Raw genomic sequence first — 133221 nt, 5'->3', positions numbered from 1 at the left:
TAATATTTTCCTATATCTTTATACAAAGTTCTTCTTCGAATAGAGACCAATACAGTCTAGAAATGAACACGACCATCCAGCCCTCTTAAATTGTAAACATTTTTTTCAAAATGTGACACGACTGGGCTGCCGTCCTTTTAATTTAGAACAGAGTCATTTCGTATATACCTGTTAATACCCAAAAATTGCCCAAAAATTGCCCAAAATTAAAAACAAGTATTATTTTTATTGAGTAAGTTTTAATGCAACAATTTAATTCGAAGTAAATTATTTACTTTCGCAAAAAAAGTGTCACGTATTGCAAAGTGGGAAATTGGTGTCTGCTAAAATGTTTACAAATACATGTATATTGTTACCCCCAACTTACACCTCCATGGCGCTAATAAGAAATTGAGAACGAAAGCATATTATTTACGAAGATTTATAATTCGACATGTTGTCGTCTTTTCCCTATTCGGAAATACTCGAGACACCTTGCACATTTTTTCAACGTTATCATCCAGATACGTTCATGGCATTTGCAATCTAAAATCACAGAATTTTAGTATTGGCTGTGTATTTAAAGCTAACGGGTTTTAATGGCGGCGTTTCAAAGGGGAAAGCTTTGATTTTTTCATATCATTGATGAACATGGTTTAAAAGGGCATGGTCAAGAGTTTGGTGTAATTCTATTTTTCTGTTTTTATCATTTAACAATGCTTAAAGAATGCATTGCTTATGAACAAAGGAAATTAAAAATTTTGAGAATCAGTCGTAGAATTATTTGCAAAATACAGCGTGCACTTACAATTCTTTGTCATATTTACAAGGCTCGTGTCCTGTTTTTGATTACATACTAATGGGTCAAATATACCAGTAAAAAAATCTTTTTCAAGCTATTCTTGTTCATTCTGAGCATAAATTTAACAGTTCATAACGTTTAACACATTCATTAAGGTCTGAAACTGAAATTTTCACTTCAACATTCAAAATGTAAACAAAAGCTTTGTTTACATAGCAAAGAATTGTAAGATCTGTAATTTGCCCACTACTCAACAAATGACACTCAAATTTTGGCTGCCTAATTAAAAGATCTTATTGAAGTATTTTGAATATCAAAATCAAAAAATTTTGACCAAAATCGTGATCATGCCTTTTTAAATTATTTATAATTATCGAAATATTAAGCAGAATAGCACGTCACAAACGTTGCACGTACGCTGTAAACATAAAAATCAAAGTCGTACTGTCCGTTCCATTTGTTCTCTTAAGCGATCTGTCTGACAGATATTTGACCAGTTAAACCATCGAGAACCTAGCTTCAAACAACAGTTTTAATATTTTTAAAATTAATCCTTTTTGGTTGATTTCTTCCTGCCTTCCAACAGTATAAAGAAATTTTAATTGATTTTCAAACATTTTTCTTGTGCATTCAAATTAATTGGTGGGTTTTATTTTTTATTTTTTTCTAATAAACATAATAGGAAAAAACATATATCGATCATTGTGAAACTTGGTCAACAGGAAGAATGTCAAAAATATATTTTTCAGTAACATTTACCTCGAGCGGAAAGCAGACTTCAAAAATTCTTCCCATTAATTTCAGGAAATGGCCTAGAATATTTTATTTTCTGCAAACGCGCTGAATGCCATTGAAAATAGATTTATTTCAGTCTTAAAAATAAACAATTTGATTTACACATTGATATTTTGTGCTCCATTTGAATAAATGCGCAAATAGTTCAAGAAAATTTATTAGAGATGTTAACAAGTACTCGAGTACTCGACTATCGCTCGGTCACACCGATGATCGACTAACATTTTCTCAGTCAATTACTCTGTAAAACTGACATCTTTAAAATTTATCAATACACCAAATTTCCAAGCATGCGTTTTGCAATGACATATTCATTTGCAGACACTTTTCTAGAAGTTTTCCAACAAATCAAGGATTCTGCATACAATATTGACTGTTAAACAAAAAAAAAGGGAAAGTTCTTTAAATTGGGTGTTGTTGCAAATGGGCAAATATGTGCTTTTCGTTCACCTGTTCGAATTAACAAACTAGCTAAAGTGAACGACGAGCTTACAACACAGGTTAAAAAACTCTAAATCAAATCTTGGGATATGGACATCAGATGGAAATTCAAAATCATTTAGAGTTTTAAAAAACCCGATAAAACAAACAATCTTCATGAGTATCCATTTAAAAAGAAAAAAATACGTGTTAGTGAGAACATAACCGCTATTTTTAGTTCAAGGAAATAGTTTGTGATAATCGATACTGTGTTTAATGTCTTTTTGAAGATGGTGTATACCAGGGAATTTATCAAAGTATTTGGTAAGGTGATTTTATGATTTTTGTTTATTCCTAAAACAACTTCATGATGAATTTCACACTTTGCTGATCTTTAACACTAAGAATGTGGATTAGCGGTTATATTTTCTTTACTTCTAATCAGCTGAAGTTAGCACTGAAAGCTTTTTGAAATATAGACAGTTTTTGACTAATAATGATGGTTTTATCAAATCACATTATAATTTCAATTCAAGGCCTGCATTAAGACAGCTAGCATTGCAAGAACAATTTATAAAATTTACAGAAATTTCTCTGCAATGCTTTTCCAAAAGCCAACGTGGCCAAAAAAAACCGTATAACTATTAATATTTACACTTTACTTTCCGAGTCCCTTTTCCCATGCCAATATAAAGAATGAATTAGTTCGTATATATTTTGACCAGTTTTTAACTTACAAGCCATTAATTTAAAATAGAGAATGTAACAACATGTAGATGTTACAAGCGCATAAATTATCCGTGTACGGTTCGTGGTAGAATTCAAATCATTCCGAAAGAAAAGCAGTAAAGTTACAGTCATTTCATGTATATCTTTTACAATTTAATGCTATGCTATGGTAGGCGATTTTAATGATATGCTTTGAGATGTGTATGCTATGCTGTGAGATTTGTATGCTATGCTATGAGAAATTGAAATAAAGGGCTTAATGATATGGTATGCTATGCTATGCTATGGTATGCTATGAGATTTTAACAAAATCGCCTCCATACACAGAAGAGTTCCACCCATTTCGAATAAAATAATAAGAAGCCAAAGTTTACCAAAAATCTGTCATGTAATCATTTATTTTTTGCAAATAAAAACATTTAAAACCGAGTTAAAATAATGTTGTATGCTATGCTATGGTATGCTATCGTATGATATGACGAATGCGATTATATGAGATTGTATGCTATGGTATGAGATTCCAATGCTATGCTATGAGATTTCAATGCTATGCTATGAGATTTCAATGCTATGCTATGCTATGGTGTATGTTGTAAAAGATATGCTTTAACTGACTGTAAGCAGTAAAGTAAAAAGCAGTATAGTAAAATTAAGACATTCGGGAGAATAAAATTAGTAGTGCCTGTTTAGGAGGGTGACAGTTTAAATTGACAACCAGTAAACTATTGTCAACCGACGCAAAGCGTCTAGTAACATTTTAAAAATCACGTTTGGTTTTTAGATACGTTTTGATTTTATAAAGCATGTTTTACCTGTTGCAAATGTGTAAAGCTCTAAATAATATTTCAGTTCTGTAAACATTGAAATGTTAAGCTCTTTTTTCGACTAAATTTTACATTCTATTAATCAAAGTATTATGGTATTTAGAATGAAGCTCTTGTTCTATTTCAAACACAATAAAAAAAGTCGTGTCAATATATACCAGACAATACTGTAGTGTTATTCTCACGTTTATAAGCTTTCGACTCTTTGAAAGTGTAGATATTTGAAGTTGATTGATATCGTTTTAGGAAAAATAATGTATACATTTTTGAGGTCCCATTTGTGCCAAAACTGTTGCTGAGAAGTTTATGCACAAGCTTTTTTTGAAAATGTCACGTTTTGCGAAAACATTGTATGTATTCATTTTCTCTTGTGGATAGATACAGATAATTGCAGTCTGAGTATAAAATACGGCGAATTTTTCATACTTTTAAGAAAGCAAGAAACGTTACCTAAAAATCTAAAATGAACGTTAATATACCTTTGCCTACTAACAGTTAAATATTTGTATTTTATTATGTAGTTGTATATCAACATATATTTATTTTTTTTAAACCTTGTAATAAATTGTTTAATTGTAAGACTAATATATGCATGTATGTATGATCTTTGTTTTTAGAACACAAAAAATTTACAAATAGTTTTTTAATTTTTCATCTAGGTTTGGTTCTTGGTGTTACATTGCTTAAATCGAGCAATGGGACTGACCATTGCAACCATCCATGGAAACAAGATTTCAGTCTTCATGTCAATGACTCAGCTGAGTATGTATTTTGCAATCAAATGAATAACTTTGGTCAAAATGTTTTAGACCTTGCGCTTTTCACTCTCTTAAAAAATATCAATGCATCTAGTATGAAACTTTAATTACACGTTCAGAATTGCAATCAAAAGCATGTTCAAATAAAACCGGCTTTGTACCATTTACAGGAAACGTGTAGGAAACGTTTTAAGACACATAAATGTACTCTTATTCAGACTACAATTGCAATTAACTGTTATCAAACTTTGTGAACTTTCCAGTTTTGAATAGAGGAACGTGGAATTGCTAAAAATTATCAAAAAATTTACTAGTAAGATATATATATATATATATATATATATATATATATATATATATATATATATATATATATATATATATATATATATATATATATATATATCTTACTAGTAAATTTTTTGATAATTTTTAGCAATTCCACGTTCCTCTATTCAAAACTCTCTTATCGGTAAAAGTGTTAACATCTATAATTCATAGTTAATAGATTATATATATATATGACGTATATTGATATGATTTACTAAAAAGAAGATAAGATGATAACAAGGTTAACTGTCTTATTGTATGCAAAATATACATGTATAGGAACAAAGTTTCAATAGCCCATGGCCATTTCTTTTATTCAATAACTGGTCCAATAACTGTACATCCAATAATTACACTTCGTATTTGTATCTTAATAAAATAATTATTTTACACAATGGAAGCTATATCATAAGTTTATTTCTTACAGAGAATCCTTTAACAGTTTATCAAACATTTTAGAAGGGTTTTTGACGATAACAACTTCAGGTGAGAACACAAACCGTTTTAACAAAATTCTCTTTGAAATTAAATCATGAACATGCACCTAAATCACAGATAAATTCAAAGTAGATTTATATCCACGATTTCTCTTAAGGGCAAGTTAATGACATCATTGAGAATGATATAAAGACATGCGTGATGAGCTCAAACTGCAAGATATATACACTGCTGGATAAAAAGATTGAAAAATCATTGACCTTCTGTATTGTGGTGAATGGATTAGAAACCTGCTATATCTCCAACTGCACTTGCCAAAAGAATGATTGACAAAGCCGTGTTGTATCGAGCATAGTGCATAACACAAAGAATAAGGACAAGCAACGCTTAAGAAAGTGTACAATCATGCCTAGCAGGAGTAGCCACATTTTATCTACTCAACATCTTAGAACAGATTCAAAAACAGAAAATCTGACAAAATGTATAAATGCTAGTATACAATCTAATGACATCACGCAAACATGATCTCTCTCTCTCTCTTTATATATATATATATATATATATATATATATATATATATATATATATATATATATATATATATATATATATATATATAGCACTAAAAACAAGCACCACTCGTGTTATCGATAAGTTTCGGATCAACAGATACATGGTAATAAGATGAGGTATGAAAAGCAATTAAATAACAAACAACGCAAACAATAAAGTAAAATATTGTCAAACCCGTCCCTTCTTCAGGACAACAAAATCAAAACTACATATGAAAGGAGAAAAACATCAACAAAACCCAGCATTAAACTAAAATCTAAACGATATATAAAACACTGGATTTGAACGTGGTAACTACATCTTGGTATTAAAAATCATAAGCCCGAGAAAGAAAATCCCGTCGGACACGGACGGTCTGTGTAGGATTGCTGAAACATAACGAGAACGAAGAAAGTTGCTGATTTAAAGTTGCTGTCATTTAAATTGTACTTGTAGGATAATCCGTAGTGAAGGTTTGTAGGGGAGAAAGTCTGTGTAAATGATCAAATAAATATACACTAAAATTTAAACACTAATACGAGTTAAATAAAAAAAAATAGATAAAAAACAAATAAAAATATCATAATAAAGAGAAAACAAAACGAACCCCTTAAAAGTTAAACCGATTAAGGAACGAGCTAGTTAATTTAACTAATGTGAATGATAGTTTGTACATGGAGCAAAACGATGATGATGGTGATGATTTTACTAAGAAAAAAAATCAGGATGCTTTAGTTGATGGTCATTTTGGTGAAGTCATGTAATATGTCCATGCCGTCATGGCGGAATGACTTCAGTCTATGCATCTTTAACTTTTCATTGTTTTTTCTCTCCTCCCATTAGTGACCAGAAAGTTAAATGTTCCCCGACGGGTTCTTTAATTTTCTTAGTTTAGAACGATCATTATTCATGTGCCTGTGGAGGTGTCCCGTTTCCTACGTATTGTTTCTGACAATAGTTACAATTGATGAGGTATATACAGTTCTCAATACAAGAAATATTTGCAAAAAATTTGTTAGCCCGGCCAGTAATGGGGTTAGAAAAGTCGTCAGCTTTGTTTGCACGACAGACATCTGTGTCGGAACAAGTCTTAAAACCACCATTAGGTAGATGATTCTTTAGTTTGGCTCTTGTAACCATGTCTATAAAGTTTCTTGGATGCTTGAAATCTGCCATTGTTTTTTTTGGGGAAAATCTCAACCATTTTATCATTGCTGTAAAGGATTGGCAGGTTCTTTTTTAGAACTGCATTTAGACCCCTAAGGACAGGATGGTAGGTAGTGACAAATTGGACTTTGTTGTCTTCGTTTTCAGGTTGGTATTTCAAAAGGTATAATCGATCCTCTTTAGCTAAATCATCAATTGCATTTTGTACAAAGTGCAACCTGTATCCAATTGCACATAAGTTGGATTTTAGGAGTTTACTTTGCTTCGTGTATAGTTCTTGTGTTAAACAAATACGTTTGACTCTGGTGGCTAGGCTTTTTGGTATACCTCTAAACGTATGAGATTTGTGGCAGCTAGACGTAATTACATATAGGTGGAAATCTGTAGGTTTCGTATAAAGATTGAAATCGAGTTTACCATCAACTAAAGAAGTGTCAAGAAACGTGTTGTTGAATGAGGAAATTTCAGTTGTAAATTTGATAGAATGATGAAAAAATTGACAAAGGTAATAAAATCATCAAGGTTGTTTCTGTTCTCAACCCACTTCATTTCGATGTCGTCTCATGAACTGCAACAAACTAAAGTTTGAAAGGTAACCATTTTTGTAGGTTGTGCATTATATTACCCATGAATATAGTAGCATTAGATGGAGCCATTTTGGTGCCCTTAAGATGTTCCCAGACGGGTTCTTTAATTTTCTTAGTTTAGAACGATCAATATTCATGTGCCTGTGGGAGTCTCCCGTTCCCTACGTATTGTTTCTGACAATAGTTACAATTAATGAGGTAAAACAGTTCTCAATACAAGAACTATTTGCAAAAATTTTGTTAGCCCGGCCAGTAATGGGGCTAGAAAAGTCGTCAGCTTTGTTTGCACGACAGACATCTGGTGTCGGAACAAGTCTTAAAACCACCATTAGGTAGATGATTCTTTAGTTTGGCTTTTGCTCCATGTCCATAAGGTTTCTTGGACGCTTGAAAACTGCCATTGTTTGGGTTTTTTTGCGTGCACACAAAATTCAATGACGACCCCGTGCTCTAAGGTGTCCATTTACGTTAACGTTTTTGACTCCTTTTGTTAGCGTTGGTCGTCCATATTAGGCGATAAAACGGTCAGAAATTCTTCAATTTAATTGAAATTTTCACAAATGACCTTCATTACTTATTGTGATCACTTACGAAATATCGTTTATTTTTATGTGCTTAAACTGTACATTTTCTTAATAAGGAAACATGCGTACAAAATATTAATCAATTAAATTCTGAATTACTCCGCCGTTAAGCAAATCTTATCAAAATAATTAATCTGTATATTTTTTCTGGTGCATTTAAAATAATTAATTCTTTACATATTTTTTAGACATTACGTCAATATTAAAGATGAAAAGTTTAGCTGGTATCATGCAAATAGTTCGCTCACAATCGAACTTGTTCGCGAACTTTTCCAACAACCCTCGTATATGTTAGAGTCTGCAGTTTATATAACCATCTTTCTTTAAGTTTAATTATTCATTAGCGGTTAATTTGCGTCATTTTTTGAAGTTGAGAACGATATTGACGTCATAATAGTACGTAATAATGGTTATTCCCTTCTTGGTGTCTCGTGTTATTAGAACATTCGAGAACTGTGTAGAACATTGACGTATAAATTTATCAACTTTTAAATAAATTCAATTATTATCTGCATACAATAAATCATCGATTGCCTTATCTCATAACGGTAAGAACAGACTCGAGAACTGATAATTAAATTCTGACGCGAACATCGGTCATTTTATGCATCTCAAGGAAATCATTTTAAAGGCAGATCTTCAGTTGATAGGTAGAAGACATTTTATTTTAATAATTTAATCTGTTTTATTTTTTTTTATTTTTCAAATGTTAAATTTTTGTTTATATTTTAGATGCTATCATTCGTTTTAATTAATGCTATCTTTTAATGACAGCAGGTTCATTGGATTTAATTGGAAGCATTTTGACTTAAAAGGTAAGCGGTATTTTCAGTTACAATGCAATGCGTTTAATAGTGTTTTCCATGCCTATAAGATCAAACATGGATTTCCTTCCAAATACAAAAAACTTATTACATTATAATTTCAGTTCAGTAAAAATGAGGCAAAATATTAATACCTCTGTAAACAGTGAAATGTTACGCTCTTTTTTCGACTAAATTTTACATTCCATTAATCAAATTATTATGGTATTTAGAATGAAGCTCTTGTCCTATTTCAAACACAACAAAAGTCAGTTCAATATATACCAGACAATACTGTAGTGTTATTCTCACATTTATAAGCTCTTTGAAAGTGTTGATATTTGAAGTTGATTGATATTGTTTTAAGAAAAAAAATTGTATACATTTTTGAGATCCCATTTGTGCCAAAACTTTTGCTGAGAAGTTAATGCACAAGCGTTTTTTTTTTTGAAAATGTCACGTTTTGCGAAAACATTGCATGTATTCATTTTCTCTTGTGGATAGATACAGATAATTGCAGTCTGAGTATAAAATACGGCGAATTTTTCATACTTTTAAGAAAGCAAGAAACGTTACCTAAATATCTAAAATAAACGTTAAAATACCTTTGCCTACTAACAGTTAAATATTTGTATTTTATTATGTAGTTGTATATCAACATATATTTATTTTTTAAACTTTGTCATAAATTGTTTAATTGTAAGACTAATATATGCATGTATGTATGATCTTTGTTTTTAGAACACACTAAACTTACAAATAGTTTTTTGATTTTTCATCTAGGTTTCATTGGTTCTTGGTGTTACGTTGCTTAAATCGGGCAATGGGACTGAACATTACGACCATCCTTGGAAACAGAATTTCAGTCTTCATATCAATGACTCAACAGAGTTTTAATCAAATGACTAACTTTGGTCAAAAGGTTTTAGACCTTGCGCTTTTCACTCTCTTAAAAAATATCAATGCATCTAGTATGAAACTTTAATTACACGTTCAGATTTGCAATCAAAAGCATGTTCAAATAAAACCGGCTTTGTACCATTTACAGAAAACGTGTAGGAAACGTTTTAAGACACATAAATGTACTCTTATTCAGACTACAATTAACTGTTATCAAACTTTGTGAACTTTCCAGTTTTGAATAGAGGAACGTGGAATTGCTAAAAATTATCAAAATATTTACTAGTAAGATATATATATATATATATATATATATATATATATATATATATATATATATATATATATATATATATATATATATATAAATCCATATATATATTTATAAATCCATATATATATATATTATCTATGAGCTATGAATTATAGATGTTACATTTTTTACCGATAAGAGAGATTACATTATAAGATTAAAATGTAAATAACAATAAAAATATAATGTTAGTTGAATATTTAGCCGACAGAGGTTTTTTTTACAGTATGATATACCAAACACTTAATTCAAACTAGATGATACCCTGCGCAAGCGCGGGAATCAACACTTGAACTATTATCATCTAACCAACAAATGTTCAGTGGTTTGTAATAAATTTGCGAAATTAGGAACTCTTACACTACAGCGGTTGGTACTTAGATTGTACAAGTATATTGATATGAATTACTAAAAAGAAGATAAGATGGTAACAAAGTTAACTGTCTTATTGTATGCAGAACATACATGTATTGGAAAAAAGTTTCAATAGTCCATGGCCATTTCTTTTATTCAATAACTGTAGATCCAATGATTACACTTCGTATTTGTATCTTAATAAAATAATTATTTTACACAATGGAAGCTATATCATAAGTTTATCTCTTACAGAGAATCCTTTAACAGTTTTTCTAACATCTTAGAAAGGTTTTTGACGATAACAACTTCAGGTGAGAACACAAACCGTTTTTAAAAAGAATTCTCTTTGAAATTAAATCATGAACATGCACCTAATTTACAGATAAATTCAAAGTAGATTTATATCCACGATTTCACTGAAAAGCAAGATAATGACATCATAGAGAAAGATATAAAGGCATGCGTGATGAGCTCAAATTGCAAGATATATACACAACTGGACAAAAAGATTGAAAAATCATTGACTTTCTGTATTGTGGTGAATGGATCAGAAACCTGCTATGTCTCCAACTGCACCTGCCAAAAGATGGATCGACAAAGCCGAGCTGTATCGAGCCGAGTGCATGACACGAAAAATAAGGACAAGTTAGGCTCAAGAAAGGATTTTGAGTGTACAATCATGCCTAGCAGGAGTATCAAGTTCTTATTTACCCATCATTTTAGAACAGATTCAGAAACAGAAAATCTGCCAAAAAGGGTAAATGCTAGTATGCTGACAACAGATGAGAAAAACATATTCATTGGAGATGTTCCGTTGAGAGGTTGTGCGTTTCTATATAATTCTCTGGAGTTTCTCAAATGTATTCCAAAAAAGACTACAATATTATATACTTTTAGTTGTGCCCACTTGGCTAAATGCAATGACATATTTCATTGGAGTTGGTGTTGGCACTTTATTTGGAGGGTTTTTTTTTTTTTTTTTTTTCTTTTATTGCATTTAGAGGGTTGGTAGTACTTTTGACCTAGTTCAAAAACAATAAATAGATTTGCCTCTTCTTTGTAAATATAACGAATACCGTGAAATTAGTCAATGGAAACCTATATATAAATACAGATAATATTTATTATCTATTACAGTTGTGCCAATCGAAAGCATTTTACAATTGAAAAATATTTGTCATATCATAGTTTAAATACAGTAATGTTTCATTTAATTCTTTGAAAATTATGATGAAAGTTTTATATATATATATATATATATATATATATATATATATATATATATATATATATATATATATATATATATATATATATATATATATAAGAAGCACTAGCAAACCAACAACACTCGTTATCTAAAGTGTCGGATCAAAAGATACAAGGTTATAAGATGAGATATAAAAAAGCACTAAAAATAACCAACGACACGAACAATAAAGTAAAATATTGTCAAATTTTCGGGACAACCCGTCCCTTCTTCAGGACAACAAAATAAAAACTACATAAGAAAGAAGAAAAACATCTACAAAACTAGCACTAAACTAAACTAAATAATATATAAAAACTAGATAATGTTTAAACACCGGATCAAAACGTGCCAGCTACATCTTTATATTTAAGAATTCTAGCCCGAGAAAGAAAAATCCCGTCCGACGCAGCGGACGGTCTGTGAAGAAGTGCTGAAAGATAACGCGAACGAATTAACTTGCTAATTGGGGGTTGCTGTTAATTAAGTTGTACTAGTAAAATAATTCGTAGTGAAAGTTTGTAGGGAAGATTGGCCCTGTAAAAGACCACATAAATAATCATGAATTTAAGAACTAATGGAAGTGACATAAAGCAAAAGAACAAAACCGATTAAGGAAATAGCTAATAATTTGAATAAATAACATGATTAATAGTTTGTACATGGACCGAAAAAGATGAAGATGGTGATATTGCTACGAAAACAAATCAGTACTTAGTTGATGTTCATTTTGGTGAAGTCACTTAATTTGTTAATGCCGTCAGGGCGGAATGACTTCAGTCTATGCATCCAAAATTTTTCTTTGTTTTTTCTCTCCGCATCTGATGGTTTTGTTCTTTTGCTTTATGTCACTTCCATTAGTTCTTAAATTCATGATTATTTATGTGGTCTTTTACAGGGCCAATCTTCCCTACAAACTTTCACTACGAATTATTTTACTAGTACAACTTAATTAACAGCAACCCCCAATTAGCAAGTTAATTCGTTCGCGTTATCTTTCAGCACTTCTTCACAGACCGTCCGCTGCGTCGGACGGGATTTTTCTTTCTCGGGCTAGAATTCTTAAATATAAAGATGTAGCTGGCACGTTTTGATCCGGTGTTTAAACATTATCTAGTTTTTATATATTATTTAGTTTAGTTTAGTGCTAGTTTTGTAGATGTTTTTCTTCTTTCTTATGTAGTTTTTATTTTGTTGTCCTGAAGAAGGGACGGGTTGTCCCGAAAATTTGACAATATTTTACTTTATTGTTCGTGTCGTTGGTTATTTTTAGTGCTTTTATATATATATATATATATATATATATATATATATATATATATATATATATATATATATATATATATATATATATATATATCAGATTTTAAATAGTTTATAAAGTAATTTCATTGTCTTTATTCTGATGAAGAGATTATAGACCTAAAAGCTGACATAAACTTAAAAATGTCCTATCATTTCCCTTTTGTGATTTACAACTGTTAACGGTTTTACAACACTCCCCTTAATGAGACCGAGGACGCTATTTAAACGTTACTGCATATTGATTTGTTATTCACCCGAGCACGTTTCACAAATATAATTGTATCGGAAGGAAAGATTTGCAGAAACGCGAATTCATGTAAGAAAATATGAAAATCACTTCACTGCTAAAGAAATATCGGAAGAAAGAAGAAAAACAGACTGAAATATATGCACACATGTATCGAAATTATTCGATCATTTCAGAACGTGTCCAAAAGCTGTGATATCATATCATCGCAAAAACAAATCATACACTGTAGTATAGGTAGATTATGCAGTAAGCTGAAGTTTAGAAAATCTGTGTTTTTTTTGGTAGAGGGACAAAAACGACAATACTTTGTTACTTTCTTGGGTTTACGTACCATTGGATGCGGTTCGGCCGGAGAGCCGAGGAATACAATTCGATGCCGACGTTGTGCATTCTGTACAAACGATACGCGTGTTCAATGTGCACGCGAAGTAAAGCAGTCCGTGCAAGATATGATTATATAATACGGATACCTCAAAATGGTATTTTTTAAAAAAGTATTTACCCTCTTTAATAATCATGTTTTAAGGTTTAGCTTCTTTTATTTCTTTTTTACGTATTGCTACATGAAAAACGTGTAGCTCATTCATTTAAAAGTTCATGCAACCTGACTGCCTCAACCGTAAAGCAAACGTTGGTAACTGTCTCGACCGGTATTTATACCCAAGCAGACGTTGAAGAGCGGTTGCAATCAATATGGCGACCAAATGCTTTTATGAGTTAATGTCAGTTTTAGGGTTAAGTGAGCGAAAAAAATTATGATATAACAAATAATAATGAAAACCAACATATTGTTTTTTTTAAGAACTTTGATTGTTGTGTTTTTTTCACTAAAACGTAGGTCAATCACTGTCATTGTAAATCATGATAAGCCATTAATTTTTGTTCATTCTAAATTTAACATTAAAAAAACCTTAAAGTTTAACACTATGATTGAGAGTTTCTAGTTTGTAAAATATCACTTTAATATAAAATCTCTTTGAAGAACAAAATAAATCTTAAACTACTTATATTCACCATATTCTGCTAGAAAAAAATTTATGTGAGATCAATAACCAAATTTTTCAGATAAAATCAATATTAACTTAGCAATAATGTGATAATTAACAGAAAAAAAATGTGTTTTTATTATTATAGTGCTGTCAAAATTTTGCACAGTCGAAAAATATCAATAAGGTTATACAGTCATTTCATGCATATCTTTTACAATTTAATGCCATGCTATGGTATGCGATTTTTATAATATGCTATGAGATTTGTATGATATGCTATGAGATTCGTATGCTATGCTATGAGAAATTAAAATGAAGGGTTTGATGATATAGTATGCTAGGCTATGCTATGGTATTCTATGAGATTTGAACAAGAAGGCCCCCATACACATTAGAGTTCCACACATTTCGAAGTAAAATAATAAGCCAAAGTTTACCACAAATCTATCATGTAAACATTTATTTTTTTCAAATAAAAACATTTAAAACTGAGTTAAAATAATGTTGTATGGTATGCTATGGTATGATATGACGAATGCGATTCTATGAGATTGTATGTTATGGTATGAGATTCTTATGCTATGCTATGACATTTCCTTGCTATGCTATGATATTTCTATGTTATGCTATGCTATGGTGTATGTTGTAAAAGATATGCTTGAACCGACTGTATCTATATCATTTCATTTTATAGATTCTACATATACGTATCATTAAAACATTTACTCATGAAATTGAACATAAAAAACATCGGACAATTGGACAATTCAAATCCCGATTTAACAACATCCTTAAAAAAACACCGCGTAGATAGCGGGGGAAATAATAGGCTAGCGCAAATGTAAAATTGAAGATAAAGTATTGTTGTGTGCAAAGTGCAAACATTTTAGCAAGGCCAAGTGTAGAAGCGTATAAAAAGATCAAGATATAAAAAACATATTTAAAAATGGTAATTTTTCAAAATGTATGTTCTTTTTCTTGGTCTCAAAACGACTTCAGTTTAAATTACAGCAAACAACATATACTGTATGCAGGATTATTTTCGTCCCATGTTTTTTTTTCGCCATTATATGCTTGCAAACGGTTTCGGCCCGTGCTGAATTTGCCCAGACACAGATATATAAAAGCGATAATTTGAGACATTCAATTCGCCCCGTCTAAAGTTCGGAAACTGACTACGACGGCAAAAATGGCGAAAATAAAACGGGGGCGTACATTTTCCTGTATACAGTTTATTTTTATACATGATATTAGTAATAATTTAAATAAGAGTCAAATTTCTAATTTCAGAAAATATTCATGTTTTGGCTCAAATAAAAAGGAAAACGTGGATAAAACTTTAAATGACGATATATATTTTAATGAAATCACCGAATACTCAGAAATACCAGAGTATACGAAAAGAGTTGATTTAGAGGTACACCTGTTTTTAATAAAAACAATTCTATTTAAATTTTTTAACATGGCTGCTCTTAGCCATATTTGTGGTAAGAGTTAGTGACTTTTAATCAATTCTGTATGCATTTTAATATAAAAAAAAATACAGTAAAACACGCTTATAACGAAGTCCCAGGGACGGCCAATTTAACTTCGTTATAAGCGTAATTCGTTATATCCGTCAAGTTTACAAAATAAAATAGAGACTTGGGGAATCAAATTCACTTCGCTGTAAGCGTCAATTCATTATAAGCGTGTTTGCTATAACTGTGTTTTACTGTAACTTTATTTACAGGAAAAAGAAAAATTATTAGATGATCCAGACCTTCATGAAGATCAAAACAACATGACGAATGTGAAATATCACAAATGTATTCCAATGTTCAATAAAGATAGTAAAAATGAGTCTGACTTTGAAAGGAAACATATGGATGTGAAGGAACATGCAAAAGGGAGCGTAAAGCGCATGGAGCATCCTTTGGATACATTCTCTAAAAACCCGAACATTGACACAGACGACAAAAAACCCAAAGGTCAGACTGTTGTAACAGTGGTTTTGTACCAAACACCCACTGAACCTTACTTCCTGTTTAGTACAACCAGGGATACAAAGGTTAGCAATAACCTAAAGCTAATATCTAGTGTTACATACTGTTACAGCATTAAAGTTAGTTTCACATTCTTAAAATATATCATTTCAGTAAAAAAACACTTAATTTTGGATATTAACTGCATTTTTTTTAATTTCAGGACTCACAACCTGATTCCATTGGATGTGCGCACCATGATAAAAACCAACGTGCCAACAGTAAAACTTTACCTATAACACCAGAAGACGTTAACTATAAAAATACAGGTTAGGCATATTTATTAATATTTGAAATCACCAATTATATTGGTAATGTTGACAAAATTAAGATTATTATCAACTACGCGGGCATGTTAAGGGTTCCCGATGATTTTTACAGCGATATGTAGAAAGTCATTTGTCTGTACTTCATACGATATGACGTCATAATTGACTTTGACGTCACGATCTGCATTCCTGTCGATAGTTCTCAGGGAATGTATCTTAACGCTAAAAGTGAATTATATCAAACCAGTATAATACCGCATGTTTCCTTTACGTAGATGCTGCCGTTAATGCTAGACGTACAGAATTCATTTATATTAAAAACCAGTATCAAATAATCGGCAGTTTTAAAGCTTCGTTTTAAGTAAAATACTATTCATAAAACTAGTGGTTTGGAGACTCTCCCTGCTACGTGTAAACAACTGAACGAAGAAATTTTAATACATGTAAAACCAGCTTGGCGCAGGTGAAAGATGAACACTTTTTTAGAACATTTTACGTTAATTTGGTAGAGAATATAAGTACCAATGTGAATCGTGCTTGGGAAACCTTCGGATTTACCCCATGTTTTGTAAATCGCTTTTGATTAGTAAAAATGTGCATTATTTTGATGATTTGTGGATTGTTTCAACAATATCTTCCATAAACGAAATATCTATTTCTTTCCCAAGAAGCAAGAACTTCAAAGTATATGACTTAACAAAGGATTTTTCTTAAAGATATGTATGATTTAATGTCATTAAAGCTGACATGAATTCATAAATACGCGTTATTTCCCTTCTATCTCCGACTATCGCCATATTAGTTGTCGATTTCTATTGTTCTGCTCATCGCTACACACCCTCTATATAAGGCTGAGAGCCCTCGTCATGCTTCACCGCATTCAGGAATTTCATACACCCGAACACGTTACCTTGGACGAAAAGACTTGGTAAAAACGCGTTTTGAACAATAATAATTTGACAATCACTTCACTGGCAAGATATATCAAATAAACGACGAATCAAGATAGACTGAAATCCAGGCGCAGATACTTCAAAAATTCCTCGATAATTGTAGACCGTTTTCCTGCGTTTGTATTAACATCGCACATGCGCAAACCACACACTGTGGCAGATCGAACAATGTCAATTATCCCATGGATTTTAGAAACGGTACGTTTTTGTAGGAACGGATGGAAACGTTGTTACTTTCTTGGATTTACTATCATTTAGCTACTGTGTTGGATGTAGTGTACCCGGGTTTTTTAAGAAGATGCAGACGTTATGCACTCTGTATGAACGACACACGTGTTCGATGTGCATGCGAAGTAAGGCAGCACTGTCTGTGCAAAACAATACGGATACCTTGGACATCCTTTCAAAGAATACATATATTTTGTATTTCATTGATTGTTGTTTTCTTTATCCTTTATTACCACATTTTACTACAATGTGTAGTTGATGCATTTAGAAGTCCGTGCAACGTGAATGCCTCGATCAGAAAGCAACCGACCGTAACTTTCTCAACCGGTATATATACCCCAGTGGCAGTAGAGGAGCAATCGAAACTAATATGGCGACCAAATGCTTTTATGACTTCATGTCAGGTTTAATCACCTGCGCCGATGCGATTTAAATAGATAGTTTGCAATATCAGGATTCGCCCGTCACGTGATTACAAAATACATATGACGTCACAAAAATGCATCAAATATAATGTTTAACATCGGTGTCAATAAATGTATTAGAGATCTGAAGATATGCTCCCGATCAAAGTATTTTTGCGATGATTCAAATAATATCGTTTTTCAACCGTATTTTAGCATCGGACGGCCTGAACATTGCTGCGTATAAAAATCAGCAGGTTTATAAAAATTACAGGAACTTCGAAGCATGATTCTCACTAGAAATGCTTTTTTGTTTTTGGTAGAAAATGGCATTGATTCATACTTAAGAAAATATTATGTTTACAGATGAGTCAACATATCAGGAAGGAAAAGAACAACCCACTGAGAACAAGTATTTCATACTGAAAGAATGTTCCTGAACTAAACAGGAAGTTCTGATATGATCAACCAGGATGTACTGACGAAAATCCAAATTTCTCAGTGGTTCTTATGTTTTTAAATATCATGATTACTACCAACTGTAGAGGAAATTTACAGAACGCATTAGTAGTCTCTTAAAATGCTAATAAAGATAAAATATAGATTGAAAGTGTACGGAAAGCGTATGAATAAACAGCTTAGTTGCATTGAATGATACGATGTAAATTATGAAAAATATAAAAAACTTATCTTATATTGTATAATCCCCATTGAATTTAATGCTACGGAATATACAAAAAAATTATTAATCATTTGTTATAAGTAAACCTGTTCTGCACCAACCTTTACTCTCTTAATATTCAACACTCATATCTATTAAAGCTATTTGAATATATTCCCTGAAAAATATCATCACATAACGTAACACGCTTTTATACGTTTACAAATAAAACAATGGGTACACGGATTCAACTATCAAGGAAATTATCAGACAAAAATTGAGGGGGGGGGGGGGGTCCGAGGGATATCTTTATTTGCAGGGGGGGGGGGGGGTCCAAAGCCAATTTTTGGTTATTTTTCCGTGTAAGACTAATAAAACAGAATTTTCTAGGGATTGGGGTTTCAGACCCATAAAACATGTGATGTGTCTTCACTGCGATAAATATGCTAGTTTGAATTAACCCAGAACTTAAAAGAAAATTCTTTTTATTAGGGTATTGCACATTTTTGTTTGAACAGATTTTGAATTATGTAGAATAATTAAATAGTGTAGTATATTGGCTTGTATAACCTTTATTAAAAACAATATCGATATCATTTACATACAACTCTTTACAATATATATACTTTGGTTAAAATGGACGAAGTAATTCTGGGGAAGAAAGATGAAAAAGGATACATGTAAAGTTTATACCAACGAAAACAATATATGTACAATAGACAACTTAAAAATCAGAAGGTTCATGCGAATCGTATGATCAGGCGGGGTAAAACTCAACCAAAAAATCAAATCCTTTGCAAAATATTTTCATGATACACGGAGTTTTGTAAATCAATAAATTGTTCTCCAATCAAAGGAATATAGAAAGTCTGCTTGTTTCGTTGTTGAAAATATTTATAAACAATTATTTTAACTATTCCTTTTTCTGTAGTACAAAGTAAGTATTATCGATGTTAGAATTTCCTTTAAGTTCATCTGATCCTTCATCAGTCTCTACTTTCTCTATTAATTGTTCTTTATTTTCACACATCAAAGAAGGCCTTCCACTTGATATTTCATCTTTTTGAATTTGTTTTGTTCTTGCATCGAAATTGCTAGGAGAATTATCATTCAACAAATTCGGCGCAGCATCACAGGAATTTTCATCAGAATTGACATCAATTTTATTTTCTATATCAGCTAAAGCCAAGGTGTGGTAAAGCGGGTTGACACTACTTTCTTCTTTTTTTATTGACACTTGTTGATTGGTTCCATTATTTGGTTGGAGATGGTGATAAATATTATGGTCGGCGTTTCCTCTGTCTAATGATACTTCATCCCTCTCGTAAAGGTTTTCAAGAAGAATCATTTCTCTCGACACAGTGTTATTCTTTGGTAGAGGTTCCATATTTTCGCGAAAACCTGCACCAAGCTATAGAAAATACACGTTTTAGTATTAAACTTATAGTTAAACCATTTAAAAAACAATAATATGTAATACTTTGAACCGTTAGGATAATCTTTATACACTTGTAATAGAGACTCAATATTCCGTCGAAACTAGCCATAAGCATATTTATAAAACAATAGCATATTCAAGAATAATTGCCTCAAAGATTGGTACTTCTAATTTACTACACGATGTGAATGTGAAACCATACTGGTACCTTGTTCCTGCTGTATTCTTGAATTTCAGAGTACTCTGAAGTTTCACCCGAGAATTTCATATGTAATGGCGTAACCTCACATAAATCCGTTTGGTGATGGTTTTGAATTTGCCTTGACGTTCTAAAAATACAATTTTCATCTCATCTTCAAACCCAAAAATGAAAACACTTGTGTAATCAACAAAATTGATTTTGGAAATAAGGGAAGTAGATGTTAAATAGCATACATACTTATAAACAACCTTTTGAAATTATATAAAATGATACCCCGGTATATTGGAGAGAAAACATATACATGTAGCTTCTCTTGTTATGAAAATCTACGCTTATGTTGTGTAATCATATAATATAGTTGTAAATGCCTTTTTAGTATTTTATAATCCAAGTTTAACAAACAAGTCCTAGAGTACCTTGATCTGCATAAGTAGATTGTGATGATGGATACCGCCGAACCGAATACTGTTCCCACTATGAATGTTAATGTCACTGGTAATAGATATCTTTTTCTATCTGAAATTAAACGTGTCAATTTATACAACTTCAAATGCTTACAGTTTAAACAAAAGAAAACAAAAACATTATAATATATATTTGTTGTCTGAAAGTTTATGAATGTAAACGTTTCTGTTCTCGATCACCTATAATTTTTTTTATGTCGGTTTATATAATAGTGAAGAAAAAAGTCATATGAACACAACAAAGCTAATGAACCTTTATTTTGTAGGATTAATTCCGAAATCGTTGTATAAATGTTGTCTATTGTATTATTACAATTGTCGATCGCCGTTATATAATTTCTTTCATGGTCAATTGTAACTCTAGATCTTTCATCAGTGGTGTTTATGTGTTCCACTTCTGGCAACATTGTTTTTTTCTGATGGGTGCATTTAAAATCACCAGAGCTAATATTTAGTTTCTGTTCTGTTCTGTTATCTTTAGTGCACATACAAGTCAGTAAGAAACATGTTTTCTGGTCTGGCCCAAAACACAACTCCAATTGATTATTATACTGCAATACAAGTTCTATTCTACAATTGGCATTCCTTTCACAATTGTTTTCCGCAGTTATAAAGTCGTCTGCAAAAGAAAAAAAACCAAAAAACCACACAGACCAAAAAAAACAAACAAACAAAAAAACAAAAACCACACACACAATAAAAAAAAAACACAAATAAGAACAGCCCCCCCCCCCCCCCGAAAAAAAGACACCCCCCAGAAAAATAAAAAAAAAACCAAACAACAAAACATAAACCAACAAACTATAACCCTAGAATAAACACAATGTTTTATCAAAGAAGCCTGTCTATTAAACTTTCTTTTGATTCTGATACTTTTATAATAATAACATTTTTTACGTTTCAATGAACCGTTTTATACGTTATCTGCAGAGAATATTGTTTTTGACCAAGATTGACCAATGGGTTTATTGAGTACCATTTTCAACAGTTGTTTAACATTTCTGTAATTGAAAATCGTTTGGTCGTTTTGAAGTACATATAACAAAAATGATATTTACAAGTAAAATCCCCAATATACTACTCTTTCAACTGTCACTTTTTACCACACAGAGAAATTTAATTACATATATATTACTACTGTTTCATTACTATTGTTTCGGCAATCTACATATGAACTTTAAGGTACATCACTACACCTACACTTATACTTTTTTAATGTTTTGTTAAACAGTTTATATCGTTCATTTGTGTTATATATCGTCGTAGCTTAGTGGTTAAAGTATTGGGCTTCTGAACTGCAGATCATGAGTTCGAATCCGCTTTGAGCTTTTGTTCATGTTCACTGAATTAAATTTCTGAAAATGTAATTTTTCATCCAAAATTGCACATTTTTGCCTATTAGACTTAAATACTTCTTATTTATTATGATATCTATCTATCATAATCAAGTAATTTCATGATGATTTGAGAAAATATTTCACGATGTAGTGAGCCACCTTAAATTTATTCATGAATTTAAATTCAACATTTAAAGAAATTCACACCCTCAACGTTTTGCACGTATCGTAAAATATACTCACATTGCATTTTTTTTAACAGCTTGTCAAAGGGATTGTTACATTGGGATCCATCCATATCCCTAAATAACACCACACCTAGAAAAATAGAACACATTATATAAGTATTGAAGTGCATCATAATGATAGCTTTTGAATATTTGTAAATTGACAGTTATATTCTTCCGATAGAAGAGATGAATTTAGGCAAGTTACTTTTATGTGTGGATACGGGAATTAGAACAATGAAAATAATTAAATGAATAGAATACTAAGAATAGAAAAGAATAGAATAAAGTGATTAATACATACCGAAAATGAATAAAAATACAGCAAATATATCAAATGCCATTATATCGCTAGAGCAGGGATCGAAAAGTACACTTTTTACAATCGCTTTCTGTCAAAGTCAAATATTTTCATTTTTTAGCGATATCCTGTTTACACGCTCACAGCATAATACTTGCAGTGTTATTGTAGGTTTGAAGAGGATGTATACAAATTTAATGTCCCTGAGCACGGCTAATCGCACAGTGTCTCGCTTTTTGAACCCATAAAGATGTTCTATTGATAGAAGATACATGTACTTAGACAGGACGGACACGTTGCAATATTAATACACAAGTGACATTGTACATGTTTTCTTGCGAATAGGTTTTACTTTGAGTATTATGAGGTGATAATTTCGGTCAGGGCGTTGTCAAACCAATAAAGCCCGAAGGGCGTAATGATAAATTTGACAACGCTCCGACCGAACGTATCATCTCATATTATTTAAAGAATGATTCCTTATTACTTTTATTTATATTATTTCCAATTTGTACACTTTAAAACAACATTTTAAAACTTTAAAACAACATTTTAAAACTTTAAAACTATTTTTTTCTTATAGCACATGGTATGTATAACTACGCCATGCAGCCAATACCGTTTCTCGGTTCAAGTATGCTATTAGACACACCCATTTTGTATAGCTCATCTTTTACGAAATTTTCGTGCTGTACACTATAGGCTTCAAAATTGATTCGTAATGTTATCACAGACAAAGACAATTGAAAATGTAATTATATAAATTTACATACAAATTAGATCTCAGTGTTATTATTATGTGAACAAAAGCATATTTTTTTAAAATCATTTAAAAAATATAAGTTACAGAAATCTGTATCGCAATCATGTTCAAAAATGAAAATTAATATTAAACATGAAATATCCCTTACACTAACATCTTTGATGATACTTTTGCAATTGTACGGAAGCCTTGGAATGCCACTGGTGTAGTACCAACTTGATGTGACTGTTGATTTGATCTTATGTTTTATTAATTTTTTGTATCTGAATAACAAATTATTAATGTAACCAGGTGTTGAGGGAACAGTATCCCGTCTTTAAGGAATAGTATCTCAATTTGTGGTTTGAAAATTTAGGCTAAAAATAACCAAATATTTCATCTTTTAACAGGAAGTTGACGTCTGATTGGTAAAAAAATACGTACATAAATTATGTGACCCGATTATTATACCATCTCTACACGCAAGTACGCAAATGCATACACATCATTCTCCTATAACACATCAGGCTGTACAGACAATATTGAATGTCGCAAGCGATGCATGATATTTTATTTGCATGGCCTGGTGTGTTAAAGGACTGAAGATATAAAAAAAGAAGAAAAAAAGAATAGAAAACCTAATGAAAGTACTAATAGACTTAGGTATCATTTTGGAGGAGATTGATAATCAAAGTATTGAAGTATTGACGGGGTTTGATTTTATCGATTTTGATTTATCTAAACATCAACGATATGTAATTTCGCATGACAAGTAGTTTCTTATCCGTATTTGAATTACGCGCGGCTATGTTAAGGCTGTCCGAAGCTAAATATATATCGAAAAATGATACTATTTTAATTATCGAAAAATGCTTTAACCGAGTGAGTTTCTTTAAACTTTTATTACATAAGTTAACAGTGGCATCCAACACTATATTTGATGTATTTTTGTGACGTCATATATTTTTCTTAAGCACGTGACGGGTGTATTCTAACACGGTAAATAATCTATAAAAATCGCATCGGCACAAGTGAATAATGACATTAAATCAAAAATATTTTTATGAAAAATCCTTTGATAAGTAATGTATTTTGCACTTCTTGCTGGGGGTTCATATAAATATTTCGTTTATTTGAAATATTGTCAAAACATTTCGCACCGCCATCGAAATTAGGCACATTTTTACCTTTTAGGCTCGATTTACTCAAAATCGGGTCAATCGGTAGGTTTCCCCCAGCAAGATTCACAGTGGTACTTATTTTCTCTCCCGATTTCACGTAAAATATACTAAGATTGTTATTATCTTTCATTTGTGCAAAGCCGTTTTTTATATGCACATACATATCACCATTCATTAGATTACACGTAGCAGGGGGAGTCTCAAAACCATTAGTTTATGAATAGTTATTTACCTATTACGAAGCTTTAAAACTGTTGATTTTTTTATACTCCATATTGGTGATATTGAATTTAGTATCCCTAGTATTTACAACAGTGTCTATGTAAAGGAATGAAGCGGTTTTATTATGCACAATGAATATCACTTATTACGTTACGATATATTCCCTAAGAACGATAGAAAGGAATGCAGATCGTGACGTCAAAGTTAACTATGACGTCATATCTTATGAAGTACAGACAAGTGACTTTCTAAATATCGCTGTGAAATTAATCAGGCAGCCTTAACATAGCCGCGCGCACATTTTTATGAATAAGTATGAATGTTATGACTTTTCCGACCATTTTAAGAAATCCGGGAACACATTATATGAATCATGTTGTGTAATATTTAAAGATTGAATAAATTTCATTAAACTATGTATTAGTATTGGAAATATTTTAGGAAAACCGTATGGATTTAAGCAATATTTAACTCTAGTCTCGTTTAACCTGCAGACGCCCGGTTGTCTCCGTTAATCTTCCACAATCTCTGCTTAATTGTCGGAGATTTACGGAGATAGCCGAGCGTCTGGTTGAACAAGAGTATATTGAACTCTGGCATAGGAACACATACGACTACAGAACTTATCTAAATTGTTCGAACTATTTCAATCTTTCTATATTTAAAGTATAAAGGAATCAGTTTCCTTGAACAACTAATTAATAATTCAAGGTATAGAAGGTCTGTAGTATTAAACAACAATTAAGTTAATAATTGTATTTATGTGTTGAATGCTATAATTTTATTTGCTGATTTATTGTATTTTTCATGTTTATGCTTGATTAGATAAGTTGCATTTCTTTCCCAGGCCTCGTAGAGGTCGTTGGCCATATTATGTCATTTCCCTGCAGTGTTCACTGTCCATGTTTATTTTTAGCCCAAATTCCTAGTCTAAAAACCTCCCAGTGACCTATTATGTAATTGTTAAAAATTCCATGGTGTAATTCTCCCCAAATAGCCAATCAAATTTAGCGATACGGTCACGTGGTTTGATGCGGTCAGTATCTGACCAGTGAGAGTAGGGTCATTCTGTCTTCATCTATGAGAGTGTTAGCACGAGTAATGTTTTGATACAGTAAGTTTTGAAACGCAGTTTCTAGTTTTTTGTTGTATGCGATATCGCATGATTATTTCTGCTGGTTCCGGTTGGGGTACAATATGTAAACAATAACTGAGTATTTTAAATGTGTGCGTGATTGGACATTCTTACATCAGAAGATTAAGAGATTATTGTATGCAGACAGAAACAGACAATCTGGATTTGGACCCTAAAGTGTTTAAAGTATCATTTAGAGGAAAAGGCGGTTTGAGATTAAGCAAGCGTGTCTTCAGGGCGGAGGTTCTGCATTTTGACTCAATTCCTGATGTGGAGTTTTTTACAGATTGGTAAAAATGATATCTGTGAAAGTACAAACAGTGAGAAATTAGCTAGGGATATTATATCTGTTGGACAGTATTTAAGAGATGGTGTTGGAGTAAAGGTAGTGATAATAGGCCAGTTAATTCGCCGAATGCAGTTTGCATCATGCCAAAATTTTAACGTCTTTGTGGTTAAGACTAATGGACATTTGAAACGTTTTGCTGAGCCCCTTGGTGGAATTTATTTCTGGGGACATCGGGGGTTTTAGAAGGACTTTCATTATTTAGGCCCGGATGGTGTCCATCTGCTGTGTACCCCTGCCGAGGACCAGCCCATGAGGAAGTTTCGCCGCAGCATTAGGAATGCGGTGATCCTGCACTCAAAAGTTTTGAGGCCAGTATGATTTTAGATCTTATGTGCTACCACTATAGAATAATGATATTCAACTAGAGACGAGCTCGTTGCAAGCAACGATTAGGTTTTCCGTCGTAGCTGCATCATACTTGTGACGTATTACAAAAAATTTATAGCTGACCATAGTACAATATTAGATGTGTAAACACTGAGAAACAAAGTATTATATTTCTGTGACCGCGTAGATTTTACGGTGATAGAGAATTCGTCTGGATCTGCATCCGTCGTGTGCAGTACGAACGGGGTGAGGGAATGTTGGCGTAAAGTGTATAAGGTATAAGGTTGTGGCGCGCTGTGGGCCGTAAGCTAAAACGAAGGATAGGTTTGCCGTATTCCCGAAGGTCCACCAGTATACAGTTCCAGAGAAATAAACAGGCAATTGATGCAGGATTCCACATTATTGGACGAGACTCAACGATAGCAACATTATTGCCTGACGTCATGACGTCAGGCATATCTAAGGTTTAAAAGTTGCAATCTCCGAAACAGTGCATACAATGGGACAAGCAATATCATGATATTTCACAAAAAAACCGATGCATGTTGAAGATGTCAGCATTTACATTCACAATTGATGAAAATATTATATGGCATGTAATAACAACAGCGAGCAAGAGTTTTCAAGTAAAAGTGTAATCCTGATTTAAAAATAGATCAGCATTCCACCATATATGAACGGTGAAAAGGGGGAGGGGGTCATCGCAACAAGTTGTAACATATTGTCTATTACGGTACAATGTAAGTAATAATTGGTGTTGAATTATCATTATTACAAGAGAGTCATCAGTTTGGATTAAAACAAATAGATACATCTATTATTCAGCTGGAATGTTTACTGGAGAAACTAAATCGCCAAAGCGGGGCGTGACCCGATTTTCGTTCAGTTGAGCGATTTTATTAATTTTGAAAATGGGTCATAACTCGCGTGTCCTAGTAAATGTACATTACTACATTTAACAATTACTTATCAAGTGTGTTTCTTAATTTGATAGATATCTTCCAAAACATCCGATCAAAAGTATAATATACATGTATTTAGCTGTTACAAAACAAATATCAAAAAATTCATTTGACTCCCCCCCCCTCCCCCCCCCCATGGATCTCTGCCAATGGATGAGTTCATTCGTTGCGTGAACAGTAATTGCAGGATTTCGCGCCATAATGTCTCATTCATAGTTTTTGCGCGCCGATTAGTTGACGAGTGCAGAGCACACCATGTGTTTACATCACAGGCGCGTAGCATCGGGGGTTGGAGTGAGGGTGGCTGTGCCCCCTCCACACTTTTTTTGCAGCTTGCACTTTTCCTAATTTCATAGGATAAATGGAAATATCATGGATCCCCCTCCACATTTGTAGGAGCATGCAAAAAATGAAACTGCAAATAAGGAATTCTAATTGAATAGGGTTTTTTTCATGAATTTTAGAACTCACCCTGTTTTAATTGCTTATCAAGATGATTTTGATGAAGCTTTCCACACACATTCAAAAACAATACGTGTTTTTATACCCTTTCATAATTCTTATGGTTGGACCTTTCAGTTGATTTCGCAGCTTAATATAACAAATACAATTTTGAAAAAAAACCCACTATTTACTCTCCAGCTTTCAAGCTTACATGCACTTACATGTATATGATATGTGTACATTCCTAAACAATGAATAAATTAAATAAATGAATTTCCAGTAATACATATGTACATGTTCTAGATTGAAGAAAAGACTGACGTTTCGTCTTAAATTTGCACGTTCTGTTTTTAAATTTATGATCAGCAGCGAATATTAAAATTCATTTCTGATTAGATAGCCCAATTAATACATTGTACATGCATGCTTCCACTGAATAATTTTGTTTAGTCAGGCAAGCTTTTTGGAAAGCTATTACATGTAACAATTTAACAGACAGACATGTTACAAACAATTCGGATATGGCCAGTAGTGGCCTCCGGACTCAAGACTCTGAGAGAGTCGGACGTGGCCGGGGCTGGCCGCCGTATTCCAGACTGCGCATTGACAATTGTACATAACTATTTATAAGAATCTTAACAATGAGTATAAATTGACAGGTAATGATATAAGTAAGCTAAGTGAAAGGTTCACAGATATAAAATAATTAAATAAACTCAATGAGTCTTTGATGTTCAAGAAATGATAATCTGATAATTGCACAATGTTGTTTTAAGAGATTAACAGTCCTTGAGACATGACACTCTGTCTCTTTGAAATCACATATAAAGTCTGAAAAGTGTCAATCACTAAATAAAAAAGTAACTTTGTAAGAAATAAACTGTGAGAAAAAATTAAGAATTTTACAAGTAAAGTCAAAAAAAATTATAATTGAACACTGCATTTTGCACGATGATACTACATGTTTATAAGCAAATACAGATCTTAACACATTGTGTCTAGTTTGATTCGCCGCATTTTATTCACAGAGTGGGACTGTGGTTATGCCCGGTACGAAGGTAAAAAGACCATTGGCAAACGTTTTACACGCATTTTTATCGAACGCAAGCGCCAATGAATCTCTTAGTATATATGCGGAGATTTTGGAAATTTTACAAGGGGTTTTGAAGAATAATTTTGTATTTCGAGGAGGGGGAACATGCGCGGATCAGAAAATTTTTCCGGGGTGGGGGTTGAAAAGTCAGACGGTTATTTGAGTTTGCCAAGGGATGTCCGAGGCATATTTGGTAAGTTTATAATGTACACGTAATTGAAAGAAATTTCGCTGGGGGGGGGGGGGGGGGGGTCTGGAACCCTTCCCCTTCTAGATCCGCGCACGGAGAAGACCGATGCCGGTAATTTTATTATAATTTTAACCATTTTTAATTATTCATGTTCATAATTATCAGAAAACAAATATTACCTTTCAAATCAGTTAAAACTTAAGATACGAATCATTAAGTCTCGGTGAGTATTGCGTCCGCGTACGAAAATAATGGCAATTTTCAAGAAATTCGGATGGACGATCTGTGTCCTAGGTCGTCAATCCGATTCTTTTTCTGACTAAAAGCTACAGACCTGCAGTTAGAGATTGTCAAACTCTTATTGATTATGTCAATTTGTTTGTCTCAGAGAATCATTTTTTAAATCAATAAAGTTTTACCTTAAAAAAAAGAAAGAAATCGGGCACAATTTTCAATGTTACCATTTTACAATTTTATGGTCTCATAAAATTTCAAGAAACAACTCTTCATTGCTTTATCCGAAATATTGCATGAAAAAAATTTACACCGCGTTCTTTAAATTACAAAAGGATATTCAAAATGAACTTGGATAAACCGCTTACAAACAGGCATAAAGAGAGACTGAGAACCAATTTCTTCTCTCTTTTTTTTACATTAAAAGAAATTAAAAAATAAATCAAAATATATTTTTTCTATGTATGCGTTAATTAAAATGTAGATCAGCAAGGAGTTCTTTGTCGTGCAAGCTCCTACTTACATATATAATGTAACAGATTGTTACACGGGTCTACAACGATGACAAATATCGAAAAGGCAATATTGTGGGTGAAGGATGAATGTGTAGTTTGTTTTTGAAGTTTATTTTTGATACATGTTATTATATTTATCTGGATCGGTTATGTTTGTTAGTTTGTTTTGTTTATTAAAGAGGTAAGTAAAGAAATGAGTAATTTCCAAGCACGTAGCATTGTTTTTGAAAGTGGGGGGGGGGGGGGGGCAACTCATCCAACAAATCTTGACAAGAAAAAAAAGAAAAATTTTCAAAATTTCAATCATAATTTCATGATTTTCTTACCATTTTATTTACATGCTACAAAAATGTGTGTGTGTGGGGGGGGGGGGGGGGGGGGCAACTCCATGATAATTCATTTTTTTATGTAAATTTTAAAAAAATATTTGCTGCGAGAAAAAGTGGGGAGAGGACATCTTTATGTCATATAACATGTGAAACTGATTTCATTCCACCCACAAGCTTGAAATAATGAAATAATGAAATAATTTTAATGAAAACAATATAAATAGACGTCATAAATCCCATATCAAACGACATATAACCACTTAATTCTGCGCGTCATATGAATGAATTTATAAACAGCGGCAAATTCTAAAATGTATTTTTAAAGGTAATGTTAGCTGCAAGTCTGTAGACCTTGTATGAAAAATTTCGGATGGTAGTCAATTTTTCCGGGATACAGACCGAGCGGTACATATATGCAGTTAAGGTAACTAAGAATGATTCCAATAAAATACTTTGTTGAGTAATGCAAGCTTTTAAGAAAGCAATACTTATATTTGTTTAAAATATAACACCCAAATACTTCGTCTTACATTCGCTTTTTGTAGAACAAGCAGAACCAGTATCAGTCTGACCGGCCTCACCATATACATTGTTGGAATTTAATTGTCCTAGCATTGCATTGCTCTTCATGTACACAATTTCTTTTAAAAATTAAACACTTAAAGTGTTCATCTATATGGCTACACATAACGTACACACGTGATTCAAAATAACCAACACGGAAAACGGTAAAGAATTAAGTCCTTGAGTCTACATTTTATAGAACTTGTAAAAATAAACACATTGCGGGTCTGAATGTTTGTTGATATATCAATCTATCAATATACAGTTTGTTATTTTTTTTCGATTGCTAAGGCTACAGCGTATTTCATGAACATTGAACAACATCTTTTCCATGCCACTTTTTTCCATGGAAGATAGCGAATGTATAAAGCATTTATAAAATTTATTTAATTACTTCTTCAGAATTGTGTATGGAATAAATAATTTATAAGTTGCTGCTGAAGGTTGTTTGGTATTTTCGTTTGTAGATGTTTTGCAAGTAAAAAACCTGAAACGCGGGGCAAGTCATAATTAATATCCCTAATAACCGTAACTTCAAACGAGCGGCTTTGGATTCAAATATTATCGTATACGAATATTAAGTTCACTTTTTAAAATCATCTCCACGATGATAATTATATTAAATCCATCGCAAATCAGTATATTTTTTTTTTTGCTTTAAAAGAATTGTTCTATCGAGAGCAATCCCGCATTTGTTTAAATTGCCAGCGTACATTTGTCATGTCAGTAATACACATTGTGCTTTATAAGACGGCCGTGTGTACGTATTGTAGAAAAGTTGAGTTTAATTACCATGCATTGGAACCATTTTATTAACACATCTCCCAGTACTGAAACAATTCATAATGTCTCCGCTACAGTAAAACAGTGGGGCGTTAAACATGCGTGCGCCCAGCTCTACAAGCAAATGCACTGTCGTCTAGGCGACGGCCTGAATACAGCTAGCGACTCTCCTATCGATCGGTTACCTGAGTCTCGTAATGCATCTAAATATAGACAGGGGCATAGTTATGAAACAAACAACAAAAATAAGGTCAAAGAGGTTCATCTATATGAAATGAAAATGTACATATGAATAAAAACATTTAGGAATTTTATGTGGAATTATTTTTGCGCACTACATGTATCAGTTAGTGCATTACAAGAAGCCCTTTCATAACCTCATAAACGTGCGCACCCCCACAAAAATGGACCAAACTGACAACAATTGTTTCTTCAAATACTGACTATAAATTACAAAAACATTAAATTGAATACCATAGAAGGATTCAAAACTAATTTCTTTACAACTTTGCTTCAATAATGCATTAGAATTTTTTATTCCTTTTTAAGTTATTGACAAGAAACTTTGGACGCCTCTAACTCCCTAATTATAAGGGCCAGCCCTTTTTTCGGCATACCGAATGAAAGGTCTGAGTAAGACCAAGAACTTTTAAAATACATATTATAACAAATTTTTATCAGGTAGAAAACTAACACGGAAAATACGCGAACTTTTTTGATTTTTTTTCTTACCTTTATTTCAACATCTATACCACCCCTTTTATTTGCATTTAAATAATAAATAAAATATATCTTGCACAAATTCAATGTATTAGCTTCCAAACCAGCACATCTTTGAGACTCTGCCAGTCATCGTTAAAGCTAAACCCCCTGGACAAAAGAAGTCGTTAAATTTTACTAAAAGGGGAATAACTCAAAACCGGATAGGGATTTTCCTCAACTAAAATATGCAACGACAACATCACGCGGCATGTTATCAGTCCTGAAAATTTCAAAACAATCGGTGAACAAACGAGCGAGATATTAAGGATCAAAGTTGGCGTCTAGAAGAAAAAAAAAATAATAAGAAATTTGAAAATTTTTCAGAATAATAGTAAGGTTTTCCGCTGAGAGCGGAAAACCTTAATAATATGTGAATATATATATCCATATTTACCGGTATATATATTTACATTTTATTTGTTTTAATTAAGACAGTGTATGGGCAGTTTATGTCTTAACTCCCTGAAATTTAAATGCGTGATTTTGTCATGTTGATGGGTATCAGTTCAAGTTCTACCTTTCATTTTAATTAAGCGTTTTGGCTGGAACTAATAAATTTTGTGTTTGTTGAGTTTGCATACTAAAGAATGATGAAGAAATATTGGGTCTGTGTTACCCAGATGGTCAGTGGGACATGTTCCTTACAATTATGAATTTAATGTTAACATGTTATTAAAAATCATGTTGAGACTATTTAGTTACATGACTGTTTGGATCTACATGTACTAATAATGATGAAGGAACATTGGGTCTGTGTTACCCAGATGGTCAGTGGGACATGTTCCTTACAATTATGAATTTAATGTTAATAATGTTATGTAATTAAAGTCATGTTTGGACTATTAAGTTACATGAATGTTTTAATCTACATGTACTAATAATGATGAAGGAACATCGGGTCTGTGTTACCCATATGGTCAGTGGGACATGTTCCTTACAATTATGAATTTAATGTTAATAATGTTATGTAATTAAAGTCATGTTGGGACTATTCTGTTACATGAAAGTTTGAATCTACATGTACTAATAATGATGAAGGAACATTGGGTCTGTGTTACCCATATGGTCAGTGGGACATGTTCCTTACAATTATGAATTTAATGTTAATAATGTTATGTAATTAAAGTCATGTTGGGACTATTAAGTTACATGAATGTTTGAATCTACATGTACTAATAATGATGAAGGAACATCGGGTCTGTGTTACCCATATGGTCAGTGGGACATGTTCCTATTATTATGAATTTAGTATTAATAATGTTATGTTATTAAAGTCATGTTGGGACTATTTAGTTACATGAATGTTTGGATCTACATGTACTAATAATGATGAAGGAACATTGGGTCTGTGTTACCCATATGGTCAGTGGGACATGTTCCTTACAATTATGAATTTAATGCTAATAATGTTATGTAATTAAAGTCATGTTGGGACTATTAAGTTACATGAATGTTTGAATCTACATGTACTAATAATGATGAAGGAACATCGGGTCTGTGTTACCCATATGGTCAGTTGGACATGTTCCTTACAATCATGAATTTAATGTTAATAATGTTATGTAAGTAAAGTCATGTTGGGACTATTTAGTTACATGAATGTTTGAATCTACATGTACAAATAATGATGAAGGAACATCGGGTCTGTGTTACCCATATGGTCAGTGGGACATGTTCCTATTATTATGAATTTAGTATTAATAATGTTCTGTTATTAAAGTCATGTTGGGACTATTTAGTTACATGAATGTTTGAATCTACATGTACTAATAATGATGAAGGAACATTGGGTCTGTGTTATCCATATGGTCAGTGGGACATGTTCCTTACAATTATGAATTTAATGTTAATAATGTTATGTAATTAAAGTCATGTTGGGACTATTTAGTTACATGAATGTTTGAATCTACATGTACTTATAATGATGAAGGAACATTGGGTCTGTATTACCAATATGTTCAGTGGGACATGTTCCTATTATTATGAATTTTATGTTAACATGTACATGTATATCAAAATCTGTGTTGGTATTCGCTTAACTGATCAGGTCAAAATACCAAGTACATGGTTGAAATCATCTGTAAATGCAAAAGTTATTATGAAAAAATGATTATGGGTTAGGCTAATCATATATGTGAAAGGATAGGATTCATACTTATTATTCTTATTATATATTTAGCCATTATGCCACCCAAATAGAGAGCCAGGAGAGATGATGTGGCAACGGGAGGAGTACCACCACCAACACCACCAACTGAAGTACATAAGGGGAAAAAAAGGCAAAAAAGAACCCGACAACAGTCGGAGACTGACACTGTCAAAGTGCTACCAAATATTGATTAATTATTGAATTCACCAAGCTAACCCAGCACTATACATTATATTGCTTGAAAGACACAGAGCCTGGCAACATTCAGGAATTATGAAATAGAACTTAACAATAAATAGTATGAGAAATATTTATTATTCCGCTATAACAAACAATTGGTGGATGTTGGCCGCATAATGATTTTTTGTGGGGTAACTGGGGAGCCGACCAGTGTGCCAGTTTAACTACCCATGTAGGGACACACTGAGGGCCCGAGTATGAAACATCAGTGCCCGAACCTGAACGATCCCCAGCGTTCTAAGGAGGGTAGTGAGACCTGCCCTTCTCACCCTGTCTCCTGCAGTGCTACCTGGTTTAGAACTTTGCATGACAAAGGCTACTTTATCAACCAATTATTACATGCACCAGCCTGTAGCATCCCCTCACTGGAGTGAGGTAGATGTGGCCCCACCTATACCCAGTGTAGGCCCCACTATACAAAAAATCCCAATTTTACATTGTAACCACATGGCACAGTTAACTGTAATAACTTTGCCTTTTATAAACCATATTGAATGATTTAATTTATATACTATCCCCTAGCTTTGAAAGCAAGTGGGGGGAGACACCCAGGTTTTGGAGCAGAAAGTGTCAACACATACCACTGCGGACTCCCCAGTCCCCATCCCCCCTAAAAATGTGATGCGACAAGAAAAAGTTACATGTACAAGTCCAAAATATGAAAGTCTATTGAAAAAAGATAAACTGTTGAACACAAGTCCAGATGACACCGAGCTGCTTGTCATCCTGTCTGGCTGTTTTTTCTGGTTTTCTAGCAGATTTTCAGTCTGCATCCGACTTTGTTATTCAATGACCTGTCAAAATAAAGAAAAGAAAAACGAGAAAGAAACCAAAAGCACAAATATATGTTAATAAATATCTAAGTATAAAGTAATTAATAAAAATGGGGGCTGGGTGGGTGGGTGCTAAAATTCGATGAAAACTGTGGGGTTTTTGCAGGGGCTTCCGGATAAGCCAATGGTTAGCTCGTACAGAGTTTTTTCGGAATATACAGAGTGTCTCAAAATTAATACAGACTATTTGATATAAAAACAAATAATCCTGATTAATTATTGAATTCACCAAGCTAACCCAGCACTATACATTATATTGCTTGAAAGACACAGAGCCTGGCAACATTCAGGAATTATGAAATAGAACTTAACAATAAATAGTATGAGAAATATTTATTACTCCGCTATAACAAACAATTGGTGGATGTTGGCCGCATAATGATTTTTTGTGGGGTAACTGGGGAACCGACCAGTGTGCCAGTTTAACTACCCATGTAGGGACACACTGAGGGCCCGAGTATGAAACATCAGTGCCCGAACCTGAACGATCCCCAGCGTTCTAAGGAGGGTAGTGAGACCTGCCCTTCTCACCCTGTCTTCTGCAGTGCTACCTGGTTTTGAACTTTGCATGACAAAGGCTACTTTATCAACCAATTATTACATGCACCAGCCTGTAGCATCCCCTCACTGGAGTGAGGTGGATGTGGCCCCACCTATACCCAGTGTAGGCCCCACTATACAAAAAATCCCAATTTTACATTGTAACCACATGGCACAGTTAACTGTAATAACTTTGCCTTTTATAAACCATATTGAATGATTTAATTTATATACTATCCCCTAGCTTTGAAAGCAAGTGGGGGGAGACACCCAGGTTTTGGAGCAGAAAGTGTCAACACATACCACTGCGGACTCCCCAGTCCCGCCACAGACATTGGGACAATGTCCCCCACAAAACCCTTGATAACATTAATATTATATATGTAAAACTAATACATATACATGTAATAATTTGTGTAGATGCTGGTAAAATAAAAGAAGCAAAATTTGTTGGAGACTGGTTAATATTTATATTTGCCTTAGGTTGTACATGAAATTGAAAAAGCAGGAAACAATGGACAATACCAAGTATGGCAGCACATTATGCTTTGAAGTTAACTAAAAAATTTTGGGCCAAAGCATTGGTCCTATCATGGGCGCAAGACAAGCATCAGAACTTTCTGAATACTAACATAAGAACTGTACATATGTGAATGCATGGGATTGTGAACAGTTGCTTTTTAGTTAATCACTGGATACTGGTTCCCTTGTCCATCAATGAAATATTGTAGAGCGCATTGAATATTGTTGAGATATATGTTGTTACCAGTGTTCGACAGGTGTGTACCATCTGAGCGAAACAACTCAAGCTCGGTTGCCTTGATGTTGTGGTCATGGCCGATGTAACAACCCCCCACCTCATCTGCCATGAAATTTTTCATGCACTTGTTAATTCTGACCCGCTTTTTATTGATTTTGTTTCCCATACCCAAAGGGGCAAAATGCCAATATCTTCTAGGTAGGATGGCAGACCAGATGAGGGTTGTTTTTGGCCATAAAGCATGCAATCTATACAATGAACATTGTGCATTTTCAGAAAAAACTTTAGAGGTCATTTGATCTTTGGTTAGGTCATTTGAACCGAGGTGAATGATGAAGAAATCTGGTGGAGTCTGGTATTTTGACATTGATGTTACCGTCTTGTCGAAATCCTCCCATTGTAGTCCACGAATACCTTTCCACTGAATGGTTACAGGTGGTTGCAGGTTAAGGGTTTCCCCCCCCCCCGGTCTATCCGCTGCTGCAATTTCAGCCCAATAGGGGATTGAGGACCCCACAATCCAGGCTGACAAATCTAAAAAGGCTTTGTTAAAATTAGCGTCGAGTCCTACTGGTGTATGTGTTGAGTGTGTGTATGTAGTGTTGTCAAAAATACAGTGGTGCTAGATAAATTGGGAAAGTAACTGGAAAACCTAATGCGAGTTATGTGGGCGGATGTAAATAAGAAAGGAATTAGATCTCCATCTCCCCAGTTCTTGAATTTTTTCATTAGAAAAACCCTGATTTGCCAATTCAGTAGCCATGCCTATGCAAAAAATTGTGAGACTTGTAGTGACCTTTGATCTGTAAAAAAGAAAGTGACTTGTCCAAAACTGCCTGAAATTGGGAACGTGTAACTGGTGAGCCATCAATGTGAACAAATAAGGTGGGTTTTCTCGGTGGTCTAGCTTGGAGGAATGGAATGATTGTTGATGATGGACAGAAATGAGTTTGAGGTAGCTGTTGAATTTGCACAACCGAGCTCCTGCCTGTTTGGTCGGTCTTTGATGAGCTGATAGTAATGAAAAACTGACCCAACTGATTTTGAGAAATGTGATTTGCTTGAAAGGCCAGAACTTCACTTACTCGTAATAAGCCAAAAAAGGTAACAGTGTATGTTGCCGCAAAAAGTAATGACTCATAGGGTGAGCGGCATACTGACTTGAGGGAATGGATAATTTTTGTAAATAATTGGATTGAAATGGGGAGTCGAATGTCCTTGTTGACACCAACTGACCGCCGGACACCCTCAAGAGACTTGGTAACTATGAAATGCCTAGTGGTATCTAAAGCACCCAAAATTTTGTGATGGTAGGACATTGCACTTATATATAGACATATAGTTCTGTATGATAAATTGTTGATGGATAAATAAGCAATGAAATGTATGAGTTGGTTTGTAGGTACAGGCCAGATTTGGGCCAAGTCATACTGGGCCCTAAACTGATGGAACTTTGCTAAAGCGGTGTTGTAAGACTGGTGGGTATTTGGGGCCAAAGATCTGTACAGAAGTCTTGATGCTTCCTGCTCCAAATGTTCCAAATGTGAGGTGGTAGAGGTGTGGGCCAATGGTCCGCCTCCGGTGCAAGACTTCGGAATCTGGCCCACTGTGAACCAGATAAGGCATCTGCAATGCAATTTGCTTTTGTGTGTATATAGGTTGCTTTGATTTGAATATTGTGTCTTAGTAACAGAAGAACAAGTTTTCTAACAACATACATGACCTTATCGGACTTGGAAGTTAGTGTATTGAGCACCTGGACTACTGCAGTGTTGTCAATGTGAAAAAGGATTCTAGTGTTTTGTAGACTCTGATGCCATATAGTAATTGTTACTAGGACTGGAAAAATTTCGAGAAGAGTCATATCCCTGGTAAGACCGTGTAAAAACCAAGAGTGAGGCCATGTTCCATGTGCTCACCTACCACCGAAATAGATACCAAAACCCCCATTCTTACCACCTGCACTGTCTGTGAAGAGCTGTATGGGTTGACTATCCAAAAATTGGGTTCTTATAACAGAAACACCATTATAAGATTGAAGGAAAATTTGCCAAATGCGCAAGTCTTGCTTGATATTGTTGTTAAGCCTGATTCTGTGATGGGGTTTTGAAATTCCAATAGTTGCATTTATGAGGCGTCTGCAGAAGGCCCGCCCAGGAGCTACCACCTTACAAGCAAAATTGAGTAATCCAATGAGTGACTGGAGTTCTTGAAGAGTAACTTTTTTTGCTGATAGAAAGGAATTGATAACTGACTTTAACTTGTCTAATTTGTCTGAGGGCAGAGACATGGTCATGTCATTGGTGTCAAAAGTAATGCCAAGAAAAATAAGATTTGTAGTTGGTTCTACAGTTTTTTCTAAAGCAATAGGAACCCCCAGTTCGTGGCAGAGTGACTTGAACTTGTCAAGTGTGTGTTGACAGAACACATCTTGTCTGGGTCCGCAGAAGAGAAAATCATCTAGGTAATGTAAAATATGGTTGTTGCCTGTGTGTTGTTGAGTGAGCCAATGCAAAAAATGAGCAAATTTTTCCCACAGTGCACAACTGATCGACGAACCAAATGGGACCATTTTGTCAAAATAAAAATAACCTTCTAACTGAAAACCCAACAAGTCGAAATCACCTGGAGCGATAGGTAAGAGTCTAAATGCGGACTTAATATCTGACTTGGCCATAAGAGAGCCCTCCCCTAACTTTGAAATAATGTCTGCTGCTTCATCGATACTAGAATATTTGACAGAGCATGCAGTGGGGTCAATGAAAGAATTTATGGAATCCTCGTTAGGATATGACAAATGATGTATGAGGCGCATATCCCCATCTTTCTTTGGTACTAGCCCAAGGGGCGAAACTGGAAGATTTACAAAAGGGGGTTGTGGAAAGGGACCAGCTACTCTATTGAGTTGTAGCTCTTTGTTGATTTTTTCAAGTGCTATGGGCAAATGTTTATACAAACTTGGTAAATTTTTACTTATTCGAGCTTTCCTACGACCCAGATATTGAAGCCTGAAACCAAAACAGAAACCATTGAGCAAGAATTTTGCATGATCATAACCCTGTAAGTGTTTTTGTAGTGCCTGAATTTTTATGGGAGTGTGTCCTAATGTATACAAATGTTTATTTTCGTGCACAAGTAACTCTGGGGTGTTTTCCTCCGCAATGGCTGCAAGCATGGTTGAAGCGGCATCTAGGGAAGAAAGTGCAGAATTTACCCCTATTGTAAGTATTGCAAGTTTGTTTAAACTCAGCTTGTTTTGGGATTGGAGAAGACCCATGTGTTATAGGTTTGTTGTATTGTTGAAATTGAGAATCGGAACCTTGCTGTGACATGAAATTGGTAGATTGATTTGTGACATACAGAAGCCAGAATTCATTATGTATATCACCCCAAGACATAGCTGGGTTGGACACCTTGCGCAGACGGAATTGTTCATCATATTTGTACCAATGATGTGAGCGACTGGCAGCTATTCTGATATCGCGCAGATATTTAAGCATTTGTTGCGCTAAATAAAGCAGGGTTGTGTTCAAACATAATGCTCATATATATCATGAAAGCGGATGTCCACTTTTCAATACTCAACTGTGAGTTTTGTTTACGTTTAACTATACAGAGGCGGCCATTTTTAAACTGTACTTCGCCTTGAGAGTCAAAATCTTCCAATTCGGTGGCCGACTTTAGCAACAGAGACATATCAATAAATTCCCCCTCCCAGATTTTTAATTTTAACTTTATTGGTACATGAGATGCAATGCCGTCTGAGGCAGATGTCTGTTGATATGGCAAGCCTACTAACTGTTGAACAAATTCGCAGTCACCCGAGTTGTTGTTGACTTCGGGCTGAACCACTGGGGGGAACTGGTCCTGAGCCCGTGCCTGGGGTGGTGGTAAAACCTCCACTGGGGCCTGTGGCGGGTCTGCAGCGGGGCCTGTACCTGTTCTGGAATGGCGGGGAACTTTTCTCCCTGGCGCTCGGGCTGGAGTCCCTGTGGGTGCTTTACGCTTTGCTGGCACTGCTTTACGTTTTGGGGGCATAGCGGACGGTGAATGCTTTCCAACACTTGCTGGGAGTTGATGGCAAATAATGAAATATAAACTTGTGTATACTTCTGTGAAAAGGCAACACGTGCTCCTTGCTAAAATTCGATGAAAACTGTGGGGTTTTTGCAGGGGCTTCCGGATAAGCCAATGGTTAGCTCGTACAGAGTTTTTTCGGAATATACAGAGTGTCTCAAAATTAATACAGACTATTTGATATAAAAACAAATAATCCTGATTATTTTTGGATACTCTGCGGAAACTTAAGGTTGCTTTAAGTTTCCAACAGGTTTCAGCATGGAAACTTTAAGTTTCATTAAGTTTGCGGAAACTTAAGGTTGCTTTAAGTTTCCAACAGGTTTCAGCACGGAAACTTTAAGTTTCATTAAGTTTCCGCAGTGCTGAAACTTAGGCTGTTCACGAATCCAAGTAGTTTCCGCAACGGAAACTTACTGATACTTGAAACTTCTGCATAGTTTCAATCTCTATATACCTATGGGATACATATTGTTTTCAAATGGTTTCTGCGACGGAAACACGCTGAAACTTGAAGTTTCTGCATAGTTTCAACCTCCATATACGATTGGGATACATATTGTTTACAAAGGGTTTTCGCGACTTAAACTTACTGAAACTTTTAATTTTTTTGCTTTCACAAAAGCTCATCAAGGTTTCTACTCTATGTAAAAACAACACAATTTGAAACATTTCCAAATGTATTTTGTTCTCAAATTGTTCCAATAATAAATTAAATACAGCCAAGATACAATAATGGAGAAACATCCATATGGCAATTCCCTTATCAGAGATTTTTATTTAAAAAATGATAAATAGCACAAGAAAAAAACCTCCCATAAAAATCTTTACATTTGTACTTGTTTTCTTCTCGATTAAATGCCTATCAAATCTCCCTTTAAAAATGCAAAAAAGATCTTACTTTTTTAAAAATATGAATGCAATTTACAAAATAACTGCATGTACATGAATAAAAAAAACCCCAAAACACTGTTACATAAACATGATACACTTGTCTCAATTTGTTTGGAACTACAATGGATGTGTACACCATAAAAATTGTTGAAAAGGCTAGAGTGTCCATCTTTAAAAAAAAATAACAAAAAACACCCAAACAAAACATGCACTACAAGATAGTAATTGACTATAGAGGTATGATCCAGATTTGATTTGAATATGTATGTCCATAATTCATAAATGTCAAAATGACCAACTTTCGAGTTGGGATAAACCTTTTCTTTGTTAGTTATATAATCTAATGTTTTACATTAGAACAGGATTTGACAAAATTTATTTGATAATCCATAAAGTCCAGAGTGAACATGAATTTCCACCCATGATGTACCAACTGATCAGATTTGAATGTCATAAGCCTATCAGTATTTAAAAGATGACCCAGAGGGAGATATTAAAAGCTAACAATGGAACGGTCTGTCAAATCATGTGCAAAAGTATGATTTACACATTTAATTAATTATGAAACACACTTCATTCCTGATGAATATTGTTCTTTACACACGGTTAACCTTCCTACATTTCACTACTTTACCTACATTAATATTTTTAAATCCAAGTAAAATGTACATTGTTTATATATGTGAAGTATTACTACATGTACATGTACTTGCTTTTTGTAGAATGAATATATAAAATACAAACTGTCACACAGTCATTCACCTTACAATTCTCATCAATACCAGTATTTTACTTATGATATAAAAGCTAATTCCAATATAAGTTACATAACACAGATTAAATGGAAACAATTTTCCATGTGTTACGGCAGTATGTCCTACGGTGATAGAAACTAACGAAGTTGAAACAAGGTTTATGGGTTTTACTGATGAAGTTTGTCACATCATGTTCGGAAGTAAGTTTCGCAGGGTAAATTGACCTAAACTTTAACGTGAAACTGTAAACAAACAATAACGATGTACAAAGTGTTATTCGATTATCAAAAATACAGTTTGTTCTATACAGATTGCATCTACAATATATGAGCTTTTACCTCCATAGCACCTTGTTATCGCTAAATACATGTACTGTATCTTCAGAACCTCTTGAATAACGCAGAAACCGCGCAAAGTCTACATATAATACCTAAAAACACAAAAGAGTTCCTAATGCAGAATTAAACAAGTCGTACTACGATTACATGGCTCCCTTAGAATTAGGGATCTAATTTTACAGTACAAGGGACTAGTTTATCACTTGACTATATATACAACAGAACACGAGTTCGCAAAAGTACAGTTAAATACATATTAATCCTTGGTGGGGACGTCCTCAGTCTCCTTCAGCAGCACGAGCTCATGGACTGGCCTCTCCAATGTCGATAAGTCTCCGGTTCATTTGCCTCGACTGTCTAAATTCTGGGATCCAATGATGACCTTTGAAGTCCTACAATGTCCATCATTTCCTGCTGACGTCCCAACAACACGAGCTAGACGCCATTCATTTCTAGGTAGGTTATCATCCTTGATGAGGACAACATCTCCAACGCATATATTTCTTCGAGGTGACATCCATTTTGAGCGTACTTGCAATGTCTGAAGAAATTCCTTTTTTCAACGGGTCCAGAACTTGTTTGCTAAGTGTTAAACTCTTCTCCATCGCTTTTCAGCAGATCTGTCCTTTGGAAATTACCTGGTGGTGGTAATATCACCCTTGATTTCATTGTTAAGAGATGTTTTGGCGTCAAAGGTTCTAGAGATTCTGAATCTGGATATTGTCAACTGTGAGTGGACGACTACTGACAATTGCCATGGTTTCGCACATGAAAGTCCTAAAGGACTCATTATCTAGTTGAAGTCCGCCATTTGTCAAAATCGATGAAAGAACATTGCACACAGTGCGTATTTGTCTTTCCCATGCTTGCTGCACTCGCTATTAGGATTCAAGTATCCTTAGGTAGTGTAATTCTTAATTATTCCAACCGTGACCCTCAGACCACTGCTGGTTCTCTAAGAGGTTTCAAAAGTAAACTTATAATTACACAGGGAAAATATAAAAAAATATAATTTCTAAAAAGCTACATTGTTACAAATTGTTATATAATTATAAGTATGCAAGGATCCTCAGATAGAGAATTTAATGATTGTTCATTCCATAGTCCCCGGACCAATACTGAGGCCAAAAGAACGGTTTAAAGTTCAACAAAGAAATATATGGGGGAAAATATCTTAAACATTTTCTTTAAGAAATACAAAACTACAATTTTAAAATTACTCTGCAAGAATAATATAAATTTGTGTAGATTTTACATTTTCAAATCACGACCATCGAGGTCAATACCTTGATAACTCACGATTCTAAAATTAGTGTTGAATATATCTTTCAAAGTGTACATTTTTTCACCTTTTTCATGAACGTGCATTGATGCAATTATAAGACAGTTAATGGCTTTGAATCATATTAACGATTTGAAAAGATATTATCACGGCTGATGTAGATTTCGCTAAACGTCAGTCAAAATTTGAATCTTTTAAAGTAATCTGCATTTTGAATGAAGTCATGATTACTCTTAGATTTAATATTTGTTTATTTTGCCTTTCTAATGCATGTGTAAGAGATGTTGTCATTAGAGATCATTGACAATATAAAAAGTTGTGTGAAAAATATATTAAGAGGGTCAAAATTACAAGACATATATTTACTTGATAGGTGATATTGGCGCATCTACTTCCTGTACAGGGATAAAATCAAAAGGGCGTTGCATTGATTTTAATACCGTTTTTTTTCAAGTTCTCACGCGAATACATTTTAAATTTTAAGACAAAACTGTTATTAATATATCAGCAATTAACAATCGTTATTGAAAGAGGATACAATATGAAAAATATATCAATGTAATATAACGCTGTGTCCGGCTGTATCAATCAATGCAATCTAAATACAAATAGATATAAACACTGTTTCCGTATTATCAATTAACAATTTTTTTCCATACTTACGTCCACTCGATATATCCCAGTGAACTTTAGATAAAAGATACCATGGTAACCCAACAACAAAACTTTATGATAAACGTGATGACTTCAATTTTTCTATGGTTCCTTACTTATGTAGCAAAATATCTTCATTACCTGCAAATGGTGTTTTTGTCTCTCAATTAATTCGATACGTAAGGTCAAGCTCTTCCTATGAACAGTTTCTATGAGGAGGCAAGCTACTGTCGTCATCTTTTCGTAAGTTCTATGGTCGGCACAACGACTTTGTCAGCAAATACAAGCTTCCACTGGGTCGCATGCGGACTGACGTTTTTTTTATACTAGTTGTTAGCCCATAATTAATCACCTGTCAATTATCTACGATTTTTTCCGTTTTTTTCCCGATTACGAAAAAGAGCGTACGGGTGGGTGTGACCAGTCAGCAGAGGTTGCTCACTCCCCTAGCCACCTGATTCTAACTCTATCGTTTTAGAGGTCCGTGTTGCTCTGCTTTGAATTTGTATTTCGATTAATGGATTTTTGAGATGGTTGACAGTTTGTTATTATCATTTTTTATTTAAAAAGGGACATGTATTTTTTGCGATTTTAAATTTTTACAATTTCACACTGAATTCTTGATTCAAATGGACCCTGCTGAATAGTTAGAACTTCAAAACTTAATTATCAGTGATCAATGTAAATGCCATTAGCTGAAAAAATGCTAGATTCACCATTCATGAAACTTATCATTTTCAATAACATCATTAAATATATAAATAAAAATAATATAAAGTTGTAAAACAGTGTCATGATAGGCCTTATAAAGTACAATACCAATTGTTTTAAAGAGAAATGGTTTCATTCGAGGGATAAAGAGCATTCAATTATTTGAACTCTTAAGAACAATGATAGAGAGCGATGTCATGTGACAAGTGGACAAGTGAGTTACTTAATCCATAATATGTTTTTGCGATTGTGACTTCACGGAAAATGTCGCAAAAAGTAGCACCCCTGAAAAAAGTCCAGTTAATAGATTCATTTCTTTGAAGAATAGATTGTCATTTTTAGCTTAGAAGGGTGAATTTCATTACTATGCATCTTCACTTCATTCAGATTAATTGTGTTATTTCTAGATCTGTCACATACTCGACAATCTCAGTATATATTTATATATTGTCGGCTTATATAATAAGCAAAACATTGCAATAACTCTCACTGACATAAACCTGCCCATAGTGAATGGTATGAATATATATTTAAAACACAGGAGAATTATCTTTTCTGGAGCTTCACCTCCGCCCCGACCGAGGCTTGAACTCACGACCTCTGAAACCCATTCTCCTAGCAGTGAGCGGCCACCCCGCTATATATATATATATATATATATATATATATATATATATATATATATATATATATATATATATATATATCGTATATATCTGCTAGGAAATGGGTTTAAGAGGTCGTGAGTTTAAGCCCTGGCCGGGGCGGAGGTGGAGCTTCAATATAGTGAATTTCTCTGCTGTGCTCTATGTTTATCTCTATCATTCATTATGGGCAGGAATATGCCGGTTTGAGAGTTATTGCAATGTTTGTGCTTATTATTTGTAATTATCTATGCAATGTGTTTCGTCCCGATCCTCTCAACTTGTGGGTTAACTGTATTCCACCTGTATCTCAAACGACCGTGTAATAAGCGACCAGCGCTATCCGTTTGCTATCAAAAGCAAGATTTTTTGTCTTGCTTAGATGGCCGAGTGCGCAGGGGTGAGAAGGAAGCATATGGGCAATTTAGCGTCTTATTTTAACTGTTTTATTCATAATCGTGAAATTAAATAACTAATTTGAATAAGATCAAAACTTAGTATGATCCTTTGAAAATAGACGGCAGTGCATTAAAAGCGGGTAGTACAATACTGCCACAATAATTGGTGCATTATTTCGTGACAACTATAGCTTACGTATATTCCTCAATATAAAATGAGATAGAACAACACTTCCCCACGGTTTCCAACATAAATAAACATACTAAGCGATGGCAAAACATCTCAGTTGAATGTCAAAACCGCTGCTAGAATTCTATGTTCTTCTTAATAATTAAAGAGTTATTCACCCGGCTCTCGTAAAACCCTCCCAACTTTTATAAAGTTTGCACGGAAAACGATATGTTGCACCAAAACAACACACAACATGCGATTTTAGCCGCATATTTCAATATAAGCATCGATCAAACTAACGATACGTATACAATTTCAAGTTCAATATATATGCGGGTAGTGTTGCTCAGTCGGATTTTTATATCGTAAACAACGGCAGAGGAAAGCCTGGCCGCGAAAAAAAAGCAAGTTTACATACCTTTTAGCGAGTGATTGATAAACCAACATCTCTTCCAGTATTCTTATTTTTAATTCTCAATAAATCACACCACTATACTTTATTAGAATTCTTAGATTAGTTATATTTTGAATATGTTTACAATGCTTTTCGATCAAATTCACACGACATTCAACTTTTAATCATGACTTCATCAATGTTTAAATCTACGTAATACAAACTAATTTCTGAAAAAAATTGTCTTCAGTATTTTTTATTTGTTTTGGTTTTCGATTTGTTGCTTTGATATTTGCATATCTACATAATAACTACGATATGCGATTTCACGGAATTATGTGTAACTCAGATTCCGTATGCTTCCTTAACATCCCCGCGTGGTACAAATGTAAGCGCGGTAGCTGCTTACTGCTAGGAGAATGGGTTCCAGAGGTTATGAGTTCCAGACCCGGCCAGGACGGAGGTGGAACTCTAATGTGGTCAATTTCTCTGTGCTTTATGTATATATCTATTATTGAATATTGGCAGATATATGTCAGTTTGAGAGTTATTACAATGTTTGTGCTTATTAAATGTTTATTTCTATGCAAAGTGTATCGTCCTGATCCTCTCAAATTGTCATTTAACTGTATTCTACCTATATCTCAAACGAATCTTTAATGTATGACAGACTGTTGACTTAAATTGTGTTGGACAAGAAATATGGACGACCCTTTGTCTATAGTTGTGAATGAAGTGGAAGTCTGCTTTTTCTTTACATGTATGTGTCCACCAAACCCTTATCGTCGAGAAATCCAATCCTATCTGTTTACGGAAAATCTATTATAAATTAACAATGCATGGTCAGATTTAATAAATAAGCCATGACCAAAACGCTAGTGAATTAACTTTCATATTCACCTCTTTTAAAAATAGCCATCATTAGTGAAAAGGAAAGAATAATTTAATGATATTCCGGTCTCACTCTAACGTGTTGTCAGCTGTGTTGTCAGCTGTAACAACCACTTCATAATGATATAACTCTAGAGGTTGCAATCCAAATACAATTACATCTATTACAAGTTACAAGTTAGATACTGACACTTTTCTCTCTAACAACGATTCCGTGTGTCACGTAATGCTGCCAATTTTCATCCCCTCTCACATACACCTTCTTGAACTCTACGAAGTAATGTTTACCTAAGAATTGTAATTTTACAATATATGCAAAATAAACTTATTAAGATTTATTATTTTATGTTATTTTATTATTCATTCTTCATGGCAATCTGCATTTATCTGGAGTTATGTGTGTAAGTGGGTGAGCGTTACACTAGGAACTCGCATAATGTAAGCTTACATACACCCTCCTGAACTCTACGAAGTATGTTTAGCCAAGAATAGGAAAATACCAATATATGCAATAGTAAGTCATTCAGATTAATTATTTATTACTGCCATATAATTATCATTCTTCATGGCAATCTTCGTTCACGTGTAGTTTTAAGTGTAAGTGGGTGTCTGGGCGTTACATTAAGAACTCCATAATGTTAGCTTGACAAGCATCATCTTAATCTTTTTAACCCTTCATAAATGCTATCAACGTTTACTTAGGTTTACTTCTTTTTTTTAAAACAATGTTTACATAGTTTACACATTCATCGTCAAAATATGTCTATATTTCAATCCTATTTTGCTTAGCTGATTTGTTTTTTTTCTTTGTATCATCACGTTTGATATAAAAGATATAATTATTTTTATTAAAACTTGGTCAACAGGAAATACTTTGTTTATATTTTCGCATTTTGAAACAAAATCTAAATAAAGGGAAACAGCTCTCAAACATAAAAAAGAACTTCCCATTATGTTAATAATTATACGTCCTCGATCAAGGTTTGCTAAAACTTTATTGCTATGAACCTAGTTAATGTATCAAACAAATGTAATATTAAAACGATATTCCAAATGTGTTCTAAAATGTAGGTGTATAATTTCCGTGTTATGCTATGTAAGCACCGCAGTTGTTGTGTTTGTGATTCATCACGCTTGTTAACATAAATGTTCCAAGTTCATGAAGCATTGTGAAGCTCTGAAGATTGGTATGAGAAAGTATCGAAGATGTTTTCCGTTAAAACATTGATCTACATGATTGGTAATGTGATATGTTTTTTTTTTTTTTTTTTGAGACGTGGGCCATGTTTTTTTTTAGAGTTTGTCATTATGATTTCTTGAAAAGTGTAAATGGGAAAATATGATACTAGAAAAGATTATAACTGTATATTTCATAGATAAAAAACATATCAAATAAATGAAATGTTCAGTGTTTTGCGAACAGGTTGGTTTAAAAATTATTAAGATTTCAATAATCATTAAAATCATTCGTCTGGCATTTAGGGCATTTAATAAAGACACACGCATCACATATCGGTCTGAAGGGAAATAGTTCTTTGTCCTCTTAATGACTTAATTTCTTTACCTCCGATACATTTTTCTTTTTTTTTCTTTTAAATGATCGAATACTTGTTCTGAATTCAATTCTGTATATGTATACCATTACTAAGGTTATGCATTTGTTCTTACGTCTAGAATAAACTTTCTTCTATCCATTCCTCATGAAAAAAACCAACACTAGTTCATAAGATTGCTACCATTCGGTCGCTGTTGTTTTTAGTTTGAACACTAACATAATATATAAAAGGATTCTTTTTCAACATACAAAATGTTTTGTGGAATATTGAACTCCTTTGCTATCCTTTGACATACAGAATACTTATGGATCATTGGATTCGTTTTATATCATGCCTAATTAAGTATATTTCTTTTCAGTCCTAACCAAAAACGAGTTCTTGCCAGTTTCAAGTAAGATCATACAAGATGTACAAATTTGTGACTACCAGAAGGAAACGGATTTCGGTCTTCAAATTAACGGCTCTGTTAGGTGTGGTTTCAAAACATAGCTGCATGAAAAAACAATTTGAATTCAAATATTCTTATATTTGATGAAACAAATTTGTTAGTAATGCAGTGAAGATGAAAAAAAAATATATATTCTAATAGAATAGTGGAACATCTTCCTGTGATGTAAACGATCTATTTCCATAACAATATGTATAATGATTTATATGTCTATTTGCAGAGGATCCCTAGAAAGCTTACCAAAAATAATAAAAGGCTTTTTATCAATATCAAAATATCCTTCAGGTTAGTTCAAAAGACATGCCTTTTTATTCAAACTATTCCATCTCTCTCTCTCTCTCTCTCTCTCTCTCTCTCTCTCTCTCTCTGTAAACTTTATTGGATTAATACATATGTATACTTTATTTCTCATCGATTAATATCCTTGCGATTTTAAACTAATAACTGCAATTATTTTTTAGATGAAGAAAAAATCATCAAGCAGTATCTTGACAAATGTAAACAAAGTCCAGATTGTCGACTTCGAATCGCATTGGACAAGAAAAATACAAACTCAATGACCCTTTGTGTAATTGTGAGTGAAGAGACAATTTGTTTTATCTCCACATGTACGTGTTCTGCAAACCGTAATCGACGAGAAATCCCATCCCCTCTGATTACGGAAAATCCCAAAGGACCAAACATCAAAAAACCCATTTGTAGTTTCAAAATTAATTCCACAAATACTATATCTGACAAAAATCGAAGAAATTGTACAAATCCAAAAGATGACATGTTTGTAATTCTCAAAGAAAATACTACCATCGGATCCGGATCAAAGGAAAAAAACCCGAGAAGTTATGAGGAGGAAAATAAACGAGATGTTTCAGGTATACACAATTTTATTTATTTTGATTTATAAATTTTGTTTATTAAAGACGTTCATGATAAATGCAATTCTTACTTTCAGGTGATATCAAGTTGATACATGGATTTTTCATCGGACTCGGCATAGGGGCTGTATTGGGAGGTTTTGCAACTGTTCTTTGGTTCAAGAGGTAAGCAGAATTACTAGTAAACCGGTCCCTTTTGAAAATCTGCAATAAAACAAATTGGGATATTAGTAAGCAAATATCCCCAGATAGTGTACATAAAGAAAGTTTCAAAATTTGGTGGGCGCACATTGTCCCCGGTTTTCTTCATATTTCGAATTTTGATAGCCTTCGGTAAATTTAGGTTCAATACAACCTGACACGGTATCTATAAGGACCAGTTGCCATGGAAACAAAAGCTAAAAAAACCAAGAGAAAGAAAACGGTGAATTTTAGCTAAGTTGTACAAATTGTAAGAAATGTAGCAATTTCAGCTTACAGTTTACGATAATCGCATACAACATATTGTAAATTTTTAAGTTATTAAAATTATTTCATCGGCAGATGTATAGTTTAAGAGTGTTTCTATGGTAACTTAACTATAACTAAACTAAAATATACTCTTACCTGTAATATGGTACTACAGAATAAATGAATCTGAATAATCAAACATGTCCTCAATTTTCATTAGGACTTTCATGCAATATCAGTTGAAGCAGAATTTTAGCAAAAGAAATGGTCGTTCCAATGACTAACCTATACACTAAGGTGTAAATTATTGTCATAAAGAACTAAGTCCTGTCAGCAGCATTGATTTGTGCTGAGGTCCAGACCCTGTTTCACTTTCGGTTTGTCTGAGGAACTGCATAGGAGAGTTGATTAAAATCAACTTCCAAAAATGATATTGTTCTATTTACAAGGGATATGGAAAGGGTTTGTTTAAAGACACAATGTTGCATTTTTTGTGTGTAACAGAAGAGAACACTTTTGTTTTTGATAGAACAAAATAGCATGCTATCTGTCTGTATGTTTTCATATTATAGAAAATCGACTATGCCAAAAATAATGTCAGTGGTTAATGGGATATACAAAAGCGGAAAACCTAAGGATGATGAGCTGTATCTCCATGAAGTCACTGAATACTCAGAAATACCAGATTTAGAGGTACGCTTTTCTCATAAATTGTATTATAAAGTATACAGAATAAGTTACTTTCTTGTGGTTTTATTATTTTATAAACAGCGCTCTATTACAGTCACTGGTCTTCTCAATTTTGTTTAATTTTCATTGCCTGATTATTTCCAAGAAATATAAAGTTTTAAAAATCAATCAAAGTTGTTAATTAAAATTTTACAGATGCTTTTTACTTTTGAACCCGTACAAAGATAAATTTCACTTTAATGATTTTGAAGCAAAAGAATGAATTCCACCAATATTTAGACAGTCCTAAACATGTAACTCGTGCGAAATTCCACGCATCTCCATCTCTTGTCGTTCCTGCCGATACGTGTGAACACAACTTTCAGAAGGATGACAAAGATAATAAGGTACATACACACGGTAGGGGACTAGTTGAAAATCCAGGTTTAGCTCCTTTGAGGAGCTCAAATGAGTCTGATATTCAACAAGAAAAAGAATGTCATGTCAACAGTGGAATTAAACAGGATACTTATTTACTTTCTTCCAATATGATTGATGTCACAAAAAGTCATGACGTATGTAAAGATTTTTCAATAGACATAGCTGACGTGGACATAACTACTAAAACCAAAGAAAACAAAATAACGGAAACACACACTGAAGAGCTGGAAAATCTCAACAGCAATTCTACGTACTTCGTTTTGAGTGCAGATAGGAATAAAAAGGTATGTTATTAGTTTCTGTGATATTTTATGCGGGTATCAAGAAAATATAGTAATTAAGGAAAATGTCTTGACCTTCGTCTGTGTGTTATTCAAATCTTCATTGGGAACTTTGTTGAACTGTTGATTAAAAGCAGAAGTATATGAATTGTTCAATTGTCGATCAGATCAGCACGTTAAATAGTAGGGCCTTGAATATTTTCCTCAAATAACGGTTGTGTCTGACGTTGCTCCGTGCATTTTATCGAGTTTGCGCTCTACATATATATGTGGCTAGAATTAAAAAGACCTCGGCATAATCAACACATAGTTAGCCTGAAAAGTTTCTGAAATTTATGATATGTATTTGAAATTAGATTAATATTAGATAAGTTAAAGAATCTATGTGAAAGCGGTCTTTAAAAGATAAAAAAATATTCGCATCTTCAAACAATGGGTGATCATCTTAAAACTAATTATCTTAGAAGATACAAAAATCAAATTTGTTAGTTTAGTTTTATAGAATTAAAAAAAACAAATAAGATGTCATTATCACCAAAAAAATGTAGCAGGTATAACATATATTGTTTAATAACTTTTTAATATAAAAAATTCACCATTTTCAGTCTATTCCCGAATTTACCAGTTGTAAAGATGAGTCCGAAAACAGCAAACTTCAAAACACGGAAAAGAACGGTATCACTTCATTTTTCGTTTTTAAAAATATTTTTCTCGACATCTGAAAATTTTTTTTTATAAAACGAAGTTGTTTTATATAAAAATTGAATTCTCATCATCTTCTGTTATGAATTTCATTTTTGTCTTTTGATTGAAAACTGATTTATATCGACAGAGGAGACAGAATGCAAGAAAGTGGACGGACAAGATAATGAGAGGGTGTATTTTGAGCTGACTAAATTTTCCTGATGTCAAATAACCGGGACTCAACAGGTCGTTATAAATAGAAAAGTTTTTTATTTGGTTTACAGCTCATCAGCTTTAACTAACGAATCATACAGAACAGAGACACAAACTTGGACGTAGAATATTCCGACTATATATCAAAATTGACTAAGTGATGGTACTCAAACATATGGAGAGTTGTTCAGTTGTTCATTGGATAATTGCAAGTACTTCCCGGATATAGACACTTCCTTTTGCAAAGAGCTAACAATGCTAGATTCATCTATTCCAATTATGGTTACATGTACATATAATATCTTTTCAAGTTAAACGTCAATGCTAATTAAGCGGTTTTTTCTTTAACTTGTGCAAAATACGAATTTCGTTATCTGGACATTTGTGTTAAAATCAATGTATGTATGTCGATAAACTGGGTTTTTTCTTATGTAAAATAAGTTTATGTTCGTGCATATTACTTTGTTTACTAAGGTACTGTTTAGTAAAATATTTTTGTCTTAAACCATGTGAATGATACATGAGGTACAAAACAATATTCACAAATGACAAAATAAAGGTCATGTAAGGAAGAATAATCAAACACTTTTTAGAATGATAATGATTTTAGAAGCATTGACAAGCTGTGTAATGATTATCTGTGATGCACATGAGACTCTTGAATTTATAAGTATAATCATTATATGGTTAAAACATTTCATACCAATTTATATGTACAATATGGACTTAACGTTTGACATTCCTTTTGAATTGTGATTTATCGCCCAATGAATATTTATCACATAGAAATATTTAAAACATTTTCTTCGTTATTCGATCTTCTTATGTCAATTGAAAGTTTGTGGTAATTTTGTGGAAATATTAAACAAATTGTTTGGAACTCTGTTTAGATAAATTCATTTTAAGACTTATGCAGGCATCAAGAAGTATCCTTTATTCTAATTAACCAATCTTTTACAAACTGATTTAAATATATTTCTGTAACAATACATTTTAGCCAACAGATAATAGTAAATATTTGAATAATTTCTTTCTTTAAAAATTCCATCCAGCATACTTTGTTTGTATTTTAAGCTATGAGTGCATATACGAAGTTATATAAATTCAGTTATAAAACTACTTAAAAAAATGAACAAAATCCTTTTATAAGATATCGGTATTTTCGTGACGATCGATAGAGGTAGAGGTAGATTCGACTCATGCTTTTATTTAAATTAAAATCCATTAAACAGCCGCATGGGAAAATCAAATTTCTCATGTTTCTAAATACCCCGTATTTTTCATAGTTTTTTTTTTTTTTTTTTTAGATATGCTCAATTTGTTGGTTTTCGTATTTCTAATTTAAAACTATTTTCAATGAAAAAGTATATAAGATCGACCCGACTTTTAAGCGATAAAAATATCCTTGTTATTATTACTTTTATTTCAACAGATTGAAAGAGATTAAAATAATCGTACATGATCACTATTTTAGTTTCCAATTTTTTGCTCAAATTCTTCACCCATGTAATAATAATTAGTATAAAGTTGATTTCTAAGCCATTAATGAACAATAAAGTAGAAAGATTTCATCTTGTTTAACTTGCATAATACATTTATAACATGTTGTGCGTTTTATATGTAACCTATATTTACCATTGAATATATACCTAATGTATATAATGTATTGAACATACTTATAATGCATTGAAAACATCAACTATTCTCATCATTGGTTAACCTTATTAACCCCTAACAAGATTCTCTTACCACGTTAATTGCTTGTTTAAAGTCTGTAGATGCATAGTAAAGTTTTTGTTCATTGCATAAGGCATGCATTTACGCTAAAAAAAAACCTTATCTTTTGTACATGTAGTAGAGTCAGGTATATTACATTCCTACTAACCCTGCCTAGTGGGTTAACCCTTTAGCTCGATCTGTAGAGTGCTGGACTGGTGTGCCAAAGGATCCTGGTTCAAACCCCCAGCAGAGGCAGTAAGTGTCTCTGTCACATTTGGCGCCCACATTAACGTACATTTTAAATCATTCCCTAAAACCCGTTGACCTTATGTTATAAATTCTACATTCTTGGCAATATCATTCCAATGTGTCTATAGTTTGCAAGTACACAATTCGTTTAAAATAGTCGGGGATGTTTGGGTCGCCCCTTAAATGTGACTATTTATTGAACAATACCAATAAGCTAATCTTTTGAAACAATACGGAAATAAAAACAAAACCCGTAAAAAATGACGTCATAACAAAAACACATTATACTAGCACTGCTGGACATAGATGTTTGTTATATATTTTGTTTATATTTTTTCAGTTTAACTCTTGGGAAATGTATGTCTGCAGTAAATCATCAATTTAAGACACAATGATAATAAATATTGAAATCACATTCGATTACATCGTAATGATTAAATAATCTTTGTAATCCACTTATTAGATTATTATAAGGAACGAGGAGATAATTTATAAAATCCTCTCGTGATTTGACTTTTTTTTTATAATTGCGTCGTTTTAATTAATGTCAGTATTTAAGTTTATTGATGCTAATAGCCAACCAATGGCACGTTCCAATGTTCAAGTGAAACAATATAAAATTTAAAAGGTTTACTTGTCAACAAATTAAGGCCAGATTGTTAATAAATCGAAAACCTAAACCATTTTTCCATTGCGGAACACAAATTTTCTACAATTACTGCAGTTATAATGCAGTGCTCTGAACTATAACTGAATGTTACAAAACTACATCTAGCAGAGCCTTTACTTTTTTTTCACCAATGTCTAAAGGGCCAAATGTTTTTCAAAAAAACCCTAAAAACTACCCTCGAACAAAAACACTATCGGAACTTGCATGTACTGCTCTTATATCGGTATAGCATAACATAAGTATGCTCTTTTTTGCTTTGTGTATGATCTAAGAGAACCTTGGCTGACGGTTCATTTCGTGATTTTTCATTTACTTTTAAAATGTAGAGAATAACAACTTAAAAATATAAGGAATCAAGAAATAAGGGAAATGACAAGTGTACTGAATAAAAGAACGGGTTTCATTAGATGCTACTTACCGTAACAATTATAATAATGCTAATATTTTAATTTATATTTGTTCCCACATTTTAGGTGTGTGCTGTAACTAAGGGTTAATACACATGATGCATTATGGCATTTTTGCTTCGTTGAAAATTTATTTTTTCGAATGTTGATGTTGAAGTAACACCTTTGTTGAAAAATGTAATTCCTTCAACTCCATGAAATTATTGTTTATATACACAAAGGGGTTATTTTTTTGTATTACGAGCTGTAATTGCCATGTTGTGATTTTCGTTACAAAGACTAAGCTTTTCTTCATTTTGTGAATATGTTGAAATATGTGGTATAAATTGTTCCTGGTCCGATCAATCAATCTTTTTTAATTCCGTCAACTGCTAGTTCCGTGATATCGTAACGTCTTTACCATTTATAGACATTGTTATGTCCGTGTCAACGTAATATAGTATCTGTATATGTATATTATCTAAGATATTTGAAAAAAAAAACCATTTTCACATTTCTGTTTAACTAGTGAATAAATTGTATACTGTGTTTTATTTTAAAGAGACATTGGACATTGTGAATTGAAACATCTTATTGTGCTTGACTGAACAGACTTGGAGGCTGTCGTGGCATACTTACAAAATAAATGTATTGTTGTTACTACAAGATGGTAAAAAAATTACAAACTTTCACTTTTATGTTTCAACCCATTTAAGATTTTCTTCTATTCCTGTTTTGTTGAATTTTTTTGGTATGCCTTCTAGATCTGTGATAAAAATGTACCATAACATTTAAACACGCATCTTTGACATGATAAATACGGTATGATTTTAATGGCTTTGTATCATTTATTGAAGTAATGTCAACCGATGAACTATAAAACTATGAATAACTTGTGTATTGTTGATGTACTTATTAATATATCATATAAGAATAATTCTGTGTTTTGAAACCCCTATTTGCAGCTGCAGAAAAAAATATTCCAACAGGGAAATTTAATAAAAACTGTCAACATTGGTTATTCATTAAAAGCACAGCAATTTAAAACATAAAGAGCAAAATTTCGAAAACAAAAAAGGGACCGGACGAACAAAAATTAAGCAGTGAGTACAGGTGAATTAAATACTTAAAGAAAAATAAGCAAAATATATTATGAAACACTATGTTTATGACCAACCCCAATCCAGATTTTATGATATTTATTTCAAAGCAACACGTGCGTGAGTGTAAGCTCTCGAAAGTGTCATAAATTGTGTACAGGACAACAAATACAAATTTTAAGCAAAAGCTTAAAGGGACTTGGACACGATTTTACCTAAAATTTTTAAATTTTATTTTCCCGTTCATAATTCTTTGTTTTGTTAACAAGGCTCGAATATTGTCATTTTTTGAATATGTGTTGTATTGGTGTAAGTTTCAATCAAATGTATCTTTCTTTTGTTGATAATAGTATTTATAAAGATATTGAATTAGTTTCAATTGTTTTTACATGTCATTTTGTCTAAGTAATGATAATTCTCTACATTACATTTCTTGTAAACAACTATAAGACTGAATCTTTGTTTACATAACAATCAATTCTTACCTCTCTATCTCGCTTGTAATTGACTTTAACATTCAATAATTTGGTCAATCATTTAAAATGCACCAGTAAACCATATACATAAGAATAAAAATAAAATTTTTGATCTCCAATCGTGTCCAAGTCCCTTTAAGAAAATTATTACATTTTGACTAAGTTCTCGAACAAAATGGAAAAGATTAGGGCAAATCCCCCCCCCCCCCCCCCCCGGAAGAAGAACAAGGAAAATTGCCGCAAGTACAACCATAGACAATTCGCCCCCACTTCATGACTACTTGATCCCACTAAAGTCAACTCGCCCCCATAGCCTTTATTTCCACAATGTTTTATGATTGTTCTTAAAAAATGTTTATATTCTTATTTTGATGTTTTTATTTAATATTTCTTAAATTCACAAAACTATCCATAACAGATTTAATATATATATATATTTATCTTTGCCTTTATTGAAATGACTGGATCTTTTTTCGTGAAATATGTGATTAAGGCAAATTAACCTTTAAAAAATACTGATGATTTAGGGACAGGACTCTTAGTAAATCACCTGAATTGTTTTTAGTTATAAATTGCCCTACAGTTATTAAGAGTTTAACGATGTAACTATTGAATAAACGACCAAATTGTCTCGTTATGATACTCTTGTGATATTGTTAATTACTAAAATAAAATCATTATTATAATGAAATCTAAGCTGTAATTAATCAGAAGGACATATTTATGGACAATTTTGAATCAAGGTAGTGACTAATAAGCGTATGTAACCTCCTTGGCTTTCATGAATTATGTTGATGATTTATTGGCGTATCCAATCTGCAATCTGCTTCAAAGCGATGATAATAAGAGAATGTTTTACTATTCAAAGTCAGGAAATTTACTAAAATGAAAAAAAGAAAAGGATCATCTGGATGTATAAATAAATGTTCATATGATATGATTTATATAAAGTACACGCATATGAAAAGTGCTACAAAAAACTGAAGGGAAAATTAATTCCATTTTTGCTTTTGTTAACAAAAATATTAGGAGTCTGAAAACTTAAATTACATTATTATTATTATTTAAAACAATCGAAAAGGGATCACAATATGCAAGTCTAATGTGCAATATATATGTTATATACATGTAAATTATTATATTTGGGGCGGGCTGCTTTATACTGCTGCCAAATTGTCTTAGGGTTGAAAAGTTTTTGGGTGAGTTGTCCAGCATTCAAAAAGCAAGAGAGTAACTTACTCGTTACAAATTACAGACGAATCTGACATCCGTAATAAAAAAGTATAAAATAGAAAAGACCTTCATATGTTGACAATTACTAAGCATTGTTCGTCATGATAGGTTTTCACTGATATCAAATATTATCTGTCCATTTTATTCACTTCGAAGCCACAAAGACAGCGATATTCTCTGATAAGAGAGATAACTCTCTGTAGAATAAACATATTTCAATCATATACCTGTTTAAAGGGTTAATGTACTTGATGTGAACAATTTTGATACCCTGTATTTATAAATTAAGATGTTCAAGAGGTGATGGTAATTTTTTCGATTTCCTATTAAATATTTGTAAATAACATTAAAGATTTACAAACAAAACATATCAAAATTATATTTCGAAACATATTGCTCTACATAAGTATGATGAGATACATTGTATTTGATATACAAATCAGTATTACTAAATGATTATGAAATATCAATATTATGAAGCAAAGAAATAGTGACTGTACAGCTGGATATAGCACTTTTCAGCATGCATAACCACAATATAATGCTTTTCTATTCGGTTAACAACAGTGTGACTGAGACATAAGTAATAGTTGACTGAATGGCAAAGCTATGCTGTCCTGTCAAGATCTGTTGGTTACATTTCAGTTGCCTTAATGGCAGAACTTCATCCTGTGAATTACCAGTAAAAATCGATGATTTAATGGAAACTATGTTGACTGTGTACTGGATCGTTCTTGGCCACTACTCAAAGGACATTGTTTATAAAAGCAATGAAGCAACCTTTTCACATTTACATTGACATATTTTGTTTAGTAATAACATGACTTACCTTTGTGCGAATTACACTTTCAACGGTAAAAAAGTAATGAAGGTAATTCATTAATTAGTTGCATAAAAGTTGCATAGAAAATCATTTCACCCATTCAAAAATATTTTTATTTCTTGAATATTTACCCTTAAATAATTATCAAAATAGTCAAAAGACGTAGTTTGGGAGACAAGGAAAAGTATTTATAACAAGAATATTTGAATGTTTTCCTTATATGTTAACACAATAAATCATTTGTAAACTTATCATTATGACAGCATCCGTGAATTGGATGTACTTTTTTATTTCAACCAGAAATACTCTCATTGACTATCCCATTCCTAGTAATTAAAAAAATGAATTTAAAATAGTGTTTTTTTTCTTTTAAAGCAAACCGCAAATATTATTTAATGAGTCCTTGTAAGTGAAATATGCACTACATAGGACATCGAGACAGTCCTACCAAATTGTTCCAATAATCTTCACTTGAATAATGTGATGGTTGAAAATAGGAAGTAAATATACAAGATACTGTTTCCTTTTCAGTTCGAAGATGACGGTGACAGCCACACCAATAAGTACTGCATTTAAGGAAATTGCATCTCAAAACAACTTCATCAAATATTTATGGCTCAAATCGCAATGCAATTACAGTTACAATTATTACACCAGACAAAAAGCAACCTAATAGTCATAGCCTAATAGTCAAATTAAGAAAAGATTAGCTTTAAAATAGATATCTTAGGTGTCTCTGCAGATGCTTTTTAGGTCATTCCAAAATAATACTTTAAAAATGTTTTACTAGTACTCTTAGTCTCTGTTGTTATTTAAAGCGGTATGCCCTAGAGTGTGTAAGAGAGAGTTAAGGAGCTCAGATCTACCTAAGATTTTAAGATACGATTTCTTACCTTAACTAAACTTATATAAACAAAAAAAAACCCCAATCAATTGTAACTTTTAAATTTGGGTGTTTCCTGATATATTTATGTAGAGCACTTATTAAACAGGATATCAATACAGTCTAAACATGGCCACGACCATCGAGTCCTCTTATATTCAGGAACACCAAGCTTAGAAGACAATTAAGTTAAAGCAATATGAGCTGGGTTATTTTTAATTTAATTTTGTTGTAAAAACCTGCTAGTTTGCTAAGTCTGTATGTAACTTAAACTTTAAGGACAAATAAGGTTGAGAAAAATCATTAAATTTTGTCAGAGGAAAGATATTTCTTCTAAGGAACATATAGCAAATCAATTTTTGTACAGTGCGACAATAATTCTATTTCGCTCTAATTGAACTTAAGTGAAATGTCCTTATCATTGTGATTCACTTCATTAAACAAATTAATTGCTATCTAATCTTTGAATATTTGGTAAATTGAAGATGTTGTTAGTTATTAATTTGTGGCTTTTTCCGGAATATCTTTCTTATTAAAAAACGTTATGATTCATTTTCAAACTTGGTCAAAAAGAAATATTGTAAAAGATAATTTTCATTTATCTTTTATTTCAAACAGGTTAACACACTCTAAAATGCACAGCCTATTTTTTCTTTCTGAAAATGTGTTTAGTTTCACTTTTTCTAAATAAAAAGAAAGAACATTCAATTTCAAAGCGCATGTAATGTTCAAATTGTAACAAATATAATATTTAAAGAAGTGAATCATTTATATCATACATTACATCATTACAAGCATTATCAAATAAAGACTTTTTATTCATTTACTATCCTTGAATAATTAAAAAGCGTATTTTGTAAAGTTTGTTGTATGCGATCAGAAATAATATATACCTTACCCTGTTCTATCATATATATGGTACAATGGTTTTATAACTGTTTGACTTTGTAAGGTACGTTTAACTTACAAATACACATGCTAATACAAACTTTTGTATAAGACACTGAATATGCATTTGACAATAGGGTGTATTCTTTCTTTGTTAACAGTTATTTAACACATTAATGTATGATACACTATAAGCATCATTTTTCAAATAAATTATTTTTGGATTATAAATCGCTTGAAATATAGAATTACATACTTAATTTGTACCTAAACTAACATTCTTGGTGTTACATACATGTTGTATATAAATTTGCTTAATATTAGTGTAACCAAGCAGAAAGGAAATTCAAAGGCAACTGCTTCATTCTACAGATTTATTAAACGTTTTAATTTATTGACCTATACACAAAAAAAGAACAATAGACATTAAATACAATGTAATACAATTTACATGTAAGTTTCGTATGTTTAGTTTCTTTAATATTTTGACAATAAGCAACCGTTACTGTAGTTTTCATTTATAGGATAAAAACGTGTTTTGTAACAATTTATAATATAACTATAAACTTTGCAATTAAAACAAATACCCCAGTCACTATCACGACAGTAAAGAAATTCTTTAGTAAATATAATATTAACATACCACAATATGTAGCTGAGTGTTGAAAGTGTAGCACTGCTCAATTTACTTAGTTTGAACGGTTGGAATCAAATTTAATGGATAATAAATTAGGGAATGACTAAAGGTAACCATAAGTGCACAACAGACATTCAGATAAATAATATAGAAGAATATACTACACAAAACGAAAATAGAAAAAAATCCATACATCCGTCCGAATATATACATTTGAAATAAAAAGAAATGAATCTGTTCTGCCACATTAGTTCAGTTATTTGCATACCAATAATTCGGGAATCCTATAAAATTTTAAATCGTTATTGACAGACATTTCCCCTGCGGACAACAGCAAGGTTTTCAAAAGCATCTTGGGTGTTTAACCGCTTTCTTCAATATGCAAAAAACTATATACCATAACGTTGAACAGGGCAGCAATATTTACTTATGCTTTTTAGATATCTCAAAAGGTTTCGATACGGTCTGGAGGCATGACCTCCTTATCAAATTACGCGAAAAGAGTATATCTGGAAAACTTTGGTCAATCATCAATGACTCTCATACAAACACAACCAATCAAACCCAATCAGACTGGTTTCCCGTGTCACAAGGTGTACGATAAGGTGGAGTTCTGTCAACCTACGTATGTCTTGTGTATATTAATGAACTTGTTGTTAACTTAGAAAAGTGCTGTACAAATACTGGTATTTTAAGTATAACCGGCAACTGCCCATCGCTTGCTGATGATATCGCGTGCATTGCAAGAACACCAACGGCGTTACAACGCATGCTTAATGTCTCTTACAAATATTCCAGAAAGTGGCGTTTTTCCTTTAATGCCCAAAAAATCGTGCTTTTTACAAGTCCGCTCCAAACGCTCCATACTGGATTTTGATTATATATGGAAACTTGGTGATACAATAATTCCATGTGCTGACAGCTATAATCACCTAGGCATTATTATCAACAACAAACTTACACTCTCAGATAGGATAATAACAGCTTGTAGAAAAGGACAAAAATCATATTATGCTCTCAACAATATAGGCTTCAACTATCTTAACCGCTTACTTTGCCACACCTCTATAAGACGATCGTTTTCCCACAGGCCTCTACGGTTATGAATTATCACGATATTCAACATCATTTTGTTTGCAAAAATGCACAACACTTTCCGACCAAAACAAGATCCGATATCTGTGAAAGTGTTTCAACGTTCTACCTATCAAATCGGAGATAGATATCCGCAAACTCTTATTTCTAGGCCGACTCTGTCTGATGGATCACCATTCTCTTTCAAAGAAGATATTCTCAACACGTTTATTTTCATTCCTGGAGAACATTTCTAATAAACAACGAGGAATTATTCCTGATGTCATCAATAATTTGTCAACTTACAGTACTGAATACCAACAAACGTGGCCCCATGATTGCTCATTTCCACCGAAGCAGACTTGGAAAAAGAAAGTGAAATCTGCTGTATTTAAGCTACACTAAACAAACCGTAATATTAGAATGATAAATGACAATGATTTTTACCGTTTCAAATCAATCATCCAAAACCAAAACCCAAGTTTCATCTGGTCCATTCCGTCCAACTCATACGAAATTTATCTGCAAGCTTATAGCTTGCCCTCCGGAACAGACTCCCTTTATCTGCAGACTATGCGACACCGTGATTGTAGACATGTTTCAAAATTTTGCTTGTTGTTGCCCTTCTACGTATGACTTACGTACATACTGGTGGGATCAGATAACCAACTCCTTCGATATTCACCTCTCCGCGGACCTGTGTGCCATGACTAAGGATGATATATTCTTCTTTCTTCTAGGTGGGAAAAATTTCACATGGTTGTCAGAAAAGACCTACGTGCAGTTCGTATATTTAACTTTCGTTACATCCGAGGCACTGCTGAACGCTACAATCGGACCCTCAAAGCTAAACCTAACGAAATGTTAGCAGCATAACCTGTGTTTGTGCACATCCCCCTGTAGGACCTCCCCACCTTTTTTTTGTTTTGTTTGTTTTTGTATATATGTAAATACTTATGTCTTATGTAAATACTTGTCTTGTAAATACCGGTATATGTGTTGCATGTATGTATAATTGTACGTTCTGAAATAATCCTTATATAAGGGAAATAAAGTTTGAATTAATTAATGAGTGTTTCTTCCGCCGTAGGAGGGATTTCCCACGTGTTTACGTACAGCTTTTGTCCTTGTGATACAGTCACTTGTGATACGTATATACATCATATTAGTTGAATGATTATTGTGTACCTCTGGTACAAGGAATTAAATGACGCTTGTTTACAAAATGTGTGCCGCCAAAAAATTTATTTTCATAACTGGTAATGTTGGTTTTTTTTTATATCAATTTATATAGTATCTGTTTTTGTAAAGAAATCTGGAATTTAGTCATTACACGTTTTAAAATTTCAATATCAACATTAAAATGCTTGTGGTATGTTTAACACGTGATTTAAAAGGGTTTGGAATTTAAAGTCAGCGTACACGCTGTCACTATGGCACTGAATATGAAAGAAAATTTATGAAAAAATCGTGATTTTTATTCAGTTTATTATAATTTATAGTAGATACGAACTTTGCACTACATGTATCTGCAATTTTAATGATAAGAAACTTAACTGTAAACAATTCTGATTAACAAAATGCAGATTATTGAGTCAACTTTTTGATAAGATGAAAACCAACCTTTTATTAAAAACAATGACTTGTAATACATATGTAAGACAATTCCTATTCACTGACTTTACATATTTTTTTTTTTACATTTTATATAATAGCAATTACCTGAATAGAACAATACTGTTTTTAACATAACTGATAAGGATTGTTCTTTTTACGTTATTGCTAATCAAATAATGATGTCAAGGGCCAGTAACGCATTTATCTTTGTGATACACTAGCATAGCAGTATGCATTGTTTAGTTAATTAATGCAAAAACAAAACAAAATGTGGTTTTAGTTTTAGTTCTAAGTGATCTGCTGCCGACATCAACCAAAACCGTGTCAGCTGGACCTATTTGTACCCATCACTGGAAAAAAGATTTTGGTTTTAAAATAAATGAATCTGTTGGGTATGATATACATGATCAAAATTATGAGAAAGTGATAACAACTTAATTAGTTTTATCGGTGTGTAATCCACTAAAACAACTGGCGAACAGTCACAATGTCATTTTAAAATACACAGAAACCTATTAAAATAATTATTAATTAACTATAAAATCAAAATAGCTATCATAATATTCTATTACAGAGCATCATTAAAGAAACTACCAGACATTCTAAAAGGATTTCTAGATGTAGAAAATCAAGGTTTGTAAAGAACCTGTTTGAATGTAGCCTCTTCTAATTGCAAAATGCTTTGGCTTTGGAAAGAGGTTGGTTTCAAATCAGAATTATCGTCTTAACATGTATTTGTATCATACTGCTTGCCGTATACTAATCTTTTCATTGAAGATGATTTAGAAACAGACTTAAAAGTTCCCATAAACATTTGCATCAGCAGTGTGGACTGTAGATTATACACAGTGTTGGATAAAAATAATACCAATTCATTAACCTTTTGTGTTGTTACAAAGAAAGTGAAAAAATGCTCTGCATTTACGTGCACGTGTCCTGACACACGTAATCGACGATCTATCGACACACCCAATGGCCAGGACAGAACAAATTCTGATTCAATATTTAAGCTCACGAATCCCATATGCAAATTCAAGTTCATTTACGATGAAAGAATCTGCGATACAGCACAAACAGATGTCACATTCACAGAAAATAACAGTTTTGACAATCAGGTGAAATATACCACTACCATGGATAATTTTTTAAAAGAAGATCATATCAAAGTAGAAGAAGGTGATAATTTAAAGTCATTGACATTTCAAGTTACATGTATAACTGTGATTTGAAAGACAATTTTGTAAAGAAGTCACGGAAATTGTGCAAATTATTTACTTTCAGGAAATACTACTTGGTTATATTTTCTGATTTTTGCAATCGGAGTCGGAGTAGGGACTGTAATTGGAAGCCTGGCAACATTTATTTGGTTTAAAAGGTAAAATAAAGAATAGCCAAATATTTATGACTAAAAGTTAAAATTTGATAAAAATGGGTTATGGGTAAAAAAACGTTGATTGACTTTAAATGAAAACGTTGTTAGTGTTTGGTAGATACTTTATTAGACCCAATTAATGAAAAATGAATTTACATTTTTATTAATAAAGAATAACATGATTGGTGGTGGTTTAGTTAAAGTAGAACTCTTCTATTCTAGATCATATATGAGGGACGTTTTTATGACTCTGTGTTATGGTCTTGTATATGGTGTTAGATGTATCAAACATGAAGATGACAGATAATAATAACATTATAATAAAACAAAATATTTATACATCTATGAACATATTTTTCTTAACTAAAGGAAATATTTGCTGCCTAAAACCTCATCAGAGGTAAATGGAACATACAACAAGGAAAACATTACAACGGTTATACATGATGTCACAGAATACTCAGAAATTCCAGAGGACAGTAAAACAACCTGTTATGAGGTAGACGTTTTAATCAATATGATTGATGCTTATTGTTAGGTGTAATGGCAAAATAAAGCAACTTTCCAATTTAATCAAACGTATTTTTTAGCTTAAAATGTAATGTACACAATTATATAAATGAATTATATTTATCATTATCTTGTATCCGGATAGAAGGAGCTAGTTTGTGTCTTAATGTCAGTCTCATTACTGATAACTGGATTAGAGTCTTTAATTTTCCTCTATGTTGTCAGAATATGTTTTCGATGGATATTGTTGAGGCATTCCAGTGAAATGTGTAAACTTTAATTCAAAACGTTCACAACTAAGTAAAAGTAGGGAACACTAAAACTTTACAACGTTTTTAACTTTAATGCAGGATTTATTTAGAAAACGCAGTATCACATAATTTGATTGTGTTTTAGTCGTAACCAATGTTCTTTGAGCATAAACAATCAATAATAGCGCATGTACTTACCGTTGGAAAATAACGCAAAAGTTATTTTTGCGAGAGCAGAAAGAATATTTAACGTTGGATCGTTAAGGGTGTTTAATTTTTGTTACTAAAGACGATGTGAGGATTTCTAAATTTATAAGCGGTCAGCCGCGAGGATTAAATTTTAAACATTATTTATCAGTACAACCCCCCCCCCCCAAATATTTCGAATTGACGTCAAATGAAACGAAATATGTGGAGGTTCAACATATGTAAAAAAATCCCAAAATAATAACACTGTGCCGGATAATTATGCCAGTGCCAGGGTGGCATTTTTGCATCCGCTTAAGAGGCAGTTTTGGAAAAATTCATACATATAAGGTAATATATCATAAGGTAAGTATCTCACCTGACAGGTGAGCTACGATGATAATAAAGGTAATTGTAAACTCTTTAAGCAATAATCTATCATGTGGCATAATTGAATTTTTCGATATATGCAGCTTAGATGGGTGCAAAAATGCCACCTTGACACTGGCATAATTATCCGGCACAGTGTTAAATTATTGCACTGCAAAAAAATTTCAATCAAGAAAAAATATTGCACTTTGGGATAAACATCATTATTGATGGTCACAGTGCCTCTATCTTTGAACCTTACATTAGATAACATAAGATAGGATATTGTCATAAACGGTTAATAGTACCTAGAAAAAAGTTATCAATCTAACATTATATACTATCCATCCTTTCATGCCCACATCAACCAAAATACAAAAATAATATACATTAGATTACACAAATTTGACTGTTAATAATATAACAATTTATAAATTACTTTAAAATCTCCAAAACAATTTTAATGATGCACACATTAAACTGTAATAAAAAAAAACTTTTTTTACACAGAAGTGTTTCGATATTTTTAATTCCTCACTTTAAATTTCATCGAATATAATGTCAAATAATAATCGCAGAATTAATAATACAGTTAGATATGATAGATAAGGATAGAACAGGGATTTACCTGTAAAGTATTAATAGCGACACTGTATCATTGAATTAGTTTGACTTGCTTATTTTGTTGAAACAATATGAAAATTTACGATTGAATTGCGCCACCACAAGTTTTACTTGCCATTTTACAGCCAATAGAAGATTTTCAACACCACCACCAAGAAAGTTTAAGAAATGCAACTCATTCGGAATTCTGCGCTTCTCCTTCTTTAGTCACTCATGTCGAAATGTGTGAATATAGCTTTAAGAGTGAAGACCAAAAGAAAGAGGAACAAGTGCAGCACGTGGTTCCTTTACAAAACAGAAATATAGAAAAAAATCGGGAAAATACGATGGAATGTCTATGTGTTGTTGGTGCTATAAACCACTCGCCTAAAGAAGAATGCGAAATAATGACGCATACTGCTCAGGAAGATAATATCAATAGTAAATCAGTTTATTTTGAATTGAGTGCAGCTTCTGAGAATGAAAAGGTATTCAGTATAATATATAACCAGACAAAATAAAATAAAACTTACTGCTAACTTTTAGCTTTTATAATTTAAGTTGACCCCATTTGATCTTCTTAAAATACTCAAAGAATGATTCCTTATTCTTTAATTACAGTACGTTACCAAGACTTAACATAGTGAGCACAAATAGCGCAAAGTTTTATGTTGTGTTTAATTTGTTTGCTTTTTCTATTATACTGTGCTGTAGATCTTTTGATTCAGTTAAAAATGTTCCCACGTAAACAGTGATTGTATGATATTCCAATTTTTGTTCTGATAAAAATATTTTGAAGCTCTTGGTTCCGGAGTGTACCAATTACCATAGTGAATACCAGGATAAAAAGGCCGACAGGATGGAGACAAAACATGTTAACAAAGAGGAAAATGGTACAATTATTTTTCGACTTTTATTATTTTATCTGTTAAATGTACAAGTACTCTGAAAAACGAATTGTTTTAACAAAAGTTTGCTTCACATAATTCATCTAAAACCCCAATTCAATCGTATTTCATGTGACAATAAGAAGAAAGCGATGTCATTGTTACAGCTGCATCAAAATGCGAGAAGGGAGACGATCAGCCCACTGAGAATGTATATTTTGAATTGGGTAAAACAGATGATTGTTTATCATCGATAATGAAAACAAAAACGACGTGAATATGAAATCTGCGGAACCTTTTCTATCAAGAAGCTGTTCTAGTTTAATAATATTGGCACAATTTGAAAATGTTGTACAAAGATCGAAGTTTGATTAACTCTGTTCATTTACAATGGGGATTTTATTAAGGCACTGTATATATAAGAAAACAGTATTTTATTATCAAATTTTCAAATGTTTTCTGAATAAACGAGAAAGTGTTCGTAAAAATAGTTAAGATCAACGATTGCTCTGTAATACTTTTTTTTCGTTTTGTTGTTTGTATCGCCATAAAATGTATATTGTATATATTTTAATTTAAGTTCAAGAAATAAGAGAAACAAATGTGAATATCACTTTATTATGTTGTTTACAACAGCAGTGTTATGTAGTGCATGTTGGACGATTGTAATTATCTAGCTTGATGGTGGTGAGATATTACATATTACGCCATTATTAGAAATATTGAAAGAGAAATACAAAGAGAGCTAATAGGAAAAGGAGAGATTGAGATGAAGACGGAATGATAGGAGTGAGGTAAACATTTAGTTTTTTTAATTTTCTTTTTTTTCTTTTAAGAATAAACCTTTTAGACGCATATATTCTGCAACATTAACTTTGTATGCAAACAGTATTTAATCTCCTCTACTATTATTATCTATTTGGTATACACTTCCATGTATATGTTTTTTCCTTTTACAGGTGAAGGCTTCGGTAAGCTCATAAACTTGTAGTATGTGTATTAAAAGGCAAACATGGGTAAACATCAAACAAACTTCGGTGTGTCCAAGCAGACTATGGTTTTATTCAAATTTTGACGAACGTTCATGAAAAAGCACATAACTGTTAATTACATGTACGTATGAGTAAAATCGATACAACAAGACAAATAAGACCTGCCCTAAAACTTCAATGAGTTTTAGCTTTTCAAATTTGATTTTTTCCTGTATCTTTATACAAAGCTCTTCTTCAAAAAGAGACCAATACAGTCCTGAAATGAACACGACCATCCAGCCCTCTTAAAATGTACACATTTTTTTTTTCAAAATGTGACACTACTGGGCTGCCGTCCTTTTTAATTTAGAACAGAGTCATGCCGTATATACCTGTTAATACCCTAAAATTGCCCAATAATTAAAAAAAAGTATTTTTTTATTGAGTAAGTTTTAGGGTTGAGAATGATTTGGGTGAGTCGTCCATCACGCAGCACTGTCAAAATTTACTTTGTGGTTGCGCCGACCAGAAAGTATGGGAAAGTTAATTGGGACATCATACAAAACAAAAAGTCACAAAATGCTAATAGAAACAGTAGTTTCAGGTTGTTATATGTACGAAAACATTAAACCACATTAAAAATTACCGATGTTTGCAACTTTGTAGTCAAATAAGTCTAACAACGATAAATATAAACAACAAACTGATCGAGGTGTACTTGTTGATGTGACGTCATATTCATTGTAAATTTTGACGCATATTATGTGTAGAAAGAGGCGGATCAATCAATTTTTTTAAATTTAGAAAATCCGTTTTATAAATGAACGGAGCATCATCATAAAACAATTATTATACCATTAAACCTTATCTTCTATGCTTGTTTTGATTTGGCATGTATTTTTTTGAGAGCGTGTATTATTTCTTTTCTTGAGTGTTTAATGTACACGTTTGATGTTTTTTTAGATCGGGAAGCCTATCAAAATCCGCTTTTTACAAGGGCATATATCGTGTCGATCTTTTGGATATAAATTTAGGTAATGTTAAATTTATTAAAAAGTGCTGCTGCTTCAATGAAATCTATAGAATGAATTGATATAAGCTAAGGTCATATAAATTCCAACTGGAGCTCATTTCTTTGATATTTATTCTAATAAAAATGAACTCTATACAAAGCAGAAGCACTTTTCAGGATCTATTAAAAACGTAGAATTTAATTATCATTTAAAATTTTAATTCAATTAAGGGCACGCCCTTGTAATATTGAAATTTGTTTAGACTTCTATTCGGGAGAATCATCAACACATATCACGTGACTATTAAATCAGGCGACCACTCTTAATGTATTACAAAGAAGCATTTACTGTACTGTTTCATTTAATATCACATTTATTTATATCATGATAAAATTAAAAGCAAGAGAGTAACTCACTCGTTACAAAATACAGACGGATTTGACATCTGTAATAAAAAGAATAAAATGGAAAAGACCTTCATATTTTGACAATTGCTATGCATTGTTCTTCGTCATGATAAGTTTTTACTGATATTATCTGTCGATTATATTCACATTGAAGCCACAAAAACAGTAAAATTCTCTGATAAGAGAGATAACTCTCTGTAGAATAAACATATTTGATTCATATACCTGTTTTAAGGGCTAATGCACTTGGTGTGAACAATTTTGATACACTGTATTTAAAAATTAAGATGTTCAAGAGGGGGTATTATTTTTTTCGATTTGCTATTAGATATTAGTAAATAACATTGAAGATTTACAAACAGACCGTATCAAAATCATATTTCAAAACATAACACTTATAGCTATATGCAAATTCTTTTTATATCTTTGGTAACATGGAATTCATAACATGTTTTATTTCAGTCAGCCAGAAAATATATGACTCCATGTATATGTTTTGCATTTGATATTTTGTTTGAAGCATGGGTCCTAAACGAGGAATACCTGTAAACTATTGCTCAACATAGGTATAATGAGATACATTGTATTTGATATACAAATCAGTAAATGCATATGTTTTTGAAAATATCAATATTATGAAGCCAAAAAATAGTGTACAACTGGATGTAGCATTTTTCAGCATGAATAACCACAATATAATGCTTTTACATTCAGTTAACAACAATGTGACTGAAAAATAACCAAAAGTTGACCGAATAGCATATTTATGCCGTCCGGTCAAGATCTGTTGGTTACATTTTAGTTGCTTTAATGGCAGAGCTTCATCCTGTGAACTTACCAGTATAAATCGATGATTTAATGGAAACCATGTTGACTGTGTACTGGAGCATTCTTGGCCACTGCTCAAAGGACCTTCGTTTTTAAAAGCTATAAAGCAACCTTTAATCATTTAGATTGACATATTTTGTTTAGTAATAACCAGACTTACCTTTGCGCCAATTACACTTTCAACGGTATAAAAAGGTCATGAAGGCAATTCATCAATTAGTTGCATTAAAGTTGCATAGAAAATCATTTCACCCATTCAAAAATATGTTTACTACTTTAATATTTACTCTTAAATAATTATCAAAATAGTCAAAAGACGTACATGTAGTTTGGAACACAAGGAAAAGTATTTATAACAAGAATATTTGAATGTTTTCCTTATATGTTAACACAGTAAATCATTTGTAAACTTATCATTATGACAGCATCCGTGAATTGGATGTACTTTTTTTTCAACCAGAAATACTTTTATTAACTATCCCATTCCTACATGTAGTAATTAAAAAAAATGAAATTAAAATAGTGTTTTTTTTCTTTTCAAGCAAACCGCAAATATTATTTAATGAGTTCTTGTAAGTGAAATATGCACTACATAGGACATCGAGACAGTCCTACCAAATCGTTTCAATAATCTTCACTTGAATAATGTGATGGTTGTAAAAAGGAAGTACATATACAGGATACTGTTTCCTCTTTCAGCTCGCAGATGACGGTGACACCTACACCATAAGTACGCATTGAAGGAAACTGCATCTCAAAACAACTTCATCAAATATTAATGGCTCAAATCGCAATGCAAATACAGTTACAATTAATACAACAGACAAAAAAAGTAACCTAATCAAGTCATTTTTTCGCAAATTTTATAAATATTAGCTTTAAAACAGATTTCTTAGGTGTCTCTGCAGTTGTTTTTTAATTCATTCAAAAATAACACTTGAAAAATGTTTAACTCTAAGTCACTGCTGTTATTTAAAGCGGTATGCTCTTGAGTGTGTAAAAGAGTCAACGAGCTCGGTGGTCAACCATCAGATCTACCTAAGATTTTAAGATATGATTTCTTTCCCAAACTTATATTTACTAAAAAAAATCAATAAATTGTAACTTTTAAATTTGGGTGTTTCCTGATATATTTATATAGAAGCCTTATTAAACAGGATATCAAAAAAGTCTAAAAATGGCCACGACCTTCGAACCCTTTTAAATTCAGGAAGACCAAGCTTAGAACACAATTAAGTTAAAGCAATATCAGCTGTACTTCTTAGAATTTTATTTTGTTCTAAAAACCTGCTAGTATGCTAAGTATGCATGTAACTTAAAATTATATGAGATATAAGGTTGGGAAAAATCATTAATTTTTGTCAGAGGAAAGATATTTCTTCTAAGGAACATATAGCAAATCAATTTTTGTACAGGGCGACAATAATTCAATTTTGCTCTAATTAAGGCTCCTTCACGGCCCTTTTCACAAAAGTTTGGCGAAAAGAAATTCAAAAACAATTATATTTTTGTCATTTAAGTAGAAAATAATATTTTCGTTAAAAAATAATTCATCATAAAAATTGCAGCTCACATTGCTTTAAGAATATTTTGAACTTAAGTGAAATGTCCTTATCATTGTGATTCACTTCGTTACACAAATTAATTGACATCTAATCTTTGAATATTTGGTCATATTCAAACTTGGTAAAAAAAAATAAAAAAATTTTCATTTATCTTTTATTTTAAACGCATTAACACACTCTATAATGCACGGCCTATTTGTTTCTGTAAATAAGTTTAGTTTCATTTTTTCTAAGTAAAAAGAAAGAACATTCAATTTTAAATCGCATGCAATATTTTAAAAAGTAAATAACTTTTATCATACATTACATCATAACAAGCAATATTAAATAAAGACGTTTTTTTCATTTACTATCCTTGAATAATAAAAAAATGTATTTTGTAAAGTTTGTTGAATGCAATCAGAAATAATATATACCTTACCGTGCCCAATCATATATGTGGTACAATGATTTTATTACTGTTTGACTTTGCAAAGTACGTTTTATTTACAAATACACATACTATATTATAAACTTTTGAATAAGACACTGAATATGCATTTGACAAAAGGGTTTATTCATTTTTTGTTAACAGTTATTTAACACATTAATGTATGATTAACTATAAGTATCAGTTCTAAACTAAAATTCTTGGTGTTATATATGTATATAAAGGACTATGTGCGCCCCCATTTATATGTCTGTCATTTAATGCAACATTTAACGATCAATCAGAATCCCGAAACCGAATGTATTTAATCGCATGAAGAACTACCTGGTGGGCAAATATCAACCAATAACATATTAGCAGTGTTCAACAAACTGAAATGCCGCAAAGCTCCGGGACCGGATCCTGTTACTTATGAACATCTAATTTTTGGCAGTGACCTTTTGAATATGTGTCCGTTAAACTCTTTAATTCAATTGTATATATCGGGAAAATCCAAAAATTCTAGAAACATGGATTCATCGTACCATTACCATTATACAAGAAAGGAGACAAACCTAAGACGTCTTGCAATAGCTACAGACCAATTGCCCTGTTGTCGTGTTTCCTTAAAGTTTTTGAAAATGTTATCAATTCAAGAATATCAGAATTTGCTATTGACAGACATTTCCCCTGCAGACAACAGCAAAGTATTCAAAAGCATCTTGGGTATTTAACCGCTTCCTTCGATATGCAAGAAACTATATACCATTCTTACCCTTTTTAGATATCTCAAAAGCTTTCGATACAGTCAAATTACGCGAAATTTGTATATCTGGAAAACTTTGGTCAATCATTAATGACTGTCATACAACCACAACCAGTGCAATTTTTGTCAATCATACCCAGCCAGACTGGTTTCCCGTGTCACAGGGTGTACGACAAGGTGGAGTTCTGTCAACCGACTTATATCTTGTTTATATTAATGAACTTGTTGTTGACCTGGAAAAGTTCTGTACAAATGCTGGTATTTTTAGTATAAACAGCAACTGTCCATCTCTTGCTGATGATATCGCGTGTATTGCAATAACACCGTAAAACATCGTAAAAAGATATCCGCAAAATCTTTTTTCTTAGCCGACTCTGTCTCACCATTCTCTTTCAAAGAACATATTCTCAACATGCTTATTTTCATTCCAGGAGAATATTTCCAATAAACATCGAAGATATATTCCGGATGTCATCAATATTTTGTCCACTTACAGTCTTACTGAATACCTACAAACGTGGCTTCATGATTGCTCATTTTCATCAACGCAGACTTGGAAAAAGATAGTGAGATCTGCTGTATCTAAGCTACACCGAACAAACTGTAGCATTAGAATGATAAATGACAATGATTTTTACCGTTTCAAATCCATTATCAAAAACCAAACCCTAAATTTCATCTGGTATATTTCGTCCAACGCATACGCAATCTCTCTGCAAGCTCTGGAACAGACTTCTTTTATCTGCAGACTATGCGACACCGTTTTCGTAGACATTTTTAACATATTGCTTGTTGTTGCCCCTCTATTTATGACTAACGTACATAATGTGGGATCAGATCACCAACTCCTTCGATATAACCTCTCCGCGGAATCTCTGTGTCATGTGTAAGGATGATATATTCTTCTTCCTTCTAGGTGGACAATATTTCGCATAGTTGGCAGAAAATACCTACGTGCAGTTCGTATATTTAACTTTCGTTACATCCGAGACACTGCTGCGCGCTACAATCGGACCTTCAAGCTCAACCTAACCAAATGTTAGCAGCATAATCTGTGTATGTGTTTGCCCTCCTCCTCCGTGTAGGACCTCCCCCCTTTTTTGTTTTTGTATATATGTAAAAACGTATGCTTTGCATTATAATTATATGTGTTGCATGTATGCATAATTGTATATTCTGAAATAATCCTTATATGAGGGAAACAAAGTATGAATGATCGAATGAATAACCGTTTCTTTCATTTCCTCCGTAGGAGGGATTTCCCACGTTTTACGTACATCTGTTGTCCTTGCAATTATATTTGTTATACACTTGTGATACGTATATGCATCATATTAGTTGAATAATTATTGTGTAGTTCTGGTATAAGGAATTAAATGACGCTTGTTTACAAGATGTGTGTCGCCAAAAAATCTATTTTCATAACTGGTAATGTTGGTTTTTTTTATATCAATTTATATAGTATTTGTTTTTAAAGAAATATGGACTTTGGTTATTACACATTTTAAAATTTCAATATCAATATTAAGTTACTTGTGGTATGTTTAACACGTAATTAAAAAGGGTTTGAAATTGAAAGCCACCATACACGCTGCCTCTATGACACTGAATAAGAAAGAACATTTATGAAAAACTCGTAATGTTATTCAGTTTATCATAATTTATAGTAGATACGGACTTTGCATTTTCTGCAATTTTAATGATAAGAAACTTAACTGTAAATAGTTCTGATTAACAAAATGCAGATTACTGGGTCTATTTTTTGATAAGACGAAAACCTGCTATTAAAACAATGACATGTAATACATGTACATATGTAAGACAATTCCTATTCACTGACTACCTTTTTTTGTTACATTTTATATGATAGCGATGACCTGAATTGAACAATAATGTCTTTAACAAAACTGATAAGTGTTGTTCTTTTTTAAGTTATTGCTAATCAAATGATGCTGTCAAGGGTCGGTAACGCATTTTTCTTTGTGATACTCCAGCATAGCCGTATACATGGTTTAGTTAATTAATGCAAATTCATAATCATATAATGTCATTTATTTATACACGTAGCTTGTCTGATAAAAGTGCCAAAAACTAAATGTGGTTTTAGTTTTAGTCCTAAGTGATTTGCTGCCGACATCAACCAAAATCGTGTCATCTGGACCTACTTGTACCCATCCATGGAAAAAAGATTTTGGTTTTAAAAGAAATGAATCTGTTAAGTATGATATACATGATCATTATTATGAGGAAGTGATAACAACTTAATTAGTTTTATCGGCGTGTAATCCACTTAAACAACTGGCGAACAATCACAATGTCATGTTAAAATACACACAAACCTATTTTAAATAATTATGTATTACCTATAAAATCAAAATAGCTATCATAATATTCTATTACAGAGCATCATTAAAGAAACTACCAAACATTCTAAATGAATTTCTAGATATAGAAAATCAAGGTTTGTAAAGTACTTTTTTGAATGTAGCCTCTTCTAATTGCAAAATGCTTTGGCTTTAGAAAGAGGTTGGTTTTTAAATCAGAATTATCGTTTTAACATGTATTTGAATCATATTGTTTGCCTTATCTTTTCATAGAAGATACTTTAAAAACAGGCTTAGAAGATCCTATCAACATTTGCATCAGCAGTGTGGACTGTAGATTATACACAGTGTTGGATAAAAATAATACCAATTCATTAACCTTTTGTATTGTTACAAAGAAAGTGAAAAAATGCTCTGCGATTACTTGCACGTGTCCTGACACACGTAATCGACGATCTATCGACACATTCCATGGACAGGACAGAACAAATTCTGATTCAATATTTAAGATCACGAATCTCATATGCAAATTCAAGTTCATTTACGATGAAAGAATCTGCGATACAGCACAAACAGATGTCACATTCACAGAAAATAACAGTTTTGATAATCCGGTGAAATACACCACTGCCATGGATAAGCTTTTAAAGGAAGATAACATCAAACTGAAAGAAGGTGATAATTCAAAGTTTGGAAGTTTCAAATTATATGTATTACTGTGATTTAAAAAACAATTTTGTAAAGATAAAGTCACAGCAATTGTCTTGTTATTTTCTTTCAGGAAATACTACTTGGTTATATTTTCTGATTTTTGCAATCGGAGTCGGAGTAGGGACTGTAGTTGGAAGCCTGACAACATTTATTTGGTTTCAAAGGTATATGCAGAATAGCCTAATATTTATGACTAAAAGTTATTGTTTGATAAAATGGAGAAAGTGTGGTTAAATCATTAAGTTGACACAAGTTGTCCTACGTTAACATTTATTAATACATTAATTATTCACATTTTCAATCAAATTCAACGGTTGACACAAAATAAATATTTTATATTCTGTCCACTAAATGTTTTCAAACATATCTGGAAATTTGGCTGAATGACAGAGCAATGACATTCAGTCACCATTAATTTGACTGAAAGCTCCTGTGCGAATTACTGGTTATGGGTAAAAAAACGTTGATTGAATTTAATTGAAAACGTTTATTTATAAGACCTAATTAATGAAAAATGAATTTACATTTTTGTTAATAAAAAACAACATGATTGTTTTTATTTGACGGTGGTTTAGTTAAAGTAGAACTCATCTATTCTAGAACGTATATGAAAGATGTTTTTATGACTCTGTGTTATGGTCTTGTATATGGTGTTAGATGTATCAAACATGATGATCACAGCAAATAATAACATTATAATAAAACAAAATATTTATACATCTATGAACATATTTTTTTTAACTAAAGGAAATATTTGCTGCCTAAAACCTCATCAGAGGTAAATGGAACATACAACAAGGAAAACATTACAACGGTTATACATGATGTCACAGAATACTCAGAAATTCCAGAGGACAGTAAAACAATCTATTATGAGGTAGACATCTTAATCAATATTTATGCTTATTGTTAGGTGTAATGGCAAAACAATGCCTCTTTCCTATTTAACAATCGTATTTCTTGTTTTAGCTAAAAATGTAATATTGATCATGATGACACAAGAATATAAATGAACTAATTATCATTATCTTGTGTTCAGATAGAGAGGAGCTATTAACGTAATCCGATGGCTTTAACACATCAAGTTTTCAGTCTTGTTACTGATTAATGGATTAGAGTCTTTAATTTTCCTCTATGTTGTCAGAGGATGTTTTTGATGGATATTGTTGATGCATTCCAGTAAAATGTGTAAACATTTAATTGGAAACGTTCACAACTAAGTAGAAGTACGGAACACCAAAGTTTTATAACGTTTTTACCTATAATGCAGGATTTATTTAGAAAACGCAAATGTCACATATTTTAATTGTGTTTTTAGTCGCAACCCATGTTTTTTTTAGCATGAAATATCAATAATAGCGCATGTACTTACCGTTGAAAAACGACGCTAAGGTTATTTTAGCAAGAGCAGAGAGAGTACCTAACGTTGGATCGTTCAGTGTATTTAATTTTTGTTACTAAAAAAGATGTGAGGTTTTCAAAATTTATAAGCGGTCGGCCGCGAGGATAAACATTTTTATTATTTATCAGTAGAAAATAAACCCAGAAGTGCTCATATTTTAAATTGATGTCAAATGAAATGTAATAGGTGGAGGTTAAACATATGTAAACCCCCCCCCCAAAAAAAAAAATTGCACTGTAAAAAAATTCAGTCAGAACGAAATATTGCACTTTAGGACAAACATCATAATTGATGGTCATAGTGCCGCTATCCTTGAACTTTACTTTGGATAACATAAGATAGGATATTGTCATAAATGGTAAAAAAGTACCTAGAAAGAAGTTACCGGTATTAATCTAACATTATATAAATAGTGCCTGTTTGGGATGGTAACTGTTGAACCGACGCGAGGCGGAGGTTGACAGTGGTTTTCGAGGGGTGTTAATTTCAACAGTTACCCTCCCAAACAGGCACTATTTATCTTATTGTACTGAATGTCTTATTTTTAAATTTTTTTTACTGCTTTTATATAGATATAAAGTGAATTCTACGGCGAACCGTACGTGCATAAGTTACGCGCAAGTAACAATTCGTTGTGTTACCCTTTGCCAAGTGTGTTGCTAACGCTGAGGGTAATAGAACGGATTACCAACTGCGTCTAAACCAATCAGGTTTCAGTATTTAAAATGAAAGAATGATAATACATACTATCCTGTCATGCACACATAAACAGAAATACAAAAATAATATATATTAGATTACACAAACTTGACTGTTAATAACAAAACTGATTTACTAGTACTTTGAAAGCTGCAAAACAAAGTTTATCGATTCACAAATTGTAATAAAAACCACTTTTTACGCAGAAGTGTTTCGATTTTTTTAATTCCTCATTTTAAATTTCATCGAATATAACGGAAAAGAAAGCTTTGAAGTACATACGTTCGTAGAATTAATATTACAGTTAGATATGATGGATGCAGGATAAAATAAGGATTTACTTGTAATCTATTCATAGCGACAACGTATCATTGAATTCGTATGATTTGCTTATTTTGTTGTAATAATATGAAAATTTACGATTGAATTGCACCAAAACAATTTTGACTTCAAGTTTGCATTTTACAGCCAATAGAAGATTTTCAACACCACCACCACCAAGAAAGTTTAAGAAATGCAACTCATTCGAAATTCTGCGCTTCTTCTTCTTTAGTCACTCATGTTGATATGTGTGAACATAGCTTTAAGAGTGAAGACCAAACGAAAGAGGAACAGGTGCAGCACATGGAGCAAAAGAAAAAGTTAAAATTATTATTTTCGGGTAATTCAAAAAAGACGGATGGTATTGCTATTGCCAACAGTGAAGTTAATTCTGGTGATCGACAGGAAGAAGAAGGTTATAATGATTGTGCTAATTTCCGTGCTGAGGATGATTACATGGTTTCCTTACAAAACACAAATATAGAAAAAATCCAGGAAAATACGATGGAATATCCATGTGTTGTTGGTGCAATGAACCATTCGCCTAAAGAAGAATGCGAAATAATGACGCATACTGCTCAGGAAGTACATAGTAAATCAGTTCATTTTGAATTGAGTGCTGCTTCTGAGAATGAAAAGGTATTCAGTATAAAATACAACCAGATAAAATAAAATAAAACTTACTGCTAACTATTTGCTTTTATAATTTGAGTTGATCGTATTTGATCTTCTTGAATTACTCAAAGAATGATTCCCTATTCGTTAACTACCGTACATTATCAAGACTTGACATAGTGAGCAAAAATATAACAAAGTTTTATGTTGTGTTTCATTTGTTTGCTTTTTCTATTATACAGTGCTTTAGATCTTTTGATTCAGTTAAAAATGTTCCCACGTGAGCAGTGATTGTATGATATTCCAATTTTTTTTTTCTGATAAAAAATATTTTGAAGCTCTTGGTTCCGGAGTGTACCAATTACCATTGTGAAAACCAGGATAAAAAGGCCGACGGGTTGGAAGCAAAACATGTTAACCAAGAGGGAAAAGGTATAAATTTTTTTCAACTTTTATTATGTTATTTGTAAAATGTACAAGTATTGTAAAAAAAGAATTGTCTAAACAAAAGTTTGTTTCACATAAATCATTAAAAACTCCAATTCAATCGCATTTCATGTGACAACAAGAATAAAGCAATGTCATTGTTTCAGCTGCATCAGAATGCGAGAAGGGAGACGATCAGCCTACTGAGAATGTGTATTTTGAATTGAGTAAAACTGATGATTGTTTATCATCATGAAAACAAAAACAACGTGAATATGAAATACATGTATGCGGAACCTTTTCTATCAAGAAGCGGTTCTAATTTGATAACATTGACACAACTTTAAAATATCGTACAAGGATGGAAGTTGTTTAACCCTGTTCATTTACAAGGAGGATCTTATTAAGGCACTGTATATATAAAAACACAATATTTTATTATAAAATTTTCAAATGTTTATGAATAAACGAGAAAGTATGCGTAAAAATTGTTCAGATTAATGTTTGCTCTGTAATACATTTTTGATTTTGTCGTTTGTTTTGCAATAAAATGTATATTGTAATGCAATTTCCTCTTTTTGATTTACTTAAGGTGAACCAAATGTGTTTTGTCTTTTAAAGAAATAAGAAAAAATGTATGTGAAAATCGCTTTATTACTTTGCGTACAACAGCAATATTATGTAGTGCATATAGAACAGTTGTAATTATTTAACTTGATGGTGTTGAGATATTAAATATTACGTTATTATTAACAAATAAATGTTTAAAGATGCATACAATGCACAACATTAGACGTTAAAAGAGATCAAAAATAAGAAAAATATTGAAAGAGAAATACAACTAGAGACGAGCTCGTTGCAAGCAACGATTAGGTTTTCCGTCGTAGCTGCGTCATACTTTTGACGTATTACAAAAAATTGAGAGCTGACCATAGTACAATATTAGATGTGTAAACACTGAGAAACAAAGTATTATATTTCTGTGACCGCGTAGATTTTACGGTGATAGAGAATTCGTCTGGATCTGCATCGGTCGTGTGCAGTACGAACCGGGTGAGGGAATGTTGGCGTAAAGTTTATATGGTAAAAGGTTAGGGCGCGCTGTGGGCCGTAAGCTAAAACGAAGGGTAGGTTTGCCCAGGGACGTATATACTAACGTTAGTATATACGTCCCTGGTTTGCCGTATTCCCGAAGGTCCACCAGTATACAGTTCCAGAGAAATAAACAGGCAATTGATGCAGGATTCCACATTATTGGACGAGACTCAACGATGGCAACATTATAACAATTTAACAGACATACATGTTACAAACAAGTCGGATATTGCCAGAAGTGGCTTCTGGACTCAAGACTCTGGGAGAGTCGGACGTGGCCGGGGCTGGCCGCCGTATTCCAGACTGCGCATTGACAATTGTACATAACTATTTATAAGAATCTTAACAATGAGTATAAATTGCAATTGACAGGTAATGACATAAGTAAGCTGAGTGAAAGGTTCACAGATATAAAATAATTAAATTAACTCAATGAGTCTTTGATGTCCAAGAAATGAAACTCTGATAATTGCACAATGTTGTTTTAAGAGATTAACAGTCCTTGAGACATGACACTCTGTCTCTTTGAAATCACATATAAAGTCTGATAAGTGTCAATCACTAAATAAAAAAAAGTAACTATGTAAGAAATAAACTGTTAGAAAAAATTACGAGACAGATGTTGAATTTTACAAGTAAAGTGAAAAAAAATTATATTTGAACAGTGCATTTTGCATGATGATACTACATGTTTATAAGCAAATACAGATCTTAACACGTTGTCTTTAGTTTGATTCGCCGCATTTTATTCACAGAGTGGGACTGTGGTTATGCCCGGTACGAAGGTAAAAAGACCATTGGCAAACGTTTTACACGCATTTTTATCGAACGCAAGCGCCAATGAATCTCTTAGTATATATGCGGAGATCCTGGTAATTTTACAAGGGGTTTTGAAGAATAATTTTGTATTTCGAGGAGGGGGAACATGCGCGGATCATAAAATTTTTCCGGGGTGGGGGTTGAAAAGTCAGACGGTTATTTGAGTTTGCCAAGGGATGTCCGAGGCATATTTGGTAAGTTTATAATGTACACGTAATTGAAAAAAATTTCGCTGGGGGGGGGGGGGGGGGTAGTGGTCTGAAACCCTTCCCCTTCTAAATCCGCGCACGGAGAAGACCGATGCCGGTAATTTTACTGTAATTTTAACTATTTTTATTAAATGATTCATGTTCATAATTATCAGAAAACCAATATTTCCTTTCAAAGCAGTTAAAACTTAAAACTTAAGATACGAACCATTTAGTCTCGGTGAGCATTGCGTCCGCGTACGAAAATAATGGCAATTTTCAAGAAATTCGGATGGACGATCTGTGTGCTAGGTCGTCCATCCGATTCTTTTTCCGACTAAAAGCTACAGACCTGCAGTTAGAGATTGTCAAACTCTTATTGATTATGTCAATTTGTTTGTCTCAAAGAATCATTTTTTAAATCAATAAAGTTTTACCTTAAAAAAAGGAAAGAAATCGGGCACAATTTTCAATGTTAGCATTTTACAATTGTATGGTCTAATAAAATTTCAAGAAACAACTCTTGTTTTATCCGAAATATTGCATGAATAAAATCTACATCGCATTTTTTAAATTACAAAAGGATATTCAAAATGAACTTGGATTAACCGCTAACAAACAGGCATAAAGAGAGACTAAGAACCAATTTCTTCTCTTTTTTTTTACATAAAAAAAAATTCAAAAATAAATCAAATATATTTTTTCTTTGCATGCGTTAATGAAAATGTAGATCAGCAAGGGGTTCTTTTTCGTGCAAGCACCTATTTAACAGATTGTTACACGGGTCTACAACGATGACAAATATCGAAAAGGCAATATTGTGGGTGAAGGATGAATATGTAGTTTGTTTTTTAAGTTTATTTTTGATACATGTAATTATATCTATCTGGATTGGTTATGTTTGTTAGTTTGTTTTGTTTATTAAAGAGGGGAATAAAGAAATGAGTAATTTCCAAGCTAGCTAGCACGTAGCATCGTTTTTGAAAGTGTGTGTGTGTGGGGGGGGAACTCATCCAAATAAAGCAAATAAAGATTTTTTTTTTTAATTTTCCACAATTTTCAAAATTTCACTCATAATTTCATGATTTTCATACAATTTTTTTAACATGCTTCCAAAATGGGGGGGGGGGGGGGGAGCAACTCCATGATAATTCAATTTTTTTATGTAAATTTTATAAAAATAGTTGCTTCGAGAAAAAGTGGGGAGAGGACATCTTTATGTATTATAACATGTGAAACTGATTTCATTCCACCCACAAGCTTGAAATAATGAAAACAATAGACGTCATAAGTCCCATATCAAACGACATATTACCACTTGATTCTGCGCGTCATTTTAATGAATTTATAAACAGCGGCAAATTCTAAAATGTATTTTTAAAGGTAATGTTAGCTGCAAGTCTGTAGACCTTGTATGAAAAATTTCGGATGCTAGTCAATTTTTCCGGGATACAGACCGAGCGGTACATATATGCAGCTAAGGTAACTAAGAATGATTCCAATAAAATACTTTGTTGAGTAATGCAAGCTTTTAAGAAAGCAATACTTATATTTGTTTAAAATATAACACCCAAATACTTCGTCTTACATTCGCTATTTGTAGAACAAGCAGAACCAGTATCAGTCTGACCGGCCTCACCATATACATTGTTGGAATTTTATTGTCCTAGCATTGCATTGCTCTGCATGTACACAATTTCTTTTAAAAATCAAACACTTAAAGTGTTCATCTATATGGCTACACATAACGTACACACGTGATTCAAAATAACCCAGACGGAAAACGGTAAAGAATTCAGTCATTGAGTCTACGTTTTATAGAACTTATAAGAAAACACATTGCGGGTCTGAATGTTTGTTGATATGTCAATCTATCAATATACAGTTTGTTAATTATTTTCGATTGCTAAGGCTACAGCGTATTTGATGAACATTCAACAACATTTTTTCCATGCCACTTTTTTCCATGGAAGATAGCAAATACAAGTATAAAGCATTTATAAAATTTATTTAATTACCTCTTTAGAATTGTGTATGGAATAAATAATTTATAAGTTGCTGCTGAAGGTTGTTTGGTATTTTCGTTTGTAGATGTTTTGCAAGTAAAAAACCTGAAACGCGGGGCAAGTCATAATCAATATCCCTAATAACCGTAACTTAAAACTAGCGGCTTTGGATTCAAATATTATCGTATACGAATATTAAGTTCACTTTTTAAAATCATCTCCACGATGATAATTATATTATATCCATCGCAAATTAGTATTTTTTTTTTTTTGCTGTAAAAGAATTGTTCTATCGGGAGCAATCCCGCGTTCGTTTAAATTGCCAGCGTACATTTGTCATGTCAGTAACACACATTGTGCTTTATATGACGGGCGTGTATACGTATTGTAGAAAAGTTGAGTTTAATTACCATGCATTGGAACCATTTTATTAACACATCTCCCAGTACTGAAACAATTCAAAATGTCTCTGTTACAGTAACACAGTGGGGCGTTAATTGTGTACGTCCAGCTCTACAAGCACATGCACTGTCGTCTAGGCGACGGCCTGAATACAGCTAGCGACTCTCCTATTGATCGGTTACCTGAGTCTCGTAATGCATCTAAATATAGACAGGGGCACAGTTATGAAACAAACAACAAAAATAAGGTCAAAGAGGTTTATCTATATGAAATGAAAATGTTCATATGTACAAAAGCATTTGGGAATTTTATGTGGAATTATTTTTGCGCGCTACATGTATCAGTTAATGCATTACAAGAAGCCCTTTCATAACCTCATAAACGTGCGCACCCCCACAAAAATGGACCGAACTGACAACAATTGTTTCTGCAAATACTGACTATAAATTACGAAAACATTAAATTGAATACTATAGAAGGATTAAAGATTAATTTCTTTACAACTTTGCTTCAATAATGCATTAGAAATGTTTATTCCTTTTTAAGTTATTGACAAGAAACTTTGGACGCCTCTAACTCCCTAATTATAAGGGCCAGCCCCTTTTTCGGTATACCGAATGAAAGGTCTGGGTAAGACCAAGAACTTTTAAAATACATGTTATAACAAATTTTTATCAGGTAGAAAACTTACACGGAAAATACGCGAATTTTTTTGAATTTTTTTCTTACCTTTGTTTCAACATCTATACCACCCCTTTTATTTGCATTTAAATCATAAATAAAATATATCTCGCACAAATGCAATGTATTAGCTTCCAAACCAGCCCATCTTTGAGACTCTGCCAGTCATCGTTAAAGCTAAACCCCCTGGACAAAAGAAGTCGTTAAATTTTACTAAAAGGGAAATAACTCAAAACCGGATAGGGATTTTTCACAACTAAAATATGCAACGACAACATCACGCGCCATGTTCTCAGTCCTGAAAATTTCAAAACAGTCGGTGAACAAACGAGCGAGATATAAAGGATCAAAGTTGGCGTCTAGAAGAAAAAAAAATAATAAGAAATTTGAAAAATTTTCAGAATAATAGTAAGGTTTTCCGCTGAGAGCGGAAAACCTTAATGAGAGCTAATAGGAAAAGGGTAAATAGAGATGAAGACGGAATGATAGGAGTTGGGCAAACAGTTATTGTTTTCTTTTTTTTCTTTTTAGAATAAACATGATAGACGCATAAATTCTGCAACATTAGCTTTGGATGCAAACAGTATTTGATCTCCTCTATTATTATATTTATTTGGTATATAATTCCATGTAAATGTTTGTTCCCTTTTACAGGTGAAGTCTTTGATAAGCTCCTAAATTTGTAATATGTGTTTTAAAAGACGAACATGGGTACAATAAGCAAACTTCGGTGTGTCCTAGCAGACTACTGTTTTATTCAAATTTTGACGAACGTTAATGAAAAAGCACATAACTGTTAATTACATGTACGTATGAGTAAAATCGATAAAAGAAATAAAATAAGACCTGCCCTAAATGTTAAGATATTATTTTTTAAGCTGGAAATTGTTACTTAGTCAAGGAAACTTGAATGAATTTTAGCTTTTCAAATTTAATATTTCCCTAGCTATATCTTTATACAAAGCTCTTTTTCGAAAAGAGACCAATACAGTTTAAAAATGAACACGACCATCCAGCCCTCTTAAATTGTACACATTTTTTTCAAAATGTGACACGACTGGGCTGCCGTCATGCCGTATATACCTTTTAATACCCAAAAATTGCCCAAAATTAAAAAAAAGTATTATTTTTATTGAGTAAGTTTTAATGCAACAATTTAATTCGAAGAAAATTATTTACTTTCGCAAAAAAGTGTCACGTATTGCAATGTGGGAAATTGGTGTCTGCTAAAATGTTTACAAATACATGTATATTGTTACCCCCTACTTACACCTCCATGGCGCTAATAAGAAATTGAGAACGAAAGCATATTATTTGCGAAGATTTATAATTCGACATGTTGTCGTCTTTTCCCTATTCGGAAATACTCGAGACACCTTGCACATTTTTTCTACGTTATCATCCAGATACGTTCATGGCATTTGCAATCTAAAATCACAGAATTTTAGTACTGGCTGTGTATTTAAAGCTAACAGGTTAATGGCGGCGTTTCAAAGGGGAAAGCTTTGATTTTTTCATATCATTGATGAACATGGTTTAAAAGGGCATGGTCAAGAGTTTGGTGTAATTCTATTTTTCTGTTTTTATTATTTAACAATGCTTAAAGAATGCATTGCTTATGAACAAAGGAAATTAAAAATTTTGAGAATCAGTCGTAGAATTATTTGCAAAATACAGCGCGCACTTACGATTCTTTGTCATATTAACAAGACTCGTGTCCTGTTTTTGATTACATACTAATAGGTCAAATATACCAGTAAAAAAATCTTTTTCAAGCTATTCTTGTTCATTCTGAGCATAAATTTAACAGTTCATAACGTTTAACACATTCATTAAGGTCTGAAACTGAAATTTTCACTTCAACATTCAAAATGTAAACAAAAGCTTTGTTTACATAGCAAAGAATTGTAAGCTCTGTAATTCGCCCACTACTCAACAAATGCCACTCAAATTTTGGCTGCCTAATTAAAAGACCTTTTTGAAGTATTTTAGATATTAAAATCAAAACATTTTGACCAAAATCGTGATCATGCCTCTTTAAACTCTGAATTATTTATAATTATCGAAATATTAAGCAGAATAGCACGTCACAAACGTTGCACGTACGCTGTAAACATAAAAATCAAAGTCGTACTGTCCGTTCCATTTGTTCTCTTAAGCGATCTGTCTGACAGATATTTGACCAGTTAAACTATCGAGAACCTAACTTCAACAGTTTTAATATTTTTTATATTAATCCTTTTTGGTTGATTTCTTCCTGCCTTCCAACAGTATAAAGAAATTTTAATTTGATTTTCAAACATTTTTCTTGTGCATTTAAATTAATTGGTGGGTATTAGTTTTTATTTTTTTCTAATAAACATAATAGGAAAAAACATATATGGATCATTGTGAAACTTGGTCAACAGGAAGTATGTCAAAAATATATTTTTCAGTAATATTTACCTCGAGCGGAAAGCAGACTTAAAAAATTCTTCCCATTAATTTCAGGAAATGGCCTAGAATATTTTATTTTCAGCAAACGCGCTGAATGCCATTGAAAATAGATTTATTTCAGTCTTAAAAATAAACAATTTGATTTACACATTGATAGTTTGTGCTCCATTTGAATAAATGTGCAAATAGTTCAAGAAAATTTATTTGGGATGTTAACAAGTACTCGAGTACTCGACTATCGCTCGGTCACACCGATGATCGACTAACATTTTCTCAGTCAATTACTCTGTAAAACTGACATCTTTAAAATTTATCAATACACCAAATTTCCAAGCATGCGTTTTTCAATGACATATTCAGTTGCAGACACTTTTCTAGAAGTTTTCCAACAAATCAAGGATTCTGCATACAATATTGACTGTTAAACAAAAAAAAGGGGAAAGTTCTTAAAAATGGGTGTTGTTGCAAATGGGCAAATATGTGCTTTTCGTTCACCTGTTCGAATTAACAAACTAGCTTAAGTGAACGACGAGCTTACAACAGAGGTTAAAAAACTCTAAATCAAATCTTGGGATATGGACATCAGATGCAAATTCAAAATCAGAGTTTTTAAAAAACCCAATAAAACAAACAATCTTCATGAGTATCCATTTAAAAAGAGAAAAATACGAGACAGCTAGAAGTTTAACATTGAAAGTCATTAACCAAAGTTAACTTAAGGCAGAGAAAGTTGTAAAGATTGAATAATTGAAAGCATAAATAAATTTCAGGATATATTACACGATTCTATTATTTGAGTTTAATTTAACATAGAAAGGTCGTTCAATATGAAAACTAATCAATACACTGTACTGAAACATCGTTTAACCAAACTTTTAAATCTAATTAAACAATTGACACTATAACAAAATATAGATACATGTATTTTTAGAGTGACATTTATTAAAAGTATGGAAACATGACTAATTTGCATAGTTATGCCATTCAGTGATAGAGATAAAGCTGCCCTCACTCGCCTTTCAGTTGACTGAATGGCCTTTTTTCATCATATGCGAATGTCTATATGGTGGTATATTATACACTGTCAATAATTAAAAATGTTTATTAAGTCAACCAAATACATCATAAGATCATAATCATAAATCATAATTAAACATTTTTGTTAAAAAAATCAACTGGATTTTCCAAATATATGACTTGTATTTTATTGTTTTACCCTGTGGTAGTTTGATGCAAGTAGAATTTATCTAATACAATGCCAAAAGTCATTGTATGACTCACTATTACGGTTCAGATGCAGAATAAGTTTATAACATAATGACACAAATATATAATACCATGTAAATAATAAAACAAGATATTAAGCAATATATGAATATAAACGATCTTTATCAATGTATTATCATTTGTTTAAGCATATTCGAGTGCATGTTACATATCACTTTTCACATTATCAACAAACGCAAACTGATTAACACAGACTAATTAAACGTTAGCTCATTGTTCACAAAAAATACTACAATGTGAACGATGATATATTATTTTCAATACATATAATTTCCACACTCAGCTTACATATTTTAATACATAATCAGAGCTTTATTGATTAGTCTCATGTATGTGTTGAAATGTTTACGTTAAGCTTACTATACAACAAATAATTTCATTAAAAAGGTTCAGTTATATCTAATTCTTATAACAGAAAATCTTAACGGTTTAATTATAGCATACATATTGTAAAAACATGCCTAACATTGTTCATACACTTAAGATGTAAATATATTTGAATCCAAATACATCTTTTTAAGAATAAACAGTGTGTATACTAAACAAGTGTATGTTATTTTACGAGTTTTGAAAACAAATATGTACGCTCTTAAACAATTAGATGTTTTTCCCATGTACTTGTACTGGTGACTCACTTTTTGAATGGAAACAAGGAACACAAATCAAGTTACAAATTGTGTACAGTAAAACGAAACTCGCCCATTTTCAATGAAAAGCACTTGAATGGAGATATCACTATTACGCTCACTAACACACAGTGGACATGTATGCTTTTTTTATTTCTCCCATTTATAGATTAGGTTAAATGTATAGTGATACTGTGTTAGTGAAAACATAACCGCCATTTTTAGTTCAAGGAAATAGTTTGTGATAATCGATACTGTGTTTAATGTCTTTTTGAAGATGGTGTATACCAGGGAATTTATCAAAGTATTTGGTAAGGTGATTTTATGATTTTTGTTTATTCCTAAAAACAACTTCATGATGAATTTCACACTTTGCTGATCTTTAACACTAAGAATGTGGATTAGCGGTTATTTTCTCTTTACTTCTTATCAGTTGAAGTTCGCACTGAAAGCTTTTTAAAATATAGACAGTTTTTGACTAATAATGATGGTTTTATCAAATCACATTAGAATTTCAATTTAAGGCCTTCATTAAGACAGCTAGCATTGCAAGAACAATTTATAAAATTTACAGAATTTTCTCTGCAATGCTTTTCCAAAAGCCAACGTGAGCAAAACTATTAATATTTATACTTTACTTTCCGAGTCCCTTTTCCCATGCCTATATAAAGAATGAATTAGTTCGTATATATTTTGACCATTTTTTAACTTACAAGCCATTAATTTAAAATAGAGAATGTAACAACATGTAGATGTTACATGCGCATAAATTATGCGCGTACGGATCGTGGTAGATTTCAAATCAATCCGATAGAAAAGCAGTAAAGTTAAGCAGTAAAGTAAAAAGCAGTAAAGTAAAATTAAGACATTCGGGAGAATAAAATTAGCAGTGCCTGTTCAGGAGGGTGACAGTTTAAATTGACACCCAGTAAACTATTGTCAACCGACGCAAAGCGGAGGTTGACAATGGTTTTTGAAGAGTGTCAATTTCATGAGTCAAAAATTTATATAATGTCAGTGCATATTGTTCTCAATCTAGTAACATTTTAAAAGTCACGTTTGGTTTTTAAATACGTTTTGATTTTATGAAGCATATTTTACCTGTTGAAATGTGTAAAGCTGTAAATAATTATAATTTCAGTTCAGTAAAAATGAGGCAAAGTATAAATACCTCTGTAAACATTGAAGTTTTAAGCTCTTTTTACGACTAAATTTTACATTCTATTAATCAAATTAATATGGTATTTAGAATAAAGCTCTTGTCCTATTTCAAACACAATAAAAGTCGTGTCAATATATACCAGACAATACTGTAGTGTTATTCTCACGTTTATAAGCTTTCGACTCTTTGAAAGTGTACATATTTGAAGTTAATTGATATGGTTTTAAGAAAAAAAATTGTATACATTTTTGAAATCCCATTTGTGCCAAAACTCTTGCTGAGAAGTTAATGAATAAGCGTTTTTTTAAATGTCACGTTTTGCGAAAACATTGTAGGTATTCATTTTCCCATTTTGTGGATAGATACAGATAATTGCAGTCTGAGTATAAAATACGGCGAATTTTTCATACTTTTAAGAATGCAAGAAACGTTACCTAAAAATCTAAAATGAACGTTAAAATACCTTTGCCTATTAAAAGTTAAATATTTGTATTTTATTATGTAGTTGTATATCAACACATATTTTTTTTTAAACCTTGTAATAAATTGTTTAATTGTAAGACTAATATATGCATGTATTTATGATCTTTGTTTGTAGAATACAAAAAATTTACAAATAGTTTTTTAATTTTTCATCTAGGTTTGGTTCTTGGTGTTACATTGCTTAAATCGGGCAATGGGACTGAACATTGCAACCATCCATGGAAACAAGATTTTGGTCTTCATATTAATGACTCAACAGAGTATGTTTTTTGTAATCAAATGAATAACTTTGGTCGAAAGGTTTTATACCTTGCGCTTTTCACTCTCTTAAAAATATCAATGCATTTAGAATGAAACTTTAATTACACGTTCAGATTAGCAATCAAAAACATGTTCAAATGAAACTAGATATGAACAATTTACAGGAAACGTGTAGGAAACGTTTTCGGACACCTACAGGTACTCTTATTTAGACTACAATTAACTGTTATCAAACTTTGTGAACTTCCAAGTTTTGAACAGAGGAACGTGGAATTGCTAAAAATTATATATATATATATATATATATATATATATATATATATATATATATATATATATATATATATATATATATATTTATATATATATATATATATATATATATATATATATATATATATATATATATATATATATATATAATCCAAAATGAGTAAAGTTAATCCACACAAGTATTAAATAATAAAAAATAACAGAAAGCCGATTCAAAACCGGTAGAGTTTTGAATCGGCTTTCTGTTATTTTTTATTATATATATATATATATATATATATATATATATATATATATATATATATATATATATATATATATATATATATATATATATATATATAATTTATTAACTATAAATAATAGATGTTAACACTTTTACTGATAAGAGAGATTACATTATAAGATAGAAATGTAAATAACATGTTAGGGCCCTTTAAATATATAATATTAGTTGAATATTTAGCCGGCAGTGGGTTTTTTTACAGTATGATATACCAAACAATTAATTCAAACTAAATGATACCCTGAGCAAGCGCGGTTATCAACACTTTTAATATTATCATCTAACCAATAAATGTTCAGTGGTTTGTCATAAGATTGCGAAATTAGGAACTCTTACACTACAGAGGTTGGTACTTAGATTATACATGTATATTGATATGAATTACTAAAAAGAAGATAAGATGGTAACAAGGTTAACTGTCTTATTGTATGCAAAATATACATGTATCAGAAAAAAAAGTTTTAATAGCCCATGACCATTTCTTTTATTCAATAACTGTAGATCCAATGATTACACTTCGTATTTGTATCTTAATAAAATAATTATTTTACACAATGGAAGCCATATCATAAGCTTATCTCTTACAGAGAATCCTTTAACAGTTTATCTAACATCTTAGAAGGGTTTTTGACGATAACAACTTCAGGTGAGAACACAAACCGTTTTTAAAAAGAAGTTTCTTTGAAATAAAATCATAAACATGCACCTAATTCACAGACAAATTCAAAGTAGATTTATATCCACGATTTTACTGAAGGGAAATTTAATGACATCATAGAGAAAGAGATAAAGACATGCGTAATGAGCTCAAACTGCAAGATATATACACTACTGGATAAAAAGCTTGAAAAATCATTGACTTTCTGTATTGTGGTGAATGGATCAGAAACCTGCTATAAATCCAACTGCACTTGCCAAAAGAACGATCGAAAAATCCGTGCTGTATCGAGCCGAGTGCATAACACGACAAATAAGGACAAGCCAGGCCCAAGAAAGGATTTTGTGTGTACAATCATGCCTAGCAGTAGTAGCCATGTTTTGTCTACTCATCATTTTAGAACAGATTCAAGAACAGAAAATCTGACAAAATGTATAAATGCAAGTATGCTAACAACAGATGAGCAAAACATATTCATTGGAGATGTTCCTTTGAGAGGTTTATTTCATTTACTTATTAGATTGTGCATTTCTATATAATTCTCTGGAGATCCCTAAATGTATTCCAAAAAAGACTACAATATTATATACTTTCAGGTGTGTCCATTTGGCTAAATGCAATGCCATTTTTCATTGGAGTTGGTGTTGGCACTTTATTTGGAGGCTTTTTATCTTTTATTGCATTTAGAAGGTTGGTAGTACTTTTGACCCAGTGCAAAAACAAAATATATTTGCCTCTTCTTTGTAAATATAACAAATACCGTGAAATTCGTAATTGAAAACCTATATAAAAAAAAATTGTATTTATTATCTATTACAGTTTTGCCGATCGAAAAGCATTAAATAATTGAATTATATTTGTCATATATAAGTTCAAATACAGTTATATTTCATTTAATTCTTTGAAAATTATGATATAAGTAAGATATCTATCTATCTATCTATCTATCTATCTATCTATCTATCTATCTATCTATCTATCTATCTATCTATCTTTTAAATTATTTATAAAGTAATTTCATTGTCTTTATTCTGGTAAAGAGATTATGGACCTAAAAGCTGACATAAACTTATAAATTACATATCATTTCCATTTTGTGTTTTACAACCGTTAACGTTTCTACAACACATCCCTTAATGAGACCGAGGACGCTATACAAACTCTACTGCATATTGATATGTTATTCACCCGAACACGTTGCACAAATATAATTGTATCGGAAGGAAAGATTTGCAGAAACGCGAATTCATATAAGAAAATACGACAATCACTTCACTGCTAAAGGAATATCGAAAGAAAGATAAAAAACAGACTGAAATCTATGCATACATGTATCGAATTTCTTCGATCATTTCAGAACATTTCCATAAGCTGTGATATCATATCATCGCACATGCAAATCATACACTGTAGTATAGGTAGATTAATCTGTGTTTTTTTTTTGGTAGAGGGACAAACACGACAATACTTTGTTACTTTCTTGGGTTTACGTACCATTGAATGCGGTTCGGCCGGAGAGCCGAGGAATACAATTCGATGCCGACGTTGTGCATTCTGTACAAATGATACGCGTGTTCGATGTGCACGCGAAATAACGCAGTCCGTGCAAGATATAATTATATAATACGGATACCTCAAAATAGTATTTTTTTAAAAGTATATGCCCTCTTTAATAATCATTTTTTAAGGTTTAGCTTCTTTTATTTCTTTTTTACGTATTGCTACGTGTAAAAAGTGTAGCTCATTCATTTAAAAGTTCATGCAACCTGACTGCCTCATTCGTAAAGCAAACGTTGGTAACTTTTTCGACCGGTATTTATACCCAAGCAGACGTTGAAGAGTGATTGCAATCAATATGTCGACCAAATGCTTCTCTGAATTAATGTCAGCTTTTGGGTTTTGTGGGCGAAAAAATTTATGATATAACAAATGATAATGAAAACCAACATATTGGTTTTTTTAAGAACTTTGATTGTTGTGTTTTTTTCCCACTAAAACGTAGCCAATCACCGTCATTGTAAATCATGATCAGCCATTAATTTTTGTTCATTTTAAATTTAACATTAAAAAAAACTTAAAGTTTAACACTATGATTGAGAGTTTCTAGTTTGTAAAGTATCACTTTAATACAAAATCTCTTTGAAGAATAATGTAAATCTTAAACTACTTATATTTACCATATTCTGCTAGAAAAAAAAAATTATGTGAGATCAATAACCAAATTTTTCAGATAAAACCAATATTAACTTTGCAATAATTTGATAATTAAAAGAAAAAAATGTGTATTTATTATTATAGTGCTGTCAAAATTTTGCACAGTCAAAAAAAAATAAATAAAAATTTGGTTTATTTTGCAACAATTCTACTTTGTTTAAATCCTTTGTAATGGAAATGGTAAAAATATCAATAAGGTTATATCTATATCATTTCATTTTATAGATTCTACATATACGTATCATTAAAACATTAACTCATGAAATTGAACTTAAAAAACATCGAAAATGGACAATTCAAATCCCGATTAAAAACATCCTTCAAAAACACCGCGTAGATAGCCGGGGAAAATAGGCCAGCGCAAATGTAAGATTGAAGATAAAGTATTGTTGTAGTGCATAGTGCAAACATTTTAGCAAGGCCAAGTGCTAAAGCGTATAAGAAGATCACAATAATAAAAAAACATTGTAAAAATGGTAATTTTTCAAAATGTATGTTCTTTTTCTTGGTCTCAAAACGACTTCAGTTTAAATAACAGCCAACAACATATACTGTATGCAGAATTATTTTCGTCCTATGTTTTTTTCGCCATTATATGCTTGCAAACGGTTTCGGCCCGTGTTGAATTTGCCCAGACACAGATATATAAGAGAAATCATTTAAGACTTTCAATTTGCCCCTTCTTAAATTCGCAAGCTGACTACGAGGGCAAAAGTTGGCGAAAATAAAACGGGGGCGTACATTTCCTGTATACAGTTTATTTTAATACGTGATATTAGTAATTTGAATAAGAGTCCAATTTCTAATTTCAGAAAATATTCATGTTTTGGCTCAAATAAAAAGGAAAACGTGGATAAAGCTTTAAATGACGATATATGTTTTAATGAAATCACCGAATACTCAGAAATACCAGAGTATACGAAAAGAGTTGATTTAGAGGTAAACCTTTTTTTAAGAAAAAATTTCTATTTAAATTTTTAAACATGGCTGCTCTGGGCTAATTGTTGGTAAGAGGAAGTGACTTTTAATCAATTCTGTATGCATTTTAATATAAAAAATAACTCGCGTCAGGTTAGTTCAGATTTTCAAATTTACAGGAAAAAGAAAAATTATTAGATGAACCAGACCTTCGTACAGATCAACCCAACATGACGAATGTGGAATATCACGAATGTATTCCAATGTTCAATAAAGATAATAAATGTGAGTCAGACTTTGAAAGGAAACATATTGATGTGAAGGAACACGCAAAGGGAAAAATAAATGAGTACATGGAGCATCCTTTGGATACATTCTCTAATAACCCGGACATTGACACAGACGACAAAAAACCCAAAGGTCAGAATGGTGTAACAGTGGTTTTGTACGAGACACCCACTGAACCTTACTTCCTGTTGAGTACAACCAGGGATACAAAGGTTAGCAATAACCTAAAGCTAATATCTAGTATTAAATACTGTTACAGCAATGAAATTAGTTTCACATTCCTAAAAATATATCATTTCAATAAAAACCTTAATTTTGGATATTAACTGCATTTTTTTTAATTTCAGGACTCACAACCTGATTTCACTGGATGTGCACACCATGATAAAAACCAAGGAGAGCCTGCCAACAGTAAAACTTTACCTATAACATCAGAAGACGTCAACCATAAAAATACAGGTTAGGAATATTTATTAGTGTTTGAAATCACCGATTATATTGGTTATGTTGACAAAATAAAGATTATTATCATCTATAAAAATCAGCAGGTTTATAAAAATATAAAAATTACAGAAACTTCAAAGCATTACTCTAACCAGGAATGCATTTTATTTTTGGTAGAAAATGGCATTGATTCATTTTCAAGAAAATATTATGTTTACAGATGAGTCAACATATCAGGAAGGAAAAGAACAACCAATTGAGAACGAGTATTTCGTACTGAAAGAACGTTCCTGAACTAAACAGGAAGTTCTGATATAGTCATCCAGGATGTACTGACGAAATTCTATCCAAAAAAATATTATACGAACATCAAAAATTGAAATATGTGTGTCATTTTGGAAAAATTTTTGCATCCATTTTATTCCAGATTCTCAGTGTTTCTTATTGTTTTAAATGTCATAATTCCATGTACTACCCACTGTAGAGGAAATTAACAGAACGCATTTTTAGTCTCTTAAAATGCTAATTAAGATAAAATATGAATTGAAAGTGTACAGAAAGCGTATGTATAAACAGTTTAGCTACATTGAATGACACGATGTAAATTATGAAAATTATAAACATTTATCTTATATTGTAAAATCCCCATTGTATTTTATGCTACTGAATTTACGAAAAAAAAATGTAATCATTTGTTATACGTAAATACGAAAGCCGAGAAGGATCATTCGAGATTCGAGATTCGAAATACGAGATTCGAAATACGAGATTCGAGATTCGAAATTCGAGATTCAATATCTAAATTAACCAATCAAATCAAGGATCTGAAAATATGTATCCTAGCGACATCAAACTGTTCTAAATAAAAATCATACGTACATGCTCTTATATACAAATAAATGCTATGTTCACTTCTCCCTACCTAACTAAATAATCATTTGTATTTACTTTTACACAGAATATCTAAGTAGACTAGTAATAATGCAGTGTGCTTCGCGGATCTAAATGATTTTGTTTGCCCTGGTGCATTTCCACCTGATGCGTTTGAACCCTAAGGTATTTCACCACCAGTAACACCCCTTTTGTGTAAAAATGCGGTTATGGTAGAGAACTTCATAAGCGTTGCTAATTTTTTCTGTAGGGGGTCCTAGGCCAATTTTAAAATATTTTACTATGTAAATTTAATAAGCTCCAATTTTCCCGAGGAGGGGGTCCAGATCCCCTGACCCCCTCCTTTCTAGATCCCCGCATGAAGATTAGTACATGTATTTAAATAATCTAAATATAAATAATCTGTCCTGTTTCACCAATAAATATAAGCATTACTTATCGTTTTTATGTATGCATACAGTGATACACTAGTACTATGATTATAAACAAATCATTGTCTGAGATATTATCACATCATACGGAATTATTAATGAATACAATTTTTTTTCCTTTTCCTCAGTAAACAACTTATTATGAGCCTTACTTTTGGAATTGTTTTCAATATAGAAGGATACCTACTCTCTACAATTAAAGGTAGGGATGATAGGGTGCCAATTTGTTCACATTGCGGATTTCTTGTGCAGAGAACAGTAAAACCTTTTATTTGATTGTGCATGAATATTTCAAAATTAATTGTTGTACATATATTTTGTTATAATTCATTCATTGATATATCAACAAGAAAGAATAAAAGCATATGTTTCACAGCCAAGTTAAGTTTCTCTGTAGTTTCCTACCCCCCTACACCGCACCAAAATTAACAATAATTACATATAAGTCATACAAATGTTTACTTTTTTTGTAAGTAAATATCTAAAGATGTAAATAAGCACTGCAAACAAAGATGTGTGTATTTAATACACTACTACATTACACTTAGCCAGATAAAATGTAATCAGGATGAAGCTACAAGGGGTGAGTGGTGCAAATTTACCAATTTGTCGCCATACACACAGAACACCAAATAAAGAAACTGTGAGTGGTGTGTGGAATGCATAAAAGATGGTGGCAAATTATCTCAAATAATCAGTGCAAAAACCCACAAATAGGCTGTTATTTGTTACATATCCTGCAAAAACATTGATAAAAATGTTATCGTCCAATAACATAGCCGATTAAGTTAATGTGTACATATGGTCAACGTACATGTAATTCTAATATACAAGAAGGCGGACGTATCAGGCGGGGATCCAGAAAATTAAATTTCATTTTGTTTTAAACTATCGCACGGGTCAAAATGCGTGATAGAAGCTATGTACAGTGTAATTAGAAACTTTCATTTTATATCAATATGTAGTATTACCTATTATAACAAATGAGAGTATAGCACAACTGCCACAAGCAATACGTGTCCTTTACCGGCACCACCTCCCTCCCCTTAAAAATATGAAACAATTGCCGTTTTATTTGCTAGAATGTGTGTGGTTCAAGATTTTTCTAAAGACATCGTTATGGAGCTACACAGAAAGTTTTATATTAATTTGCCGAGCCAAATAAAAAAAAACCTGGAAAACGAAGAGAAAACAAAGTGGGGACAGAATAACTGACAAATTAATTAGGACTATATAGCCCCCCCCCCCCCCCCCCTCCTCTTGAATTGTATATACTGAAAACAGATTATTGGCGTACAACATCCGCACACAATTTAAAGAAAATTTCATGTTTTTTTTTATCATTTTCGCTAGCTAATGTAAGACATCACAAATACCCCAAACCCCCTCACGGAAAAGGAAATGCTAGGTGATGAGAGAGAGAGAGAGAGAGAGAGAGAGAGAGAGAGAGAGAGAGAGAGAGAGAGAGAGAGAGAGAGTCTCGATGTAAATCACAGGTGCGCTAACACCGTTAAAATTAAAGCTTGCTAGTTGGTCTGCCCTACCCTAGCTACCTCCTCTCTTTTCTCGTTTTAGAGGCTTAATTATTGTCTATATATGCTTGTAACAAATCAAATCAATTTCAAATTCTAAATCATACTGAATTTGACACTACAAAACTCTCTCTATGTCTGTCTGTCTGTCTGTCTGTCTGTCTCTCCCTCTCTCTCTCTCTCTCTCTCTCTCTCTCTCTCTCTCTCTCTCTCTCTCTCTCATATCGACAATGGCATTGCCATACCCTACAATACACTATTCTTATCTGGATTTTTGTCTTTGAGGTTGTAAATCATTATAACTTCTATGGTTTAAAACTTTATCATAACCTATATTTTGACATGTCGATTATTTCATTGAGTTTGGTTTCATAGCTAAAACATTTAGATTAAACAGATCTTTCTTCGCGAGCCGATTTTTACACAGTTGGGGCGAATACACTTCGGGTTAAAATTGTTCGGGGGGGGGGGGATACATACAGGGCAAACAAAACCACTTAGATTCGCAAAGCCAACAGTGTTATTTCTAATTTAATTGTTTATAATGTGTGGGGTTAATTCATCAAGGTTAATTTAATCATTTTATAACCACTATATAAGAGCTATTAAGACATTTATTTGTAGGAAAGAGCATGTACGAATGATCTTTATTTAGAACAGTTTGATGTTGCTAGGATACAGGTTTCAGATCCATGATTTGATTGGTTAATTTAGATATTGAATCTCGAATTTCGAATCTCGAATCTCGTATTTCGAATCTCGTATTTCGAATCTCGAATCTCGAATGATCCTTCTCGGCTTTCGTACGTAAACCTGTTCCTCACCTACATTTACTCTCCTAATATTCAACACTGCATATCTATTAAGGCTATTTGAATACCCTGAAAAATATCATCACATAACGTAACACGCTTTTATACATTTATAAATAAAACTACGGGTGCACGGATTCAGAAAAAAAAAATTGAAAGGGGGGGGGGGGGGTCCGAGGGATATATTTGTTTGCAGGGGGGGGGGGGGGTGAGGCCAATTTTCGGTAATTTTACCGTAAAAAACTAATGAAATGGAATTTTTCAGGAGTGGGGGTTTCAGACCCATATAACATGGTGTTACTACACTGTGATAAATATGCTGAAAGTTTGAATTAAGTCAGAACATAGAAGAATATTCTTTTTATTAGGATATTGCTCCTTTTTTGAAAAGATTTTGAATTATGTAGAATAATTAAAAAGTGTAGTATTTTGGCCTCTATCACCTTCATTAATTACATTATTATTTACTTACAATGCTTTACATTATAATATATATATACCTTGGTTCAAATAGACGAAGTAATTTTGGGGAAGAGAGATGAAAAAGGATACATATAAAGTTTATACCAACGAAAAAAATATGTGTACAATAGACAACTTAAAAATCAGAAGGTTCATGCGAGTCGTATGATCAGGCGAAGTAAAACTCAACCAAAAAAATCAAATCCTCTGCAAAATATTTTCATGATACACGGAGTTTTGTAAATCAATAAATTGTTCTTCAGTCAAAGGAATATACAAAGTCTACTTGTTCAGTTGTTGAAACGTTTATAAACAACTATCATAACTATTCCTTTTTCTGCAGTACAAAGTAAGTATTATCGATGTTAGAATTTACTTTAAGTTCATCTGATCCTTCATCAGTCTCTACTTTCTCTGTTATTTGTTCTTTATTTTCACACATCAAGTAAGGACTTCCACTTGATATTTCATCTTTCTGAATGTGTCCTGTTTTCGCATCAGAATTGCGAGAAGATTTATCATTCAACAAACTCGGCGCAGCATCATAGGAATTTTCATCAGAATTGATATCAACTTTATTTTCTCTATCAACTAAAGCCAAAGTGTGGTAAAGCGGGTTGACACTACTTTCTTCTTTTCTTATTGGCACTTGTTGATTGGTTGCATTGTTTGGTTGGAGATGGTGATAAATATTATGGTTGGCGTTTCCTCTGTCTAATGATACTTCTTGGTATTGGCTGCTTTCATCCTTCTCGTAAAGGTTTTCAAGAGGAATTGTTTCTCTCGACACAGTGTTATTCTTTGGCAAAGGTTCCAAATATTCGCGAAAACCTGCACCAAGCTATAGAAAATACACGTTTTTTTTATATAAAGCTTATAGTTGAAACATTTTTTACAATAATAACATGTAGTACTTTAAACCGTTAGGATAATCTTTATAAACTAGTAATAGAGACTCACTGTCGACACTAGCCATAAGCATATTTATAATACAATAGCATATTTAAAAAAATTAGCTAAAAGACTGGTACTTCTAATTCACTACATCATGTGAATGTAAAACTATACTGGTACCTTGTTCCTATTGTATTCTGGAATTTCAGAGTACTCTGAGGTTTCACACGAGAATTTGCTATGTAATGCCGTTTCCTCACATAAATCTGTTTGCTGATGGTTTTGAATTTGCCTTATCGTTCTAAAAATACAATTTTAATCTCATCTTTAAACCCAAAAATAAAAACATACACTTGTGTAATCAACATAATCGATTTTGCAAATAAGGGAAGTAAATGTTGGATAGCATACATGCACGTTAACAACCTTACAAAATGATTCAAAATGATATCGATACCCCGGTATATTTGAGAGGAAACATGTATATGTAGTTTCTCTTGTTATGGAAATCTACGCTAATGTTGTGTAAATGCCTTTTTAGCATTTTATAGTCTTAGTTTCACATACAAGACCTAACGTACCTTGAATTGCATAAGTTGATTGCAATAATGGACACCGCCGAACCAACAATTGTTCCCAATATGAATGCTATTGCCATTGGTAATAGTTTAAATTTGTTTTTATCTAAAATAAAAAGAGTCTATTCATTTCACATCAAATACTAATAGTTTTAACAAAAATTACTGAACCCATATTTTTAATTTATAGTAGTTAATTTTAATTTAAAATAGAGTTTGTTTGGAAATTGATGAAATCAATGTTAAAAGCTCGATCACCTTTTTGTCAGTTTATAATATACATGTATTGAGTAAAAAAAATATGAACACAACAAAACAAATGAACCTTTATTTCTTAGGTTTGATCCATTTCCTCTTGTGTTATTGCGGATGTTATTTTGTTTATTTGATTCTATCACCATTACATGATTTGTTTTATTGTCATCTTTAGCTGTCTCATCAGTGGTGTTAAATTGTTCCCCCTCTTTGTCACACGCGTTCGACATTACTTCTTTTTTCTTATGGTTGCATTTTAACTCACTGTCACCGCGATTTAGATTGGGTCCTCTATTTTGATATTCCGCACATGTACAGTTCAGTGAAAAACATTCTCTCTTTTCCAACAAAATGCACAATTCCATCTTATTTCTATTTTGGAATATAAGTTCTACTCTACAACTGGTATTTCCTTTGCAGTCAGCTTCTGCTGTTGTAAAACTATCTAATTAGAAAATAAAACATTAATTACATACAATATTTTATTAAAGCAGTTGCACCTATAAAACATTCTTATGATCCTGATACTTCTCTGATATTTTCATTTTCAGTGTCCTTGGAGGTGATAACACTACAAATAGTACAAGTGCTGAACATTATATTTGAATATAAGTGATAAGAAACCACTCTTTAAATATTAAATGAGGATATAATTTCAGTCGGGGTGTGATTAAATCTATCAAAGTCCTTCGAAGTTTCTTGGATATGACCACACCCCGACCAAAATTATCACCTCATAATACGTAAAGAATGATTCCTTACTCCCTACTGTATTACGTTCTAATGAAGCATTTCATGTGTTACCTGCAGAGAACATTTCGTCTAACCAAGATGAATGACCGATTACCTCTTCCAATAGCTTTATAACATCTCTGTAATTCAAAAACGTTTGGTTGATTTGAATCACTTATAAAAAAATGATACTGAAAAGTAAAATTCCTGATCGACTACTGTTTTAACCGACATTTCTTTCCATACATAGAACTTTTATTACATGTATAATAGTATTATTTCAGCAATTTCAGTTTATTACTGCGTGAATGTGAAACAACCAAGTTTACACTTCAATATTATTGCATGTATCGTTATATATACTCACCTATCATTGAACAGCCTGTCAAAGGGATTGTTACATTGGGATCCATCAATATACCTCAATGACACCACACCTAGAAGAATAAAACACACTAAGGTTTTTAAGTCCATCATTTGGATCATTAGTCATCGCATTTAAACCAAACAGACAGTTAAATTCTTCCGATAGAGGAGATGAATTTAAAACAAGTTACTTTTAGGTATGAATACGGGAATTAAAAGAACTAAAAACAAGTATAAAATGATTACATACCGATAATGGATAAAAATGCAGCAGTTATATAAAATGCCATTAAATTGCTAGAACACGGCTCGGAAAATATTTTTACAATCGCTTCGTGTCAAAATTTTTCAGCTTTTTTAACGTTCGAGATATATATTTAAATATCCTGTTTACACGCTTACAGCATACATGTACCACTTGTAGTGTTCATTTTAGGTTTGAAGAGGATGCACACAAACTTCCCTAAACATGGCCAATCGCACAGTGCCTTCAATTGAGACGTTCTATAAAAAGAAGATACTAAGAAAGGAGGAAGGAAACTTTACAGTTCAGAAGTGACATTGTACACGTTTTCTTGCAAATAGGTTTTAAGGCCTATTTAATTTTACACACACATAAAATCACAGTGTATTATCATGTTGTGAACAAAATCATTTTTTTATGGACCATTCAAAAAGAAAATAAGTTAAGAAAATCTGTATCGCAAATATGTTGTTTAAACATGGAAGTCAACAATAAACTTAAAATAACCCTTACGCCAACATACCAGTATCTTTGCTGATACTTTTGCATTTGTATGGAAGCCCTTGAATGCCACTGGTTTTAGTACCAACTTGATGTGACTTTGTTCATTTGATCTTTTGTTTTATCAATCATTTGTACTTGGATAACAAAATGTTAATAATGTAACCTTGTATTTAAGGAATAGTATCCCAGTTCGTGGTCTTTACTGAGTTAAAATAAAGATATGTACGTTGCATCGTGTTATTATCCATAAGTTTTTTGAAGGCGCGTGTTTTACAGGTGTAGAGAATCAGGTTTGAAAGGGGGGGGGGGATTTATTAGAAACGATGTAACTAATTACTAATAAAGAAATATTTCAGGTCTATTTTATCAAGATGTAACAAGATATTTGTGGGTCAATGCTTACCAGTGATAAACTGTGGAATCATTAGATTTCGTGGTGGCTCAATATTCGTGGAATTCGGGGGTACCTCTTATCAACGAATTAACATCCTCCACGAATTTATAAATTAGGGTTATAAAGTCATTCATTTTTTGGTAGGTATAAAATAACACACAAAATTACGACCTCACCAACCTGTACTAGCATTAAAAGCAATTTGCGATCCATTTGCGTGCTCAAAAATACCCCCCCCCCCAAAAAAAAAAATCTTTGGGGGAAATTTGGTTGAAAATTTGGGCTAAAAATAACCAAAGTTATTTAACAGGAAGTTGACGTCCGATTGGTAAAAAAAAAAAAAAAAAAAAAAATTATATATATATATATATATATATATATATATATATATATATATGTGTGTGTGTGTGTGTGTGTGTGTGTGTGTGTGTGTGTGTGTGTGTGTGTGTGTGTGTGTGTGTGTGTGACCCGCTTATACATCATCATCTCCTTAGGCAGATACGCAAGTGCGTACACATCATTCTCCTACAATAGAACATATTGACGCAAGCGTCAAACGGGCCGCAAAAATATAATTGTCGTATGAATCGCCATTGATTTTTTCATTTAAAAACACACCACAAAGAAACTAACGAGTTGGTTGTACTAATTCTTATGATAAATTTTAATATATTTTCAGCAACACGCTCTGAGGTTAACATTTTACTATCATTATTAAGAATCGAGTTCGTTATAGATTGTTAGCATTTCTTACGGCAATTGTATGACCATTGGCATAGCGTGAAATAATGGAGAACACATTGATTTGTACATTATTCTAATACAAAGTTCAACTGATCATTATTCTCTTGGAGATTATGTATTTCAAACCATTTTTACTTTTTGTTGCATTGTATTGAATTAAAACTTAATACACTCTTTTATATGATATCAAGGGACGGCATAATAAAATTGACATGGATTATTTCAAAGGTACATGTAAGATGCTCATCCGGTAAACACTGCACAATTTTAAAGGTAAAAAATAAGCCGGATAATTATTTTCCTATACGGAATGTTATAATGTTATCTACACTTCAGTTTAAGAATATAATCATGGTTATTTAATTGTATGAGGTTCTCAAAAGTATTAAAAATCAGGACAACGCAAATTTTCAGGTCAATTCAAAGTTTAAGGTCTTTCATATTTTTGGGTAAATAATTGATATGGACGTCATTTCATTATACATGTCAAAGACCAACTTTGTTGTTGATATCGACGATATCGACAACAAAATGACGATATCGACATCGATATCGAATTTTGAAAAATGCTAATCCAATTATGATGTCGATATCGACGATATCGTAAACAACTTGACGATATCGACATCGATATCGACATACACTGATGAAGTTGCAAAATCAATTTTATTGTCGATATCGACGGTATCGTACATAAAATGACGATATCGACATCGATATCGACACTAATAAATTTAAAGGCTAACTATTTATAGGCGATATCGTACACAGAATGACGATATCCTAATAGCAATCTTTATAATTGCATTTAAACAAATATAATAATATTATTTCAAATGACAATATCAACCTCAATATTGACTCAAATGCAATCTTTTTAAATCATCGGTATTAAAAATTAATCAATAACAATGAGAAGAACGTCTTAATGATGGATTTTAGGGATTGTAAAATGATATAATTGTGATCGTCTAGATAGTCAAATCTAAAGATAATCATGGTACAGTTTTCCAAAGTACTTGATTACATTCTACACAAAAGCAAATTAATACCGATACAGGTATTGTTGTGTACATATGTCAATTGACATCGGCATCGACGTTAAAATATGGTGAGTTGCAGTTGTGTTTAAATGAAAATCGATCTCGATACGATATCGACGATATCGACTTAAAATATGGACAACTTAAGTTGTAAACAAAGCAAACATTTTTTTGATACGGTATCGTCGATATCGACGTTAAAAATGGACAGATTGAGTTCTGTACCTAAACAAATCGATATCGATACAATATTGTCAATATCGACGATATCAACGTTAAATATGGACAGCTGTAGTTGTGTACATATGCAACTCGATATCGATACGATATTGTCGATACGATACGATATCATCAGTTGAAGACAAAGAAAATCGATACGATATCGTCGATATCGACGATATCGATGTTGAATATGGATGTTAAATCTGGACAGTTGTAGTTTTGTACATATGCATTTAAGTTCTATTATATTGAAATCAGTGAATCGATATCGATACAATATCGTCGATATCATCGATATCGATACTACATCGTGTCTTGGACATAACTCTCATTTCAAGATATTTTTCTACCACATTTCACATGAAAATATAGTAAATGCACACACAAAGTCATTTTATTTGACGCAGAACATAGAAATTAATATGGCACGAAGCCCTGCTTTACCATTCACGCAGCATTGGAAGGTATCAACTCATTTTTTAGAAGAAATCTATCGAATTAAAATAAATACAGACTTGAGTTGCATTTGTTGTCACGACAGTTAAACTTATGCGCGGGGGGGGGGGGGGGGGGGGGGGCTACTCATGTGTCATCTAACTCAAAATCTTAAACCTACTGTTTTCTGGCAGATTAGTTTTTCTTATTGATAAGGATGCTTTTGGTGATATTTTCTTTATTCAGCCGAGCTCTAAGTATACTTAAACGAATTTTGTAGAAATGCGAGTATACATTTAAACAAAGCATGTTATGCAAAATTTCCAAGATCTATGACATCTGATGCCGATTGAATTCTTCACTCGCATCTTTTCCGGATTCTCTTGATATAATGGACATCGACCTCATAATTTCTCGTTTGAAAAATCGTACTTCCTGAAAAAAAAAATGTTGTTATGCAGAGATATGCTGATATGTAATTATATTTTTTTGTTAATTCTCTGCCCATTCAGGCGATTACGGCAGGCCTGTTCCTGCAGCTATCTGTGGCGACACTTTTCCCATATATCGTCATGTCAAAATTCGACAAAATTGTAAACTTTACATTTGTCGATTTGTAACATGTCAACTGTGCTATTTCAGAATACGAAGATGTCAATGAAGAGACTACTGATGGAAAATGTTTTTATAGTGACAGATTACATGTAAATAACAAACAATATTTTAAAGTTGCAAATGTGCATCTGTAGGAAGAATTACATTGAAGGTCTGCGGAGTCAACTTTAGAGTGTTTATGTCCCAGTGTTTATAGATTACACAAACTAAATTACACACATTCATACTCAGACTCACACACCAACACGACTGCATATTCGGATTTACAAGTTTACATGACTGGATTTTTGAACACGATTACCCTCCATACAAATGCCTGCACGGTTTCGAAGAATGCAACTTTCAAACCTTAGATATGCCTGACGTCATGACGTTTTTCTACTATTTGGTTTCGTTCCAGCCTTCTCTATATCCTCCACAATTTAAATGTTGTTTGATATTAAACAAAGAGTGTTACTGTTCTATATTTACATTCTACTGTGTTTTCCCATTAAATTCCGTGATGTTTAAATGCCTCTAAATGCAACACCTATTCACTGCGTATGAATTTACAAGTAATTTACATAAGTAGTTCTCAAACAGTGATTTCTATGTTATCGGTTAAAAAATGTATTTCATAAATGTTGTCAAAACACCATGTTTTATAATTATTCAACAAAACAGTTGACTTTATTGTTAAAACCAAAATTTCAATAGTTACTTTTCATGGATTATATTTTCAGGCTCGTCGATCTCATCTCAAATGTCTCTGTTATAACCAGTTTAAACCGGTTTTACAAATCAGCTGTTCTTGCTGTTACTAATTTACTCCTTCCGTGATCTGCACTTTATATCGATTTATTTAAGTAAACAATTGGTTTCTTCAGTAGGGGAATGTAAATATAAGCATTAAATGATTTATTTTTGACGTCGTCGTGTCAATAACTGCCGTCAGATGAGCAGACAAATTATCATAACGCGCTAACGCGCGTTATTCAATTTGTCTGCTCACCTGACGGCATTTATTGACACGACGACGTCAAAAATAAATCATTCAATGCTATAAAATACACCGTAATGTAGGTTACCCCCCCTTACTTAGATACATATCACTCTTTGGCGCTATTTTTGAATTATTATTTTTCAATTTTCAGCAATGAATAAAAATATTCAGAAGTGTAAGGTGATACTTTATATAATTTATTTGTTATTTGATCGTTATTTCACAAACTAGTTTTAATCAAAGCAGAGATATTTGGGAATTAGCGATTTAATTGAGGGCAATACACCCCCTTGACGACGGGCTGGGACAGAAATATCAGCCCCGAGGGCGATACAGCGACTTAGCGAGGTTTGAAAATTTTTCTGGCACGACGATATCCAGGAATAAGCATTCAGTGCTTACTATATTTATATTTTGTTTAACTTATTGCCTTTAATTAAATACACCCCCCCCCCCCAGAAATAACAGACAAGTAAACAAAATGACAAATGAAATAAATTAAATAAATAAAGTGTAAATTTAGCACGGGCTGATATTGCATATGTTATCGGACATTTACAAAATAGATACATCGCAGAGGCGGATCCAGCAATTTTCAAAAGGAGTGGGAGGGGGTCCAATTGATAAAAATCAATACGTGCAAAATTCATTATATGTCAGTAAACAAGGTTTTCCCTGCATAAATTTAATAAACATTTATCTCGTTCATATCTATTTTATATCTATTTCAACATCAGAGTGCACTGCATTATTGAGCGCTTTGGTTTAAGTAAGGTCGATTTGCGTAATTTTTAGCCTTTAAAAACCCAAGTCTCCTGCAGCAATAAGAACGTGCATCAGAGTCTATGCTTAATAGAAAAGAAACACTAAGAAACGACAATAAAAGCTACATGTATAATTATAAAAAATGGATTTTTTGGTATCTTTTTTTATGTCTTTGATGTTTATTTATACATTCTGAACTATTTATCGATTTTGATTTCTATCGATTAATTGCATTCTTAAATTAAAGTCTAAACGATAGAATATGACAAAAGAATGGGGATAATTTATCTGCTGAATCGAAGACCTGTATATGTGTAATAGGTTTACAAGCAATTGTAGTCCCAGGGAACTTGATCTGACCTCTGTAATGGGTGTGCTACACCATCCGGTACTAGTACAGATGTGATCATATTTAGGAAAGTTTTGAATAGTTGTGCATTATCATAATGGTTTACATATTAACCCTTTACACGGTATTTTTGTCCCCCGCCGCAACGCGGTGCGGGGACATAGAAATGCCGGGCGTCCGTCCGTGTGTCCGTGGGTCCGTGTGTCCGTTCGTCCGTGTGTCCGTTGGTCTGTGCGTCCGTGGGTCCGTGCGTCCGTGTGTCCGTGCGTCCGTCCGTCACACTTTTTTGTAAGCGCTCTCATGCCTACAAATTTTGACGGATTTTCATTAAATTTCTACCAAATGTTTATACCACTATTATCTTGGTCAAGTTCGAAAATCAGCATTGGTCGATACTTTTTGTTGGAGTTATCGAACTTTGACCACAATAATGACTCCGTTTTATCCAAAAATTGACCTTGTAAGCGCTCTCATGCCTACAAATTTTGACCGATTTTCATTAAATTTCTACCAAATGTTTATACCACTATTATCTTGGTCAAGTTCGAAAATCAGCATTGGTCGATACTTTTTGTTGGAGTTATCGAACTTTGACCACAATAATGACTCCGTTTTATCCAAAAATTGACCTTGTAAGCGCTTTCATGCCTACAAATTTTGACGGATTTTCATTAAATTTATACAAAATGTTTATACCACTAATACCTTGGTCAAGTTCGAAAACCAGCCTTGGCCGATAAACTCGATACTAGTATACTGCTTGACCGGCGGGGGACCCAGGAATTCTATTCTTGTTGTAACAGAATGTCCGGTTCTTGGAAACAAAAAAAAGGCTTTCTTTTGTGTTTTATGTGGGTATGAAGGTAGCCAGCATTCCAGAAAAATAGCATAATAATGCAATGTAACTTTCCTTGTATTTTTCGTATGAAACGAAGTAAAACTTATCTATTATAATTACTTGAGTTAATTAATTAAATAATACAATTCAAAGCGGTTTTAAAAGTAAAGCGAATGCGGGTACTCGTACTTGAAAGTAATTTTACTGATGGCTTGTCAGTTCAAAACTGTATGAACTATAATCTTTTTAAAAAAAAAGAAATATAGTAGAATATACATTGTAGATGTTATTATACAGGGCTCTACATTAACTTTTTTTCCTACTTGTCCATTCGGACAAGTGACCAAAACATTTACTTGTCCGAACTTCAACTTCACTTGTCCGAAAAATTTTCAATATTAAAGATCAAATATTGTCAACTTGAGAACTACAGTACTCTATTACTAAAATAAAATCATTTATTGATTAATACTCTAGCTATAATTAATAACCTGACTTTTTAAATGGAAACTTAAAGTGTCTTTCCTATAATTATGTATATGTATTTGTTCTATATAACATTAAACATGATTTGTCAGCTGTAGCTTTGTCATGGCAAATTACAAGACATCTTAAATTTAGCATCAGGTTTAAAAATACATGTAACTGTTATATTGATTTCTCAGCTGTTTTTTAAACTAAACATGGAATGTCATCATAGTCTATCAATGATGAATGAAACCTAAAATAAGTTACATTTCTTTCCATAATCCTTTATCTTTGCTACCTTTTCTTCCTTTCTTTTTCTTAACATATGTGTTTGGTACTTTGTAAGAACTAAGATCCACACCTTGAAAGTTGTTTGAAATTAGTGAACTTCAATCCCGATCAAGAGTAACTCAATTGCATTGCAATTTGATGTCGGGATCGAAATTCAAAATAACTAATCGATAAACTTATAACGAGACTACAGATAAACTTATCACAAAACTTTCTTTTCTTTTTTAAATGTTGGAGACTTCTTACTATAAAAAATGCACTTGTCCAGTCGGACAAGTGGCCAGCAATATTCACTTGTCCGCATATTTTTTTAACTGGTACCGGACAAGCGGACAAGCGTTAATGTCGAGCCCTGTTATAAATCTCATTTTCGCTAGCCAATGGTTTTCGGTCCATTTTGCTCCCAATTTATGGGTTGCAAAGTGGTCCGAAAACCCTTGGCTTATGGGGAGCAAAGTGGACAGAAATCCATTGACTAGCGTTTTTTGCGATACTCTCAGGTTTATGTATTTTTTTTTAATTTTCCACACGTTTACTCAGTGTGTGTGTGTATATATATATATATATATATATATATATATATATATATATATATATATATATATATATATATATATATATATATATATATATATATATATATATATATTATATAAGATTGATTTTACCATTCATCATTAAACAAGGGGTCAAAATGCCTGGGTCCGAAAAAAAAAGAGACACCGGTCACTAGAAAAACAATATGATGGATGCAGATGAGCGTATTTTTCGAAACTTGGAAAGTTTTAGCAAAGTCCAGTTTGTGTTGTTAAAACTTGGAACTTTGTGCAATGCCACTAAAAGCCGTTTATTCAGCGAGGCTGAGTGCGATACTGGACGTGTAAAGGACGGGGAAACACCGATCGCTGTGAACTTCTCGCTCATATTCCAACCTGGACTTTCACTATTGAAGGATATAAGAGATGGTAAGAAGAAAACCTTACCGAATCACGAGAAATCCGCAATTCGAAAACTGGATGAATACTTGAAAGTATCAGGTACTTTTATTCATTTTTATTGAGGATACGTCCGTAACGTCGTGTAGAATTTCAAATCCTGAATTAAGTCGGTAACTAGGAAAATCGGCACCTGGTTAACTCGGCTCCTGTTAATAATATGATTTAAGAAGTCTAATCATTCTATCTTTTTGTGGTCTATCGTTTTTAGACAATTCGTATGTATCTGTTAATTTTGATAAATTGTAATTTTTGGCAAATTTTTTATTGTCCCATGCCTCCATCAGTATCATTCTAAGTTTAATGGCAAGGTTGGGGAGCCCTAGCTGCAGGACTGTAGCTCCCGGTCTGAAAAAATTTGGATGGACGACCTGGGAGCTACAGTGCCTTCCATAGTTAAAAAGTGCAATTTACGGCGCACAAAAAAATTGCGGTAGTTTTTGACTGATTAATCTCATTTCCGAACACATTCTGTACAAATGTTTGATTCCAAAAAATTCCTCGGAGATTTTACTACAGATATCTTCACTTCATTTGCCTCTGATATTCTTTTAAACACCAGATCACCAGCCCCATAAAGTGAAGTGGTGCAGTTTGTTTACATGTAAAAATGGCAACTCTCGATCTCGACATGAATTGATATACTTCATTTCCGAGGTCGGATAGCATGTCTGAGGCAAGTAAAGTGACGATATCAGTAGTAAATTGACTGAAAATTTTAATGGTACGAACTGTTTTCCCAGAATTTGTGTGAGAATAAGGTTAATCAGTCCAAAACTAGCGCTGTAAATTGCAGTTTTTTACTATCGGAGGCAGTCTGTAGCTCCCAGGTCGTCCATCCATTTTTCAGACCGGGAGCTTCAGACTTACAGGTAGGGGAGCCCTGGTATCATTAATCTAATTTTACAAATTGTCTTCCTATTACATATTGAAGAGACATTTTTAAACAAGTATACATATAAACACTCACACTAAAATACATCCATTCAATACATGTGTAGTGTGTTCTTCAATATTAAATGCTATAATAATGGAAGTAACAATGGAACAATGAGCAAAAATCACCCATCTTTTGGCAAAGTTAGAGCTATTACCATCCTTGTCATACATGTTTATATTTTCAACTTTTTTGTATAGTCTTTCCCAAGATATTTATGCAGCACATTTGGACAATTTTTAATAAAAATACACTTACCTGTGAAAGAAGTGCAATTGAAATAGTTGAAAGGGATATTTTCCAAGATAATTTTATTGACACTTTTTCATCTTTCACTCGGAAAAATTCACAGGAACGAAAACAGATTCCTTACGGAGATTTATAATGGGGAATGTTTACACCTTTCTCCATTCGGCAGGGTTTTAAACTAACTTGAATTTTTTGCTAGCCATGTGGACTACTAAACTTCGTCATTTCAGGGGCCCACATCAAAATTTAGTTGCCCACACTTTTAATTTAAAAAAGATTAAAAAAGAGGGGTTTTTTAATCTCATTTAATAACATGCCATTGTACACATACATGTATATTTATTCATATGGAATTTCAATTTTTGTTAAAATTTTCAAACACTTCATTTTATAAAATTCATAACTCAAGTCTCCTGAATCAACCACATGTCTTGTTGTTCCTTTACATCTGTATTGGATACTCCATCTCCCATTACAGATAAAATCCTTTTCTTTTGGCTGGCTGATACAACCATTGCCATAAATCGTAATATTATAACAATGCCAAAATCAGTTAGACGCTTTGAATGTAATGTTTCTTGATACAGTATGAAACGCTTGACTGATGATGACCTTCAGTAAAGATCATCAAGACGTTTATGTTTCACAGTGAAGATAGGTAAAGATAAGCGTCTGAGTGATCAACCTAGATGAAAATAAGAAACATTCGGACAAATTTGGAAAAAAGAATGGGTTGGCATCAGGAATTGTTTAATCGCCATGTGGGCTCCTGGAATTGCATTTTCAAGTCGCCCACACGAAAACTTAGTCGCAAATGGCGAGTGGGCGACTATTAATTTCAAACCCTGTTCGGAATACACTCGGAATACATCGCGCAATATTTCAACGTTATCATCCGGGCTTGCTGCAATACAAAATCTCGGTAGACATCACATTTTTTAGCATTGTATTGAAACCTGATAAGCTAAGAGTGGGGTTTTGACTGAGAAATCTTGGAAATTTTTCGTAGTTTTGAATGAACATCGTTTGAATCCTGAGGTATTTATAAATATCAAGCAATTAAGCCAAATGTGAATCCATAATATCTTGGGACAGAGTATAATACAAGACTTCATTTTTAGCATCTTCAAAAAATGGTATTTGATTACAAAATCTCTTTTTGTATTTGTACTATTTATCTATTCAGAGCATTCTACAAGTTTATTCAATAATTCATCAACATAGATATAAGTTATATTCCCAGAATAAGTGTGTCAAAGTTTCAAAATGAGAAGTGTCCTTTTTTTACCTTACCTCTAAGTGAACATCATTTCTAGATTCAACTATTTGTGTTTTCCAAAGTTTCCGCTTTCTAAGTTCGTATGCTGTATGTGCCAGTTCTCTTCTCTTCTTCTTCTTCTTCTTCGTCCTGGTAGGTTACTTCTTATGGCTTTTCCTTTGGGCATAGTTGTCTGCCAGCACTTAGAAAGAATGTAATAACTATCTTCCATTTTATAAAAATGCACAATGATAGCCTCAGATACACATTATCTGGGTTTCGCAGTATCCTATGGGCATTCTAAATAGAAATGGAATCCAACGTATGGGGGAAATTTTCAAGAAGAAAAGGAGCAAAGTTGGGTCCCCTCTTTAAAAACTTCGTGCCATGATGCACGTCACCAACCGGAATATCCAGATCTATAAAATTTATCAATTTTATATATTTCCGTGGTCAGTCGGTAAAGTCTATCTATCTATGAGATTAATCAACTTGATATGTTTCTGTAGTCAGTCAGTAACAAAACTTTTTAATGTAGAATTTTTGTTTTCCCAAGGAATATGATATCTAGTGAGACATTGATTTGCACGTAGGGATTATCTATGCAAATCTAGGTACTAGTGGCCTTACATCTCATCCAATTTTACACAATCAAATTCTTCAAAATTCTCATTCTGACACTTTTTTACCTTAGAATAGTTTTTGAAAATCTTTGCTGTACCTTTGATCACTTTCAATGTAATGTTGCTATTAAATTTTATTTCTTAAGAGTTTTCTCTCTTTCCTTTGCAGAGGTTTGAGCAAATCTTGATGCTACTGTTTTATTTTGCTCCAGATACAACAAAAAGACTTTCTTTTAAAGACAACTAGTACAAATGAATAGTCATTCCAAAGGGCAACTACTCCAATTCATAAGAACTTATACGAATGTGGTTTATGTACTAAATAATCTGAATTGCAGGGATAGGAAAGCAAAAGCGTCGGCCATAATGTCAAATATATATTAATGATAAATTCTCACCAGCCTATCAGAGAAATATATATCTGGCAGTCATGTTCCATGTTTAAACCAATGAAAGTGTGACATTTCAGTCCAAGGGAAAAAATAGTAATTCTTTTGCCCTGTACTAAAATGACACATTGTCAATGATTGTCATTGGATGAGAAAAACTTCATCAGAGACTGACTGAGAGCCATATTAATTTTCACAGACAGCAAATCTAGAGCATGTTATTTATGTGCCTGATTTTAGCCAACAAAATGTCTGCAATGGCTTTGTCTTTATATTTTCATCAACATACAAAAATGTGTCGCTTAAAATTGATCTTAATTGGCAAAACTATACAAAGTTTGTTTCTGACTATCACCAGAAATAGAAATACTGTGGTTTCATTAATATTCAAGGGTATCAATTTTTCGTGGATAAAGTGAAAATTACAGATTCAAGGATACGTAAATTCGTGACCCTTTCAATACAAAATGTTAATAGAAATTGCGTTTCAATGAACATTTAATTTCATGGATCAACTTAACAATGAAATCCACGAAAATTGGTATTCAACGAATATTGATGAAACCACAGTAGCCAGTTATCAAAATCCTTAAAAGGTCTCAGCTTTGCCATACCCTCTTCAACATCGGTAAACCTGACCTATATAATTCTTTAGATTGTAACAAAATATATTAAGACAATTATGTACATGTATATCCTTATGTGTAACTGTTGATCTTTTTTTAGAACAACATGAAAAATGTCTGAAGAAGGTCCTAATAAGACAGCAGCCTTTAGAGAAAGAAACAGTGACAGTGGCAGTCACAGAACATTTGTTGGGGAAACTAGCACCTGGTGGATCTTGTATCATCAATGAGAACGGGAGAGAATTGGTGTGTTGTCAGTGTGGTTGCAATGAAAGGCCAGTCTACAGTTATACAGGGATAGGTATTGTGTAGTTTCATGATCACAGTCATTAAATAAACCATACATAGTCTTGATAATTTGAAAGGTGTGAAAATGAAATAATCTGTATCTATAATTGTTCAAATTAGGTATACTGGAATGAGGATTTGTCTGGACTTTAGTTACAGAATTTAGTAAAAATATATTTTAGTTTTTAATTATCAGGGTAATCATCTCTCTCTCTCTCTCTCTCTCTCTCTCTGGTGATTGAGGGACTGGACACTTCCTTTTCATGGACAAGTTTGGTGAGGGTTGTAAAAGAAAACAATTTTGAAAGCACATAAATTAATTCATCCATGGACATTGCCTCATTGATATCATATTTCTCTTATTGAATATTATCTGATTTTGTGGATCTGCTCATGACAACAATAAAATCCATGAGAATGGTTGTTTATCAATAATGTCGAAACCACAGTATAAGATAATGGGAACTTACTCGTAAACCGAAAAACAGGGGACCAGCCAATGGTTTAAAATTTACTGAATTCTAGAATCTCCAGAAATATTATAAATACAAGACAGACTGTAGAATATAATGCATGTATTCAGACAAGATATCAACAATAATCAAATAAAATATGACAAACTATAACAGGATAAATATATATATAATAGGATTGTGTTGAACTGCAAATAAATTTGAGTTGAATTTAGACTTATACATGTGCAGACTGTAGACTGTGATGGAAGAGACGTCCGTCAAAAATTTTGAGTCTCGACGAATCTGGCAGAGATTAGACTGCTACCAAGTCCTTTTAGAGTTTTATTGAACAGTGGGTTGGAAGTACAACTTTGAGCTAAATCTAAAGCTGAATACTAATCCTTAAGGTGGGCAATAATATACAAGCAGAAAATGCACATACATTTAAAAAATAAGGAATAGTACACATGGGTAATCATGGCAATGAGTTTCAGATATGCAATGGGGTGAAACAAAATTGAAGGATTTATATACCAGTGGGCTGGTGCCTATTTTATGAGTCATGTTCAGCTTTTAACTAAAATTATAGTTATGTCAATTTTTTTTTTTTTAAATCAAAATGTCATTTCTACATGTAGGTCATCAAGATGTCTGGCATGGATACACTGACATTGTGTTCGAATCACATGATGGTATACCAGTTTGCATTGCAACAACTCAAGTCTCTTCACTCTCATCATCCTGTGCTATTTTAGATCAAAGTTCACCAGCAAAAAGACCAAGAATTGAAGGTAAAGCAGAACTGCACATATTTTTATTCCCCTCAGATTCTTAAAATTCATTGAGAGAGTAGATTTTTAGCTCCCATGAGCAAGGTTAAGGCTGAAATGACCAATGCAATGTGTGTCCTGTGTCCCCCTCCCATTCTGCCTCAGATATTATCTAGAGAAGTTCTACTATAGTAAGTTTAACATTTGATAGTTTTTAAGTATTTGTTTACATATCATTTTAAAAAGATGAAGCAAGATACATAGATCAGAATTCTTTGTTCTGTTAACGAAGATAAAGCCTTGTTTTTAAGAAGTGTTATATTCTGAAATAGTACATTTTTTTAAATATAAAAAGTTATTTGTAAACATATTGAAACTACTTATTTTGTTTGTTACAAGTCATTTTGTGTAAAATTTGGAAATTTCTTCAAAGTACAGTATCTTTAAAGGCCGAACATTTTACAAACGCCCCCTTTTTTACCTGTACAAACTTCAAAATGATGCCGCTTGTCAATCAAGTTTGAAACAATAGCACCCAGTTTGATTGACGTGATCGTCCGAGCGTGATCTTGCCAGGTCCGCTGATTTCTGTTGACTAGCAATTAACAACGTTATCTTTGATATCTTCCGTCATGTATTAAAAAGGGGGAATTGAAAATTGATTTTTAAACATTACCAGTATTAAAATTGATTATGAAAAATAATTATTCAGTGATTGAAAATACGCACAAGTTATATTTGAATTATGTTGTCAATGAATGTGTGTGACCTAATAAATTCCACGAAAATGCATGGACAGCTCCAAAACATAAAATTTTCTTTTTAAAACAAACGTACACTGTGCTAGTGCTACTAAAGCTATATTTACTGGTAATTCACTCAGTTGGAAGTTGGTGCATGTAAACGTCACTCCATGGAAAACGAACTCCATTAATTGTCGATCGTATAATGGCTGTCTTTATTTTCCACATTCTTTAATACTGATCGTATGGTTTTCTTATACTATTATAATTGTTAAAATTAAGTTTTTAAACAATGTGAAGCGCTAAACACAATGTACTGAGTTATGCTTTTATAGCAGAATTAATTTACTGCATTTTTTCAATTGTGCATTACACACGTGTGCTTAGAGAAAATTCGGACATCACATACCATTTCCGTATAAAATCGCTTCGTATGGTCATTAGAACAATAAGATATTTAAACTAAGACCAATTCTGACTAATTCTGTATTTCCTGTGTATTAATTTGCTTCCTGTGTATAGCGATTAGCAGCGTTTACGACCACGGTAGACTGCAAGCCCCGGAGGCTTTCACACCTCTAATAATTAAGCCCCGCCCTCACCTGAGATTTACCACCCGGTAAAAATGTTCGGCCTTTAAGCAAAAATATGGCACAATCTTATTTACATAACAGAGAACTATTGCTCAGTTTCTAGTACTTGACTTTTGACATTAAAAGAGGTATAGTGCCTTTTTACCATAATTTTGCCCTTGTTCAAACAGAAGGTATCTTTTACTAAAAAACAAATACTAACAGGAATCTTTCGCAATGTGATTTTCGAAATATAGTTACTTATTTGATAACGGTGTTTGTGACTACTGCTTTGTCATAAATTCAGGACACCTGCATTGAGAAATGTATATATAAATAAAATGAACTCTAGTGTATAAAGTCAGTAGATTTTTTACTTCCAGCAAAATGCAATGTGTTTATGTGTAAAAAGAGATCTGCTCATGTTGGATGTACATGTGCTCATATTTAAAACTATACAGTGTACATGAGAATTTGAAAACAATTATCCAGCAGATTATATACATTATTAGAGAGGTTAAGCATTTAAGCGTGTACGCCTACAGTTACGTGTGAAGCCACAAGTCTGTTTACACGTACAAGTACTAAAATTTGGTTATATGTAGGTGTACGCGTACGTGTAAAATAATTAGATTTAATGTTTTGAACATGTTCAGTTAACTCTCATTGTTAATGAAATAATTCTATGACTTTGGTGAAACCAAAAGCATAGTTGTCCTAAATTTATTGTCTGCTTTACATTACACAACATCTTATGTACACTTAGTCTATATTCTTATAAAAAAATGCTAGAAGTTTTCATCTACGTGTTCTTTTGGTTCTACACGTTTTGTACAACTTGTAGAATTATGCGGTATATGGAAAATGTGACGTAATACACATAAAATTAGGGGATTCCCCTAATTACACGTACTCGTACACGTACACGTTGAAATGCTTAACCTCTCTATTGTCAGACTTTAAGGGAAAAGAAAAGAATTACTATTTGGGGGAATCAATCCAGCAACCACAAAAAAGATACCTATGTGTACCCACATGGCCATACATACAACATATATAGAATGTCTTTTCAGTATACACTCAACAAAACTTATAAGTGTTCACCCTGTTAAATAGAATTATTTTAAAATTACTAAATGAAATAATACGAAATTTTCAACAGTTCATAACTGATATGTCTTTTCATTAATAGCACAGATAAAATAAGACGACAACAATTGAAATCAATTACCCTTGACGAAACGTCAAAACAGTAAAGTGTTTTTTTTCTGCGCATGCATGATGTGATTGACAATATTTTGTGATTGGTATTAGTGTTTGGTGATAGCTTACAAAGAAAAAACACTTAACATGACCAAGATGATCATTGACAAAACAGCCATAGCCATTGGAATATTGGTGTCTGCATTGTTTCCACGACACATTTTACTCACTTTAAATTTGCTGTTTAATATGTACTCAACATTGTTTTGAATATTAAGCAATTGGCAGGAAAAGTCATTTGAATATCTTTATTCTATTCCATAAGTGATTGTCATTTCCATCAGTAACTTCAAACAATCCAAAAACTCTGAGCGAAATTCAACCAAACCGGAAGTGTTGGTGATATTTAGCAAAGGTCAAGGTCCCGTGTTTTGTTGAGTGTTTGTGGCTATCTATAGGAATGTTTTCAAAAAGTCATTAATATGCATGATAGACTATATTTGTAAAGCATATTGTAAAGGAGCGGTTTTACATAAAAAACTGCAACTTATGGTGCCCAAAATAATGGCTATTTTTGGACTATGGGGGAGGAGGGGTGTACCAGCATCCCGCACTTACCCACTTTTGCACTTCGCTCGACACTAAGTATTGCCTAGAGTTCAGTTAAATCAATGAATACACTAAGATGCAAATGTGTAAATATTTTGATCCTCTAAGTATACTGTATAAGAAGCATAATAGTGAGATAGAAATAAAGTTACAATTGCATCTTATTGCAAGTAATGCTAATTGAAATATTTGTGTAATTTTAAGCATGAAAACCCTGTTTCACCGAAATTAATTTACCTAATGTAAACATGTACTAAAGAACAAAATTCTTGGTCTGATTTTTTTGATTAATAGTAGATCAAAGACTTAGATATTGCATACTTACTAATTTTTTATATATCCTTCTCTAACAAAACCTGGAGAATATAATGATGTGTAAGATTTCTAAGAATTTTTTGACTGGGTTATCATGCAATTTGCCTTTTTTAAAATATATATCTTTTCTAAATGATTGTTGTATGATTTTGAAAATGTCTGATGTTTACAAAAGTTCTAAACCTATTTTTAGTCAAGAACTTTAAATCCACCATTAACCATTCTAGACAAAAGTGGAAAAACGAAATCCAGAAACGTTTAGCTAATAATGTGTCCATGTCCATAAAAAAATATCAGTATGTAGGTGGGAGGGGAGAGGTAAAGGCATATGAGCCTTGGGCTTTTTGTGAACAGAATTAAAATTTTTTCTGTGCAATAGTTAGAATTGCTTCATGCCGTCAAGTTCATATTGAAACAGTTGACAAATCAACATGTCTGTCATTATCTTCAAAGCATGTATGTACATGTAACAAAGAAAAAACCCACAATTTTTCCTCTGTACATGTTAATATCCTGTTCAATTCATGTAACACTGACATTATATAACTGAAAAATACCTAGGCACAGCCTTTTGATCAGTGTAAGTTAGAATGTAACACTAAATGTTCATGACATTTTTTTTCTGGATTTGTAGATGATGATGAATTTGAGGAGGACATCATATCTGAAGCAAGTATTTTACCAGCAGAAAGAACTGAAGATCAGGCTATTGCCCAGATCATTGTGTTTTCATTGCTCCAAAGACAAAAGCATCCAGAATATCAACACCATTTGGTCCCAAATATTGTGATATCTCCTACAGATTTTCAAATTTTCATGTATGATGCAGTGAATGATATTTTACTTGGTAGCTATCCTCTTCTGTTATTTGATGTTGAGACAGAGTCCCTAAGAATTGAGTCGGTTATGATTTTGTGGATGGTGCTACACTATCGAATGTTTTGTGAAGGAATAAAGGTTGATGAACTAACAGATGATTTTAAAAATTTTGATATGAAGTCTCACTTCAGAAAAATAGTAGGAAGGAAATGGGATGTGTATTCAACAGCATTAAGTGAAAATATTAGCTATTTCTCTCCAGCAAAGAAAAGAAGTTCTTTAACATTTGACAGCAATTGGTTTGCAAAGGAATTGACCTACAAGAATACCAGTAACTGAAGTAAAAGAGAGACAACTCCCTTTATTTTTGCTTGTTGTCATGCCTGGATCCCTTTGTGTTGTTTAGTGTGAGAACTAGATTATTCTAAATTGCCACATGGCTATCTTGAATTCTTCACTCTTCAGGCATGGTGTAGAATGAAATTCAAAATTAAAAGAAAAATGAAAAATCTGAAGTTTAACGTTTTTAATTTCTACATTTACATGTTCTGGGAAACATCCATTGGGATGAATTAGTAATTCTTGTTTTGTTACAAGTTTTCCATTCTGTTTGTATGTGAAAGGAATATTGAAGAAGAGATACATTATATCAGAGTACTTTCAGGATGTTAAAATTGTTGTTGAGAAAATATATTGGGACAGATATTCTATGAATTTTCTGTACCAAGATGCTCATGCATGTTTGAATGGATTGTGCATTTTTTTTATCATTTCAAACATGTTCCTTTTGTTATTGGTAATGTTTTATTGCAATGAAATTCATTGATGATTTATACAGGAAGTATATTTTGCTAATGGTATGACAACGTCTGCAGTATTTTAAGGGGCTGACATCATAAAATGAGTTTCAGACTGAAATGTTTATTTGCTAATTTCTATCCATGCAATCTTAAAAAAATTGGATAGTTTTATTATGGATAGTCATGTATTATCACACAATTTCCAACGTTTACATAAGTTTTTACTTTGTAGTTAATACCGCTGCATTTGAGATAACTTCTCATTTGTTGAAAGGACACGTTGAGAAATTGCATAATGTTATTATAGATAAAATCACCAACAACGCTGTGCCTTTAACTGGATTTTGAAAGGTTTGACATACGCAAAAATAAATGTTAATTTTTTTTTATTTTAGGGCTGATGATTAATTTGTTGACCGCCTAGCTTCCTCATTGTAAAATAATTAATTTTTTCTTAGAAATCCTCAACTCGTTTACATGTAAATAAGAAAAGAAAGAAAAGGCATCCCATTCTGAGAATGAATTAAAGGGACCAAATGTTACGCAGTGTGTCTGATTCTTGTAAAAGAGGAAATTGATAAATACCAGGAACTTTTTAGTGAACCAAAATAAACTGCAACTAATGAGAATGAGTCACCCATGCAAAGTCTTCATTAATTTCCTGAACAATCGTGTCGAAAGGAAATGCATCTTTCTGTTGATTGCTTTATATTTAATTTGTTGTTTCAAACATGGGTTTTAGACGATGTTGTCTGTTATTTGAAAAATAACGAAAATGAATGATAATGAAAATTTTATAAAATAAGAGCATTAATGGCCACTTTATAACTTGATTGGAAAACTAGATAAACATTATAGACAAGGAAGATATTAATATGTACAATTAAATACATTTGCCAGTTATATGCATTAAATTAAAGAGTTGCAAATAGAACCGTTTTTTGAAGGGTTTTTTTTTTCGTATGTGAAATCGTACACCGTCCTGCAGATTTAGCTTTCCAGAGGATCATCTACCCAAAAGCGAAACAATACAAATAATAAAGATCATGTCAGATTTATGAACTAAAATATTTTAGGATGATAGTGAGAGAATTAAGATTATAGCAGTTGATTAGATCATCCAATTACCGATCAATTTCCTTGTAAACAGCTTTTTTTAGGCATATTACTCTTGATGATTATGAGTAACCTTTTGATGTTAAAGGGTTTTTTTGAAAATAAAAACCCAAATAGATTTGGTCAAGGAAATAATTGTTTCACAAATTAACAATGTTACTTAAATAGATCATAAATGAACAAGTCACGGAAATGGGTTTTAGTCTATTTATTTGTTGAAGGATGTATAATTGTCATGGAATAAAAGTGTTAAAATGGACAAGTAAAATTAAGTTCAAACTACAATACATTAACGATTTTCACAATACATGTAAATTTTATGAATTTTATTGATTTGATATTCATAATCGATAGAACAAAGTTGTTATAAGTCTCTTTATTCCGTTCGGCAAACTTTGACATCAGATACTGTTTATTTTAACAAAGATCGATTATAATCTGATGTCACCGGGTTAACAGATGCATACATGTGTGGGAGTCAGTCAATATATCTGGTCTCAATAGCTCAGTGGATAGAGCTCTGTTACTTTACGCCAGAGGCCCTTGGTTTGAGTCCGGGTTGAGACCTGACTTTTCACCACCCCTGACACTGATAACATCACAATACTCATCGTCGTAAACCACGGGCACTATGTACGATCCTCTCCCTCCGGACCAGGGCTTGAGACGATGCAGGATACTCAGCTTTGGTCTCACAAACATTACTTTTAAAAGCTAAAACCACAAGCCGAAAATAATTAATAGACAAAACATCTCCCTATCTTTTAGAACATTCCGACTGCTTTTAAGGTAGTTCATCCATAACTAAGGTGAATTTAACAATTTTGATAGATCTATACAACATCAAATACATATTTTAAAGCTATTATGAGACTGACATAAACCAAACTTGGGTGTATGTATGTAGTCAATTAAGTGAACTTTTTGCACTTTAAACTTTTTTAAGAGTTGTCTGCCCTTTAGGAAATTTTTAAAAAAATTATTTTCTGAAATATGTTTGGTAAACTATGAATTATTTTAGCATATTCGAAGACGTAGAAAGCTTTTACAACTTTTAACCAAGAGAAATGTGAGAAAATTACTTGAACTAAAGAAATATATTTAAAAATGCATTTTCCCAATAGACTTTAATGTTAACTTCAACATATGATTTTATTAAATTTATTTTTTTTAAAGATTTCAAAGGTGAAACTTTATTATTTAATAAACTCCTTAAATCACACTAAGATTTTAATGATCAAGCTTGCAATCAATTAGATATGAAATATGATAGTTATGGATGGACGACCTTAATATGCAGATGAAGATGTTGTCCTTATGTCAACTAACCAATGTTTTGTGTTTGAATGCTTTTGTGTTGTAGTTATTCTGCCTAATAGGTTCAATTGTTTAAAATTGAATTCCATAGGAAGAATATAACAGGTTTATCATTCTCCAAAGGTGACTTCCACAGGATAAATGTAATTATCAGTATCGGTATTCTCCAAATGAGAATTTCATAGGGCGAACGTCTGCCATTCAATATCAGAAAGAATGCTGCGTATTCATTTAAAGTTTACTTATAGGCATAGCCTTATCAATTAAACTTTTTCCAGACCTCTCAGAACTTGTTAAACCCATTTGATTGCAAACCAAAGTGTCCATTCTGTTTGGTCGCTGAAAATATTACAGACTAAATCAGTTTTTTGAATTGTTGGATTTTGCCCTGATTTTCTGCAAAAAAGAAGAGAATATTACTATAATATAACTCATGCATTTAAATAATTGTAACTGTATTCACATTTACAGTTGCTCATGGTCGTTCCTAATGTTTATTGAATAATTGTTTATTTATACATTCATAATAATATCTCGTAATCAAATTCTTTTACAAGCGTATACATGTGTCCACCGTAACTATGCTATATTAATTTTAACTTCATTGACTTGCATGATAAAGTAAATTCAATTTACCTGGAATTAATTATTAATAATATAACATTATTTCTATTCCATTATGGTAATATTGGCCAAGTACCTGGTTTTGCACAAGAGAATTGTGAATACGGAAAACCCTGAGCCAAACATCGTTCCCAGTATAAATGCTACTGTCAGTGGAAGTAGCTGGAAACTTTCTGAATCTAAAATAGTTTAGAACATAATTAAATGGATTATCTTTTTGAATAACTTCAACATGTTTAATATTGACATCTATAGAAAAAAGCAGTTACCCATACTGTAAACGATTGTATTGTTTCAAATGCAATAAAATCTTAATCAATCAATTGCTGTCACAACTTGACTAAGTTTTCGAAACTTTGAAATGTCTTCTAAGAATAAAAGTCATTTATAGTAAGATATTTAAACATTAAGGTAAATTTTCGATTAAAAATACCGATACACTGTAAGTTTTATTTCTTTACTAGATAATCTTATCTTATAGCTAAACGTATCTGCTAAATAAACATAGTAGTTACGTCACAATTAACTAGACTAATAGCTAATAAGACTAAAATTAGGTATTACGCAAATGAGAAACTTCGTGAAACTGAAAAAAGCTTTTTTAAAGAACAACTCAAGATTGTTATATTTGTATTCGTCTTAAAGATTTTGATTCAAATTCAAGACAACATATTAACCTCTCTTTTGTCTGACTGGATCTACTGTCGCATTTTGAATGGGTCTATCGTCTTTGAGTTCTGTGTTTTTACATGGTAAGCTGTTTTGACTCTCCTCTTCATCAGATGTGTCGTACATTCTTGCAGTATCAAGCTTAAGGATCATGCATTTTAGAGACGTGTCACTAGTTCTTAGAGTATTGTGCCCACGTGGTTTATCAACACACGAGCAACTCAGTTGGAAACACGCTTTCTTGTCAGCAGTAACACAGATACTCAACGTCGTCTTGCGTAAATATGAGAGTTCTATTTTACAAGGCGAATGTCTACGACAATTAAGTGCTGAAAGTACAATACGACAAAAAGCAAACATTAATAAATCTTAGAAACATGTACATTACAGATATTTTTTACTGAATATCATTAGACCATTATTAAGAGTCGTACGAAATTACCTTGCAAATGTGTCGTATGTGACACATTAACGATGCTTTTCCACAGCTGTGCCAAATTCCTTAAATAGTGACATAATTATTGTAAAAAACCAAACAACAATTAAAATTTTTTTATGCTGTACATGAAAAATAAATAAATTAAATAAGAAAGCTCTTCAAGACATCCAATTCATTATTATTGCATTGCTTTTATAAAGAGAGTAAACGTATATGAATGGACGCTAAACATGCAAAATTTCCAAACGCCACATATGCTTTGTAAATTTGTAATAGTAAATATACAGTTGCGTCAAATACATTAACAATGTACCTACAATGTTCCATGGTCATTAAGATCGTGCAAAAAACTGTCACATGTTGAACCCTCTGCGTGTTTCAGTAGAGCTGTAGTTAGAAGGCACAAATATTTATGTCTCAGGATAATTCTGTTTAGAAAATTAGCAACCATTCCATTTTAATTATACATTTATGTTATATACTGAATTCTGTTTGCGTTAGACGCAGTTAATAATCCGTTCTATTACCCTCAGCGTTAGCAACAAACTTGGCAACGGGTAACACAACGAATTGTTACATGCGCGTAAATTGTCATTCCTATATCAAAGCAGTACAGTTTTCTTTATAATAAAGACATTCAGTATAATAAAAAAAATAATGCTTCGGAGGATTGACAATGGTTTTCTCTGGGTGTCAATTTCAACTCTTACCCTCCCGAACAGGCACTATATATATATATATATATATATATATATATATATATATATATATATATATATATATATATATATATGCAGTTCAACAGTTTATAGATATAAGCAGAATTTATGGGGCTGGACGGTCATGACAATTTTAAATTAATTCTTATCAATATCCCTCAACGGATAGCTTTAATTTGTAGAAGGATATAGGAAAATATTCAGATTTTAAAGCTTAAATATTAGGGATCTTCTTCAATACATGTAAATAAGAGATGTTGGTTTAAAACGTTTAAGTAGATCCAATGGCTGATTTGCGGACCACATCAGCCTCCTTCAAAAGACGGGATATGAAAAAAAAGTTGCCTACTAAGTATAAGTAAAAAATAAGTAAAATACCTGATAAACATACAACTGCAATCAATAAATTCAGTTCCATATTTCAGACAGACTAACGCATGGAAAATCAATGTCGTTAAAATGACTGTATTTCAAGTGAGCTTAGTCTGTGCCAAATCATTCCATTATCCACCACGTAATAAGATCGAAAAGAGTCATGCACAGCGCCTCGACTTAATATTCCCTAATTGATATTGCAGGAAAAAGGAAACTTGAATGTATGTAAAACCTTTTTAAACAAATGCATCAAAAGGATTTAAAAATACTCATTTTTATGCTTGAGCATCGTTTAAACATCATTATTTGTTGAAAATTAAATAATCACTTTTTCTTACGGTTTAAAAAAATGCCTTTTATATATGCTGTAGTGTTATTGTTTCACTAAAAAAAACAAGGTCATTGAACTTACTTTTTTAAGTAGCAATTTGATGCAGAGTTTACGATTTAAACAGTGTAGTTGAATTGAAATCAATACTAAATCGAGTTAAGGTGTCATATTACCTCAATATGATTAATCTTATGACACGACATCTGATTGATTCTGGATAATCACGTGCATAGGCAATAAAACTTCATATTATTCTGTCATCGTCATTTCTTAATCATATCCCACTCCTTAAAATTTTCCATGCTTATGAACAATCCCGAGGATAAGCATACGATGGAACTAAATGATTTATTCTTTTAAAAATTGTTTTAAATACAGTTTATATCAGAAAATTGAGTACGTTATTGCTGAATATGAATTGAAAAACGATTAGAAATTAATGTATTCTAAATTATCACATGTTATTCGGTATAATAAACAATATGTGACGTCATAAACAAGTTGAACTTCGTATTTCTTTTCGAAAAAAAATTATGGGATTTAACCATTTAGATTAAATAAGTTTATTATACACTTGGTTTAAAATACGGGGTTTTGCAACTATGATATGTAGAAAAGCGCTCGCCATTATCATTTCACATATATATATATATATATATATATATATATATATATATATATATATATATATATATATATATATATATATATATATATATATATATATATATATATATATAGGTAACGATATAGAAAAAGGTTTTCAGTAGACGATAACACAATAATCCATTTCCAGAGCGCTTTCGCCTGATCGGATATTCAGTGGATTATATATATATCTTATAATTTTAGACAGTTACCATGTAATTTATTTAAGAAATGAATTTAATTTCTACCTATGTTATACGATATAACATAACTTGGGGCAGTTTACGTGAAGCGGTTTATAAAATAAAAAAGCTTAAACTGTTCTAAGTTATGTTATACTCGTATTACATAGGTAGAAATTAAATTTTTTCTTTATAATTTAATTTTCTACTATTTAAATTAGATAATAAGGCAAATTAATGAGTTAAAATATGTTGATTTGTACAAAATTTAAACGTAACGCCAAGCGGATTAATATGTTTTGCACGCGCGTCTTATTGTGACGTAGGCAAGTTATGTTATACAATATAAATGAATTTGTTTAGCCAATCAAATGGGGCGTTACAATCAGAATAAAATTATATAATAATAACTAGATGCTGTCATTAGACAGTAATACCCGCATCAAGTGTTTGCCCTTAAATAACACTGTTTTGTACCAGTTTAATTAAAAATGAAGGCCACATGCAAGTTCCGGTAATACATTTAAAAATTATAATTTTCATAACTGAAGGATGAGATCCATTTCCATGTGATAATACACATGAGAAGCACTTTATGTGCAATTTTGGGTTGAACTGTTTGCATGTGAATTTTAAATTAATCAATAATCTTAAGATTTCATGTCATAGAAAGCGTAATTTTGACCCCCAGGACTACCAGAGAATTTTTGAAACCTTTTTACAAAATAACATGACACCCCCAATCAAACTCCTAGAGTTTAGTTTGCTGGTTTATAAGATGTAAGAGCAGTTTTAGAAAGTAAAACGTGACAGACGGACGGACGGAACAGGGTAACAACAATATACCCGAACTTTCTTTAGAAAGTGCGGGTATAATAATGACATTGTATTAAGTTAAAGTCATGAAATGTAGTTATGGGGTAAATGAAATATTCGAACTATCTAGGTTAAAGTTAATGCTTTAAAAACAATTAAGGATATTAACAAATATATTCATAAGGTTATGTTGCTTTTATTTCAAGTATTATTGATTAGGCATTTGCTGATGTATCATACTGTCGGAAACATATGACGCTCGTTTTTGTTGTTCAAATGCAGCATTTAGTTTATTTATACATAGGACCTGCATAATATGACGGTTCTTTGATTTAGTATCGGCAGTTCTTGATTCTATGTCTGAGGTTAAAAATGATATAGTTTCAGAATTGTTGACTATAGAGACAACAATTAGAGGCAATGTTTAGTATCAAACTATCGGAAACCCCTGACGCCAGGATACTTGTAAAAATTGAAAATGGACATACTTTTTTAAAAATTCAAATATTTACGTAATTTAATTAACACTGCATTGCAAAATCTGTATCATATCCAATATCAACCCTCGACTAATATCGACATCTGGCCTTCGGCCCGCGGTATTACATTGGAGTCTCGGGTTGATATCGGATGTGATACAAATGTCGCCATGTATTATTCTCTATTTATTAAAAGGCCAATAAACCACAAGTCAGGTCAAAAGTATCAAATGGGCTTGACACCACTGACATTATCAGTGTCCTCAGACTCCTT

At 32.3% G+C, this 133221-nt stretch overlaps 8 protein-coding genes and 2 pseudogenes across 14 annotated transcripts; 7 read left to right on the top strand and 3 right to left on the bottom strand.

Annotated features, from left to right (window-relative positions):
* The first annotated feature begins 9563 nt into the window (after positions 1–9563).
* LOC128157879 (uncharacterized) lies at positions 9564–18941 on the top strand. Its single transcript, XM_052820540.1, has 5 exons — positions 9564–9658; positions 10591–10649; positions 15864–16181; positions 16319–16424; positions 18376–18941. The coding sequence occupies exons 3-5, from the start codon at positions 15915–15917 to the stop codon at positions 18447–18449; spliced, it is 447 nt and encodes a 148-aa protein (XP_052676500.1). The 5' UTR covers positions 9564–9658; positions 10591–10649; positions 15864–15914; the 3' UTR covers positions 18450–18941.
* Positions 18942–19015: 74 nt separating this feature from the next.
* Positions 19016–22910, bottom strand: LOC128157873 (uncharacterized). Of its 2 annotated transcripts, XM_052820533.1 has the most exons (6): positions 22643–22906; positions 22355–22429; positions 21028–21393; positions 20727–20826; positions 20317–20437; positions 19016–20081 (listed from the first exon to the last, which is right to left on the bottom strand). In XM_052820533.1, the coding sequence occupies exons 1-6, from the start codon at positions 22680–22682 to the stop codon at positions 19584–19586; spliced, it is 1200 nt and encodes a 399-aa protein (XP_052676493.1). In that variant the 5' UTR covers positions 22683–22906; the 3' UTR covers positions 19016–19583. The 2 variants fall into 2 exon arrangements, with proteins under 2 accessions (XP_052676493.1, XP_052676495.1); XM_052820535.1 differs by lacking the exon at positions 21028–21393 and having other exon boundaries at positions 22643–22910.
* A 3147-nt stretch (positions 22911–26057) lies between these two features.
* On the top strand, positions 26058–34687 carry LOC128157878 (uncharacterized; annotated as a pseudogene).
* A 14503-nt stretch (positions 34688–49190) lies between these two features.
* On the top strand, positions 49191–58228 carry LOC128157868 (uncharacterized). Its single transcript, XM_052820526.1, has 9 exons — positions 49191–49443; positions 50118–50229; positions 50428–50492; positions 50669–51076; positions 51157–51244; positions 52102–52222; positions 52471–52923; positions 53526–53595; positions 53753–58228. Exons 1-9 carry the CDS (start codon positions 49410–49412, stop codon positions 53824–53826), a joined length of 1425 nt encoding a protein of 474 aa, XP_052676486.1. The 5' UTR covers positions 49191–49409; the 3' UTR covers positions 53827–58228.
* A 6878-nt stretch (positions 58229–65106) lies between these two features.
* Positions 65107–72195, top strand: LOC128157869 (uncharacterized). 2 transcript variants are annotated; one of them, XM_052820528.1, is made up of 9 exons: positions 65107–65214; positions 65853–65964; positions 66147–66205; positions 66350–66748; positions 66854–66947; positions 67314–67443; positions 69010–69351; positions 69663–69756; positions 69918–72195. In XM_052820528.1, exons 1-9 carry the CDS (start codon positions 65163–65165, stop codon positions 70025–70027), a joined length of 1392 nt encoding a protein of 463 aa, XP_052676488.1. In that variant the 5' UTR covers positions 65107–65162; the 3' UTR covers positions 70028–72195. The 2 variants fall into 2 exon arrangements, with proteins under 2 accessions (XP_052676488.1, XP_052676487.1); XM_052820527.1 differs by having other exon boundaries at positions 69894–72195.
* Positions 72196–77029: 4834 nt separating this feature from the next.
* On the top strand, positions 77030–79657 carry LOC128157875 (uncharacterized). The gene is made up of 6 exons (XM_052820537.1): positions 77030–77137; positions 77817–77928; positions 78112–78170; positions 78307–78708; positions 78815–78908; positions 79492–79657. The coding sequence occupies exons 1-6, from the start codon at positions 77086–77088 to the stop codon at positions 79655–79657; spliced, it is 885 nt and encodes a 294-aa protein (XP_052676497.1). The 5' UTR covers positions 77030–77085.
* A 12135-nt stretch (positions 79658–91792) lies between these two features.
* Positions 91793–99402, top strand: LOC128157870 (uncharacterized). The gene is made up of 9 exons (XM_052820529.1): positions 91793–92058; positions 93550–93652; positions 94800–94858; positions 94970–95368; positions 95467–95560; positions 97897–98023; positions 98182–98502; positions 98638–98749; positions 98955–99402. Exons 1-9 carry the CDS (start codon positions 92025–92027, stop codon positions 99026–99028), a joined length of 1323 nt encoding a protein of 440 aa, XP_052676489.1. The 5' UTR covers positions 91793–92024; the 3' UTR covers positions 99029–99402.
* Positions 99403–102661: 3259 nt separating this feature from the next.
* LOC128157872 (uncharacterized) lies at positions 102662–106634 on the bottom strand. Of its 3 annotated transcripts, XM_052820531.1 has the most exons (7): positions 105938–106632; positions 105689–105758; positions 105394–105461; positions 104660–105034; positions 104338–104440; positions 103937–104057; positions 102666–103703 (listed from the first exon to the last, which is right to left on the bottom strand). In XM_052820531.1, the coding sequence occupies exons 1-7, from the start codon at positions 105975–105977 to the stop codon at positions 103188–103190; spliced, it is 1293 nt and encodes a 430-aa protein (XP_052676491.1). In that variant the 5' UTR covers positions 105978–106632; the 3' UTR covers positions 102666–103187. The 3 variants fall into 3 exon arrangements, with proteins under 3 accessions (XP_052676490.1, XP_052676492.1, XP_052676491.1); XM_052820530.1 differs by lacking the exon at positions 105938–106632 and having other exon boundaries at positions 102662–103703; positions 105689–105908; XM_052820532.1 differs by lacking the exon at positions 105394–105461 and having other exon boundaries at positions 102663–103703; positions 105938–106634.
* A 7629-nt stretch (positions 106635–114263) lies between these two features.
* Positions 114264–126153, top strand: LOC128160648 (uncharacterized). Of its 3 annotated transcripts, none has more exons than XM_052824003.1 (4): positions 114264–114546; positions 118759–118959; positions 120040–120192; positions 124248–126153. In XM_052824003.1, the coding sequence occupies exons 1-4, from the start codon at positions 114324–114326 to the stop codon at positions 124769–124771; spliced, it is 1101 nt and encodes a 366-aa protein (XP_052679963.1). In that variant the 5' UTR covers positions 114264–114323; the 3' UTR covers positions 124772–126153. The 3 variants fall into 3 exon arrangements, with proteins under 3 accessions (XP_052679963.1, XP_052679961.1, XP_052679964.1); XM_052824001.1 differs by having other exon boundaries at positions 114265–114618; XM_052824004.1 differs by lacking the exon at positions 114264–114546 and adding an exon at positions 115037–116684.
* Positions 126154–127444: 1291 nt separating this feature from the next.
* LOC128160563 (uncharacterized) lies at positions 127445–130679 on the bottom strand (annotated as a pseudogene).
* Between the last annotated feature and the right edge of the window lie 2542 nt (positions 130680–133221).

This window comes from Crassostrea angulata, chromosome 8 (genome assembly GCF_025612915.1).
Source record: "Crassostrea angulata isolate pt1a10 chromosome 8, ASM2561291v2, whole genome shotgun sequence".
Lineage (NCBI taxonomy): Eukaryota > Metazoa > Mollusca > Bivalvia > Ostreida > Ostreidae > Magallana > Magallana angulata.
This window is presented reverse-complemented; position numbering and strand designations above follow the sequence as displayed.

Excerpts from the sequence above, each read along its gene's own strand:
- LOC128157879 (XM_052820540.1), top strand. The coding sequence starts at position 15,915 with ATGACGAATGTGAAATATCACAAATGTATTCCAATGTTCAATAAAGAT. Across the intron at positions 16,182-16,318 it reads GTACAACCAGGGATACAAAG|GACTCACAACCTGATTCCAT; the intron begins GTTAGCAATAAC and ends TTTTAATTTCAG. Across the intron at positions 16,425-18,375 it reads CGTTAACTATAAAAATACAG|ATGAGTCAACATATCAGGAA; the intron begins GTTAGGCATATT and ends TTATGTTTACAG.
- LOC128157875 (XM_052820537.1), top strand. The coding sequence starts at position 77,086 with ATGACGCTTGTTTACAAGATGTGTGTCGCCAAAAAATCTATTTTCATA. Across the intron at positions 77,138-77,816 it reads AAAATCTATTTTCATAACTG|TTTTAGTCCTAAGTGATTTG; the intron begins GTAATGTTGGTT and ends ATGTGGTTTTAG. Across the intron at positions 77,929-78,111 it reads AAAAGAAATGAATCTGTTAA|AGCATCATTAAAGAAACTAC; the intron begins GTATGATATACA and ends ATTCTATTACAG.
- LOC128160648 (XM_052824001.1), top strand. The coding sequence starts at position 114,324 with ATGATGGATGCAGATGAGCGTATTTTTCGAAACTTGGAAAGTTTTAGC. Across the intron at positions 118,960-120,039 it reads CTACAGTTATACAGGGATAG|GTCATCAAGATGTCTGGCAT; the intron begins GTATTGTGTAGT and ends TTCTACATGTAG. Across the intron at positions 120,193-124,247 it reads AAAAAGACCAAGAATTGAAG|ATGATGATGAATTTGAGGAG; the intron begins GTAAAGCAGAAC and ends CTGGATTTGTAG.
- LOC128157872 (XM_052820530.1), bottom strand. The coding sequence starts at position 105,807 with ATGATCCAAATGATGGACTTAAAAACCTTAGTGTGTTTTATTCTTCTA. Across the intron at positions 105,462-105,688 it reads GACAGGCTGTTCAATGATAG|AGATGTTATAAAGCTATTGG; the intron begins GTGAGTATATAT and ends TTTGAATTACAG. Across the intron at positions 103,704-103,936 it reads CAGAATACAATAGGAACAAG|CTTGGTGCAGGTTTTCGCGA; the intron begins GTACCAGTATAG and ends TATTTTCTATAG.
- LOC128157873 (XM_052820533.1), bottom strand. The coding sequence starts at position 22,682 with ATGGCATTTGATATATTTGCTGTATTTTTATTCATTTTCG. Across the intron at positions 22,430-22,642 it reads TGTATTTTTATTCATTTTCG|GTGTGGTGTTATTTAGGGAT; the intron begins GTATGTATTAAT and ends CTATTTTTCTAG. Across the intron at positions 20,827-21,027 it reads ATTAATCCTACAAAATAAAG|ATAGAAAAAGATATCTATTA; the intron begins GTTCATTAGCTT and ends GTTTAATTTCAG.
- LOC128157870 (XM_052820529.1), top strand. The coding sequence starts at position 92,025 with ATGGTGTATACCAGGGAATTTATCAAAGTATTTG. Across the intron at positions 95,369-95,466 it reads TGGAGATGTTCCTTTGAGAG|GTGTGTCCATTTGGCTAAAT; the intron begins GTTTATTTCATT and ends ATATACTTTCAG. Across the intron at positions 98,750-98,954 it reads CGTCAACCATAAAAATACAG|ATGAGTCAACATATCAGGAA; the intron begins GTTAGGAATATT and ends TTATGTTTACAG.
- LOC128157869 (XM_052820527.1), top strand. The coding sequence starts at position 65,163 with ATGACGCTTGTTTACAAAATGTGTGCCGCCAAAAAATTTATTTTCATA. Across the intron at positions 65,965-66,146 it reads AAAATAAATGAATCTGTTGG|AGCATCATTAAAGAAACTAC; the intron begins GTATGATATACA and ends ATTCTATTACAG. Across the intron at positions 66,948-67,313 it reads ACATTTATTTGGTTTAAAAG|GAAATATTTGCTGCCTAAAA; the intron begins GTAAAATAAAGA and ends TCTTAACTAAAG.
- LOC128157868 (XM_052820526.1), top strand. The coding sequence starts at position 49,410 with ATGTTTTCCGTTAAAACATTGATCTACATGATTG. Across the intron at positions 50,230-50,427 it reads CAAATTAACGGCTCTGTTAG|AGGATCCCTAGAAAGCTTAC; the intron begins GTGTGGTTTCAA and ends GTCTATTTGCAG. Across the intron at positions 51,245-52,101 it reads ACTGTTCTTTGGTTCAAGAG|AAAATCGACTATGCCAAAAA; the intron begins GTAAGCAGAATT and ends TTCATATTATAG.